The 127,225-nt window shown below is 52.9% G+C and overlaps 4 protein-coding genes and 1 long non-coding RNA gene across 9 annotated transcripts in view; 1 reads left to right on the top strand and 4 right to left on the bottom strand.

The window, feature by feature from the left end:
* SLC8A2 (solute carrier family 8 member A2) overlaps positions 1–741 on the bottom strand; it is a 3,267-nt gene extending 2,526 nt beyond the window's left edge. Inside the window, exons 1-2 of the mRNA XM_031961647.1 lie at positions 645–741; positions 256–544 (exon numbers count right to left, since the gene is read on the bottom strand). Of these exons, the coding sequence (XP_031817507.1) occupies positions 256–544; positions 645–741 (386 nt within the window). The remainder of the gene's footprint in view (positions 1–255; positions 545–644) is intronic.
* Positions 742–7,692: 6,951 nt separating this feature from the next.
* Positions 7,693–11,273, bottom strand: KPTN (kaptin, actin binding protein). The gene is made up of 7 exons (XM_031961646.1): positions 10,846–11,273; positions 10,526–10,753; positions 10,321–10,390; positions 9,886–9,970; positions 9,683–9,737; positions 8,338–8,565; positions 7,693–8,125 (listed from the first exon to the last, which is right to left on the bottom strand). Exons 1-7 carry the CDS (start codon positions 11,115–11,117, stop codon positions 7,915–7,917), a joined length of 1,149 nt encoding a protein of 382 aa, XP_031817506.1. The 5' UTR covers positions 11,118–11,273; the 3' UTR covers positions 7,693–7,914.
* Positions 11,274–11,462: 189 nt separating this feature from the next.
* NAPA (NSF attachment protein alpha) lies at positions 11,463–29,025 on the bottom strand. Of its 2 annotated transcripts, none has more exons than XM_031963894.1 (11): positions 28,699–29,025; positions 22,690–22,769; positions 21,107–21,223; positions 15,134–15,180; positions 14,280–14,357; positions 14,124–14,179; positions 13,957–14,041; positions 13,185–13,289; positions 12,719–12,787; positions 12,077–12,127; positions 11,463–12,007 (listed from the first exon to the last, which is right to left on the bottom strand). In XM_031963894.1, the coding sequence occupies exons 1-11, from the start codon at positions 28,794–28,796 to the stop codon at positions 11,906–11,908; spliced, it is 888 nt and encodes a 295-aa protein (XP_031819754.1). In that variant the 5' UTR covers positions 28,797–29,025; the 3' UTR covers positions 11,463–11,905. The 2 variants fall into 2 exon arrangements, with proteins under 2 accessions (XP_031819754.1, XP_031819755.1); XM_031963895.1 differs by lacking the exon at positions 28,699–29,025 and adding an exon at positions 23,006–23,109.
* A 2,058-nt stretch (positions 29,026–31,083) lies between these two features.
* ZNF541 (zinc finger protein 541) lies at positions 31,084–58,508 on the bottom strand. 3 transcript variants are annotated; one of them, XM_031963824.1, is made up of 16 exons: positions 58,485–58,508; positions 44,377–44,793; positions 42,869–43,112; positions 39,907–41,776; positions 39,044–39,102; positions 38,477–38,636; positions 37,935–38,108; positions 37,019–37,352; positions 36,538–36,601; positions 35,268–35,410; positions 34,813–34,916; positions 33,689–33,764; positions 33,393–33,481; positions 32,419–32,559; positions 31,974–32,155; positions 31,084–31,875 (listed from the first exon to the last, which is right to left on the bottom strand). In XM_031963824.1, the coding sequence occupies exons 2-16, from the start codon at positions 44,681–44,683 to the stop codon at positions 31,704–31,706; spliced, it is 4,119 nt and encodes a 1,372-aa protein (XP_031819684.1). In that variant the 5' UTR covers positions 44,684–44,793; positions 58,485–58,508; the 3' UTR covers positions 31,084–31,703. The 3 variants fall into 3 exon arrangements, with proteins under 3 accessions (XP_031819684.1, XP_031819685.1, XP_031819686.1); XM_031963825.1 differs by having other exon boundaries at positions 32,440–32,559; XM_031963826.1 differs by lacking the exon at positions 32,419–32,559.
* A 1,902-nt stretch (positions 58,509–60,410) lies between these two features.
* LOC111719925 lies at positions 60,411–79,286 on the top strand. Of its 2 annotated transcripts, none has more exons than XR_004233524.1 (4): positions 60,411–60,478; positions 67,803–67,937; positions 76,075–77,179; positions 78,811–79,286. It is a non-coding gene; the product is annotated as an uncharacterized LOC111719925 (long non-coding RNA). The 2 variants fall into 2 exon arrangements; XR_004233523.1 differs by lacking the exon at positions 60,411–60,478 and adding an exon at positions 61,557–63,897.
* Positions 79,287–127,225: the final 47,939 nt, after the last annotated feature.

Genomic DNA, 127,225 nt, shown 5'->3' with positions numbered 1-127,225 from the left:
TCAGTCCCTTTGGGGAAAACAAGGATCCAGCGACCAGAATTTCCTTCCCCTAAAAATATCTGTCACCATGACTCTCCTCCAGGCAGATGGTTCCATGGTCCCCTACCCCCGGTTCCTACATCACCCACTCCCATGGCACGGGGGAGCTGGGCAGGGGGGCCCGATGGCGGGCAGGGGATCTGATGGCGGGCCGGAGCCCGGGAGAGGCTCGGGGATGGCTGGGCCCGAGGGGGCCGGGGAGGTCGGGGGGCTCACCTGTACTCGTAGTCGGAGCCGGCCTTAGCCGAGCCGTCCTCGGTCCGGTAGTCCACGTAGAAGGTGCTGTTTCCCTCCCCACCTTGGCAGGCCACAGAGAGCAGGACGGAGCCGCAGTTCTCCAGGCAGTGGTAGAGACTGGGCTCGAAGAAGATGTGGCTGGCCCCGTCCTCCTCCTCCTCCTCGGGTCCGTCCAGCAGGGCCGGGCCCGGGAGGACCCGGCCAGTGCTTTGGAGCAAGCGCCTGGGCCCCGGGCGAGGCGTGGGCCTGGATGCGGTGAAGGCCCGGCCTTCGGGTTGGATGCAGGAGGGCGAGAAGCTTGGGCCTGCCCACCAGCTGGTCCAGGCCTTTACGGGGCCTTTGCCTTCAGGTCTTTGAGGACCGGATACCTCCCTTCCGGCTCCGGCCCGCTCCCGCCCCCTGGGCCCGGGCCCGGCCCGATCCCGGCCTCCACCCGGTGGTGGTCGTCCCAAGGTCCGGGCCCATCCGATGTTTGGGGAAGCCTTTGCCCCGGTGATGACCCCGCTTTGGGGGGTCGGGCCCTTGAGCCTTTAAAACGGCCCAGAAGAGGCAGGCGCTTGGTCGGCCATCCAGGGAAGAACCAACAGAGGGGAAGGCACCCGCGTGAGGGAGGGCTTCCTACACCTGGGGGCTTCTTGGGCGGGGGAGGGAAGGAGCCGGGGAAGGAGCCAGGGGCAGGCTCCCTCCCTGCTCCCTCTCTCTCTCCCCACCCCCCCCGCCCCTTCCCGCTTGGTCTCTGTGGCTCTGCCTCTTTCTCCATCTTTTCCCTCATCCCTCCATCTCCTTCTCCTCCAGCTCTGACTCCTCAGTCCTCCCTCTGGTCTCAGGCTGTCCCTCCCTGCCTTTCTCCACATCCTCCTTCCCTCGGGGTGTCTCCCTCATTTCCCCTTTTTCTTTCCCTCTCCCCTCTGTCCGTTGGTCCGTCTGGGTTTTTGATTGTTCCTCCCCCACCTTTTTTCTTTGGACAAATAAAAGGGGAATGAAAAGTTTTCTTTTGGATGTTTCCAGACCTGGGAGACGCAAGGAGATTTGGGACTCTGGGCTCTCTCCCCGCCGGCCCCATCCCCCATGGAGGATTTCTGATGTCCCTCCCCAGCCTGGAAAAGCTTTCTAAAAGGGGGTCTGAGTTTTTTTAAGCAAAATGGGGGCCCAGGTTTGGGCTTTGGAGGGAGGGGGGACCCAGCCGCAGGAGAAGGGGGGACCTGGCATGATCTAGGGGAGCGCCCTTGGACCCTTTCTTGGAGAGAGATTAATGTGGTGCCAGGAGACAAGGGGAGGGGGGGCAGGGGGGGGTGGGGTTAAGGGTAGGTTTGGAAACCTTTAGGAGATTGGCCAGGATGAGGTAGAGCCAGATGTAGGCAAGATGTTTGGGAAAGCGAGAAGAAGACCCTTGGGTGTTGATGGGCCGCCCTTTTAGGGGGAGGGAGGTGAGAGGAATGAACAAAATGTTGGGGTTGCCCATTATGGTGGGCCCCCAGTTTCCCTTGCCCTTGGGTTGGGTAACGGATGGACAGAGGGATTTCCCAAGGAGGGAGCCTAGCGCCATTAAAGGTGGGGTTGGAGAGGGTTTTGCTCTTGAGGAAAGGTGAAATTTGGCCGGTTTTTTGGGATTGGACTTTCTTGGGGGGATGACCCGATGGAGGTTAAAGTGGAAAGGGATGATGGAACCTGGAAATTGGATTTGGGGCCAAAAGTATTCCAGTTTGGAGTTTTGTCCCAAGCGACGGGTTGCCTGTTTACCGGGGGCAGGGATTTCCCAGGGTGGAGCCCGGGAGTGTTTCCTGGTTGGGGCCTGGGGTGGGGCCGGGGAAATTGAGGAGGGGTGCCCCGGGAGAGGGGAGCAGCCCCCAAAGGAAGGGAGGGAGCCTGGGAGAGGGGGGGGGGGATTTCCCAGGTTGGGGAGAGAGAGGTGGGCAGGGGGCTGAGGGAGTTTGGGAAGGGATGGGGGGCCCGGGACTTGAGAATTTTCTGAATGGAGGGCGGGGGGTCAGAGGGAGGAGGGTTGTTCTGGCCTTCCAAAGCCCGGGAGGGTCCTGAGGGGAGATGGGGGGGAGTATCCTCCCCAGTCTCCAGGCTTAGGGAATGGGATTCCGGTTTTATTCCACCACGGGGAATTGGGAAGGGGATTAAAAGGGGTGGGGAAGTTAGAAGAAGAGGGAGAAAAACCATGGGAGGTAAAAAAAAATAGGGAGGGAAGGGAACCTGGGAAAGGGGGGGACTGGAAGAGGGATGGAGAAAGGGGGACTGCGGGGATGGGAGGGGATTAAAGGGATGGGAGGAAGAGGGTGGGTGAGGGAGCCAGAGTGGGGAGATTTGAGAAAAAGGGAGGGGGACCAGGAAAGCGAGGGAGGTAGAAGAGAGGGGAAAGAGGTGGGGGAGACTTTGGTTTTTTTGAAATTTCCTTTCCTTCCCCTATGACCTAGGGCTGGGATTGGGACCCTGGGGTTAAGGGATTGGGAAGTAAAGCATGGGGACAAGAGACAGAAGAACCTTTTCCTCTCTAGTTTATGGAAAGATTTTGATTATTAAAAGTTTGGGGAGGGGAGGGAGGGGGAGGTTAAAGGATTGGGTTTTATATTGGAGAGGCATGGTTGTTTCCTTGGTTGTTTTCTTTGTTTTGGAGGTTCACTTTTCTTTGAGTTTGGCTAATTTCTGTTTTGAGGAGGGAGGGGTTGGGATTGGTGGAGGGATTTCTGGAGGGGAATGGGGGTTTTCTGTTTCGGTGGCCTGGAGCCTGGGGCCTTGGTATTCCTGGATATTTGACTTAAAACTGAGTAGGCTGGGCCTGCCAAGGGTAGGTTTGGTTTCAATCTGAGGGGGTTAAGGGTTTTCCCTGCTGGGGTTTCCCAAATTTTCCTTGGGGGGTTTTCCCTGGTTTAGTTTCTACCTGCGCCATTGGGGGGGGGGGGAAGGAAGTTCTTTTTGGGTGTTTGGTTTGGGGGGTGTGTGGGAGAGGGAGGGGGTTGAGGGGAGGTGTTCGGGTTCGGGGCTTGCTTTGGTTTGTTGGTTGGGGGAGAGGGTTTCTAATATATAATAGAATAGATAAGAATAGAGGGAGATATATATATATATATAATTATATAATTATATGTTTAAGGGATGTTTTATAATATATATATATATATATATATATATTTATTTTTAATTTATGGGTTTTGTTTTGGGCCTTTTCAGGTTAGTTTGGGGAATTTTGGTTAGTTGTTGTTGTTGTTTTCATTTTTCTTTTTTTCTTCTTCTCTTTTCCGACTGAAGCGGTGAGGGGAGTTAGGTTTTAATTGCCTGGGCAAAGCTTGAGGAAATAGACTTTAGTTTTGGGGGAGAATAGATGGTTTTATGGAGACTTTTTCTCTCTTTTAGGGTTTCTTTTTGTCTCTTTGGCTACCTGGATTCTAAAGGGGGGAAATGGAGGTTGCATTTGGGTAGGGTTCCTGGGGGGCTTGTTGGGGGGTTGGGGACAGATGGGAAGGAGGGTGGAGAGGGAAAAGGATGGAAATCTTTCTAAATTGCCTGTGGGGGGAGGAGGTGGGAATGTTTTGGGGGTTGTTTAAACCCTCCTTTCCTGGGAAACCTGCCTTTGAAGGGGGGGAGATGAGGTGGGGGGGATTTACGGGGTTTGGGGGAAGGAAGGAGAGAACGAGAAGGGGATGGAGAGAGAGAGAGAGAGAGAGAGAGAGGAGAGAGAGAAGAGAAAGAGGAGAAGAATAGAGAAAAAGAGGACAAGAGGAAGAAGAAGGAGGGAGGGAGAGACAGAAAGAGACAGAGAGAGAGAGAGAAACAGAGACAGAGGAAGAGAGGAGAGAGGGAGAGAAAAAGAGAGACAGAGACAGAGAGAGAGGAGAAAAATAGAGCCCAGAGAGACAGGAGTGGCAGAAACAGAAAGATGGACAAGCACGAAAGGGGAAGATGGATTCTGTGCCCCTGAATCCCAGGAAATCATGCTTTCCCAAAGGGAGGGGGCCGGAGCAGCAAAGCTCTGGGAGCCCACGTCTCCCTCACCGAGCACACACATCACTCAGACCTTGGCTTCCCAGGGACTGACCCTGGAGGGCCCCTGTCCTTATCAAGATCGGCTGGGGGATTAATTCACCCATCATATAGAAAAGGGGAACCACCCCTCTGGAGCAACCCGTCTAGGGGCCTGGGTCCTCTTGGTGATTTAGTAACCCCCCATCCCGCTCCCATCTCCTTCCCCAGCTCGGGGGCTCCTACCTGCTGGTTCTCCGGGCACAGCGCTCCAGCAGACAGCAAGAGACAGATGGGAAGAGTGATTTGGGGGAGATTAAAAGAGGGGGTGAGACACAGGGAGAGAGACAGAGGAAGCCAGGGAGAGATGGGGGAGAGAGAGAGAGAGAGAGAGAGAGAGAGAGAGAGAGAGAGAGAGAGAGGAGAGGCGCTGAGGAGAGGGAGGAGGGACAGAGAGGGAGGGGAGTAAGGGAGAGGAGGGGGGGAGAGGAGCAGGAAAGCAGGAAGAGGGACCGGGAGAGGGGAGGAGAGCCAGGGAAGGAGGAGGAAGCTGGGAGGAAGACGGAGGAGGGAGAGGACCAAGCTGAGGGAGGCAGCTGGGAAAGGAGAAAGGAGGGGAAGAGGGGCAGGTGGGAGGGATCAGGGAGGAGAGGGAAAAGAGGGGATGGCTTGGGGAGGAGGGAAGAAATGAGGTGGGCGGGCGAGAGGAAGGTGGGGAGGGCAGGGAGGGGGAGGACGGAAGGAGGTAGCAGCCCTGAGAGGAGAGAGCAGAGATGAGGGATGGTTAGGTGTGAGAGCCTGGAGAAGGGGAGGAGGAGGGGCTTGGAGGGAGGAGGAGGAACCCGAGACCCTCCTTTGTCTGGGCCGGTGGGGTGCAGACTGATGTTCAGCACCAGGGAGAGGGCGAGCGCCAGTGAGGGAGCGGGGAGGACGGGGGTCCGGAAGCGGGGAGGACAGGGGTGCAGGAGCGGGGAGGACGGGGGTCCGAGAGTGGGGAGGACGGGGGTCCGCACTTCTCTGGGGAGCTCCAGGCTCCCCAAGCACGCACACACAGTCCCTGCTCCCCACAGACTGGCACCCAGCCTCGCTCACACGCTTCCAAGCTCACCCGCCAGTGGCAGGTTCATGATCCCAGCTTAGATACTCCTCTCCCGGCCCCCCCCCCACTCCAGATCCCTTCCCCAGGGGGCTCCAAGCGCTGGGGAAGCAGAGGGGGCAGACCCGCCAGGGGCCTTGCCAGCTCTGGCCCGGGCCCTCCCCTGGCACAGACTGCCCGCTGCTCATTCCCACGACCTAAATCTGGCTGTGCTCCTGGGGGGGGCAGAGGGGGGAACTCAAAGCATCATCCCCTCCCCCCAGGACCGGGCTTCTGCTCCCCCCGGGGAACATGTGGAGGGAGGAGAAATTCTGGCCCCTGCAAGCCCGGCCCCAAAGTAGAGCCTGAGGACTTTTTGCTTCCCTGTCTCCCTCCCCCCCTTCTGGGCTCCTGCTTCCTGGGTCAGGCGAGGGAGCCATGGCTGAAAAAGTCGTGAGAAGGGGGAGGTAAGGACCCTCCCCCCCACCTCAGCCTCTGGCCAGCCCTTCATGATCCAGGCCCTCTGCTCTGGGTAAGGATGCTCAGCAAAGCAGCCCCTCCCTATAAGTTCCCAGAACCCCCTGGAAGCAAGTCACCATGGGGGGGAGGGGTCTAAGGATAAAATTCAGACTCCTGGGGCAGCCCTTCCTGATCATGGGGGGGGGGGGGGCATCATTATAGGAGTTTTATTGATTCGGGCAGTCCCTCGGATAGCGATTACAAATGAACAAAAGCAGAGGGCCGGGAGGGACCCCCAGATTTGCACTGTGGGGACGTCCCCGGAACCCGGGCCTGGGGGAGAAGCCGCTGGTGGCCACCAGATGCAGGGGCCCTTCTGGGTGACTGAGGGAGTTTCACAAATCCCCCTCCTCTCTATACCTGTACTCTCCGGAGCCTTTGTGGCAAGGAAGAAGTGGGGGGGGGGGGCAAGTCGTGGCTGGCTCAGATAAAGCTTGGAAGGCCAGGGAAGGCCAGTGTGTCAAGGGAGCACCCTGATGATGATGGCTCCCGACCCTCCAGCCTCACTCGGTCTCCTCGAGGCCGGCATTCGAGGCCCCCAATCTGGCTCCCACTGCCCCTCGTCCCTCACACGCTGGCCATCCTGGGCCCGTTTCCCTAAAGGGGTTTCCTTACCCTTCCCCCCGGGAGGGGTTCCCTTCCGAAATTTAGGTTTGGCCTCCCTCTTCTCCTCCTTGGGGGATTCCCTTTTGGTGCCCTTTTTTTGGGGAAAGGGCCAGGTCTTTTTTTAAAAAAAACCTTTTTTAAAATCTTAAGGTTTCCTAAAAAGGGGGGCCTACTTGGGGGTGGGGACTTGGGGGTCGGGGCCCCTAGGGCCCTTTATTTGGTGAAAGGCTCAATTCTAAACCCTTAAAAAGGGATTTAGGAAGCTGGGAATCTGGCCCCATTTTTAATTGAAAGGAGGGAGGGTGGGTGGGTGTGGTTGGGGGTTGGGTTTGGGGGGGGGCTTTCATTTTCAGCCCTCCAGGCCCAAACCAATCCACCCTTTTCCCAAGCCAGGTTTGGGAAGGGGGGGGTTTTCCCAGTTTTTCCCGGTGACCCCAAGAGTTAGGGTGGGGGGTGGGGTGGGGGGTTTGGGGTCGGGGTTCCCTCCCTCCCCCGGTCCCATCTTGCTTTTAAAAAGGCGGGAGGGGGATGCCTGGCCAGGGCTTCTGTCAAGACAGAGCCCTGGGGATGGGGGCTCCTGGGGGGGGGGGCTTGGGGCCGATGGGCCCGCGGGCCAGGGGCAGGGCCGGCCAGGGGGGGGGAAGGGCGAAGGGGGAGGCCCCCAAAGAAGGGGGGGAGGGGGACCGGGAGCTCGGGGGAGGCGGCACCGGGGAGGAGGTTTCTAGGGACAAGGGAGGGGGAGGGGTCCCCGGGTAGGGGGATTTTCATCGAGGGGGGGGTTTTGGGAAACGGGTGAGGTTGCCTGGGGGGTTTATTGGCCCCCCGGGGGATTTGTAAAGAGTTTTGGGGGAAGGGGAGGGGCCTGGGGAGGTGGGTGGGGGTCAGAACAGAGGAGAGGGGGAAAGGGAGCAGTGGTAGACAAGGAAATAAGATAGGGAAAGAAGAAGAAAAAGAAATGAAATGAAAAGAGAAAAAAATAAAAAAAAAAAAAAAAAGGAAAGAAAAGTTTAATAAACCCAAGATGGAAAAAGAGAAAAAAAGAAAGAAGGAAGAGATAGAGAAGGGAAAAGATGAAAGCGGGGAGATAGAGAAAAAGTTTGGGAAGAGAAGAAAAGAAGAGATGAGAGACTTAGAAGAAAAATAGAAAGACAATTTAAGAGATAAGAGAAAGAATAGAGAGAAAAAAAGAGACAGAGAGAGAAATGAGAAAATGAAAGAGAAGGATGAGGAAGAGAAAGAGAGACAGAGATGAAAGTCAGAGAGAGAGAGAAGATAGAGGGACAGATGAGAGAGGATGAACTACAGTGAAAAGTCAGAGGTTAGACCAGAGTGAGAGTCAGAGCTTAGAGCAGTGTGAAGTCAGTGGTTAGACCAAAGTGAGAGTCAGAGGTTAGGCCAAAGTGAGTCCGGGGTTAGACCAGAGCAGTGAGGCGAGGACTGAACCACAATGTCCGGAGGTTTGTCCACAGAGAAGGTCAACTCAGGACCTTGGGGACAAAGAGGGGAGAGGTCCAGAGTGGCTGACCCGCAGAGTGGCGGACGAGGCCCACCTGGCCATAGGTGCCCAGCAGAATCTCAGGCTTCCCGTCCAGGTCCACGTCGGTGACGAGCCCGCACAGGACGCTGTCAAACTGGTCACTCCCGGGCAGCAGCACCTGGTCCTGAAGCCCATGGGACAGGACGTTCCTAGGGCCCCGGGGGCCAGAGGGGAGGGCTCGGCCTCAGTCCAGGGGGGTCACCTCTCACCTGACCAAGGCCCGGCTCGTTGGGGTCCCTGCCTAGCCCCTGCTGGGCCCCGAAGGCTCCCCAGAGGCCGTGTCCAGGTCCGGAGCCCTTCCCCACCGCTCAGGAGGAGGGTCTCAGCCCCCAAAGTCCTCCCGCAGCCACGGCCCTCTCACCGATACACCACGGCCGGCTCCATCATGCTGGTCACCAGGACACTGTAGTCCTCTGGAGGCAGGGACGCCCCTTTGGCCTCTGGGGGAAGAAGGGGAGGGAGTGCTTTGGGATCCTTCCGCCCCCCGCCCAGGGGTGATGGGCCAGAAGGGGGGGGGCCCTCCTGGGATCCGGAAGGAGTGGAGGGGGAAGTGGAAGGGGTGGGGGGGTTGGGCCCATTTTTGGGTCTCCTGTGGGGGGGAGGCAAGACCACACCGGGAGATGGGGCCCCCTTGGATGGTTAAGTTGCACAGTGGGGGAAGGGGGAGAGGTGGTTCCTGCCCGAGAGGGCCCCCCACTTTTGTGGCCCTTTTCCCCGCTTTGGCCCCATTTCCCAAGGGTTTATTTCCTGGTTAAGGGGAGGGTAGACTTGGAGCGAGGGTTGAGGCGTTTTGGTTTGGAGGGAGATTGGGAGTTACAGAATGTTGGAGTTGGTTTTGGAATTTGCTATGATTTTTCTTTTTGTTGTTAGTTTTTCTATTTTTATTTTTTCTGGGATTTTGGGGTTTTTTTGCTTTTACTTGACGGGATTTTGGTTTTTTTTATTTTTGGTTTTGGAGTTTGGGAAAAGGTTTACAGGGTTTCTTGGTGAGACTTTTTTTGGGTAGAAGGAAAAGTTTTTGGGAGGGGGTAAAGGGTTTCGTGTTTGTGTTACTTTTGGGAAAGATGGGGTTTGGGTTTTTTCTGATAGTACTGTTTGTTGGTTCTACGATTTTGGAAAGAAAATTGGGGGGTTAAAATGGGGGATTGGGAGGGGGTTAGAAATAGGGAGGTTGAGGTGGGGGGGTTGAATAGGGGTGTTGAGGTGGGGGAATAGGGGTGTTGGGAGGTGGGAGGGTTTAGAATAGGGGTGTTGGGGGGGGGAAAGGGGGTTGGGAGGGGGAGGGAAATAGGGGTGTTTGGGTTGGGGGGAAATAGGGGTGTGGGGAGGTGGGGGGGTTAGAAATGGGATGTTGGGAGGGGGGGGAATAGGGGTGTGAGGTGGGGGGGCGAAAAGGGGGGTGGGGAGGTGGGGGGGGAAAGGGGTGCGAGGGGGGGGCTAGAAAGGGGGGTGCTGGGAGGTGGGGGGGGAAAGGGTGCTGGGAGGGGGGGGGGCAAAAAGGGGGCCAGGGCTGGGGGCTTGAACAGGGGGGCGAGGGGGAGGGCGAACAGGGGGTGCCAGGGCTGGGGGCTTAGAACAGGGGTGTCAGGGGGAGATTTGGATTTTCAAGAAGTGAATGGAAGGTCACCCGCAGGAAGGAGGCAAGGGCAGAACTTGAATCCAGAGCCCGGTCTCCTTACTGGGGGCAGGGCGGGGGCGGGGCTTACTCGGCGTGGCCCAGCTGGAAGGGGGTGAACTGCAGCTCCAGGTTCAGGCAGCTCTCTGAAAGCGGGAGGGGGAGGGGTCCGGACGTGAGCCCTCCCGCCCGTCACGCCCCTCCCCGGCCGCACGCCCCGCCCACCTCGCCCCTCCCGGCCCCACGCCCCGCCCCTCCCGGGCCCACGCCCCGCCCCCAGGCCCGGGAGCTCACGAGCGATGGAGTCCAGGTTGTATTCGGAGCCGGGCTCGTAGTCACAGTAAATGTTGAGGAAGGGGCTGGCCTTGTCTCCGGAGTCCTGGGAGGGCCACAGTCCCCAGGGGAGGGAAGAAGACGATTAAGTCCCTATGCTCGAAGCCGGCTGCCTTTGAGGAGTGTTTCGTTGGGCCCACCCCTGGGCAGCCGGCTAGGTGACGGCCGGGTCTAGGTTGGGAAGAAAGGGGGGCCGGGAACCAGGCCTGGGGGGTTTGGGGTGGGGGGCCGAGACAGCACATGAGGGGAGGGGGGGAGGGTCCGACCTGGAAGGGAGGGGGAGCGGGCCTTACGGGGCCGTTCCCGAGGAGTTCCCACACGGCCTGTGGGGTTGGGAAGCCTGTTTCGGGAGGAGGGAGCTGGGAGATGGGGGAGGGGGAAGGGGGCCCTGGGCACCTTGATGAAGGTGATTCCCACCCACCAAGTTTGGGGGGATTGGGAAGGTGTGATGGACAGATTCGGGGGACTGAGGGGGGGAGGGAGGGGGGGTTGGAGGTCCCTGCCAGATTTCCCTTCCCCCCTCCCCATGCTCCCAGAGGTGGGAGTCGAGGTTTGCGTGTTGCCTCGTTTCCCATCGTCAAAGGAGGGTTGGGTTTTTTACGCCCTCCTGGCACCCACTGGTCCTGTGGCGCTGCCTGAAGGGCCTGTGGGCCCGGGTTTGCCAAAACCCATGAAGAGATGAGCGGCCTGAATCTCGGGTTTAAATTCCCCAAAGGTAGGATTGGAACTCGCGTCTTTTGGATCCCAGTCCCGGCCCCCGCAAGCCGGCGCCTCTGGGTGCCGGGAGCTCATTCCCTTTCCTTCTCCGCTCCCCTGCTCCCTGACCCCGCTTGGGGGATGGGGGGAAGCGAGCCTAAATCTCAGCCAGGCTCGCACGCCCCCTCCCGGCCCCCTCCCCCATCACAAGCGCCGCAAGCTCAGGAAGAGGGGGAGGAGAAAGGAGGGAGAGCGCATGCGCGGAGCAGACCCGGGATGTAGTTGAACTGCAGCTCCTTGGCCACGGGGCGGATTTTCTGTCGGAGGTCCTGGTAGCGGAAGCCCAGCACCTTCCCTTTAAGAGTGGCCGCCAGCAGCTCCCCGCGACCCTGGGCGCCGCGCGCCAGTCCGTACACGTTGCTCTGCGACGAAAAGCGCGTGAAGCTGTCCTCTCCCAGAGGACACGGCCCCGGGGCGTCCGCCGCGCCAGCCAGCATCGTCTCCGCGGGGCCCCCGGAGCAGCCCAGCAGCCCCAACTGGCCCCGGGAAGGCGCGGCGTGATGGCGCCAGCGGGGCAACTACGACGCCCTTGACCAAGATGGCGGCTCCTCCAGCCTGTCGCGACGGCGCGCCCCGATGACGCCGGAGGTTCCCTTCTCCCCCTCCCCTCCCCCGGCTCGCCACCCTCGGGTTACCACAAAGCTTGTCCCAGCAGGACTCGTGGAGCAGCCGTGGCCCTCCCCCCACGTGGGTGTAACCCGCCCCCCCCCCGCCCCCCCCGCTAGCTCCCCTCTCCACCCCGCCCTCGCTCACCCCTCCCCAAGGGGAAAAATGAGGCCGACTCATGCAAAAGTGTTTATTGTTGCTCTCCAGTCCTCCTCCCGTGGGACCCACTAGAGAAACATGCACAGGGCGGGAGGGGGGCACGGGAGGGGGAGGGAGAGGCATCCTGGGCCAAAGGGCCAAACCTGAGAGGTGGGGGGGCCTGGGGGAGAGGATGCATAGAAAGGGGGCAGAGCCTGAGCAGAGGGGGCCCCCAGGCCCCGGCCTCCTGCTGAGGGGCAGCCCAGGGCTCTACAGTGGGCTGGGACCCAAGGGGGCCGGCCTAGACTCCCTAGCCCCTCTTGGCCTCTGACTGGGCGCAGAGACCCCGGGGGCCAGGCCTGCAGGCAGGAAAGGTCAGCCCCAGCCTCCCTTCCCCTCCATCCTACAATCTGCTTAGCCCTGGAGGGGGGAGGGCAGAGGGAGCCCAGTGGGGGAGGGGGGAAAGGAGCCGCTGGAGGGGCTAGCGCAGGTCCTCCTCGTCGCCCTGGATGGTCTTCTTGATGCGCAGGAGCATGGTGGTGAGCCACTGGTCCAGCCGTGAGATGGTGTCGTACTCCTTGACCTGTGCAGGCAGAGGGGGCTCTCAGTGGGGATCCACAAGGAGCCCTCCCGCTGGGGGGGAGTCACTCACCGACTCAGTGTAGCTGTCCACGTTCTGTTCTTCATGGGCATCCAGGAGTTTCTGTTGGGAAGAGGCAAAACAGAAATGGGGCTCAGGTCCGAGAGGACCCTGATTCCAGGCATCTCCAAGCCCAGTGTGGCCAAAGGAGCAAATGGGCAGCCAGCCTGGGCCAGGGAGGGGGTGCCCCGGTCTGGAGGGGAACCCCCCAGGGAGCCCAGAGCTCAAATCCTGCCTCAGACTCTATGTGATCCTGGCCAAGTCACTTCCCCTCTGCTTCAGTTTCCTCATTTGGCCAAGGGTGCCCCCTGGGAAGGATCCATGAGAATTTGAAATCCTGTGAGAGAGAGTACAAGAAGGGGAACCCGCTCCTGCCCCCAGATTCTATCCTGGGCTCCTCACTGATGGGATGGTTTGGGACCAGGCAGCCCAGGGGTGGGGGGTGGGGGGTGGCTGCCTCTGGGGGCAGGCCCCACTGGTAAAGCCCTCCCCTCAAGGTATACAGCAGGTGCCCCATGTATGTTAGCTGTTATTACCACTACTGCATGAGGCGGCCAGTAAAGAGAGGACCGGCCTGGAAGACCAAAGACCCTGGGTTCAAGTGTGCCCAGCACCCACCCACCCGCCTCCAGGAGGGGAAGCCCCTGAACTCACTTTGACTAGCTTGCATTCCCGGGAGTCAGAAAAAGCTGGAAACATCTCCTCGTATTTCTGCACGGCCAGCTGGGCGAGGGATGGGGGGTGGGGGGGTGGGGAGGAGAAAGAAATCAAGGCCAGAAATGGGGTGCAGTGGGCCCAGGAGCACAGTGCCCCCAACCCAGGAGTGTGGCACCCCAGGCCCAGCCGCCTAGCCCAAGCTCCCCAACTCTCGGCCCAGCTCCACCTCCAGGGAGATGGTTCCTCCCCTCCCTGGCAGAGGAAGAGGCTCAAGAGGGGAAGGGGGAGAGGGGATGTTCCCATCTATCCTCCCCTGAAACCCCACTTCCCCTCTCTGGAAACTGCCAGAATTTCATCTCTAGAATATGCAGGGCCTTCCTAGAAAGGCTGGAGAACAGGCTGGATTGGGGGCCCAGAGGGGGGGCCCCAAGGAGGGGGAGGATCGGCGGCCGGGGGCACTGACCTTGGCGTTCAGCATGTCGATGCAGAAGTGGCACAGGGCGGCCTTGAAGAAGTAATCCTTGGCGCTGTACTTCAGCAGGGGGCTGTCCATCGCATTGGTGCCCACCTGCAGACCATACCAGGGAGAGGCTTGCCCCGGGGGCCGGGCCAGCTCTGGGCCCACAGTGGCCCCCTCCCCAGGCTGCCGGCATCCACGAGGGGCGGCCGTGGGAGGGAGGAGGCTGCAGAAGGCAGTCTGTACCTTGGATCACCATGGGGACCCAGCTGCCCACCCCACACAGAGCCTGCTCTACCAGGGGAAGCACGGGGCCCCGGAGCAGGCGCTGAAAAGTGGCTCACCAGGAGGCTCCTGCCCGCCTCTCCCAAATGCTGACCAGTGCCCCACAGCCCCTGGTGACTCCCTGCCCCACCCTGGAGGACATCAAACTTGGGGTGGGTCTGCAACAACCCGCACGTGGCCAGCTGTGCCCTGGGAGGGGGCGAGTCCTGGGTCGCCTCTTGAAGAGCAGGCACCTTGCTCCATTCTGGGTGCTGCTGGGTCAACCCCCTCCCCCATCTGTGCCCCCGGCTCCTGGAGCTGGGGCCCCTGCTGCCTTCCCCACAGGCTTGTTTCATGGTTCCACAAGTGCCCCCCGCCCTGCATGACTCAGCCCCTTGGCATACCCTGTGATGCCCCTCCCTCAGGGGACCCAAGTTCTCCCCAGCCTCCCACCCTGCAGCCATCTGTCAGAGGATGGAAGAGGGGCCCTTGGAGGGGTCCCCAAGACACCCACCTGCTCATAGATCTCAATGGCCTTCTGGTACTGCTCTAGCTGAGCGGCGTAGCCGGCCACCTTGAGCAAGCACTTGTTGGCAGAGCTGTGGGGAGAGGGTGCGGTGAGGGCATGATGAGGGCCGGGGAGCGGACACTGGCAGTTGGGGCAGGGGGCGCGGGGGTTACCTGTTGGATTCTTCCCCCTTGTAATAGTCTGCCGACTGCTCGTAGTGAGCTATGGCCTGTGGAGAGACACACTGGCTGCAGGGCTATCCTCGGGGTGGGGAGGGGGACGGGCCTGCCCTTCCCCACCCCGGGAGGCCGACCCCGGCCCCTGCTGACCTTCTCGATGTCCACCAGCTCTGTCTCGTAGATCTCAGCAATGGAGATGTGGTGTTTAGCGGCGATCGTGAAGCGTCCCTGAGGGAGACGAGGGTGAGATGGGAATCCCAGGGTGAGCAGAGCTCAGCGAGGACCCCGAGGGGCAGGACTGGAGCCTTGTTGGGGCGACAAACCCCAAACCCCTGAGCTGTGCTGGGCAGATAGGAAACGAATGCCCAGAGGGGGCTCCGCACCAAGGCTGGGCAGGACAAGGAGGGCCGGCTCCTCTGCCCGCTTCCCACCGAGCCCCTTCCTGAGCACCTTCCCAACGGGACCTCACTTGATGCCCACAAGTCTGGAAGGGAGGGACTGTTGTGACCCCTCCTGCCACCATGCCACGTGAGGGGATATTGCCCGGGGAAAAGCAGAGATGGGGGACCAGGGTTTCTAAGCTGGGAGCCACCCTAACTCTGAACACAGGCTGAACCTCGGGGAAGGTCGGCCTATGGTCTGACCCGGCCCACCGTCAAAGGGCCCCAGCTGGGCTATGGGGAAGGGGAGGGCCGGGGCTGGGGCCCAAGTGAGGGAGGCCACCCATCCTGGACAGGTGCCCGGCGCTAGCAGAAAGGGCTCTCCTCCTCTCTGCCCCCCACCCTAACTGAGCCCCAAGCCTGCTAGCAGGACCCCTCTGGCCTGGCTAGGGCTTCACCTGGGCCCAAGCTCAGCGGCCTGCCCACCTCTGGGGGACACAAAAGCCCCTTCCGAAAATCCATCGATACCCTGATCACGTAGTGAGCGTGAGGGGCTTGGGGTTGGGGAGGCAAGCCATCAAGTGGGGGGGGGGGGGAGGAGACCCCACCACACACACATCTTACCATGTCTGTGTAGATCTCAATTGCTCTCATCAAACAGTTTATTGCCTCTGGGGAGAGAGAGTGGGGGGGAGAGATGAGAATGGAAGGTGCTTTGTGACACCCCCTCCCCCCCCCAGCTAAGGAACACTTCAGGGGGCCAAGGGAAGGAGGCGGGCACCAGAAGGACAAATGAGCCCAGTCCTTCCCAACACTGCCTGGGGCCCCAGAGGGGGAGAGGCAGCCACCCCCCACCCCCCACCCCTGGGCTGCCTGGTCCCAAACCGTCCCAACAGTAGGGAGCCCAGGATAGCGTCTGGGGGCAGGAGCGGGTTCCCCTCCTTGTACTCTCTCTCACAGGATTTCAAATTCTTTTTATTTATTTTTGACAAGTTCTCCGGAGGAGAGAAAAAGACAAGTGAGTGGGAAGTATTTTCTCCTTTTCTAGCACATAAAGCCTTGGGTTCTTGAGGCAGATATTTTTATTTTAACTTTGCCACAGCTATGTACCACCAACTCCCAGGAAGAAGACAGGAGTGGAGGAGGAAGCTGGGGGTGCCAGGATGCCCCGAGTATTCCTGACAACAACAACAACTCATTTACATGGTACTTTCCTTACAACGCAAGGGAAAGCAGATCATGACAGTGTTCCCATTTTACAGATAAGACAAACGAGGCACCAGAGCTGAACTATTTTGCCCTGTTATAGATTAACCCAGGGCCCCAGCTCTTCCCACAATCTCCATTAGTGCCTCAGGCCAAGGCAAATGGGATCCCCCATTTGAAGTTTGCCTCTGGGGCGTGGGGTTGGCCACCCCAATCTCTGGCTCCCAATCTCTGACACAGCTGCCCATAAGGTGGAGGGTGAGCTCCCCACCACAGCAAGGCAACTTCAAATAAATTAGCAAAGCTTTCATTAAGGCAGCTGAGGGCACAAGGGGGAACAAGGGATCCCCTGCCCTCCAGAAGTATCCGATCTAACACTGGACGTTCTACACAAACAGAGGTCTTGGTGTGGGAGAAGGGAGAGGGGGAGGCCCGGGAAGAAGGGGAGCGCACAATTTGGGGGGAAGGGAAGACAGGAAGAGGAAGGAGGAGGAAGAGCAAAGCATCTCCTATCTTGGGCCTGTGCTGCTGGGACCCACTGTGGAGTTGGGGGACGCAAGCCCTGAGCTCTGCCTTGGGTCCCGGCCGGCTTCCATCACAAGCTCTCCTCTTGGCCCTGTTTGCTTCCCGACAGAATGAAGGCCCCGCATAGAGTGAGGGGCTCCTTCCAGAACCGTGACCATGAGGGCGGCAGGCCTGCAGGGGTCCCGGCAGCAGAACAGGAGGCGGGGAGAGGGTGCTTCCCTTCCCTCCAAGCCCCAGCTCAGCACTCCCTGGCCCTGAGGCAGGCTTTTGGGCAATGTCTGGCATGGCTGTCCTGGTATCTGGGAGACTGGGCACTCTCTGGGGAAGCCTGGGGGGAAGGGGGATCAGCCTTCTCAGGACTCCTGAGGCGCACCTTGCCGGAAAGCTCACTGCCCCTCTGCTTAGGTGCTCCTTTCCCCCGGGCCAGGAGGCTCGAGCAGCAGCAGGAGCCAGGAAGAGGTGGACCAGCCAGCCTGTTCTCCCTGACGCTGCTTCCCCTCCCTCTCGCTCCCTGGGGGGGCTCCGGCAGCCAGCCCATCATCAGTCCCCCACGGGAAGGGACGAGCCTCCTTGTGGGGTCTGGGAGCTGACTCAGAGGGCCTGGATTCCAGGGTCACTCGGTCCCCTTGATCGGCCGAGACAGACACCCGCCAGAGTCCCTTTCTGTCATCCCAATCTGTGTTACAGACCGGAACCTGAGGCTCAGCAAGGACCTGCAGGGTGGCAGCGGGGCCCAGGCTGCCCTCGCTGGACTAGGCCCGGTCGCCACCCCAAGGAGGCGAGCTGGCCAGAGGCTTCCACAATGGTGGCAGCGCATCAGGTGCCGCCCCAAAGTGTCCCTGACAAGTGCTGTGAGAGGCAGCAGGCCCAGGGGGAAGCGGGCTGGCCTACAAGGCAGGAAGCTCTGGGCCTGACTCTAGCTGTGGGTGCTGGGGCAAGGCCCTGAACCTCTCCATGCAATCCCGGCTCCCTGGGACTGAGCTGCAGGGAAGGTGGATGGAGGGAAGGGCGTCCCAGCAGGGCTAGTACCGGCTGGCTCAGGGAAGAAATCCCTCTGCCCATGAACTCTCCAGTGCCAGGCTCTGGGCTGGGGCTGGGGAAGGTGGCAGAAGAGAAGGGACAGAGACAGTTAAAGGGATCAAGAAAGGCCAGAGGCCCTGGATGGGAAAGGAATGACAGGATTCCAAGAAGGGGCTGAGAAGGGGTGCAGCCTGGGGGAGGGGGAATGGATAGACTGTGATGGAATACTACTGTGCTGTAAGAATTGAAGCGCTCAGATTGGCCAAGATGACAAGAAAAGACAATGACAAATGTTGGAGGGAACGTGTGAAAACTGGACACTGATGCATTGTTAGTGGAGTTGTGAATGTATCCAACCATTCTGGAGAGCAATTTGGAACTATGCCCCAAAAGTTATCAAACTGTAACATACCCTTTGATCCAGCAGTGTTTCTACTGGGCTTATGCCCCAAAAGGATCTTAAAGAAGGGAAAGGGACCTGTATGTGCACGAATGTTTGTGGCAGCCCTCTTTGTAGTGGCCAGAAACTGGAAACTGAGTGGATGCCCATCAGCTGGAGAATGGCTGAATAAACTGTGGTAAATGAATGTTATGGAATATTATTGTTCTGTAAGAAATGACCCAGCACCATGATTTCAAAAAGGCCTGGAGAGACTGACAGGAACTGATGCTGAGTGAAATGAGCAGGACCAGGAGGTCACTGTACACGGCAACAAGATCATGTGATTGATTATGATGGCCTTGGCTCTTCTCTGCAGTGTGGTGATCCAAGACAATTGCAATAGACTGGGGATGGAAAAGGCCATCCACGTCCAGAGAGAGAGAAAGACTGAATATGGATCAAAGCAGAGCATTTTTGACTTTCTTTTTGCTTTTTCCTTTTGATCTGATTTTTTTGGTTCACCGTGACGAACATGGACGTATGTTTGAAAGAACTGCACATGTTTAATCTATGCTGGATTGCTTGCTGTTTCTGGGGGGACGGAGAAAAATTTGGAACAGCAGGTTTTGCAAGGCTGAATGTTGAAAACTATCTTTGCCCGTATTTGGAGAAATAAAATGCTATTAAAATAGAAAAAGAAGTCACGAGGTGGGCAGATTCGGAAAATTGGGAAAGACTTACACGAAATGATACAAAGTGAAGGGAACAGGATGACAGTAGATACAGGAAGGGCCACACTGTGAGGATGAACAATTGAATGACTCGGCTACTCTGATCTAGACAAGGATTCAAGACAGTTCAGAAGGACCATGAAAAATATGGCATCCACCCTCTGAGAAAGAAGCAAGGGACCCAAATGCAGATGGAAGCCGAGCGCTGCCTTTGCTGTTCAGGCATTTGTCACACCTGCCTTTCTGTGACCCCATTTGGGATTTTCTTGGCAAAGAACTCGAGACTTCCTAAGTCCACGCCTAGAGCTTGATCCACCGTCCTACCACAGTGCCCACACTTCCTTAAGGGCAGATTCTATTTTTCTTTTTCACCTTATACAAGCATCTCCTAGTACAGGTGGGCAATTTGTAACTATATGAGATTTGGTTCACTTTCTTTTCTTTTCTTAATCCAAAAAAAAAAAAAAAAAACAGTGGCAGCTAGGTGGCGCAGTGGATAGAGCACCAGCCCTGAAGTCAGTAGGACCTGAGTTCAAATCCGACCTCAGACACTTAACACTTCTGGCTGTGTGACCCTGGGCAAGTCACTTAACCCCGACTGCTTCAGCAAAAATCAACAACAATAATAAAAACATGGCTCAAAATAGGGAATTGGTGGCAAAATGTATGGAGTGCTGGGCGTAGAGTCCAAAAGACTCCTCTTCCTGAGTCCGTAGCTACATGAGCCTGGACAAGTCCCTGCACCCTGTCTGCCTCAGTTTCTTCATCTATAAAATGAGCTGGAGAAAGAAAGGGCCAACTCCCCCTGAATCCCTGTCCAGAAAATCCCGAATGGGGTCACCAAGTCAGATCGACTAAACAACATGAATTATGTTCTGGCACGTGTTCCTGGTATCATGTTGCTTGCCTTCAACAAGTGGGAGAGAATCAGGAACAGAAAAAATTTTTAAATGAATTATTTAAAAAAACACTGATGAAACCCGACAGTCCAGGATGCCAGCCTCTGGGGCTGCTCGAATGGCCAAGCTGGGAAGCCAGGGTGCCCTGGGCTTAGGGAGAGAGAAGTGGACAGAACTTGAGGGGAGGGAAGAGAGGCTGCGTGTGGGGAGCTGGGCTAGAGAACAAGGCAGGGCTCCTCCATGTGATCCCCTCGGGGCTCCTCCACAGACTCCCCTCCTGGCACAAATGCCAGGCACTGCCCCCAGCTGAAATGTTTGATGCCCAGGGAGACAGGTGGGCCCTCATCGCCCTCACTGCACAGGGGGCGGCCCCGGGGCTCTGTGCCAACACGCTAAGCGCTCCAGTGTGACAAGCAAGGGAAGCGGGGTGGGCAATCAGCAGATTCCTCCCCCGCAGCCTCCTGCCCCTCACTCACACCAAGGACACGCACCCTGCTGGGAAGAGAAAGGGGCAGGATGCCATCAAAGGCCGGGAGAGCTGGCTCCCGCTGCTGCCCTCTCAAGGGAAGCAGCTTGGCAGCAACAATGGAGCCCAAGGACCTCATGAGGCCTGTGGGGAAAGAGAGCCGGAAGCTGTGCCAGCAGCTCAGAGCCCAAGGGATAACAAGTCTCCAGGTGACAAGGCTCGCTACAGGAGGTTTCATCACAGGTTACAGAGGCTCATGTAGAACCTCCAGGGAAGCCCGGAAGAAATCCAAGTTAGTGTCTGGCACAAATGTCTGCTCACTGACCAAGGAGCCCCCTGGTTTTGCCACTGATGACCTCTGCCCACATGAGGGCAGCAAGGCGACCATCTCCATGGCCGCAGTTGGCGGGGCACAATCAGCAGGCACAGAGGCTGCTGGACCTTCCTATGGCCAGCAGCTGCACCCCCCCCCCCAACCATTAATTCACCTGGCAGCCCAGCTTCTCCCAAGAAGCCTTTCTGGACCAGTCCCCTTCACCAATCTCCTCTGAGCACTTTGGGGCCCCTGACCACAGTCCCTGGGGTCGGCCCAGAAGCCCTTCTCCAGCTCCGGTGCCACCCAGGTCAGAGTGACTGAGGACACCCTCTCCGCCACAGAACCAAGTCCCATCCGCAGCACACGGGACACCATCGGGACCGGCCGCCGGCCCTCGGTGCCCGTGGCTTCAGGACATGCTCTGCGACAACCTGAAAAACTTCGTTTCTGCGATGGAGATGAGCGTGAATGGCGCCATTTGCCCAGATGAGTCAGGTTCAAAAACCAAGCAAACAAATTAAAACCCACCGTCACCATGAGAAACTCTGAATTGCCTTGTTGTTCTAATTATCTGGATAATTAGCTCCCTTCTCTACTTTAACTAGCACTGTCAGCCCAGGAGGAGGCCGTCCTCTGTAAACACGGACCCCACTGGCAGCCAGGCGGATGCCCACGTGCTGCTGGGAGCCAGCTCTAGCTCGGGTCCGAGGCGTGGGACCCCCTGCTCCTCATTACTCGAGGCCTCTGTGGGCCTCGGCTTCCTGACCTGTAAAGGGGGACTCTGGACCAGACTTGGTAGCCTCTGAACCCTGAGATCCACACTCCTCTGTGACCTGTGGCCAACCCGAGAGGTGACCTTTCACCTTCCCAGCCTGGCCCAGTCTCTGATGCCCCTTTCTTTATCCCTGGCCTTCTAAAACAGGGTCAACCCTCCCTCGATAGCCCACTCAAGGAGGCCCCCTGGGGAGGAAAGGACCGCATGGGGAGGGGGCTTGGGGCGGGAACCATGGGGGGAGGGCAGCTGGCCCGCCCGTGGACCTTGGGGCCCTCACCTTGAGGGTCCGCTTTCTTGAAGGCATTGCCTGCATCCACAAAGCTGGTGGCGGCGTCGTGCTTGCTCTGCAGCTGGAGGTGCAGCTGGGCCGCCTGGCAGAACGCGTTTCCAGCAGCTGAAACCAAGCGCAAGAAGGGCCGTCACACCAACGCAGCCCCTCCCCTCCCCACCGCTGGCTCCCGAGACCCGACAACGGAGGACACCATTGTCACGACCTTTCAACAGGCAGCTGAGGAGAAAGCTCGTGGCCTCCAGACCCCCGGGGGCCCAGGGCCTTTGGCCAGGCCGTGCTGCCTCTGAGGCACCCCATGTGACACCTCCGCTGCCAGCCTGGCCTCCTGCCCTCCAGCCACACTTCCCAAGGATGCCCAGGAGCCCCTGGGCCTAAAGGACCACTGGGCTCCTCATCAGCTGGCCCTCCCCTCGTTTTCAGCATCCACTCACAGGGAGAGCATCTGGCGGCTGCTGAGGGCTGACTGGAAGCAGGGAGCAGGATCGTGACACACTGCCCTCCAGAATCCTCTTCCCCACTTCTGTCCACTGACCCCCCTCCCACCCTCCATTGAGGAACTTCCTTTGTGGGGATCCTGCCGCACCTGGCTCGTCACAGCGAGGGCAGGGGGAGGTTTGGCTTCCAGCCCCTTCATTCTGGGATCCAACAAGTTCCTACCTCCTCAGGATGCCCCCCGGGAGTCAGCCGTCTGTCCCCAAGCCCAGAGTGAGCTCTAAACCACCCAACCCAGAATCCCTCTGTGTGCAGCCCTGCTTTCTGGCAGGTGACCAACCACAACCTTCCAGAATTAAGGCTGAAGAATCCAGAGACCAAGAAGTGGTCGGTGATCCAGAAGCCCCTTGACCCTCCACCACAAAAGCCCCTTATCCTAAACCGCAATCCCTGGCGCCAGTCCATCGGAAGGAAGCTCCTTCCCCCATTGGGGGGACCGCTCCAACAGCATCTCTCTACAAAGCCCACCATGTCCTCCCACCATTCCCTGTTCTCCCCTCAGCGGGGAGAAAAAAGATACCTAACCCTTCCTCACTGTGTCCCTCCCAAGGGAGTCTGGACTTGTCTGGGCCAAGCACGCCAAGTGTCTCTGGCCCCTCTTCAGGCCCCAGCCTGGCCACTCCAGTCACTCGGCCGTCCCAGTTCCAACGTTCTTCCTCAAGTGGGTGCCCAGAATGATGGGACAGCCCAGTCCCAAAACCATGCACTGAAGGACCTTCCCAGTGGGACTGGCCTCTGCTGAGGGTAAAGTCTCTCCTACACACTAACACTTGAACATCCCCGCTGCTGCCCCTCCTCCATCATCACAGTCTAAGTGGAGCCTGATTAAAGGCACTTCTTGAGCCCACTTTACAAAAAGCCAGCCCTGAAGGGTGGCTCTCGGCAACCTGGCCCCCGGGGAGGTGGGAGGGCCTTGGGCTTCCGGACACCGGTTCTCACCCCTCCTGAGACTCAGCTGTCTCTGGTCCCCCGACAGAAGACTGGAGGTGGCCTGCAGAACCCTGAGGGCATGGAGGAGCTCAGGAGAGACCCCCCCAAGCCCCAACCCTAACAGCAGCAAACAGGACGCTACTCACCGCTCCAGCTCTTGGCCATCTTGAACATGTTTGCGGCCCTCGAGTAGATTTCACAAGCCTCCTCGATTTTGGATGAGCCCCTGAGGACAGAGAAAATGATGAGCAGTAAGGAGCCAGTGGGGGACAACGGGCAGGAGGGGACAGAACGGCGCCTTGGGGAAGGAGCGGGTGCAGCTGCACTCTGCCCCAGCACCTGCACAGAGCCCCTCTGCCAATAGGCAGAGTCCACCCTGTCGGACGCACCGCTGACCCCATCAGCAAGGGCCGGGGCACCACCCCAAGGGTGAAGGGGAGAGGAGTATCTCAGAGAAAGCACCTAGCGATCGGCGCCAGGGAAAGCTTCTCAGAACGCGCTTCCTCTCTCGCCTGGCCCAGGGCATCATCTAGTGCCATGGAGGAGCTCATGCCCAGGTCCCGTAAGCAGCCAAGGCAGGTCTAGAAGCCAAGGATGCCCTCGCACCCAGCAGGTACCTAGTGGGAGCAGCCTTGGAGTGAGCTCCCTGGGGCTAGAACTCATGTCTCCAGTGCTCTGCGTCCCCCAGAATGGCACGGGCAGTGCCCAGGACGCAGTAAGGGCTTGGTAAATATCTGCTGAATGACTCACAAACCGTGTTCTCTGGCCAGCACTGGTGGGGCAGCACCTGTTTTCCCTTGAACACGGCTCCGGCTCAGCTTGGAAAGGATGCCAGCCCACTCAGCTTTGGGCCCACAAGTTCGTTCTTGGCACAATTGGGTAATAGGGCCCCGTGGGGATGAAGTCTGGGAATCCCTTCCCCAGGGACCGGGATGCCTCAGGCCCTCATGCTGAAAAAATCCAGACAGCAGAGCCGAAGGTAAACGCCCCTCAATCACCTCCAGAGTAACATGGGAAACAGCTTCGGGTTAAGCCCAAAGCCCCAACCCTCAGCTTCGTGGAAGCACCTCCCTGGCTCCGTACAGGGATGCCCAGACTCCAGGAATCTTGGGGCAGAAGAGGCCCAGAAAAGCCTCCCCCCCCAGGGAGTCCAGCTCAGGCAATGCCCCCGGGCCCTCCAGCTTCAGCGGGGCTCTTTTTTTTTTTTGGGGGGGGGGTGTTACTCCTTCCTTTGGGTGAAGGCCTTGCTAAAGACTGTGCGGCAAAGCATAAAGAATGCCAGACGCTTGGGCATGGAGGCATCAAACCTTGGCCCGGGCTCTTTCTGGCATTCTTGGTAAAAGGGTGTTAAACACTCCACAGTCCAGGGCCCTCTTTCCACAGACCCAGGCCCTGGCCCTCTCCTCCTCCAGGCTGCCATCCCCTTCCCCAGTGACTTTTCCAATAAAAGAACCTAGGTGTGATCAGATTGTCATACGCTTTTCCTTTCAAGGCCCAACAATGCACATCTGCATCCAAAGCAACTCCCACAGGCTTCAGTTCCGTTTTAGGAGAATCCACTCCATCTCCTATTTGAACATGGGGGAGGGGCTGATGCCCACCAGTTCTTCCGAAACTCATGCCTGCTTTCAACCAGGTCCTCTGAACATGCCCACATGCCCCGAATCCACTCCTTGGAGAACAATGCAAGGCCTGCGTGGCGGGGTGACGCAAAGGGGGCCTGGAGAACTCCCCTCCTGTCCCATGGGGGAGACAAGCTGACTGACCCACAACCCCCCCTCCAATCCCAGAGACCCCCTCCAGCTCCACTACTGCCACCCCCTGTCCCCCGCTGACTCTCCGTCCCTGCTTGTTCAGTCCATCAGCCGTGAGCCTCATGGGTCCCCAGAAGGGTGTGAGCATGCTCAGATTCAGAGGTCAAGGCAGAGAGAATCGTTGCTCTTCACAGCCATCTAAGGTCAAGGCCCTGAGAGGGTGCTGAGGTTCGACAATTCTGGAACATTGTGATTCTAAATGAACAAGGACTGGGTTCCTCTGTCCCTGCTGCCCTCTGCACCCCGCCTCCGGCCTATCCACAGTTCAATGTGGGCCTGAGGCCACGGCCCAGCGGGCACAGCAACAATGCCCCCGGCTCCACGGATCCTGGAGAGGCCTCCTCAGGCCTTCCCTCTTCCTCCAGCCTCAGGCTCTCTTTTCTCCTGCTTTCAGCCATAACTAAGCAACTCGTTGACATGCAGCCCTCTGGAGAGACAGAAGAGCCTCAGGGGCCATCTCATCTGAGGCCTTCCAGAGCCACGAAGGCCCCAGAGTCAGCAGCGGGGGATCGAGGGGGGACCCGGGTCTATTGCCATCCAGCCGACTGTCTGCCGGGTCCTGGGGAGGTGCCTTTGTGAGACATGTGTCCCCCGCAGCATCCGGCACAAAGGTTGGCCCGTTTACTAATAGCTGGAAGCACTTGCCTCTCAATAAAATACTTCCGCCTGGGAAGGTGGCGATCTAAGGGACCTGAGGTCGGTGAGGTAGGAACGATTCTCCTCTCCCAGAGAAGGAAACCGAAGCTCAAATACCATGGTCAGCAGCCAGGAGATAAGGGGGCCCGGGGCGGAGCAGCCCATTGTCCCCCCTCCCATTCCTGTGCCTCCATGGCACAGTCAGCAGGCCTCCCAGAAGAGCTGGGCCAGCCAGCTGCTGCCCTCCCACTGCTGTGTCTGATGCTCGCCCCGTGCATCAGCCCCCAGGGCCGGTCCCAAACCCTCTGCTCGCAGACCGGATTAGAGCAAGCTGGTTGGGGCCAGCCTAGCATTGGGGTGTCTAAAATTACACGCTCTGCCTCTCTACAGCGAACAGGAAGGGAGTCTTCTCAGGTCTCCCTGGCACAGGCACCAGCTGCCAGTGGCTGCCAGATGGAGGAGTTAAGCTTTGCCAGGAAAAAGCCTGCCAGGGAAGCAACAGACGCTTCAAAGGGATGAGAGCCAGCTGAGGTCCCACCAGAAAGAATCAGTGTCCAAAAAGGGGAGGCCGTGGCTTCCACCGCGGGCCTAGCGGAGATGTCTGCCCGTTTTCTCCCACCAGACTGTGACCTCTTCGAGGGCAGGAACTGTCTCCGGCTCTTTTTGTACCATGTACACTGTACCTGACATACAGTGGGCCCCTCATGCATGTTCACTGACCACCGAATGATGACCATGCCAGCAGCTACCTCTCATTCCGCTGTGAGGGCCACAGGGATCTTGTGGAAGGCCCTCAGGGCCGGGCACACAACGGGGGCTACACTGACACTAACACCTCCCCTGCTCCTTTGCCACTACCGGATCAGACCGGATCAGGCCACAGCTAGAAGAAGGGACACTGCCAAGCTGTAACACGTCCAGGACATGGCGACCGGGATTCAGGGAATCAACCGTGAATGAAACCAAGGAGACAAGCACCAAACCCAGGAAGAAGTCCTGCCCCCGGGTAGGTGCGCTGGAGCCAGAGTCTGGCTGAGGGTCGGAGAGGCCCGAGCCCAGGGTCTGGCAGTGACAGCCGAGACCCAGCCGCCCATTGTGCAGACGATTAGGCCAAAGTCAGCCACAGACTGAAGCCACAGCTCGGGGACACCCTCTCTGACCAGCGCTCTCTCTACCAGGACACACCCAGCATCATCACCACAGGAAGAAGCCATCTGGTTCTCAGGAGCCAGGGCTGGGCTCGCCCAGACGAGGTCAGGGAGGCCCAGCTGGGCGAGCTCCGGACAAATGCAAAGGCTTTAAGTGCGGGCTTAATGGCAGCTGGCAGCTGGTGCAGCAGCCGACAACGGAAGCACGGCCCTGCTTTCAGTCCCATCTACAAGGGATGGAAGGGTTTACACTGGGCTGCTCTGAGAACAAAAGCATCCAATGTTTGAACAGAGAGCGAACCACCACACAAGCCTCAAAGCATGGAAGGCTAGAAGAAAGTCTCGCCCTCTCTTCTCAGGGATTTCCTAGGAAGGACTAGAATTGCTCAGAGGCCAGTTCCTGAACTGGAAGGATACTTGCAAACAATGCTTTGTGTTGGGGGCAGCTAGGTGGTACAGTGGTTAGAGCCCCAGCCCTGAAGTCAGGAGGACCTGAGTTCAAATCTGGTCTCAGACCTTTAACACTTCCTGGCTGTGTGACCCTGGGCAAGTCACTGAACCCCAATTGCCTCAGCAAAAAAAAAAAAAATTAATAATAATGCTTTGTGTCCAATCTCTTTACTCAGTCACAGGCTCCTGGGGAGTGACTCCTTACATCAGGGCAAGAGGAGAAAAGTAAGCATTTCCTCCTCAAGGCCCAGGAGAGAGCAGCTCTCCCTGCTTCCTACAGCCACGGTGAGCAGTTTGCCGCCTGGGATAACCAGAAACTCTGCATCACCTCACAAGCATCCCCTTCTACAAACACGTGCTGACTGCCCTGAGTCAGGCAAGAAATGCCACCTTTTAGGTGACGAATTTAGGGATCAAATATAAACTAAATGAATCACCAGAAGATGCAAATCTTCTTCTGGAAAAACACAGTACGAGAATGAATTCTGTGTGGAAGGAAGATTCTACGGGGCCTAAGTTCCTCAAGTTTGGACACCAAAGGAAGTCTGGAAGCTAAAGGGGGCGTCCGTCTTCTCCAGTACCTCAGCTATGAAGGCCACGATGCTGCAAGTATTTTTTTAAAAATCCAATACAAAGCAACACAACCCAAAATGGGGGGTCCTTCCCCAAAGCACGTCAAACAGGGCCCGAATGCAACAGCTGCCACGCGAACCCAGGCAATGGCACAGAACAACAGTTCTCATGTCTTCCCCTCCAGTTTGATTTTCTGTGGCCTGCTAGAAACCAAGGCCAGCGAGGGGAGGCAGCTCTGAGAAAGAGGCAGCATGTGGCAGCAGACACCCAGTGGAGTCTGTGGCACTCCACAGGGACCCCAGGCAGGACATTTGCAGAGAGGCCCCTCCTCACTCAACAACTTCAAGCTGATCTAAGACCAAAAATCTGGCGGCAAAAAGCGGGACAGAGAAATGGCTCTTGAAGGTTCCCATTCACTTCATCTGAAATCCAGAAAAAAAAGAAAAAGCAAGCAAGCACCTGGAAGTGAAGAGGGCCTCTGGGTCTGCACAAATGCACCTCAGCGGGCCCAGGGAGGCCAACAGGGGCCACACTGACAACAGGAAGGGGAAGAGTTGGAAGACAAAGTGCCCTGCAGCCATCCTTCCAATCCAGACCCTAATACCCCGAGATGGAAACCTGCACTCCAGAGGCCTCCAGAAAGAATAAGAAGGACGGCTCCGACTTGTTGTGTTGGCTCTATGAGGCACAACTAGGAACAACAGGCAGAAATGGAAGACAGGCTCAACACAGAAAAAACATAGTCCCTCAGCAGGACTGTTCCAAAATAGAGAGGGCTTCCTGTCCCCGGATGACCGTGCCGGAGAAGCCGTGGAGGGCGTTCCTTTTCCAGCACAGGTGAGAATCGACGGCCCCTGCCAAATCAGGGTCTGGGAAATGCCCAAGAGCCTGGATTGGAAAGCACGCTGCCAGACGCCCTTTCTTAGCCGATAAAAAAGCTACCCATCCAAGGCATCCACAGGACACCCAAAAGGCACCCATCTGCAGGGCTTGCCCCTCTCTGCCCAAGCCTCCTAACTACCCAAAAGGGAATGGGACGCCTTGGAAATCAACTTGCATCTTGCTTCTCTCAGTTCTTCTGGTACCGAGTCACAAAATCACAGTCTGTACCTAGAAGGCAGCTCGCTCAGGGGTCATCCAGCCCAAAGCTGCGGCTGAGAGACCCCGGGAGAGTGCTACAATCCGGGCCACTTGGATCTAATCACGCACCGCCCTGGGGGGGGCGGGGGGGGGGCAGTCCTGCTGCCAGCGAGGTCCCCGGGATGACTGGTGTCTCCTTCGCCCAGTACGGCCCGGCCTGGACAGGGCGCACCCGCCTCCCAGCGTGGCCGCCTTCTCCAGCAGCCTTCCCCTCGGACCGGTGCTCCCTCGTCTCCCGGCGCCCGCCGGCCCCTCAGCCCCCTCCGGCCAGGGGCCCTGCCAGCGCCCCTCCGGCCAGGAGCCCCCAGTTCCGAGGGTGCCCCCTGGGGGCCGCCCCCGCTGCTCTCGCCGGCCTCCGCCCCGCCCCCTCCCGGCGCCCGGGCCGGTCTCTCACCCAAAGAGGCCGGAAAAGAAGGACTGCGAGTTCTTGACCTTGCGCTCCGCCTCGGCCAGCAGCGCCTGCGCCTCTGCCTCCTTGCCGGAGTTGTCCATGGCGGGGAACGGCTCGAGTCTCCCGGGCGGCCCGGCCTCGGCAGTCTAGGACAGGGAAGAGCCGGGAAGCCACAACAGAGGAGGGCCAAGACGGCGGACGACGACAGAGGACGGCGGCCGACGCGAGAGCACGTGACTCGTACCAGCCTATCACCGACCGCTCGAGGCAGCGGGCTCCGCCCCCCCAACGCACACCCCCTTGCTCACCTCCAGCCTCGTGTCGCCACGTGACTCGCATTCACCAATCATGTCCGCTTTCATCTCTCCGGACCCGCCTCCTGCCGGTCTTTCAGCACGTGACTCGAGAGATCCCTAGCATCAGGTGACAGCTACCTAACTTTTGCCCCTCCCATTTAGATACCCCGCCTCCTGCCCATCTCCTTGCCCCGGATGTTATGGTTACCAGAAGAAAAGGACCTTCCGCCTAGAGCGCTTGCGCAAAGGGAAGACGAACGCGAGCAGAAAGGGATGCGCCCACGTACAGCAGGTCGAGGAAATCACGCCGCGCAAAGACGCATGCTCAAGCTGCTTGGCCAGTTTGTTCCAACTCTTCGCCCCCTGTTGACCAAACCCGGGAATAAAGAGGAGACCAGGTCCCAGAGGGCCGCAGGGCGCATGCGGAGTGGCGAGCTGCAGTTTGCTAGCGCTCTGCCGCGAAGGACTAACTCCACGGGGCCCCAGGGGCAGGCGGCTGGGTCTGGGGGCGGTAAAGGGGTCTCCGTGGCCACGTGGCCGGGTCCCGGACCAGGGGCGCTCGCGCGCGCGGTGCGGGGGGCCGAGCAGGGCAGAGGTCCCCCTCCGCTCTCCTGTTGTCTTGCTCTGGGGAGCTCCCGGCACCAACAGTCCGGTCCTCATCGGGCCCAGCCCCGGAGCACCGAGACGTCCTCAAGCCCAGCCCCTTTCTCTCCCGGAGGGTGGGCGTGGGGTCTCCCCCGACAGAGCAAGGGCCGGCCGAGAACGGAAGGGGCCGCTGGGCCGCATCCCTCCTGCCTGGGAGCCGGGCCCGGCATGGGGCTCATGGCGAAGTCTGGGGCTCCCTCCCCCGTGGAGAAGGGCGGGGGCTAGGGGGCACTCCCTCCTCCCCTGAGGCTGCCATACCCGGGCTGTCCCAGCTCAGCCCCCTCCTGATCTTCCTCTAACCCAGCCCCCCCAGGTGTCCTGGGAAGGCCCCGCTTATTCTTCCAGCTCTTCTCCTGCCAGATGGCCCCGGGGGGCCGCGGCTCTGCAGCTACCTCGGTGGGCCTGGCCCAGGGTGGCCTCTGCCCCGATCCTCATCGTCCCGGCGCTCTCTGCGGCCTCTGACCCTGCCGACCGCTCCCCTCCTGAGAGTTCTCTGCCCCCATTCCCCCCCACCCAGCCAGATGCTGCCCTCCTCAGCTCTCAGGGACCGAATTGCCCTCATCCCTGGGGATGTCACTTCGGATACTTTCTAGCTGGATGATCCTGGGCAGGGCAGGCACCCTGTTTGCCTCAGTGTTCCCATCTGCAGTATTTCTGCCAGGTGCTCCACACTGAACAAGGCGGCCGGCTCTTCTACCTTTCCCACCTAGCCTCTCTGCATTGTCCAAAAGCAAATTCCTGGTGCCCCCTCTTAGCTTCCCCTCCTCCTCTCAACCCTTTGGACTTCCCACTCATCCCCTCCCTCCATCCAAGCTGCTTGTCTCATCCAGTCCCTTCTCACCTCTGCCTCTGCCCCCCTCCTGGCCACCTCACACCCGGACTTGGGCATGAAGCCTGCCTCTGGTCTTCTCCCACTCCAGTCCACCCCGCATTCTGATCCACGTGCTGGTCTGATCCCGCCGCCTCCTAGAGTAAATCCCAGCAGCTTCCTATGCCCTCCAGGAGCCAACCCAAAAAGCTGGCGGACCTTACAAGTCCTCCAGAACCTGGCCCCTTCCCACCGTCCCAACCTAAGTCTTCCTCCTGGCACACAGGGACCCCGCCCACCCTCCCATCTCTGAGCCAAACCCACACTCCTGAGCTCATCTCTACCTCCCACCTTCCCTGAAACTAAAGTCCCCTCTTCTCTGGGACGCCTCCACCACCCTCCGCGTTGCAGCGCCTTTCTATTCTGTAGGAAATACTGCTTCCTGAAGCTGCTGGCAGGTCGTCTCCCCCGTGAGCTTCTTGAGGGCGGGGGCTGTCTGGGGTTCTGTCTTACATCTCCAAGATCCTGCACGGTGCCTGGCACACAGTAGGTGCTTCATAAGTGCTGAACTGAACTGGATGAAAAATGGCAGGTCAGGAGGCCTCTGTTGCTTTAAGAAGTCCCCGCAGCACGCCAAGAACCATTCAAAAACCCAATTTAATAAGCTATACAGTAGGCACGTACAAAAAAACCAAACAATGTACAAGTCACCACAGGACCTTGGACTCAATGCAGAGGGCCCCTCCCTGGGCGAGGGAGGCCCTGACATGTCATCGTTATGAAGGTATTTTCCCACTGATTCTCTGAAATCTTGGCCTTTTCCAACAAAAATAACAAACCCCAAAACTTAGGCAAAGATTTAAGAGCTATTCAGACCCAACTTTTTTGTCTTTTTTTTCTCCCCCCTCCCTCCCAAAGAGATATGATTGGAAAAAGGGGAGAGGTCACCCCACTGGATGGTACAGAGCCTCCGACATCCACACCACGCAGACCGAGAAGTGTGTGATGACTCTGTGCTTTCCCTGCCCCGCTCCTAATTAGACCCAACCTAGGACATGGCTGCCCCATCAGACCCCGGGGCTATCCAATGGGGCAGCCAAGACAAGATGCGGCCACATAGGGGGCACACTTCCCATCGGACCAAGCCCGGGAGAGACGCCAGTGCCCCCAGCGGCCCCTCCGGGCCCGTTCACCAGCTCTCCCAAGGTCTGAGGCCCCGGCCGGGCAGGCCCCCCCCCAGGATCCTGGCCTTCTTCCCATCACCACCGGAGGGGACCCCCCTCCGCCCCAGCTTCCTCCTCCTCTTCCTCATCTCGCGGCTCACTCCTAAAGGGCTTCACAGGCCACTTCATTCTGACCAGAGGCTCCACGTGCTCCTGCAGGCGATGGCGCTTCATGTGGGCGTTTCGACTCTTAATCTTATCGAACACCCTGAAGAGAAAGTGGGGAGCACGGTATGTCTGAGGCCCTCGGAGGACAAAGCGACAGAGGGCAAGGGGGGGCCCTCTGGGGGCAAAGGGGATACATACCTCTCACACTCCCGGCAGGGGAACACGCCCTGGCTCTCCGCGCTCCCTGGCGGCTCCGGCGTCCTCTTGGGGCCGATGGTCGGGCTGGAGGTCACATTGGCCTCACGCTTGTAACTCTTAGTTTTGATCTTCAGCTCGGGGGTGGGCCGGTGACTGAGCCGGTCTCGGGGGCTGCAGCTTACCTGAGGGGAGGAGAGGCTCAGGGCCCTGCCACCCCGTGGAGCCCGGGCTCCAGAGACACAAGACCCCTACCAGAGGAAGCCCTAACAACGGGAGCGACGCCCAGCGGTGGCAAGATGGGGGGATGGGGAGGGGCTTCAGGTCGCAAAGCAGGGTCCTGCTGTCCCGTCCCTTCTGGACCCCCCCACCAGGGACAGTGGGGAGCCTCCAAGCCCCAACACCTCAGGGCTGTACTTGGGACGGGTTTCCCAGAGCATCCTTCTACCTTTTCTTCTGTCCTTTCTACCTCATCCTGCTCTCTCTTGACCCTCTTTTCTAGCCCTGGGGCTCGGCCGCAGTCAAACTTTATCATTTTTTTCCAGATATAATAATACTCAACACACTGAGCCACATTCTTTGTCTGAATCTAGTAAGAGAAAAGAGAAGCGTGTCACAGAATGTTCACGAGCAGCCGCCCCCACAAAACTCTAGACGCCGGCCCACTGGGACCTATCAAGGCGCCAGTCCATTGACCCTCCAGGAGGGCCCAGAAAAGAATACTGGCTCTGTAGCCAGCTTTGTGGTCAAGCTGTGCCCGGCTCTGCAGCCCTGACTGGGACAGGGACACTGGAGCAGTTTGCTTCTCCAGCCCATTTTACAGAAGAAACGGGCAAACCGGGGGAAGTGGCTCTCCCAGGGTCACCCAGCCAGCATCTGACCACTGGCCCATGCACCATGGCTGCTGAGAATTCCCAAGCCCCCCAATGACAGTTGGCGTTGGAGACTACTTTCCCCCAAGTGATCGCTCCTATTTAATAATTTCCCAGCTTTGGCTCCTTGAAGGCAGGGCCGGTGCCAGGGCCACCCAGAAGCCCTCATGAAATAGCTATTTTTTGTCCATTTGTGTCATTTCGTTCTGGAATACCCAGAGGTGACTGCAGATAAGGGGGAGATGGGCAACTGCTGGTGCAGTAGAATTCTGGAGTCAAGACCCAAGTTCAGACCTGCCCTCAGACACTTGGTGGCTGCATGACCTGTCTGCACCTGTCTGCCTCAGTTTCCTCAATTGAAAAATGTGCCTGGCAGGGTTGCTGGGAGGGTGAAATTCTGAGATCTTTGTGGGCTCCCTTTGCGGGGCAGTGGCCAAAGGGCCAGTCCCTGCCACCTCTTCCACCAGCCAAGCAGCTCATCCCCTTGTTATGAGGGCAGCATGGGGGGGGAGTGATGGCAGCAAGTGCCCACATGGGCACAAGCCCTTACTGTCTTGTGTATCAGATAAAAATCCTTCTTGTGGGCACAGAAAGCCTTCTTGAACAGTCTCTTCTCCACAGGGGTCCAGATATCGGAACCTGCCAAACACAGAGGAAAAAAAGGTGATTTTCCTGTGCACCAGAAGGAAAGGCCCCGCTCTGAGAAGCCCGACCCCAGGGGGTGCTCCCTCCCACCCCTAGGCCCAGGTCTCGGGACCACACCCTGACCCATCTCCTAGCCCCCGGGGAGCCCCAGGGCTGCTTTATCCCCAGCAGGGACCGGACCCCTGAAGACATGGCACCTGCCTGTGTAACGGTAATCAGCCAGAGGATGAGATGGAGCCTTCTGGGGTCCTCTAAGTAACAGGGTCTCCAGAGCATCCTAGAACCAAGGCAGATCACCTGGTGAGGCTCTGCTCAGTGGGGACAAGGCTCCCCCTTCACGTCTTTCTGAGAGCTTCATTTTATGTGCCTCTAATCACATAAGACTGGGTGTTTTTGTTAGCTCCCCTCCATTAAGGTCAGCCGTCACCCTGAGCCCTGGCACTCGGTAGGTGCTATTTGTCATCCTAGGAGGTCAGGCATTCCCTCAGCAGCTCCCATGGGCTTTTCAGGGCCAGGCATAACGCTGGGGGCACAGAGGAGAGGAAGAGAGGCTCTGCCCTTGGGGATCTGATGCTCTATCAGAAGGAAAAGTGCATCTTTGCACCACAAAGTAGTTTGGGGCGGAATCCTGAATAGCAGAGGCTAGCAGCAGGAGACGGGGGGCCTGCCAAAGTGGAGGCAGGAGGCACTGCATCCAGGGGCCGTGCAGGCCTGTTTGGCTGAGCCAGGGCAGGGGGCTGGAGCCAGCCTGAAGCCAGCAGGTGAAAGGCAGTAAAGGTCAGAGGACGACCTCTTGCCTCCTTGAGGTGACGAAGCCTGAAGCTCCTAGAGCAGCAAAGTCCCGGGTCCTGCTGCCCAGGTGTATGAAGGGTGGGTCAGGCCGGGCAGCCCCTCGCAGGGGAGAATCCAGGAACAAGGGGTGAGAAGCCTCGACTAGTGAACTTGCCAACAGTGGAAAAAAAGGGAGAAGAGAGGAAGAGCCCCCAAGATGTGGCCACTGAGTGACCGTGGGGTGAGAGAGGGGAGACAGGGAAGCACTGATGATTGGGAGGTAAACAGGGGAGTGTTCTTCTGTTCTTGGACCCCAGGGGAGGCCAGCCAGCCAGCAGCTGGTAATGGAGGTGAGCTCAGGAGAAAGGAGCACGTCCCTAAGCCACGGTTTATTTTTTTGTCATTGTCACAAGACACAAAATTAGGCCAAACGTGAGCCCACATTTGGGTACTTTCAGGGACGTCCCCAGAATCTGGGAGACTAAGTCCCACTTAAAGCCAAGGTTGGGGTGTCGTGGGCAGGGAGGGCTGCCCCCCAGCGGTCAGCCCCTTACCCGGATATCCCCCTGGGCTTCATGCAAGCAGTGGAGAGCGAGTTCCAGATTGGTCCCCCCTCCTGGCATCACACTGGAACAGGCCACGTTACATAGCTCAGTCACTATGGTCCCGACGAGACACGCAGGGAGTGGGAGGGGAAACCGAAGATCATTAAACCAGAACCAAGAATGGGGCCTCTCTTGACTGTCCCAGGCAGGTCCCTGGCTACCTCCCGTGACCGGGCGCCCAGATTAACGAGCGGGAAGGAGACGAGAAAGAGAGGAGAGGGTCTCTGGGTGCTGTGCTCCTGGAGGGCTGGGCAAGGGGGTCCCCCTCATTCCAGAGCGGGCTCCCAGCCAGCCAGATGTTTCAGGGGCCACTGGGCCCTGCTTTCCGGCCGAGGGGAGAGGTGTGGGACACCTTTGCCCTTGGGAGTGGGAGGCAAACGGGGAGACCCACAAGTGGCAGCCACCTCTCTCCTGCGTGTCTGGGTTGGTCATCACATCTCCCCATGGCTTCCACACCAGTGAAGCGCCATGCTGGTCACCTTCTGCCAGAGAAATCTCTCTGGGCTTTGGGATCTCTGCCTGAAACCGGCTCCCTATATTGATGTGTCTGAAGTGGGAACAATGCACACAGTGACAGAGTATAACTGAAAGGCACCGAGAGGTCAGAGAAAGCGCATGGGGTCGGCGATTCGGCCAGGGGGCCCTCGCTGTGGGCAGGGACCGTCTCTAAGGCAGTTGCCCTCCTTCCCCAACCCTCAGACCCTCTGATGTCAAAGGCAGGGGAGGTGGCTCCTTAGGGATCTCCTAAGTTTGCTGGGCTGCCTCCTCACCTCTCATTGTGTCCCTCCACTGCCGGCCTCTGGCCTCCCCAGACTCCATAACCTGGCTCCCTCACCTCCCCATCTTCTCCGTAGGGAGCCCTACATCCAAGTCAAATGGAAACTCCCTCTTCCATCTTGGAGGCTTTGCTCCGACTTCCCTGATCTCTAGTCCAGGCACTTTTTTAATGGCACTTATCACATCCTGTCTTGTGTTGTTATAGCAAGCTCAGCAGGAACCATCTCTTCCTCATCTCTGTCCCTCCAATCTGTCCTCCCCCAGGGCCTCAACTGGCTCATCAACTTCCATGAAGGGCTGGGCTCAGGGGGCTCTGGCCCAACAGTAGCTCCCCCTGCTCTCAGACAATAGCCTTTTAAAGCTGACCAGGAACCCCCGGAAAGCGGCCAGCAGTTTCTCATACTCTGCCGTCTCTGAGGTCGAGTACAGCCCTTCCTTCATCACCTCCACTTGATGGAATCCCCCCCTTTCTCTGAGGAACAGCTCCTGTCTACATAAAGACTTCTCAACCACTGGCCTCTCTCCCAAGTGACCTCTTCTTGTCTCACTAGTCCCTATTCACTTATTCTGTGTACCCTTCTCGGCATCTCTGGCAGCCCCCAGTCCAGTACCTGACACCTGAGGCAACATGCTCTAAGTGCTGATGACTGGCTGACTGACCCACAGGGCAGTGCCCCCTCATCACTGCAGCAGTGGCCAGCCGGAGATGTTGGACTTGCTCCTGGCTGTTGGACACTCTCCCTGATGAGGAGCAATGGCCTGAATGGACCCACTCCAGCCCCTGGACTCAGGCCTTCTCCCAGAATCCCTCTGGATGACACAGGGTGTCACACAGGGTTACCAGGGTAGGAAGAGGGTTCTCCTTGCCCCCACCCCCCATCGCCCGCTCTCACTCACGGCTCAATGCTGATCTTGGTGTCGTCTTTGACCACAGCGATTCCAAAAGAGCCATCCACTTGGTCTAGAAAACACAGGACCACAGATGTTACACAAGGAAGCCGAGGGTCCCAGCGGTCCTTCTCCCCGGTTCTCGGATGACGCTTACGAGCCTTCCTAAACTCAGAGACCACAACTGATTTCCTCCTTTACAAAAGAGGGGCTGGCCGGCATCGCCTCGAAGGCCCCTTTCCCAGCTCAACATTAAGCGTTCTACATCAAGCGCTGATGTTCTAGGCCCTCGGGTTGCTTCTGACATAAACATTCTGAGTTCTAAGGTCACCTGCGGCTTTATTAAGCTCCAGCTCTACAAGCAATCTAGAAGCACATGCTGAGACGGGCCAAGAGGGGCCGGGGCCTCGCTGTGCCCACCCGGATCCCAGTCTAAAGGCCCCAGACACAAGGGAGGGCTGGGCGCGTGCAGAAGGTCCTTCTCCCTCACCCAGGACAGCCCCGTAGAGCCTCTCGGGACCAGAATGAGCGGACGTGGAGAAGAGAGTGTTGAAGTATAATCCTGACCCTTCCCGGATCGGGCTGAGCATTGGCGGCGGTGTATATGGAGAACACTGGAATAAACCCTTCAGGAGATGGTCGACCAGGAACACGGGGGAACGCAGACAACTCTGATAGCAGCCTCCAGAGCCAGGCTGGATCTCTCCAAAAACCGAAGGTGGAGGAGGGATAAATAATGCCTTGGGCTGGGGGCGCTTTTTTCTTTTTCTGTGTTGACTGGTTTCCTTAGTGTCTCTCTCCTCTCGGCCAGCCCTCTCATGTCCCTAGAGGATGAAAACATCAAGAGCTTCAAAGGACCACCTGCAATGAACAGAAACTCATCTCTCCACAGTAACTGAGATTTGTGTATCCATTTTGCTGATTCGAAAACTGAGGTTAAGAAAGGTGAACCCAACACCCAAGTTCAGAGCCAGTCAGAGTCAGAGCTGGGATCAGGAACCTTTTTGATTTTTCTACTATTCCAGCCTCTCCTTTGGTTACCCCACGACCAAAGGCAAGGATTAACTCCCAGAAGGATGGATGGGCCACCGTGCTCCAGGAGCCCTTGGGACGCTGCTCACCTCAAGGCTGTGCCCAGAGAGGAAGGGGCCGGGCACAGGAAGCTGGCTCCATTTAAGGTGCTTGAATACAGAGAAATTCCCAGACCTGCATCCTCCCCTCGAGCGGCTGCCCACTGTTGTGCAAAGTATTCCTCGCCCACTCTTGGTGCCACGCAACTGCCCATGAGTTTGTGTTTTCCTTTCCCCTCTCATAAAAGACCGACAGGGTCCTCGGTCCTACGGCGTTCCTGCGAGCCCACCCTCCAGACCGGCAGTACGGCAGAAGGCACCGCAGTCGTCACCCACCTTGGTCAGGCTCCCTGGAGGTCGGCTCCCAGCTGGCACAGGGACAGACACGGGGGTCACCAAAGGCGCTGTGGCCAGGTCTTCCAAAGGCCTCTTGGCTCCCGGTGGACTCTGTCCGTCCCCCTCTGGCCTCAGGACCAATCTCTGGGGTTTGCAATATTCTGTGTTATACACCTGAATCATGGATAGGGAAGACACAACGTGCATATTCAGGGCTAAGGCAGAAGCTTTCTCCTCCATTTGATGCTTCACAAGCCACCAAGGGACGACTCCTGTTTTCTAAGGGAGCACAGTCCCAAGCCTTAGGCCCAGCCCAAGGACGGGGTTTGCATTTCACAGTTAGGGCCCAAAGTACCCAAACTCCAGTTCACCACCATCAGCTGCCCCCCCCCCCCAAGCTATGTTCTCTGCCAAAATTTCAGACCCTTTGAGGTCAATGACACGTCTCCTTCCAGGGTCTTTCTTTAACCCGAGCCCTGCAGCCCTCCCCAGTAAGAAGTCTCCCTGGAAGGGAAACCGCTGAGATCCTGCTTCCTCTTCACCTGCTGCTCCTGTCTCCCTCTCGGTGATGGCCACTGGTCACTGTGAAAACACATGTGACTGCTCAGCCCCTTCTCAGTGTAAAACATCTGGCTGCAGTTCTTGCACACGTAAGTGCTTCTGGGCTCCGTCCAGTCCGGAGAGACACCGTTGAGCTGGTTGCTAAGGGCAGAAATCACTTTCAAAGTCAGGCCACAAGCTTTGGGGATGACCCCAAGAGGAAGTTTAGGACCTAATGCCCCCCACCCCTTTCTTTGTTACTTTTTCTGTTCTCCTCTCTCTGTCTCTGTGTCTCTCTAGTTCTTTCTGTGTGTCTCTCTTTCTCTCTGTGTGTGTCTCTCTCTCCCCCTTTCCCCCACCCCCACTCACTTTGTACAATTTGATAAACATTGATTTTACTGAAACCCAGTGTGGAAGCTCCCTGAGGGCAGGGGTGGCTTCAGCACACAGGTCATGCTTCATACATGTCTGCTGAATTGGACGGAATTCCAGGTCCAGTTCTTGGCTCACCAGGCCCGCCCCCTCCCCACGCCAAGACCACACTCCTGGCCCAGAAGGATTCAGCTCACCATCCGGTCACCAGGCTCTCATCCCTCACTGGGTTGGGCAACCTGTAGATGTTCCCGCCCTGCAGATCAGAGAACCAAAGCACCTCAGTGAATGTGTCAGAAATGAAGGGGAAGCAATGACAGCCAGAAAACACCCCAATACTCCCGGAGGAGGCAAGATGAGGAGGGTCAGCCACTACTGGACAGCATTCTGAGGTGGGTTTATAGTCTGCACGAGGCCTTTTCCTCGGCAATCCTGCGCGGGACAGGGAGCTCAGAAATGTAATCACCTCAGGGACGAGGATTGCATCCAAAGAGGTCTCACCACTGGTTTTGAACGAAGAAAATCACATCTTTTACAGGCATCACGATGTTGGGGAAGCAGAGTTTGCCCTAAGCTAGTGGGCTGCCTCCCTTCCATCCCACCTTCTATGGGAAGCCTCCCTCAACTGCTTTTAATTCCAGTGCCTTCCCTCTTAATCACTTCTATTGATCCTGTACAGAGCTCGCTTTGTATATGGTCTCTCCTCCATCGGATGGACAGAGGCCGTCTTCTGTCTCTCTCGGCAGCCCTGCCACTTGGCACAGGCCCTGGCACATCGAGGCCTTTCAGTGATGATGACTGAACTGAAGTTTCCCATCTCTGAGCCTTCAACACATGTAATCTAAAGCTCCCAGGGATGTCACAAATAAAAAGCTCCATAAAGCCTGAAGCTCGCCAGCAAAGGGGATTATGATTTTACGGTTAGCAAATGTCTGCAGGAAGAACCAAAGGGAAAAAGGCGGGCAGGAAACAGACAGGGAAGTCCTAGGGAATTCTGGGGAATCACACCCCTCCACCCCCAGGCCTGCAGCAGAGGAGGGGGAGGGAGAGGAGCAAGCACCTGGATCCTGTTGAAGATGGTCAGCTTGGACTTCATGTCCCGCGTGGGCTCTGCAGAGGCTCCGGCTGAGGAGAAGGAAGCCATGGCCACCTGACTTGGAGAGGCTGCACAGCACATGTCCATCTTCACTTTGTCCTTGCGGAAACCAGAGAACCGCTGGGCTCTGGTGCTGCCGGAGAAGAGTCGATAGCCCATTTCTCTGGCACAGGTCTGACTCTTGTCCCCTTTGGAGGCCGAGGGCGCGCCGTTCTCTGTCTGAGACAGCTTGGAATGGAACTGGCCTCCAGCTGGCTCTTCCACCCCCGACGGAGATGGCCGAGGATGTGCTGGGGAGAAAACATCCCCCAGACCTACGCTCCCTTTGGCTGACCGCAACTGCTTGGTCATAGAAGCGTCGGGATTCCCGCAAGGGTCCAGGGACGATCCAAGGGAAGGCAAAGCAGGGGCCACTTTGGGCCCTCCCTTGGGGTCCCGCCTCGTGCTCCCAGGTGAAGACTCTCTTGGAAACAGGGCCTGGGTCTTTCTCCTGCGGGCCGGCGACCCCTCCTGCTCGGGGTTTCCCGGGAGAGCATGGAACGAGTCAGCCCCTGGGGCCAGAGGCTGCTGCCACACGCCCTGCAGTGGTTTCAGCAAAGCCTGCTTGGTCTCTGGGAGTGGGAGCTGAGAGGGAGCTGCTGCTACCTGGGTGTGGGAGAAGATCCGCTGGGATTTGGTGATCATTTGGAACACCTGCATCTGCTCGTGGCTCACCAGGGACTCCTGGGACTTGAGAAAGAGCTGCCGGAAGAGCGGGGTGCTCTCCGGGGGGAGCCCACTCGGCTTCTGCACATCCTGGAGGCCCAGCTCCCCAGGGTTCTGCCAAGGGAAGGGCTCGCACTCGTACTTGTTCCTCTGGGCAGGCCACGAGCTGTCCTCCCCACCAGCGAACCTGGCATCACTCAGGGTGTCCCCTGGTGCCTTTAGCAGCGTGGGAGGGAAAGAGAGCACGTCCTCTGGACCAGCGCCCGCCGGAGCAGCTAAAGGGTCCAGCAGGGGGGACACAGGCCCGGGCCCAGGCCCCGGCTCAGAGCCATCCCGGGCAGGGACCGGAGCCGGCTTGTGGACCACATAGACACTGTTCCCTTTGCTCTTGGGGCAGCCGGGCAGGTTCCTGACCCATTGGAAGTTGTGACTAGATGGCTGGGAGCTGGCTGAGACCGCCTGGCCTCGGAAGAGAGGCAGGCAAGGCAGGGTCCCCCCATCGGACCAACTTTCCAGCCCAGCGGACGGGAGTGGGAGAAAAGGCAGTTCTGAATCGGCTGGATCAGAGGCTCCATTCTCTCCCCCTGGGGCCATGGCTGCCAGGTTCCCCGAGTGGATAACTGTGAACATGTCAGAGGGGGGCGGATCCTTTCTTGGGGGACGAGGCTCCTCGGGAGGCTCAATGCCCAGGGCTCCCGTGGGTGCCAGGGCATTGGCAGGAGTACAGGAGACAGAGCCCGCACTGGGTGGACAGGGGCACAGTGAGCCCCTCCCATCCACATCTGGTGCCCCTGCAGTGGCCGGGCCAGGTGAGGGGAGCTTCTGGTGGACAATGCTGCTCACAATGCACCGCAGGAGATCTCGGTTGGGCAGGAGGGAGCTGGGGGAGCGGGCCTCGGAGGGCACCAGGGTTCGGAGGCTGCTGGGCCCGGCCTGGCCGGCGGCCTCGTGGGCATGGGGAGAGTCCCCACAGGCTTCCTCTTCTGGAGGGGCCTCCTTCAGGATGCATAGGCCATGCTGCACCTCATAGTGTCGGCGCAGGGAACGATAATCACAGTAGCTCTTGCTGCAGCCCTGCTCAATGCACACAAAAGGTTTGGTTTTCTGATGGGTCAGCATGTGTCCAGTCCTGGAGCCAGAACACAAAAGGGACAATCTGTGAGATGACTGGGACAAATTTCATGTCGTCCCCCTAGAGAAAGGGCCGGATCTCCCCCATCTTAAATGTCTCCATTGTTAGCCACGTCTGAGCCGACCCTGGGCAGACTAGCTATCTCGGCACATAATTGTGGGCGCCTCTTTCCTGAGGAGTCTTTCAAAAGGTTCCCCCTGGAGGACACAACTCCCCCCCCAACACATCACGTGTGGACGAGAAGCCGGACCCTGATGAGCACAATAAATCTGTGGCCACGGGACCCCGGGGAAAGGTCAAGACAGGGACACGAGGCAGAGCGTCGGGATGAAGCCCCCCTCAGCCACTAGCCCCAGCTCTGACTGCACTAAGGTCTTATCCCCATCTTCGTTGGACTGGGAAGACACAGCACTACCCCATCATCCACTAAAAACAAAAGGATCGCTTCTGAGATCCATGGAAAAGATTCCCTTTGGAAAACTAATTAATCGGGCACAGTGGGAAGAACTTTTTCTGATTCCCTGGGGAGGTGTGACAGTCAGGACCAGCCAGTCTCTTCCCAGGTTCAACATGGGAGCGTCTGAATGGTTCGGGGCTTCTTCAGTCCTGGTGCTCTCTCCCTTCAGGCCCCCACAGATGGCGTTTCTGGTTCCCTGGCCATTCCTGCCCTCCCTCCCAATTTTTCACAGCATCCTGTCTAGCCCTCTCTTCCTCCCTCTTATTGTGGCCATTGGTGCACTTGTCCCCTCAGCAGGCTCTCCCGCCTAACTCGCCGAGTGATGGAGTTGGCGCTGCTCCCAGCGCCGCCCCCCTTCTCCCCCCCCCCCACCTCCCGCTGGGAGGCTCGCCATAAGAATCACTTGCTACGAGGCCGAATTGAGCTTCTGGGCCTCAGGAGCCAGATGAAGTGGGAGAGGCTGCGACCCTCCGGGTCTGCCTGAGGCGCCTGGGCAAGGGCCACACTTGGCCTCACGTGGCCTCGGACTGGCTCCTGAGAGGGAGCAAAGGGGCAAAACCTAGAAGCCGCCACCCTCCCTGCCGCCCGGCCTCCCTCCCCAGGGCGCAGGGCCTCGCCAGACTCCCACATACAGGTGGTCCTGACGCTTAAAGGCCTTGCTGCAGATTTTGCAGACGTGTTTCCTCTCCTGGCTGTGCGTCAAGTAGTGTTTGCTAAGGGAGCTGGCACTGCTGAACACCTTTCCACAGAGGCTGCAATCGAGGAACGGGTTCTGGGGGGAGCTATGCTGCCGCTTTCCTTTCCTGGCACTGCCCGAGCTGGTCCGGCCTCCTTCGTCTGCCTCTTTAGAAGCCTTCAGGACGCCCAGCCCCAGGTCTGAATGGAGAGAGAGGAGCAAGTTACATTCAGGGGACCCCAGGGAGGGGAGTCAGAGCTCTGCCCTTGGAAGGGGGCTCCCTACGCTTTTGTCACCCTGGCTCAGGGCGCCTCCTTTTCCCCATCTGCAGAACAAGGCACTCAAAGGCCACGGCCTGTAGGACTCTCTCTAATCAGGGTGAGAACTCTTGGGCTGCACCCTCAACAGCTTTTCCAGCTCCTTGACCCAGCATGAGGGAGCGGGGGCCAGGCCAGCCTGGGAGGGCCAGCACTGCCGCCTGCTTCGGAAACCCACACAGCAAGTGACTGACTGCACCCACGGATCTGAGGTGCCCAACAACTGCTCGCTGCCCAAAGATACGCTTGCCAGCATCCACCCATCTTCTCTTCCTCCCTCCCTGTCTCTGTCTCCGTCCTTTCCCACCTTCCCTCCCTCCCTCCCTCTGATTATGTTGAAGACTTCATCTTAAGGTGATCACAGTCTGTTGGTTCAGCTTAGGTACGTTTCTGGAAGGTGTTTCAGATTTTCTATGGAAAACCAGCCAGAGAAAGAGAGGCAGATTATCCCCCAAATGCTGTCTCTTTCTCTTTGAGCCTTGTTTCCTTCAATTTTCCTAAGATAAAAACATTTCTCTTTTTTTAAAGGCCTCATTAATGATAGTGAAATAAATCAGTAGGCAAACCGCGTCCTTTCCAAAGACCTCAGTTTCCTCATCTATAAAGTTAATGGATTCTATTCGATGATTTCTGAGGATCCTGCTAGCTCTAGATTTAGGATCCTCTAAGTATGTCATAGTAGCCAATGAATGAGTTCTGTGAACTTTATTCAAGCAAAGCATCTGAACTTCTTTAGAGACAACAGCAGCAATTCTCACTGATAATTTTTCCCCCAAATAGAGGTATTTAGAAGCAACTTCTGAGAAAAAGAGATCGAGTACTTTTTTAAGTCTGATGCATTTAGATTTTCAACCCAATTTTCAAAGAAATCATTAAGTGATTTCAATCAAATGCTGGATTTATTCTTTGGCAGCAGCTGACAGGTGAATCAGATTATTATTTAAACGACATAATTTTTTAATGTGCTCAGTTCTCAACTCTCGTGCAAAAGAGAAGGATTTTGGCTTGAATCATAGACTATCTGCATAAAAGTGAGTTTTCAGTCTCTGATGGAATGGGGAGAAATAATTAGGGGTCCCGCCCCTACCCCTGCCATGGCATTCCCACAAGACCAGTAGGTCCCCCCCTCGATCTCTCTCAGGCTCACCCTGCAAGGAAGGCTGTGAGTCCGAGTCAGCATATTCCTCCAACAGCTTTGCTGAGTCTCCCTCCTTCCCTGAATACAAGGAGAGGGCATCAAGGTTGTCCTCCAGAGCCTCACTGGCCATATCTGGTGTTGGGAGGCCCGGGTCCAGGTCTAAGCTGCTCAGGCCAGCATAGAGCAGGTCTCTTGTGTTGGGGCACAGATCCCGATTGAGGGTGTCACTGCAGTTCAGCCCCTGGCTCTCTGAAAATCCAGGAAGATGCATCTCTGACTGAAGGGCACCATCATCCCCAAGGCTGTACTGGTCCATGGTGCTCCACTGCCACGTCTTGGACAAAAGCCACTCTCTGATTTCCAACAAGCTGACCACAGCGAGATTTGAAAGTGGGCAGAAAATAGCCTTGAGGTCCAATCCAAATCCTAAGGATAAACATGGAGCAGACAAAACTATAAGAAACCCCAAAAGGCATCAACCAGCTTCTTATCATGCACGTTGGAGTCATTTTTGACCTTGTTCTCCTCGATCCCACAAATCCCATCCATTAGGAAGTCCTGTCATTGCTTCCTCTTCACACTCTCTTGAATCTTGATCCTCTTCTCAGCAGCCCTCCCACAGACACTTTACATTCTAGTTAAATTAAATTACTCAGTAACTATTCCCACCTCTCCGAACAGTTGACTCATGGCTAGCATCTCCAGTTGTTCAAATCCCTTCTTTCCTTCACTTCAGTCCCTCATTCAAGGAAGAGGAAATGTGAAGGCAATCTTCCTTCCCCAATGTCTCACAGTATTTTGCCTGGACCTTTTTTATTTATGAAACTGTTAAAATAGTGCCTAGCACATAACAGGTACTCAATAAATGTTTATTCCCTCCATTATCTTCTTGGTATCCCAGTTAGTCATATATATCCTTTCCTCCACTAAATTACACCAGATGACACTAGAAAATAAGGTCTGAGTCCCATTTATCTTTGTATCCCTGCAGTATCTCTTTTGTGAATGAATAAATGGAGAGGTCCAACCCATTGCATACAGTCTCACAAAACAATAGAGGTGGAAGAGGCCTTAGAGATAAATTGTCTAGTTCAGTCCCCCCTCGTTCTATAGAGAAGGGGCCCTGTCTATGCCCAAGATCCTAAAGAGAGTTAATGATAGGGCTAGGACTTAAATCTAGGCCTTCAGACTCTTAGATCAGGCTTTCTGCTTAAGGTCATACAAAACTAGACATCAGTCACACTAGTTTCCTTACTTTCCCCAAAAAAGGAAAAATAAGACCATCTCCTCACTTTCAGGGCACAAAGTTCTCTTCTTTCATTTGGCAAATGAATAAATGGCAAATTGTCACAGGGAGCTTTGCAAAGCAAAGCACTTTATATAAGTTCATTCATTAAACCACATGCCTATCATATTCAGTTCCCTTATCTTTCTAAAACCACCTGATGGGCCAAATCAGGAGTGAGGAACCTTTTTCCCACCAATGATGACAGGAAAAAAAATGCATAAAGGCTTACAGACACATACCGTGCATTTCACTCAACAAGCATTTGTCATGCACCCACTAGCATAAGGCACTTTGGGAAGACCGAAACAAAAATGGCAAACAGTACCTGCCTTCAAAACCTGTTCATTCCCCTAGAGAACACAAGTAAATAGATGGGCAAGTACCAGACAGTTTGACAAGCGTGGTTCCTCCCCAGAGGAAGTGGCCCCTGAGATGTACCTGGAAGAAATGTTAGGATTCTAAGGACAGAAGAGAAGCTGGTATATTCAGATTCTTCATCAAGAGAGAAAAATGTCCCACTCAACCATTTTCTAAAGTAAGAACAGGAAATACATTCAAAAAGATGACAATATAAATATAAACTTAAGGCCTTGTTAAATTTGGGAAACTGCAGCAATTCTTCAATGATCCCTCTAACCTATCTTCTTCATTAATATTCTTTTATTGATATTACATAACTGAGTCACAGAACACTGACTTCTGAAGATCTCTGACCTCACTGATCAAAACTGCAGGAAGCCCTTATAGCAAAGGAAAGACAACCAGCACAGGGGACAAGGCAATACCATATTATAAATGATGGCTTGAAAGCCGGCCAGATGTGACCAGAAAACAGTGTTACAGTCCTCCCTTGGCACCCCTGAAACATCAAAATAATCACAACTGGGCTTCTAGCACATGAGTTGGATTTTCCTCTACAGAGGACTTACTATTCAGAATTACATGGCTGAGAATTTCATAGAATTAGAAGGTTGAGAGGGGAATGGAGAAGAGAAGAGAGTGAAGATGTTCCCTAAGATGGAAACCTTTACTGATAAAGAAGGTCCTCACAGAGGAGAGACCAGAGCCAAGTCCAGAGGCCTGAGGTCTGCATCATCTGAAGAGAACAGCTCCCCCAACCCTCGTGGTTGTCCTCCCTTTAAACAGAAGGCATATCAACCATCCTGTAGTTGAATAGAGTTCTCCTCGGTTGCTCTACTTAGCCTTTCAAAGTAGATTTTGGAAGATGAAAGTTTAATTTTCTATGGGAGTCTGGTGGGCTTCAGTGCCCCTCCTGAACCGTGCTGCCCCGCCATCAGAGTCCCAGAAGAGCCCCTGGGGGTCACCTAGGCCAACCACTGATGGCTGGCCCCAAGTCTCCTCTGCAACATTCCCAGCAAGTAGGTATCCAACCTCTGCTTGAAGACTTCTAGGGAGGGTGCAGAATTCGTCTAATTGTTAGGAAACTAATCCTTGTAGCAAGTCTAAATCTGCTTCATTTTCATTCACTTTCCTCACTCTACATGACCAAGCAAAACAAATCGAAATTTTCCAACAGTCTCTTCCCCTAACCATTCCTGGATCAGATACCAGAATTGGCTTTATTTCATTTAATTCGTTAAAAAAAATTATTATCCCCCTGCTATGTGTAAATCCCTGCCTTAGAGATAAATTTTGCCTTCAAGATGCTCTTGGGGTTGGAGGAGGCCTGAGATGAGGTCACAGACAGCTGAAGTTGAGAAAGGGGGGGAACATTTTTGGGGGTGGGGTGGGATGGAGAGATGAGAAGACCCTCCATGAAGGCAGGCATCCAAGGGCTTGTAGCAGAGGGAAGGATTGTCAACGGGAAAATCACTTCAGGGAGTCCGTATAGGTCTGCAGATGGAAGCACAGAGGAGCAAGCAGGATGCAGAGAAGTTCTTATGGTCCTGTGAGAGTAACATCCAGCTGAGTATAAAGCACAGAATGAATTCAAGCTGGCAATAAATGTAGAAGACCTCCCCTCCCAAAAAAAATAAAATAAAAGGCTTTGAAAACTCCTTTGGAACAAGGGAGAATCAAGAAAGGGTACAGGGCCGGGAGTCAGAACCACTCACCTTTTGGTTCTGTCTTCTGCGACAAAGAGAAGGATCTTGTGGCTATGGGAAAACACTTTGCAAACTCCTGTGCCCTTATCAAATATGAATCCTTCTGATTCCAACAAGTTAAGTGGTGAGAGCTCTCAGGCCCTAAACCTTCCCTTCTACAGGCTAAACTCGTCCAAGACAAGGCAGGACTTGAGGCTCTTCACTATTCAAGTCATCATCTTGGGGACATTTCCTAACTTATCCATGTCTTCCCTAAAACACGGTGCTCCACCCAGAATGCAATACTGCAGATCACAATGGCTGATCAGGATAGAGTATGGTGGGACTAGTAATATCCTCATTCTAGACTGCATTCCTCTATTAACAGAGCAGAAGTCAGCCTTTTGGACAGTTGCATCACCCTTCTGACTTGCTATTAAGGTTATTTTAATTCCTATCAATCCCATTTTATTCCATTCAGCCCAAAATTTGAGCCTGTCAACACCGTTTCGGATTTTGCCATCTGGCATGGGTTATCTGCAGACTTAGTAAGTAAGCCACTAAGCCTTTAGCTAAGGCATCATTTTAAAAATGATACATGGCAGGAGGCCAAGCACAGATCTGTGGGCTCTTCTACAAGAAACAACCTTTCAGGTTCACATCAACCCACTCGGGTCATTCAGATAGTGGGTTCCACTTCACAGTTCTACCTCCCAGCCCCCCTTGTCCATTTTCTCCATAAGGGAAGTAGCATTAGTGGCTGTGCCAAAAATGATAATATTTACATCCCCCTCATCTACTAGTCTTGTGACATTATCAAAAAGGAAACTGAGGCTGTTCTGCCACAAGCCAGTCTTCAGTATCACTGCTCCCCTTTCTAGATGTTCACCAGCCATTCCTTTTGCAAGATATCCTATAATGCTGTGCAGAATTAAAAGCCAAACTCTTTGGCCCTCAATCTGCAAACTCTTCTGCTTTTTCTTTAAAACTCAGTCTATGTAATCCTCTCCTCTTCTACTTCTCCCCATTTTTCAAGGACAATGAAAGTGGCTCAGCAGTAATACCCTCCAGTACTTTCAATTTTCTAGGCTGCAGACTTCATCAGAGCCCTAACCTGAAAGGGCCATGAGCTATGTTTTATTTTCTCCCTATTCACTGGGCCCCAATTATTCACCATTTCTGGTTCTATCCTTTAGAATTCATATCTGAATGGAGCACAGAGGTTTGCCAAGTGTTTTTCCCACAGCCACTAGGCTGTATCAAGTGGCTTGGAAATCTCTCCAAGATCCTTCTCTATGTCATAGAAGGCAGAACCAAAAGGTGAGTGATTCTGACTTCTGGCCCTCACCCTCCCTCCCCCCCCCCCCCCCCAGAGCCTAAGCCCTGTATTCTTCCTTGATCCTCCTTTATTCCAAAGGAGTTTTCAAAGTCTTTTTTTTTTGGGGGGGGGGGGATCCTCAGCATTCATTGCCAGCCTGAGCTCATTCTGTGCTTTATGCTCAGCTGGATGTTACTCTCACAGGACCGTGAGAACTTCTCTGCACCCATGCTTCCATCTGCAGATCTATATGGACTCCCTGAAGTAATTTCCCCTTTTGCAATCCTTCCCTCCGCTCCAAGCCCTCAGATGCCTGCCTTCATGGAGAGTCTTCTCATCTCCCCACCCCACCCCCACTCCTCCAAGACATTCCCTTCCTTTCTCAACTTCTCTCTCCTGTGCTTCTAACTTGTTTCATAGCCATCTGTGAGCTCATCTCAGGCCTTCTTGTAGCCTGGGAGCCCTTTGAAGCCAAGAGTCAAGCTTTGTTTCCTCTTAGTATCATTAGAGCAGGGTCTTACACAAAACAGGGGGGGTAATAAATTTTTAAAATATATTAAATGAAATATAAACATTCTGGTGGCTCTAATCTGGGAATGGCTAGGGGAAGTAAATAAGCATCTATATAGCTTCTACCATGCCCCAAGCACTGTGCCAGGTACTTTTAGAAATTATCTCCTTTGCATCTCACAACAGTCCTTTGAGGTAGTTGCTCTTTTATCCCCATTTTACTTTTGAGGAAACTGAGGCAAACAGAGAGTAAATGATTTGCCCAGGGTCCCACCAGTGAGTGAGGCTGGATCTGAACTCGGGTCCTCATGAGTGCAGGCCCAGTGCCACCTGACATGAACAGAACCAGGAAAACAACACCCATGAAGGCAGCAACATAAACAGAAAGACCCATGCGACTAAGTCAAACATTGTGTAATTAGGAGAACCAAGCTTGGCCCCAAGGAAAAACAAGGAGGCACCGTGCAGGTTTGGACCGTGGCACCTCCACGCTGACGGGAGCCACTGAGGGGTTAGTGGCGAGCATCCAGCTCATTCTCCTCTGCCCATACTAGACTCATTGGGACACCGGTTTCAGTTCTGGACAATCCGATTTAAAAACAGCTGGAGAAGCTACGCCCAGAGAAAGAACTCTGGGAGATGACTAAAAACCATTACATTGAATTCCCAATCCCTATATTTATGCCCACCTGCATTTTTGATTTCCTTCACAAGCTAATTGTACAATATTTCAGAGTCTGATTCTTTTTGTACAGCAAAATAACAGTTTGGTCATGTATACTTATTGTGTATCTAATTTATATTTTAATATATTTAACATCTACTGGTCATCCTGCCATCCGGGGGAGGGGTGGGGGGGCAAGAGGTGAAAAATTGGAACAAGAGGTTTGGCAATTGTTAATGCTGTAAAGTTACCCATACATATAACCTGTAAATAAAAGGCTATTAAATAAAAAATAGATTTGATCTTTCTTGAGCAGCAAGATAACTGTGTGAATATGTATACATATATTGTATTTAGCATACACTTTAACATAGTTAACATATATTGGACTACCTGCCATCTAAGGGAGGGGGTGGGAGGAAGGAGGGGAAAAGTTGAACAGAAGGTTTGCAAGGGTCAGTGTTGAAAGACTATCCATGTATATGTTTTGTAAATAAAAGCTATAAAAAAGAAGCCTGCACAAAAGAACTGTGAAGTTCTATTATATAGTTTGCATTTAAAGAAGTATATGTTCTATATGTTAAATTGGATTAAATAGTAATAAACCTGATCTATTTATTCATGTCAAAAAAAAAAAAAAACAGCTGGAGAGAGTCCAGAGAAAGGCAAACCAAACCAGGACAGTTGAGTCCACATTATGAATGAATGGAGCATTTACTAAAGGCTTACAGTGCCCAATGATGCAGATACAAATAGAAAAGAAATGCTTTTTGTTTTCTTTCTCATTGTTTTTTCTTTTTGATCTGATTTTTCTTGTGCAGCATGAGGATTGTGGAAATATGTATAAAAGAACTGAATATGTTTAATACATGTTGGATCACTTGCTACCTAAGGGATGGGTGGGGGAAGGGAGAGAGAAAAAAAATTGGAACACAAGGCTTTGCAAGGAGGAATGTTGAAAACTATCTATTTTGAAAATAAAAAGTTAAAAAAACAAACAGAAAAGTAAACTGGGTCTGTATCCCAAAGAGAGCATAAAAAAGGAAAAGGGACCTGCATGTGCAAAAATGTTTGTGGCAGCCCCTTTTGTGGTAGCAAAGAACTGGAAAGTGAGTGGATGCACATCATAATGCCTGAATCAGTTATGGTACAAATGTGATGAAATATGATTGTACTATAGGAAATGATCAGTAAGATGATTTCAGAAAGACCTGGAGAGAATTACATGAACTGATACTAAAAGAAGCGAACAGAACTAGGAGAATGCTGCGCACACTAACAACAAAATTATGTTATCAAGTAATGAATGTGGCTCTTTCCAACAATGAGGTGACTCAGGCCAGTTCCAATAGACCTGTGAAGGAGAGAGCCAACTGCATCAATATAGGGATTGAATGTGGAGCACAACCGAGTACTTTCACCTTTTTTGTTGTTTTTTTCTCTCATTTTTTTCTTTTTTGAGCTGATTTTTCTTGTGCAGCATGATAAATGTGGGAATATGTTTAGAAGAACACGTTTAACTTATACTGAATTACTTGCTGTCTAAGGGAGAGGGGAGATAAGGAGGCAAGGAGAAAAATATGGAACATTAAGATTTTGCAAGGGTGGATACTGAAAACTATCTTTGCTTGCATTTTGAAAAACAAAAAGCTACTATTATAAACAGAACAAACAAACAGAAAAGCAAGTGGTCCAGGCTGCCCTCAGGAAGCTCCTATTCTTATGAGGATATAAGACCCACAAAAGGTTGTAGGGACCATCCAGATGGAAAGGTCCCTTGGGGTATGGTGGCAAAACAGAAGGTGCTGCCTCTTCCTGAATGTCTCCCCACTGAGATAATCCAATCAATTTCTGAAGCTGATCCACTGGGCAGGACCAAGGCATTTGGTGACAAGACCTTTCCTTTATGGATCTTCAGGGCAGCGGCCAGGCTGCATCTCCACAGGCGCAGCCTCCTAGGGTGATGGTATCAGGCACTGGGCTGGAAAGCTGGTTATCTCTAAGGTTCTTGGGTCCAGTATCTTGAGCTGTCTCCATCAGAGATGGTGGGCATGATGGTGGTCGAGGTGCCCAGCACATCCTGCCTCCCCCGCCTCTCCTTCAAGGTGCCTTATCCTTCAGGGACAGTGGCAGCTGGTGAGGCTGGCTGGCCAAACCCTTCCCAAAAACTGCCTCCCTAGATGACATCTCTGAAGCCTGGACTGAAAGCAGGCCCAGGTTCTTATGCCTATTACAGGGGCACTGGTTAAAAGTACTGGGTATACTGAAACTAGAGAAGACTTGGGCAGAATAGAACAGCTATAGACAAGCCATGTGGGAAAGAGATTAAACTTGTTGGCTGGCCTCAAAAGGCAAAATCAGCAGATGCAGGAGAGGCTCTATCAGTTAGGACAACTGTCTCCCTAAGTAGAATGGGCCGGGCCACACTACCACGGCCTTCCAGCCCTTGGCAGGAAATGAGCTTGAGGATCCCTTTCACGGATGGGCCAGCTGCCCATTCCCCCTCATCTCCAGGCCTGTGATGCTGCAGTTTGAATGCCCGCTTGTGTTTGGTCTGTTTGGGGGTTTCCAAACACAGGGCATGGAACAGGGAAGAGTCTGTTCAGAACATAATAGAAAGACTGAAGGGCATCAGTCAAACTTGTCTAAAAGTGGGGCCCACGTCCTTCTCCTTACTGGTTCTCTCAGTGGGGCACCTTCTGCTCCGATTAGACAAGTACATATGTATACATCTCAACATCCCCAAGTATGATCCCAATACAGCTGAATCAGGATGCAGGATACAGATCTTCAGAAGCTTGTCTGACTTGGTTTCATTGACATTACCTGATGTTTTAAAGTTCTTTTTAATCCCACAGTACTGTCTTTAAATTTTTTTCTAATGAACAAAGAAGAAAGAAATCTTATTTCCTTCCATCTTCTCTACTTAATTAGTGGAAGGATAAAAAGAACAGTGACCTCCCCCCCACCATTCCTCAACGGTTTGACAATACTTCTGGAGGTCCCTGGAGAACAAGTCAGGAAAGGAGCTGGAGCTCATGGTTGGGGCATAGGTCTAAACCCCTAACTGAACTTATTCCCACCTTTTCCTTATGGTTGAACAAAATGAGCCAAAACACTAAAACTGTGTCATTGCCTGGAAATGCCTAACAAATCATGGTCCACGAACGCAGTGGAGAACGAGCAGGCAGAAAGGTGAACAACAAAGAGGAGCCTGGAAGCAAGCTGAGACAAAGTCACAACAGACTGCATGACTACCTGTGATGTCAAGGACTGCCATACCCACTTCAAAACTCAAAAATGCCTGTTGCAGAATTATAGAGCTCAACAAGACTTGGGGGAGATACGAGAGGATATACTCTCACTCCATCCCTTCAAGAAGGTGGGGGTTATGGGCATTACACACGATATAAGTTTTTTTTAACTTTTTTCAGCAGACTCATCCATTGTGCTATTTTCCTCCTCTTTGTAAATCTTAAATAAGTACTATTTGTTATATGGGATGGATTCCAGAAGGGGGAGAGGAAGGATGGGGAAAGCCAAGATGATATAAAAAACAAAAGCTATCAATGAAAATGTATTTAAAAAGGAAATAGTTATCCCTTCCACATTGTGTGGGGATAGTAAGGCACAGCATCCCTATGATCAGCATAAAATTGGTCCTCCCTTCTAACCAAAACAACCTGAACTTTTTCTTTTATCGAGTGTTTACAGTAGCTCAGAGTAAAACTGAGGTTAAGCATTTGGTCATAGGCTCCAGATCGTCTGTCGTCTTTGCATGTCATCTGTGGCTCCTGCAAAATCTCTCCCCAAATCTCCACTTAATTTCTTGTGCCGACCTTAAATATATCAAAACCAGCATGGGGAAAGTCGTCCCCGTGGAAGGCAGGCCTAGCCAGGAGCTCAGGTAAAGAAAGAGACCCAAGCCATCTTGGCCGCCAGGGGGTGCCAGTGGGGCAAGAGCCCAGGGTCTGAAGTCAGGAAGACTGGTCCTCCTGACTTACTGCAGCCTTAAGACAGAGCCGGGCTGCATGACCCTGGACAAGTAAAAACTAGACCCTACCTGCCTCAGTTTCCTCATCTGCAAAATGAGCTGCAGGAGGAAATAACAACTCCAATTGCTTCTGCCAAGAAAACACCAGAACAGGGTCACAAAGAACCAGACTCCAGCTTCCTGGGCCCCTGCCTGGGGACCACCTGGAGGGGGAAGGGCCCCTTCTCTCCTGAACCCCTGCCTGCCCGCCACAGGCTCTCCCCAACGTCTGTGCAGTGGGCAGGGCAGGACAGAACTCCTGACAGCTTCCCCACAAGTGCTTCTTCTGCAGAGATCACCTCCCTCTGGGGGCCCGGATGTGACAAAGGGACCATCTTCCCTCTCACCCCATACTGGCCACCAAGCCTCGCTGCTCCCTACTTCCACTACACCTCCCATGGACCAAAGGCCATCAGCCTCTCACCTGGAGCACCGCAGTAGCTGTCTCATTGGCCTCCCTCCCCCCACTTTTACTCTACTTGCCAAAGAGAGGCCAAAGGAACCCTTCTGGGCTACTCTTTCCAAACTTATTTCACCAACTGCCCCTCCTTAATTCTGGGCCTTTGGCCCCACCTCTCTCCAGATCTCAGAAGGCTCAGCTCAGTCGGCCTGTCTCCACAACTTCTCTATTTACCTGACAGAAATTGGGCTCTCTGAAGGCTTGGTCTTGTCTCTGTCCCTAACATCCTGCACAAGGACCTGGTCCCAACTGGCGCATCTTAATGCTAACTGACTGGACACTAATGTGGGGAAGGTCCGAGGGCAAGTCCTGAGAGTGGACGCCTCTTCTTTTTAAAATAGATTTACACTGATGGCCTTGTTTTTAGATCACCTGAATTGCCCTGTTCCATTTAACAAAGCTGCTTGATATTTTTAAGAAAAAAAAAAGTCAAAGAGGAAACAACCAATAGGACCAACAATACATCAAAAAAAAAAAAAAATAGTGTTCCACTGATTTTTTTTGGGGGGGGAGATGGTAATCCATCGTCTATGCAAAGGAATGGAGGGAAGTTTTCCTCTTTTCTTTGGGAGCTGAGCATGCATTAATCTTGTAGTATCCTTTCTCAGTTCCTCTCATTTCCCTTCCTATGGTTTCACAAGAATGAGAGAGAAAAGGCAGTGTGGTGCAGTGGAAATGCCACTGAGTCAGAGGGTTTAGGCTCCCTATCATCTAGCATTTATTTGGAGTTTTCAGATTTGCAAAGGACTTTATAACTATTATTCCATCTCATCCTCACAATAACCCTAAAAGAGCCATACTTGTCAGGTGAGGAAACTGGGGCAGGGATTGTAAGTGCCTTGTGCAGGAACACTGGGCTAGTCAGTGTCGGATGCTGAATTTGAACTCCATGATTTCTGACTCCAAGTGCCCCATGCACTCCAACAGCCGGCGGTCACCTATGTCACTTGAAACAAATCAAGTCCTCTCTCGGACTTTTTATTTTCTCATCAGTAAAATGAAGACACTGGACTAGATGATATATTCCAAAGCTGTTTCAGGAGATGGTTCACCTTGTGTTGCTAACACTAGCTGACATTTTCCACAGTGTTTTATGTTTTGCAAGGTGTTTTATATTCCATACCATGTGACCCTCATAACTGCCCTGGATATTGCCATTCCCATTTTACCAATGAAGAAACTAAGGATGCTGAAGCTCAAATTGGGGGGGGGGGGGAGCTGGCTCTCACTGGACCTCAAGCCTCTCTGTAGAGTGGGACCCATCCGGCATTCCTGCCACTCAGCCTGGCCCTGGGAGAACTCCCCAGCCTGGTCCTAAATTTAGCCCTTTTCTGTAAACGAGGCCCTTCCCCGGGCGGCCCGGAGGCTTAGTGGCTGGCAGTGCCCATCCTCTGAGGATTCTGCCGGCATCTCAAGCTGCCACCTCTAGCACCACCATGTGGTGCTCACCACAAACTACCAGGTGGCATCACCCCTTCCTGTCCCTTTCATCCAGAGGCTCTGGCTTGACAGACTGGGGGGCTGTAGACCCCCATGACGAGCCACCTTCTCTCCTGCCCCTCTGCTGCACAAAGTCCCACCCAACTTTTAAAAAGAAGGTGCCCTTCCTCATGAACCTTCCCAGATTCCTCCTCCTCCAGAACAACTTCCCCTTTGGCCTGAGGTGATGCAGTCAGGAATGACTGGGAATGTGGCTTTTCTGGGTGCTTGTGTCTTGCTCCCCCTTCCTAGATCTGGGAACCTCCTGGAACCTCCCATGTGCGAGATCTTGAGGGTTTGAAGCACTGAAGGGGTTTAACTTAGGTTTCATGAAGGCTTCAAACACCTGCCTTTTAAAAAGTACTCCTGAAGCTTTTCTGAGGGGCCCTGGTCCCTTTCTCTCTGCGGAATGACTGCTCCATCAGGAGCAGCACCACGATGATAAAGGTGGGGCAGGGCCCAGCTCTCAGTGCTGGGGAACGGGAGAGATGGGAAAGATCACTTGGTGCAGCGGAAGGAACAACTGGTTCAAATTCTGTTTCTGCTCTGAGCCCCTGGGCAAATTTCACCCGCTTCTGGGGGCTGTGTGGCCTGTAAAATGAGGGCTGGCAGCCTCACACATGTGACTCCTCCACCCTCTCCTCCAAAGCCTCCCAGTACTCTTCCCCCATTCCTTATTGAGACCTAAAGAACACATATATCTGTACGTATACACACATACAATTTACTATATATGAGCCCGTGTACATATACTTATTTACTATATATATATACATATATGCATACACACATATACATTTGTAAATCTATTCTTTTTACTTGTGTTTTAAGCTGTGTGCCTCATAAAAGGAGTGGCCTAAAAAGCCTAAAAGGGACCCGTGTGACTGGAAAAGCAGGATGAGAATCAGGATTCCTCATGAGGACGACCTGCTAAGTCTCCATTATGGCATGTTGTGGGGGTTTTTTGGGTTGTTTTTTTTTTTTTAGTAAAATGTGGACAAGAATGGCAGAGGATGGGAAGGCGGAATCTAGGTTCTATCAAAGTACCCAGGATACTTCCCTCCAGTTACAACACTGGAAGAATTTCAATAAAAGGTGAAGAAATGGGAAAATTCAAAAGGGCCATTTCCACCTTAAATGGCTTTTTTTCCACTCATTATAAACATTTTTGGTTTGGGTGATTGCACTTTTTTTTTAAATGGGGCAGGATAAAAGGCTGGAGTCACTTGGGAAAAATTAATGGGTTTTCAAGCATGGGAGGGAGAAGTAAATGCTTTCCAGCCTTCCTCAAAATGAAACACTAAGCTACACCAACCTATCTGTTCCAGAAAAATTTTAGTCTGATAAGTCACTGTATTGGGAGATCCCAAAATGGGGGCACTCATTCTGCTCTCGTCACTCACTCGCCGTCTCTTTCAGTCAGTTTCTTCAACTTTAAAATTGCAAGGTTGGACCAGCCCTTTGAGGTGAATGGCACACTGAACTCGGAGCCTAAGATGTGGGTTCAAATTCTGCTTCACTCTTTCTAGCTGTTGACTGTATACACCTTTTAAACTCAGCTTCCAAATCTAAAAAATGGGAGTAACAGCACCTAGGGTTATTCTAGGGGCACAGGAATAGGCAGTGAGGGCTGAGGGAAAACACCCTGTGTTTTGCCAACATGTATACATGCCAACTGTTATTTAAGTTGCAAAGACTGGGCTCCCTCTGTCAGCTTTTCCAGCACCCCAAACAATTCCCCTTCTCCCGGACACACCTTAGGGCCCAAACTCAGTAGCAGGTGGGACCCTCGCCCTGCAGTCTATTGTTATTCTCTCTGGCTTTTGGCACCTGACTAGTCCAGGGACTCCCTGAGATTCCCCTCTGTGGACTCAGATGCTCCATCCAGATTCACTGAAAGGAAAATCCTCCAGGAGGAAAACTCTTCCACTAAGTGAGGAGAGGGTGGGGGGCAGGCGTGCGTCCAGTCTGCAGGATTGTGCAATTCAATTAAAGGACCTGGATGTGCAAGACCTGAGGGTTTGAAGCACTGGAGGGGTAAGAACTGGACCCTCACACCCGAGGGGCCCCCGCTGCCCTGGGGATACAGCCTGCTGCTGCAGGCTGGTTTGACAAGGGGGCCAGGTGGCTGCCAGCGCCCGAGCCATCTTCCCAGAGATGAGGGAGCATCGCTGGCTCCGCAGGCGGGGAACCCGGCTCTGCCACCCACTCAGTCCCTGGGTGACCTTCACAAAGCCACAAAAGCCTCTCGGGGCCTTGGCTGGGACAAAACGACCTCGACGGGCCACAAGTCTACGATCCTATGAGGAAGGACACTCACCGGGAGAGCCAAGCCAAGGCTCGTGGGGGTTGGGCCTAGGACCCTGGGGGCTTTAGACAGGACAGGGCCAAATCAGGGGCTTTCCTCCAGGGTGCTGGGTGCCAATCTCAGACACAGATCCAATTTCTTGTGCCTGCTCAACAGCTTTTCCCTCTGGTCCTAAAGGGTGGTGGGGGAAGGGAGGGGATGGGCTTTGTTAGGGGGAAAGGGGCAGCTGGTGGGAAAATCAACAGGGGCTTTGGAGGCTGTTTCCCTGGGAAGGGCGATGGAGGCAGAAGGGGCTTTTGCTGAAGGGGAGGCTTAATGGAGGAAGAACTTTTATTGGGGGGCTGAATTTTGCTTGAAGAGGGGGTTCCGGATGGGAACAAGGAATATTTGTGAGAAGAGGTTAAATGGGGGTGCCTTGGGTGGAAGGGCAGGGACTTCCTGGGAGGGAAGTTTTTGCTGAAAAGGACGGGTCTGAGCTAGAGGAGGAGGAGGGTGCTGGGAGGAAAAGGATTATTGCAAGGAGCGGGGATCAGGGCAAGAGACGGAGTTTGCTGGGGGAGCCCGGGGAGGGGCCAGGACCCGCCTTCTGCCAGAGAGCAGATCTAGGGGGGACAAAGGGGGAGGGGGGGACGCCAATTTTGCTGGGAGAGGTGCTGGGGCGGGGGCCAAGCAGGGATTGGGGGGCCGGTTGGGGAGGGGCGTTTGGCTGGGGAGGGAATGGCAGGTGAGATGCCAAAGGGGGGATGCCTCACGCCCGGGAGGGAAGGCGCATTGAATGCGGGAGGGTTGCGCTAAATGGCGGGCAAAGAGAAAGGGGCATTTGCTGGGAGGGGGTGTTAAGCGGAGAGAGCGGAAGAGGGGCATTGGTGGGGACGGGATGCCTGAGGGGGGGGGGATGCTTTGGAGGGGGGGAGGGGTGCCTGGGGGTGGGGGAGGGGATGCTCGTTTAGGGGGCGGGTGGGGGAGGGGATGCTCGGCGGGGGGCCAGCGGGAAGGAAAGGTTTTTTGCTGGGAAGGGGTGCTCCGAAGGGTCGGGGTGGGGGGGCGATTGCAAGGCCTGGGGGTGCAGGGACGGGGGTAAGGCCGCCTGAGGGAGGGGGGCCGGCCTGAGGAGGTTGGGGGGGAGGGGGCGGGTCTGAGGAGGTCTGGGGGGGGGAGAAGTCGGGGGAGAGGGAAGGGGGGAGGGGGGCGGGGGCGGGGGCAGGAGGCAGCAGCAACCGGGTTTTACCCGCCCCCGGGGGCTCGCGCGCCCGCCCCCGCGCTTCCGGGGGCCTGGCCCTTCGCCCCGCCTGCCCCTGCCCCTCCTCTCCCCTCCAGGGTTGCGCGGGCGCACACCCTCCCCCCTCCCCTCCCCCTCCCCGGCCCGGCCCGCCCGGGCCCAGCGCGCGCTGCGTGCCTGCGTGCGTGCTGCGCGGCGCGCGCTGGCGTACGTCGCCCGCAGGCGCCGGCCTCGGCCCCTCAGCCCGTGCGCGCGCCGGCGCCCCGCCCTCTTCCCATTCCTGGTTCCCCACCCGGACCCCCGCGCGAAGGAGGGGGCGGGCTGCGGAGGGCGGGCCTGGGAAGGGAAAAGGAGTTTGAACTTCGCCTGGGGCGGGATGGTCACGTGACGGAAGCCCGCTGCCGCCCTCTCGCGTGCCGGAGGGGCGAGGTTGAGCCGGCGGCAATTACGTGACTTTCCCCGTGCGCTGGGGCGGGAAGGGGGCCGGAAAGGGTTTTACGTGACCGACTCCGGTGCCTTTCCAAAGGGGGAAGCGGAGGTGGGGGAGGGGAAGAGGGTGGAAAGGGGGTGGGGGGGGGGGGGAGGAGGGAAATCACGTGATGAGGCAGAGACGCCCTGCCAAGACGGGTGGGGCCCCGGCTTCCACGTGGAAGGGCCCCATGCCGCCCACCTGCGAGATGGGGGCCAATGGGGCGGGCGGGGGAAACCCAATGGCCACCTTTGTGGGTTCCGGGGACGAGGGGCGCGGCCTGGAGGAGAAGCTCCCTGAGGGCCTGGGCTGTACCAGGTGGGAAGCGGAAAGCCTTCGAAATCTTTCATTGGAGGGCTTCCCATCCCTTCCGTTTCCCGCCAGCGTGTCCTCGGCCCATCCCTGCCTCAATTTCCCAAATGTAAAGTGAGGGCACGGGGCAAGGCGGCCGCCGGGACCTTTCTGTCTCGGGAGCTGACGCCCCGTCCTGGCACCGCCCCTTCCCTTCTCCGGGCCTCAGTCTCCCCATCTGCCAAATGAGAGGGGGTGGGCCGGCCCCTCTACCTCCAGCCTAGCGGGGGAGGGGGGCGCCAGCGCCTGAGAGCTGAAGGCCACGCACTCCAGGGAACCCCCGCCCGGGCGGCAAGATGGCCCCAAAGCCCCCGCAGGCCCAACCTGACCTCGGGAGGGGGGAGGGGCGGGAACAGAAACGCAATCGGGGACTTTTCTGACGTGCGCCAGGCCGGGCCTCCAGGTGCCCAGCTGCAGGAGGCGGCGGGCGGGCGGCCCGGACGGAGTTTATAGCGTGATACCCGGCCCCCATCTCCCCAAACCACCGCTGGGGGGCAGAGCAACTCCGGGAGGCCAAGGGTGCTTGCTTCCTCTCAGCAGAGAAGTGGGGGCGCCTGCTGAGGGAGAGTGGCGGAGCCCGTAACGCCGGCTCCTGCAGACAGTTCCGGCCGGGAAATGGCGGTTCCCCGGTAACACAGCGAGGAGAGAAGATAGATGGCCGAGGACGCCTCGCTACCTCTCGGCGCTTTTTCGTGTTGCCTTAGCCTGGGTTTGTCTGTGTCTGTGGTTTGTCTCGCGGTCCAACCGCAAACTGGGCCCGGACAGGAGCCCCAGGAGGCGGGCGCTCGGGCGGTAATTTTTTCTCCTTTTCCCCCCTGAGGCGCTCGGGGTCCAGTGACTGGCCCAGGGTCACACGGCCGGGAAGGGCTAAGTGTCTGAGGCCGGATTTGAACTGGGGTCCTCCTGACTTCAGGCTGGGGCTCTGTCCCGGCGCCCCGGGCTGCCCCTGGCTTGGCTCGCCCTGAATGAATGAAGCTAAGGGTGGGGGTGAGGGAGATGACAGAGTCTCCCTAGTTCCTGGGAGGGATGGGGCCTCCTCCCCTGCCCCAGAGCAACTTGGAGCCTGGCCTCTTGTCCCGAGGCCGGCCATCCCCAGGAGAGGGTCCTCGCCCGCTGTCGGGCCAGGCACACGGAAAGAGAAGAGCATTTCCCGGGCTTAGAGAAGCGAGCCGGTGCCGAGAAAACGGGGACGCAGGCAGCGCGCTGACTTCCAGTCCCCCGGACGGCGTCACTGCGGCGCTTGGAGAGCAAGTGGTAAAGGGCACGTCTCTCCGCTTAACTTCCCGCCGAGGGCCCGGGCTGCTAAATGAGGGATGTAAAAAGTGAGCCAGGTCCCTGCCCCAATAGCTGTGCAGTCTCCCCGGTAGGAAGCAAGGCTTTCATCTGTTTAACATTCAAGACATTTACAGGAAGTAAATGTGTGAGAGCCACTGGGCTAGGTTGGGACGGGACCCTGCTCTCCGCCCGATTAGGGAGACAAGGGATGCATGAAACACTTCTGAGAGCCGGGGCTCAGAAGTTACAAAGTAGGAAACGGCCCCTTGGACGCAGAAGTCGGGAGAGGAGAGGAAACCACCACAAAGAGCCATGATGCAATGCTGGATGCCGCGAGAGAGAGAGAGAGAGAGACCACTTTCTGAAAGAATTCGGGAAAAGAGCTCGCTGCTTTTGTAAAGGAGAGGCCATTTGGCTGGGACTCGAAAGATGGGAAGCATTTGAATGGGGGGAAAGGGGAGAAAGGCATATGCATAGGGAAAGAACTGCTAGCATGGTTCTCTGAGAAGGAAAAGGAGCCAATCCAGTGGAGAAGTGGAGAGGAAAGAAAACATGATTGAAACAAAAAGATTTTTTTTAAAATATGTGAACAAGTGCCAAAGGAGTGAAATAAACTCTTACATGCTATAGGAATTCAGGGGAGGGGTCAATCATGGGGAGCTATTATAATCCAAGAAAGCTTTATGAAGAAAGGCTTCATGACCTGGACTTGAAGACTGGGCCTGCTTTAAATGGACATCAAAGCTTTTTTTTTGTTTTGGGGTGGGTTTTAAATTGCTTTTTGTTTTCATAACACATGCGGGGATAATTTTTCACCATTGACCTTCGCGAAACTTTGTGTTCCAATCTTCCCCCTTACTCCCCCCCCCAATCCCTTCCCCTACATAGGCATCAAGTATTTCTGGAAATAGGCCCCCCAGGCTTCCTTGCAAGTTGGCCCCAAATCGAACAGATTGTGCATGCTGGAAGGACTAGCTGGGCCTCTGCTGCCTATCCCCTTTTATGTATGATATGGGAATGTCTATAGTGGGAGAGTTGGGGGGGGGGGAGGAGTTATTCCATTCTGACTCACTTCTAGAATGAGACCAGCTAACATCATCCCCTTCAGAGGTCTAGGGGTTTCCCAAAGGGTTTGAAGATAGTTCTGTCATTAACTCAAACTTCCACCAGTTGTGCTGGCAATACCATTAGGTATCGGTGATCAACAAGCTCCCCAGTTCCATTTAACCACTTAATTAGGGATATCTCCTTCGATGGTACTATGGCAAAGATACAAATTCCCCCTTCCCTTGAAGGATGGGGGAATAGTCTTTATCCCGCCTCCATTGCTACATAGCATTCGTCCCCCTAAATTTACATCAGATGAGTCTTCCTCTCAGATACCCCTAAGCTGAATCAGGGCATCAGGGCTGAACTGGCTGCAAAAACCAACAAAGTCAGAGCCTTTAGGAAAACAGAGGTCAAGAGCCAAGACCCATTTCAAAGGATCACAAAAGGGCCCAAGACTTCTCCCCTTGCTATATGGTTTCTCACTATTAGCAAAAGATCCCAAGACTTCTACCAGAGAACAAATGGCCAACCTCCTGCTTACTGGTCCTCCTAGGAGGCTCCTACTGTTCATCAAAGAGCCTCCTGTTCACCAAGAGACGGGCAGATTGAAACCAGTTACAGAGTGTCTCTGGACAGGCTCCGTCCCTCCCAGACATCTCTCTTACTGGAAGCTCCCTAGCTGCCTCCAGGTGGAGGGGCCATCCTCAGGTGCTTTCCACATGTGCTAATCCTCCTACAAGCATGTAGGCATTTATCTATGAACATCACTAAACAATACGAGAGGGCATTGCTAAATGGTTAATGAAATATGTAATCGGTGCTACGGAAATTCAGAGGAGAGACAAGTCCAGGTGGGCCTCAGGGTTAGGAGTCAGGAAGACCTTAGAGAGGAAATAGGCTTGAAGCCAGTCCTGGAAGGAATATGCTCAGTGCTCAAAACAGAGCAGTTGGCGTCCAAGACCAGAGCAGAATCACTTTCTAACAGGAGGATTTTGTGCAACTTGCAGCTGAGCCTCAGTTGAAGGGGCAGCGATACTGCCGGGACCCTGAGTTGAGAATTGGTGAGTCTGGACTTTTGTTGACTCAACCTCTGATGTGCTGTGTGAATGCGCCTGAGCCTTTCAGTATCTAAGTTTTCTCTTCTGTAAAAGATGTTTAGGGAGACATGATGGCAAATACCTGTAATCCCACCTACAGGCGCTAAAACAGATCTCCTGACTTAGAGTTCGAAGCTATGGTGATCTGTGCTGATCAACTGCCACACAAAGTCTGCACCAAGATGGTGAGTTTGGGGAACTGCAGGCTGCTGAGATGCTGTGAGCCAGGCCAGGTCCAGGGTCGGTAGAGATCCAGATTGGGGTCACTTAGAAGTAACCACCGTACTTCTCACCCTGACTTAGACAGGAAGAACCAGTGTTTAAAAAAATGATCAGACTGAATGGTACATAATGGCTTTCATAATTTCCTTCCTCTCTCCTTGCTTCCCTTCCTCCCTTCCTCCATTTCTCCCTTCTTCCCTTCTTCCTTCCCTCCCTCCCTCCTTTCCTTCTTCCTTCCCTTCATCCATCCTTCCTTGCTTCCTTGCTTCTTTTTCTACTTCCTTTCTTCCTTCTTTCCATCACAATTTGTTGTAAAGGAACTCCTGAGCTCTCTAGTCCAATTCCTACCTGAAGAAGGATCCCTGTGAGCTATACATTAATTTAGAAAATCACAAACATCTCTGTTGTGTTTTTATTTTGTTAAACATTTCCCAATTATCTTTTAATCTGGTTCAGAATCCACCCTAAAAGATTCTGAATGTATAACCCACGTCAAATTGCTTGCCTTCTCAATAAAGGGAGGAGAAGAAGAGAGAATTTAGAGGCAGGGGTCCTCAAACTATGGCCTGAGGGCCAGATGCAGCAGCTGAGGACCTTTATCCCCCTCACTCAGGGCTATGAAGTTTCTTTATTTAAAGGCCCACAAAACAAAGTTTTTGTTTTTACTATAGTCTGGCCCTCCAACAGTCTGAGGGACAGTTATTTAAAAAGTTTGAGGACCCCTGATTTAGAGCTCAAAATCTGAATAAAAATGTTAAAATTGGTTTTTACATGCAATTGGAAAAAGAAAATTTTTTTTTTAATTTTAAAAGATGCTTAAAAAAAAAAAAAACTAAACTGTGTTTGATACACACACCCTCTCCACAACACACCCAAAAGGTTCTGATACAGCCTTTACTTGGAGATCTTCAAGGAAGAGGAACTCACTACTTCCCAGAGCAGCCTAAAAGAACTCTAATTGTTAGAATTGTTAGATTTTTCCTAATATCAAATCTAAATTCACTGCTTTACACCACTTAAGTCTACCCTGTAGTTCTAAGAAGAATAAGAGTAATCTCTTTAACAACACAGCTGTTCAAATATGCAAAGACAGTTATAATATTCTTTTTGAGTATTCTCTATCATAAATATTTTTTTCCTTCAGTCCTCACATGAGATATTTTTAAGGCCCATCCTGGTCCCTCTCCTCCCAATATTCCCCAGTTTCTCAATGTCACCAGAGCAGAGTCCATCTCTCTAGTTTTGAACATTAACTATGGGTGCAGCCTACGATTACGTACATTTTTTGCTTGCCATATTACACTATTGACTTAGATGGAGTCTGTAATTCACCAAATTCCCTTCTCCCCACTCAAGTTTTTCAGATAAAATGCTATTTAAATCAGTGTGTGTTGGAGATTCATCTCTGGACTCAGATATTATAGCACCCATGTACATGTTCCATAAGAATTACTGTAAAGTACAAAAACAAACCCTAAGAAAGGCCTTCAAAAGATGATGCATTGAGAGGAATGAGGCATTAATCAAGACACAGGATCATCATGAAGCTGCCCCAGCAATTGCTAATTCACCAAAACATGCTTTTAATTCCTCAATTATATAGGAAACATTTGCCAGATACAAATTACTGAGTATTCTAAAATACATGAGACTCATACTCTGCTTACCAGAAACTTAGCATCTAATGGGACTGATGAGTACACAAATTACATGGAAAGAGTGAGATAGGAACAAAGGAGAGATTCATGAAAAGACTCACTCAAGAGTGTGGACAGAAAAAAGAGTGTTCCAAGGCAAAGTCTTTGGTATGTTCCCTCAGTCAGTGGGTATGAAGTGGATAATGAATATGTGAAGAAGTCTGAGAAGGAATGGTATGACCCAAGAAAGAAAAAGGAAACAAGAACAGTGTCAATAGGACCTACAAGGACAAGGTGCTATAGTGTCAGAATCTGTGGGAAAGTCAAAGGAATGGGGACTGAAAGGAACCATTAGACTTGGGAATTGGGAGAGCTCTGATGATCTTGGAGAGATAAACTTTAGGTAAGTGCTGAGAGTGGAAGCCAGATCGATGAGCTTTAGAAGTGGAAGTAGTAGAGGCACTGAATGTAAACAGCTTTTTCCAGAAATTGACTAGGAAAGGAAAGATATAGGATGACGGCCAGCAGAGGTAGTAGGATATAATAAAAGGTTTGTTGTTGTTTTTTCCAAATCTGGCAATAGATACTGCTGCTAAACCCAAGGGACTGGGGCACTTGCCCATCGCTGTTCTCCTCTGGCCTTCTCAAAAGACCCACAAACTTGCAAACTAAGTTCCAGTCCTGAAAGAGCATCTTGAGAAGGGAGGGTCAGATTTTTTTCTTGGACTCTTTGGAGCATCATTTATTTCACTTTGGGGAAATTAGCTTGGATTGTAATCCTTGTCTAGTTCTTCCTAAAGTGATAAATAGAAAGGTATTCACCATATACAACAATTCAAGTATGAGATAGGTATTTTCTGTATAAAAATGAAATGTTAAATTCACTCAGAAATGTGTATTGATAGAAAACAGGATTCAGCAACTTAATTTATAATTTCTTTAATTTCATCAGAACATAAAAGAGTTTGTGAGACTCCTAAATAATTATTCATTCTACATTTGACCTTGGCATTGCACAGTCTTCCTTGGAGTAAATGCTTTCTAGGAGACTAGGTGAGGATTTGGGCTTTTCCTCAGGTCTCTGGTCACTGTCATCAAAAACAGTACAGTAACTACTAGGGATTCCTTCAAAAATGCAAGCAGTGCTGATTGAGGAACTAGGATTTCAGAACCTCTTTGGTTGATAAGGTTACTTACAAGCCTGGACTCCTCCATGTCAAGATCTAGTCACCAGCAACAGAAAAAGAGATACACACAAAAAAAGAGGAGGCAGCCAGAGACCCAGGCTCAAACTCGCCTCGCTGAGCACCCTCCCCCTCTTCCACTCTGGCTACCACCCTTTCCCACCCTTCTCAGGAAATCACAGATTACACAACACCCCTCTCAAAGGTTGAAGGAAGAGATCTAGGGGCAGAATCACTTTTCTCAAATCACTGACATTTTCCATTCAGCAGCTCATAGGAAAACTGTTTCATCATCTCACATTTTCAGATTCCTTCAGCCCTGATTCATGTACATGGCTGACAAGTAGTAACTCTCCTGTTCAACCTTTGGTCTCGTAAGGATGAGGGAGATTTGAATGTGTTTGTAGGAAGAAGGAAAGTAAGCAATAAGTAGGGAGAGATTAAAGATTAGAAAGGGAAAGATAATAGTTCTGGGTAGAGTCTGCTGGAGAAGATGAACTAGGATTAGATAGAGAGTCTGTGTAGAAATTGGGACATGCAATTGTATGAACAGCTTGTGTTTGTATAGAATCGATTGATTGATTAATATAGAAATGGAATATATATGTCGATGTATATTTGGCACTGTGCTCTGCAAGGCAGAATTATAGTAGCTTAAAAGAAATGTACAAATGTAGAGACATCTCCACTCTAGTTGTTCACGTGAACTATCTGTGCCTGATCTTTCGTAGTGTCTTCCGAGCTTGTATTGGTCTGATCAGTCACAATCATTGGACACACTGTACCTTGACCTCAACACAATGATGTCATTTTGGTCTTTATCCAGAACAAAGGACAGCCACCATACGCAAGGCTTCAGTTAAAGTCAACCAGGAACATCAAAGAAGAGGAACAAAAGATGTCATTAAAGAAACACAGGCTAGGAGGGGAAAAAATGGTGTCATCAAAAGCAAGATGACAGGTGAGTGATCCAAGTGCTCTCTTACTCATATCCTTGCCATGTCAAGAGAAATCAAGGAAGGCCTTCAACAAATTGGATGGGCCCCCTGTGATAAACTTATGGGAGGACATGAACAGAAGTGGCACAGGATGGGCAGACGCGGAGGGTTCATAGACCCATTTAAGCATTTTAGCATAAATGGGTGTTCTATTTTTTTCAAAGGTTTCTGTTTTCACATATATTTAGATAATCATATAGTTTTTATTTGTAACCTATGTATCCAGTACCTCATGTTCTAGATTCACATGGACTGAGTCCAGTCTTGGAATGTACACTAAAAAGGTCACAATCTCTTTATCTTGTATTGTCCCCTCCCAAAGATTATTCAGAATAGTATAATTCATATTTAGGTCTCTACACATCTGCTTAGATTTCCCACAAGGTCCTAAAGTCCTCTCAACTCATGACCACCCCTGATTTAAACTCCCCTTGGAAGAAAAATAAATTTGGGACTGCCAGACAGAGAGCACCTCCATTCCATTGGAACCTTATCATCCATAACTCAGTGTAATAATGTTGGAGGCACCCTAGAACCCTCTTGGTGGAGCTGTGAAATGATAGAGCCATTCTAGAAGGCAATTTGGAACTATCCCCAAACATTATTAAGTTGTGACCCAGCAATACCCCTACCAAGACTATATCCCCCAAAGATCAAAGATGTAGAAAAGGACCCCTCTGTACAAAAATATAACATCCCTTTTTATAGTAGCCCCAAACCAAGGGGTCTATCAATTGGGGAATGGCCAAACAAGTTATAGTATGAGCATATAAAGTACATAGCACAGGAGATCTCTGTGAAATAATGCAGAGTGAACAACAACAGCAAAGAATACAGAGTAAAGTACACAGAATTGGAGAAACAATTTACACAACAACATTTTTGGAGAAAAACAATTTGGAACACCTGGAGAACCCTGGTCAATGCAGACAAATCCTACCCCAGAGACCTGAAGAGGAAACACAATACTTGCCTTTTGCTAGTGTGGTGATAAGCTTAGAATGTAGACCAAGACCCAAGCTCTTGGATGTGGACAGCGTGAGTATGAGATGTGGCATATTTGGTACAAGGGTCCAATTTTCATTTTTTAATGATTCATTTGAGATGGGACATCAAGAGGAAGAGACAAATGCTTGTAAAATTAATTTTAAAAATCACTGTAATAACAGTCAATCTGACATAGTGGAACACCTGGTTCAGATTCTGTATCTAACCCACTCTGGCTGTGGGACTCTGGTCAAATTTCAGTGCCTCAGGAAAGCCTCAAATATTATAAACTGCAGAACAAGTAAGATTTTGAATGAATGAATGGACGAATGAATAAATGAACAAAAGAGCAAATGAATGAATGAACATTTATTATATGAAAGACTCTAGGATACAAATATAAAAAGTAAGACTGCCTTCAAGGAGATGATAATCTAATGAGGAAACAAGATTGGTCTGGAAGATCAATAAATAGGGAGTTGATCATCCCTTTTCCAAAACTATTGAATTACTGTGCCCAAAGTAATCAGTGGAGAGTAGAATGTGGACAGGGAGGAGGAAGTGGGCAGATGTCAGCAAAACGTGGTCCCTGGGTAGATGAAGTCCCTTAGAAGTTGAGGGCACGGGTTGGGGGGCCTTTTGCAAAGGGCACAACAGCAGCAGGTTGGCAACAAGCTCTGGCAAGGTGGGGAGAGGACGGCTGGGTCAAATGGGGAGCAGGGCCTGGACCCCAAAAGACAGGCAGGTATGTTTTGAGTTGTCTGATGGGAGAAGCTGTTATTCTTTCCTGATGTTAGGTGAATGAGTTCTGGGGACTGTGGTTGCAGCAGAGATTCTGGTGGAGAGATTTCAGGGAGATCTTGTGTCCTTCAAGCCCAGGGGAGGAGAAGAAACCTTACTTGAACCACCAAGAAGGGTCTACTAAAGGCTTTGGCTGATTGATAATGGGGAGCCCATAAGTGGGGGGCTTAGGAATCTTGTGTTATCACCCACAATCCCTCAGTGATACCCTTAGACCTCTGAAAGGAAAAGTAATGGGTCATTCTTCCAGGCCTTCTTAAGGCTTGCCCTGAAAGTCCTTTTCTGACTCCATGGAGTCTTGCTCCATGTATCCTTCTGCTGCTGGACAAGGTACTCCTTGCTGGGCCAGCCCCTCTGCTGCAAAGGGGACTCTTCCCCATTTCTGCTCATGAACTGGGAGCCCTGGCTGCCATGCCAGCTCCTTGACTCACTCCATCACCTTGTATCTCCTGAAGTTCCCTGGGTTCTCCCATTGCCGAATACTCATTTACCTATGCATAGGAAGGAAGACACCAAATTAACAGAAGTTCCTGTGTGTTCTGGACACACAGAGGATTGGCCAGCTGGAAGTATGCCAGCCTCCCGCGCCCTAGAGGAAGCTGGAAGCCAGAAATTGGGAGGTTCTACTCCCATACTCAGGAAGGGGTCAGCCGCAGTCTAGGTCATCAGCTCTTGCTGTTCGAGTCAGTTGTATATAAGACTTCACCATCTCACAGGACCAACCACTCAGGACTGGAGGTGGGCTTGAGGAAGTTTCCACATGGCTCTGTTGGGAGTAAGCTGAGAATACTGGAACGCTTCCCAAGAACGGGATGCAGCTGGCCAGACCTCCCCATTGCCTTAGGAGGATGGATCTCTGAAGATAGGAGATAGCTGGAAGAGCTGGAAAGAGAGGAGAGCTGGAAGTAACTGAGGGATCAGCAACAACCTGCTCATTTTAACATCAGGAAAAGGAGGCCCAGGCAGGCTCATCCAGGAACCTTCAGCCAGTATGTGTCTGAGGGAGGATTTGAACCCAGTTTCCAATTCACTCCACCAAAATACCTAGGAATTACTGAAGGCTACTCCTGAAACTTGTGCTGCCCAGGAATCCCCTCACTTTTAACTAACTGGGAGGCTGGGATTCTGGAACAGCACTGAGGAAGAATCCCTCCCAGGCCCTGTGGAAGAACAATGATCTGTTTCATCCACGAGAGAGGCAATAAGGATGTCTGAGGCAAGGAAGCTTCCTTTCTCCCTAGTACAGCTGGTGTACTCGCAAACTCTGGAGGGAAATCAAAAGGGAAATGGCTGAGTTTACAATGATGACCCTTTTATAATTTTTTTAGGTTATACATGCTTTTATTTTTTTTTAGGTTATACATGCTTTTATTTTTTTTAGGTTATACATGCTTTTATTATTTTTTTAGGTTATACATGCTTTTATTTTTTTTTTAGGTTATATATGCTTTTATTATTTTTTTTAGGTTATACATGCTTTTATTATTTTTTTTAGGTTATACATGCTTTTATTATTTTTTAGGTTATACATGCTCTTATACATTTATAATTTTTAGGTTACACATTTAAAACATACATTTATTTTTACATATTTCCATGAGTCATGTTAGGAGAGAAAAATCAGAACAAAAGGGAAAAATCATGAGAAAGAAAAAAAAATAGGGAAAATAATATGTGTTGATCCACATTCAGTTGCCATACAGCTGCCTCTGGATTTGGATAGCCTTTTCCAGCCAGAGTTTATTGGAATTGCCTTCAATCACTGATTTGCAGAGAAGAACTAAGTCTGTCATAGTTGATCATCATACAATCTTCTTGTTGCTGGGTACGATGATTTCCTGGTCATATTTGCTTCACTCAGCGTGAATTCATGTAAATCTTTCTAGGCTTTTCTAAATTGATTATCCTTCTTTAAAAATTAGGCTCCTGAGAGGTAGCAGGGATCTAGAAGCCAGGATTTGAATCCTCCCTCAGACCAGTGCTACTGTGTCCACCTTGGGACAAGTGACTAATCCTGTAGATCTCCCCCACCTCATTATTTAATTTTTCCCCTGAGGCAATTGGGGTTAAGTGACTTGCCCAGGGTCACACAGCTAGGAAGTTGTAAGTGTCTGAGGTCAGATTTGAACTCAGGTCCTCCTGACTTCAGGGCTGGTGCTCTATCTACTGTGCCACCAAGCTGCTCCTAACCACCTCATTATTTTGAGGATCAAATGTGATATACGGCAAGTGGTTTACAAAGTTTAACCCCTATAAATATCAGCCATAGCCCCCATCAGTGAAATCCTGCATATCAATATTTGCTAATGAAAATTATTCCCATATGTGGCACCTACTGTTTGTCAGACAGTTACTAAGAACTTTACAAATATTGAGCCTCCCAATAACCCTGAGGGGTACATTAATATCTTAAAATTCTAATGGTTTTCCTAATTTGAACTATCCACGAATTCCCGGTATGAATCTCACCTGGTCACAATTTTGGGGGAGCATTGTTATACTCTCTTGGTCAGTGTAAGGGAGGGGGCTCACCCTCCCCCCCATATAGTCACCAAGGCCCAGAATGTCATCAATCATAAGGTATTAATGAGGTGTTAAGCTGACTCTAGAGAAGCTTCTATTCCCTGATCTCTTTATCAGGTGTTAACACTTCTCTGAGTCAAGAAGGGAACAAGATTGACTGAGAATAGGCCTGTCTCTAGGGGCTTTAAATAACTAAATCCGGAAGAGCTGAAAGCCGTTAAGGCTTAGGGAAAGTTGTGGTGGGAGACCCCGGCTTAAGCCACACTCCCAGGTCTTTGTGAGGGGGCTCAGGGGTTCTCTCAGTCCTTCTTGGGGTCCCTTTCCTCTGTGGAGGGTGGATGTATGGCTTGACACCTTGTAAGAGCACAGCTGACATGTCCTGATTGGTTCCAGTGACTGGCTAGCATGGAGGCTGCCTAGGACTCAGGAAAAAGAAATCTTGTCACGGATGAGAGAGGGTGACAGAGCACGTTTGGCCTTTTGGGGATTCCCTGTCCTTTCCTGTTGCTGAGGGAGAAAGGGAGAGAGGAAAGAAAAGCAGAAAATCTGGTGGCTGCCTTAGGCAAGAGAACACTGAAATTATGGACTCAGCTAAACTTTTAAAAAAATTTGTTAACTTTTTGGATCATTTTTTTCTTTTTTTGCTGAGGGGATTGGAGTTAACTAGCTTGCCCAGGGTCACACAGCTAAGAAGTGTTAAAAGTGTCTGAGGCCAAATTTGAACTCAGGTCCTCCTGACTTTAGGGCTAGCATTCTATCCACGGCACCATCTAGCTGCCCCTAAATTTTTTATTTTTATATCCCCTTCATTTTTCTTTTTCTTTTCTTTTTTTTTTTTTTTTAATTTAATAGCCTTTTATTTACAGGTTATATGTATGGGTAACTTTACAGTATTAACAAATGCCAAACCTCTTGTTCCAATTTTTCATCTCTTACCCCCCACCCCCTCCCCCAGATGGCAGGATGACCAGTAGATGTTAAATATATTAAAATATAAATTAGATACACAATCCCTTCATTTTTCAAAACATCCTTTTCTTATTCCCCAGTCCTCTTAACAAAGAAGAAAGAAAGGGGGAGGGGTGTGCAAGAAACCAATCAAACGTAACAGTCTATACAATGTTCAGCATCTGTAGTCCCCACCTCTAAACAAAGAGTGAGGTACATTCTCATATTCTTTCTTCAAGGTCACCCTTAGTCTAATTAACGACTGAGCATTCATTTAAAAAAAATTTAATAAAAGCTTTTTAGTGTCAAAATACATTCAAAGTTGATTTTCAACATTCATCCTTGCAAAACCTTCGTGTTCCAAAATTTTCTCCCTCCCTTCTCCTCTCCCCTTCCCCTCCACAGCAAAAAATCCAATATAGCTTAAACATATGCAGTTCTTCTAATGTATTTCCACATTCCTTTATGTATTATCTACATTCATTTTAAAAATATATTTTCACCTAATATCTTATTTTTTCCAATTACATGTAAAAATCATTTTCAAAATTCATTTTGATATGATTTTTGAATTCCAATTTTTCTCCCTGCCCTCCTCTCCCCAAGACAGCAGGCAATCTGATATAGATATAGATGCTGATATAGATACAAGTGCAATCATGGTAAACATTTCCACATTAGGCATGTTATGAAAGAAGAATCCAAACAAAGGGAAAAAACATGAAAAACCACCACCACCAACAACAACAACAAAAAAAAACAAAGGTAAAAAGAGTATGCTTTGCTCTGCATTCAGACTCCATCAGGTTTTTTCTGGCTGTGGATAGTCTTTTGGAATTGTCTTGGATCATTGAATTTCTGAGAAGACATAAGTCTATCATAGTTGATCACTGCACACAATGTTGCTGTTACTGTATACAATATTTTTCCTGTTTCTGCTTGCTTCACTCAGCATCAGTTCATGTAAGTCTTTTCAGATTTTTCTAAAAATCTAGCTGCTTATCATTTCTTATAGAAAAAAAACTGTGTAAGGTACATAATCACATAGCACAACTTATTCAGCCATTCCCCCAATGTATGGTGGGCCTCTCCACAATTTCCAATTTTTTGCCACCACAAAAGAAGCTAGTATTCACTTTTGATCTCCTGTAGTGGTAGTTCTTATTGACATTATTATAATCATTATAGAAATTATTTTCCTTTTCTTTACCCTTTGCTTCATATAAGTTTTATAATCTAAGTCTCTGTTCACATAAGTCTAAGTTCACATATAAATCGTCCCATGAATCCCAGTGTTCCGGCCTTCCAATCATATTGTCACAATTTGTTAGGCTTCCACCATAATGTTACAGACTGTATTTTTTGAGCACGGATCAGAAACTGGAGGACCGAGAACTCCAGAAATGACAGCAGTTGGGTCACTGACAGAATTCCTGCAGAAGCACGTGACGGAGGGTCCAGCTTCTACACACTGTTCCTGATCCCCTAAACCCTCATGGAGAAAAGAAGTCTAATTCCAGAGTCAGATCAGGAAGATGGCTCCAGTAGCCCCAGGACTGAAGGGCTTTGAAGATGATGCCAAATTTGAGAGGTCTCAATTTGGAAAGCTTAGCATCAGGAGAGACTTTCCAGTTGGAGAAAGGAGAGGCTCCCTTACCTTAGGGAATCCAAGGAGTCCAGGGTCTGGGGAAATCAAGTGAATTTATTACAGTGAATGGAACAGGGGAGTTAGTCCTGTGGAAAGGAGTGCTGCTAATTCATCAGCCTGAGATCTGCCTTCCTTATGGCTGTGAGGTTATGGGCTGCTTGCATATTTTTGAATTTGCTTGTGTATTCTGTGGGATCTTGGATACCTTTGAAAAAATCTTCTGTTTCTTTTCATGGGTCACGAGTCCTTTACATTGTCTGCATTTTCTATGGGGTGATATAAGTAGGCTACTCTATAACCAACCGACTTTTATTACCCTGCATTATGTAGGAGCTGGGGACCCTGTAACCTCTTCAGCTGACCAGCAGAGCCTGGAAACAGGTATATTTGTATGTGTATACCAAGCACCCAATCCAGTGCTCAATAGAATGCTTGTTGACTGAATGGTTGATTGACAGATTCCCTGATATTTATTGCTCAGATCTAATCTCTTTATCTCAGCATTTCTGGAATTTCCAAAGACTTTTCTTGTAGAGCTTGAAAGGCCCAGAGAGTCCTCCTGCATCCTGTCTTTCCAGAGTCCAGATTTTGCAGCCAGCAAAATTGTTCCTTGAGGAACTCCCTTTTTGGGAGCAGAAACAGAGACTAGTGGTAGCGGGCAGCCATGACATAATCCTCCTAGGTGCTACCAATGCTACATAGGAACTGAACTAAAACTTTGAGCCCAATCCAAAACTCTTCAGACACTGAAGTGACCAGAGCAGGGGTTATGCTCCCACGTGTTGGGGGGCAGGTTTCTACTTCGTGTTAAATATTCCCTAAATATTATCACTCTTTTTGTTGCTGTTTGCTTGCATTTTATTTTCTTCATCATTTTCTTTTCTGGTTTGATTTGATTTTTCTTGTACAGCAAGGTAATTGTATAAATATATTGAATTTAACATATTTCTACCATGTTTAATATATATTGGACTACTTGCCATCTGGGGAGGGGGTGGGAGAAGGGGGGGAACTGGAACACAAGGTTTTGCAAGGGCTCATGTTGCAGAATTATCCATGCAGATGTTTAAAAAAATAAAAAAGCTTTAATTTTTAAAAAAGTGGAGATCTGTGGGTAGGTACATCGCAAAAAAAAAAAAAATTCATTGTAAAAACTATCTGATATTAAGTGAGTAAATGCTTTGGCGTTCTAGCTCCTGGTCCCTAACAAATGAAAGGAACACAGACAATGGGAGCGGAGAAAAAAGCATCCTGGTCTCTTCAGAGTAACCTGGAAGCAGGAGGTACAACGCGCAGCTTGGCCCTGGAAGGGTGAAGCTAGAAAGTGCCTTCTACACTGTACATGGCGATGTAGAACTGTGGGAAAAGGCCGGTGAGATCATAGATGATGTCTTCTCTCGCAAGTGCATTGGATTTAAGAGAGGCCCCCTTCTCTCCATCAGAGCCTAGGGCAGGCTGGCTGGTCATGGCCCAGAATGTTGTGGGGGCCCTTGGAGGCTTCTACGCCTGACCGAGCTCTAAGAACCCCACACTGCTTTATTTGAGACAAATTCTCATCTCCCCATTCCACCAGGGAAAGGCTTTGCATGCTGGAGGTGGAGGTCCCCCACCCCCCCCAGTTCATCAAAGGTCTGAGACCTGTCAGTCACCCTCTGCCCCGTTTAGCCTATCTATGTGTGTGTGTGTGTGTGTGTGTGTGTGTGTGTGTGACTGACACCTCTAGGGCTCATGAGGGCCTTTCATTCATCTGTGATGTCCACCTGACCTATTCTACCCTCCTTCATGGCTCCAAAAATCTGCAGCATGCAATGGCCGGCTTCAATATCCTCATCTGCAAAATGGGAACAAGAACAGCACCTCCCTCCCTGCATTACTGCGAAGACCAAATGAAACATATGTCAAACACCTAAATGTTACAGCATGTGAGCACTGGCTGCCTTGTGGTTTGGACACCTTTTGACCAAACAATATCAGTCCCGGGGCTGCACCCCCAGAGAGAGCAAAGAACGAGCAAGTGGACTCATATGTTCAAAAATACTATTAGCAGCCCTTTTTGCGGTGGCAAAGAATTGGAAACTGAGGGAAAGCCTATCAATTGTTCTGTAGTGTACTGTGTGAAGTAAGGAAGGGGATGGTTTCTGAAAAACCCGGCAAGACACATATAAACTGATGCAAAGTGAAGTGAGCAAACCAGGAAGACAACTTGTATGATCACCAACAATTTAGGAACACCTAATTATCTAAAGGACTCGAGGTGATTCCTGCTGTTCCCCTCCTGGAAGAAAAAAAGGACTTACGGTATGCTAAAGAAATTTTGGTTTGACCAGATATGTTTCTAAGAAAGATTTAGTTTTTCTTGCTTTCTTAATGTATGTGTGTTTGTAGGGTGAGAGAGAAAGTAGATCTTAATGAAAATAAAATAGAATGTAATTTTACAATAAATGTGAGGTATACCTAAGCTACATTGGAGATTTCCTAGAGTTAATTTCCAGTAGGGGCATAATAAGTTAATAAGAGAAATTCATCTCTTTCTTTCTTTCTCTTTCTTTCTTTCTTTCTCCCTTTTTAGAAATAGCTCTCTGTGTGGCAGAGAGAAATACAGGCGAAGTAAAACCCAAAGCTATCAAAATGGGGAATCCACATTATACCTGGAATGGCTCCCACTTCAATTCTGACTTTTTAAATCCTTAATTTTCTTCAAGGCTTGGCTTATGTAACACTTCCATAAAACCTCCTCCAAGCCTTCCATTTATTCATGTCTCCTCCAGTTATCTTTTATGCACTTATTTCTGTTCTTGCATCTCCTCTTAGCAGTAGAATAGAAGCATCTTGAAGGCAGGGCCTGCTCTGTTCTGTCTTGGTCTCCCTAACACTTAGGACAGTGGCTTATACCACAGAGGAGCCATATAATCAATGCTAGAATTGAATCACATGATGTTCCCCATGTCCCATCATGTCATGGGAGGAACAAAAGAAGCAATTCCTGCTCCCAAAGGGCTGAGAGCCAGTGGATAAAATGAGAAATGAGTAGAGGGGTAACTGGAGAGGAGGCAAGGTAGAGACTTCTGGGGGACCAGAGGGAGCTGGGAGTGAGTTGGGAAGTCTGGCCTGGCCAGCAACTCAGGACTGGAGCACAACAGGAAGGGTCTTCAACAAAGATGTTTTGTAGGGATCCCAAAGGAACAAGTACATCAGCTTTTCTTCTTTCTTTATTACCCGAGAGATAAGGGAATATTGACAAATGCCTCAGCTATTTTTCTCTAACATCTTAATAGGTTTGGGTTTTATTTCACCTGTATTTCTTTTCTTCTCTGACCACACAGAGAGCTATTTCTAAAAAGGAAGAAAAAAGAAAGAAGGAAGGAAGGAAGGAAAGCAGTTCAACAAAGCTAAGCAACACATAATTTTCTAAGACACACAGTATTATAGTTGCTGCTCACAGCACTCCTGACTCATATATAAATGCAGAGATTTTTATTCCTACCTGACAGATGGACCCTCCTTGCTGAGTTCAGGAAAGCTATAACTTGAAAGCTGGCATTGACTTTTCCTGAGATCACAGAAATACAGAACTACAAGACAGGCATTAAAATGTGGCTGGGTCTCAATGGGCAAGCTGATGAAATTTTCGATTTTGAAGGATCAGAGAAATGACTTGTCCAAGTTCTCATGGCCATTTAACCCCAGAACCAGGACCATCAATCTGAAACAGGTCACATTTTAAGACCCTTTTCCCAGCTAACCACTGGGCTCCCTTCGCACCTGAGCCCCTTGAAAACTAGCCCAGCTTCGAGAAAAAGCCAGTCTCAAGCCCCCGCAGTGAATTTCCTTATAAAGGCAAAGAAGACATTTTACAGTCAAACATTATAGCCGATTAAGTGACAACAAAATAAAAACGAATTATTTCCCTATCCCCTGTTCTTCCACAGTGAACGGAAGAGAAAATAGGCGTGATCGTATGAAGCACCAGAAAGCGGGAAACATGACCAGGGCCCATATTTGGCTCCGGCCCTGACCAGGTAAGCACACCTGGATGGCTTTCCGCAGACTGTGGACATCCCTCACTGACAGCGTTTGACCACACGCTGCTCTCTGCTGGCCGATAGAAGTCACTAAGCCTCTCCTTTCCTGGGGAGAGCTAAAGCCTTTGTTGCTGATTTGTTGCGTCCCTTAAGCTGTGCCTGATCTCCCTAAATCCACTTGGGGTTTTTTTTTTAAGTTTTTTTCTCAATTACATTTATTTTATTTTCCCAGTTTTTTCTTCCTCCCTCCCTCCCTCCCCTGTCCCCAAGGCAGCAGCAAGCAATCCCATGTAGGTTAAATATGTGCTATCTTTTTGATCACATTTCCACGTTTATCATGTTGTACAAGAACAATCAGATCAAAAGAAAAAACATAATAAAGAAAAAACAGACATTTTTACTTTCTGAATCCAATTCTTCCTGTGCAACAAGAGAACTGTTCAGTTCTGCACACATAGATTGTATCTAGGATATACCGTGACCTATTTAACATATATAGGACTGCTTGCCATCTAGGGGAGAGGTGGAAGGAGGGAAGGGAAAAGTAGGAACAGAAGGGAGTGCAAGGGATAATGTTGTAAAAAATTACCCAGGCATGAGTTCTGTCAATAAAAAATTATAATTATTAAATAAATAAATAAGAAAAAAACCCAGACAAACAAAAATGGTGAAAATACTCTCTTCCATTCCCATTCAGTCTCCATGGTTCTCTCTCTGTTGTGATTAGTATTTTCCATCCCCCATTTGAGGTTTTTTTGGCAGAGGTACTAAAGGGTTTTGCCATTTCCTTCTCTGGCTCATTTTACAGAAGAGGAAATTGAGGCAAACAGGATGAAGTGACTTGTGCAGTAAATATCTGAAAGTGGATTTGAATTGAAATCTTCTGACCTCAGGCCTGGCTTTATCCACTTCATTTCCTAGTTGCCCCCGGCTAAAGTTTTGCATGATAGCTAAACCAATCAAGCAGCTCATAAAAAACCGCTTGGGGCCTTATACACTTTGTGGTATAATGAGATTGGATTACAAAGGACCTGAAAACTGGAAGACAACACTAACTAGATGTATGACCCTGGGCAAGCCACTTAAGGTCTGTATTTATCCATAAAATGGGGATCCCTTCCCTCCCAGGATTGTTTGTGATCTTCAAATAATACTGTATGTTACAAACCTTCAGGTTCTACTTATACAACTGTATTGAAAGAAATAAATCATTTTTATCATCTGTAAGAACCTAGCTTGTAACGTCTTCAAGGGATGGAACTATGTTATGATTCATCTTTGCAGTCTCGGTGTCAAGAATGGAATTTTTGCACAGAGTAGACCCTTACAGAATATGTAATTTAATTTAACATTTGCAATAACTCAGTCTGCATTCTGCTAAAGGACTTAATTTTTTTTGTAATCTTTTCAGTATTTTATTTTATTTATTTATTTTTTAATAATAACTTTTTATTTACAAGTTATATGTATGGTAATTTTACAGCATTGACAATTGTCAAACCTCTTGTTCCAATTTTTCCCCTCCTTTCCCCCACCCCTTCCCCTAGATGGCAGGATGACCAGTAGATGTTAAATATATTAAAGTATAAATTAGATACACAATAAGTATACATGACCAAACCGTTATTTTGCTGTACAAAAAAAATCAGATTCTGAAATATTGTACAATTAGCCTGTGAAGGAAATACAAAATGCAGGAGGGCAAAAATAGAGGGATTGGGAATTCAATGTAATGGTTCTTAGTCATCTCCCAGAGTTCTTTCACTGGGCGTAGCTGGATCAGTTCATTCCTGCTCCATTGGAACTGATTTGGTTCATCTCATTGCTGAAGATGGCCAGGTCCATCAGAATTGGTCATCATATAGTATTGTTGTTGAAGTATGTAATGATCTCCTGGCCCTGCTCGTTTCACTCAGCATCAGTTCGTGTAAGTCTCTCCAGGCTAAAGGACTTAATTTTTAAACAAATATTTTAATCTTCCCTAGTGACATGTAAAATAACATTTTTTGGTTATACATGTAGATCCATTTTTTATTTATTTCCATTTGAATCATATTAGAAGAGAAAAATCAGAACAAAAGAGAAAAACCATGAGGAAAAAAAGGGGAAAGAAAGAAGTGAATATAGCCTGTATTGATTTATATTTCATCTCCATAGTTCTCTCTGGATGCGGATGGCATTTTCCATCCACAGTTTATTGGGATTGCCTTGAATCACTGACCCGTGGAGAAAAACCAAATCTGTCATAGTTGATCTTGCTGTTGTGTATAATGTTTTCCTGGTTCTTGTTTCATTCATCATCAGTTCATGTAAATCTTTCCAGGTCTTTCTAAAATCAGCCTGTCTGTCACTTTTTATGGAACAATAATATTCCATTACTTTCAAATCCCATAATTTATTCAGTTCTTCCCCAATTGATGGGCGTCTACTCACTTTCCAATTCTTTGCCACTACATTTTTGCCTATGTGGGCCTAATGGGGGGCCAGGGAATAGAGAAGAGAACCAGTTACAGAGTCTAAAGAGAATTAATTAGCTCCGGAAGCTATAGAGGGGAAGCCCATTGAATGACCTGCCCAGTGGAGGTTCTGTACATGTTGTTCTTCAATTGCTTTTCAGGTGTGTCTGACTCTCCATGACCCCATTTGGGGTTTCTTGGAGAAGACACCATGACCTTCTGTGGGACATGCTGTGGTTCATTTTACAGATGAGGCATCTTGCCCAGAGTCACACAATCAGTAAGTTTCTGGGGCCAGATTTGAACTCACTGCCAAAGAGGAGTCTTCCTGACCCCAGGTCCAGCACTCTCTCTGCTGCACTGTCTCGGTTCTCATCCATTGCAGCCTACCCCTACAGGAGAGCCATATGATGACCCCATGAGAAAGGACACGAAGGGCCCCGCAGTGCCAGAAAGTTGCTTAGCCGTGTCTTCTCTGCCTCGTCCCTCCTCTTCCCATTTTGTATATTTATGGGAAAGTGCTCCCCAAACAGAAAGGAGTGAGCTGAGGTGAGTAACAATGATATTTTATTAAAATGGTTCTTACTGTGTCACCTTAATAAGTGCCTCAGTTTTGAATTAATTGTGTCTATTGGCTGACAATTAAAGGCAAGTCCACTAGTGGGAACTCCTACGCGATAGTTTTTTGATTGGAAACCCACAGGATGCTCTTTGAACCCGAAATAATTACTGTCCTATTAGGGGCCCAACCCACAAATGCTAGTGCCCTGTCAGCACTCCTCCCGCAACACCAAGACTGGCTTTGTTGCCTGCCTTTTGCAATTTGTCTTAGTGATGTGATTCCTGGGAAATGGGTGTGTTAAGTAAATGTCCCCAGTGTGGCACAAGCGGGACCTGTTAGAAGAAGAGTAAGTTTCTTTTTTAAGGAGAAGTAGAGACTCTTCACTGCTGCTCCTTCACCGAATGAAACCTTGTCCTGTGCTGGAGGAAGTGAGAGGGACTTACTTCCCTATCAGAAGAATCACTTAAGTAAGCAAGACCGGTCTCCCAGAAAATCTCCCTTCCTTGCCCAAGCCCACGAAATTTCCTTGTGCTTGGGAGAAAAGAAAAACAGGAAAGGAGTACTGGGAGGCTGATTGTTTGCTGCTGACCAGAGCTGGCCTTCCGTGTGGCCGGGGGAGCCGATAGCTCATGGTGAACCTGAGGAAGTCCCATGAGAAGTATGAGCTTTCAGGACAGAAAAGGACCACCATCCACCTGGGCCAGCCCTCTCATTGGCAAAGGAAGCTGGTGGGAAGAAAGTACGCCATTACCTTCACTTAGGTGGGAAGGAGTAGAACCAGGATAAAAATCTAGGCTGTTTTGCAGGGAAATTGTTTGGGGGCATTCTCTGATCAATATAGAGCTGGAGCTCTGGTTTCACTTGCTTGTGCCCATTAATACCTCATGGAGGTGACATCCCTGGCCCTTGAGGAGGAAGATGCTCCCAGGGATGCTTTGAAGGGGGCTTTGTATCGTTCTGTGCTGCCTTTGTCCAGAGTCTTTAACAAGGAAGGAAAGGTCAGTCTCAGACTTGGGCCTAATATTAAGGAACCCCTCCAGGGAACCAAGAGGTGAGATCCCTGCCCTTTCTCCCTCTCCCTAAGGGACCCTTCTCAGCCCTAGGCCCAGACGGAAGTTCAGGCCTGCCGAAGCCTGGTTCTAATGTAAAGGGGCCTACACTCCCTTTTTGCATCTTGGCTGGCTGGTTAAACCTCCCAGGTTCTGATACTCCAAGGACAACTTGCTTAAAATTTAGGTAAAAGAAATCCTAAACAGAAGAAACTCCCACCTTTCACTGACTGACTGACTTAAAATAGATTACAATATACTATAACTACTGTTAAGATTTGCCTGGAGAAAATGTTTGTGGCAGCCCTTTTTGTGGTGGCAAGAAACTGGAAACTGAGTGGATGCCCATCACTGGGGGAATGGCTGAATAAATTATGGGATATGAATGTTATAGAATATTATTGTTCTGTAACAAACGACCAGCAGGAGGATTTCAGAAAGGCCGGAGAGACTTACAGGAACCGATGCTGGGGGAAATGAGCAGGACCAAGAGATCATTGTCCACGGCAACAGCAAGATTATTTGATCATCAATTCTGATGGAGGTGACTCTTCTCAACATGGAAGTGATTCAGGCCAGTTCAATAGTCTTATGATGGAGAAAGCCATCTATACTCAGAGAGAGGATTTTGGGAAGTGACTGTGGATTACAACATAGTATTTTCCCCTTTTTTATTGTTGTTTGCTTGCACTTTGTTTTTTTTCCACATATTTTTTTCCTTTTTGATCTGATTTTTCTTATGCTCCATGATAATTGTGGAAATATTAATTCCCATCTAAGGAAGAGGGTGGGGGAAGGGAAGGAAAAAATATTTGGAACACAAGGTTTTGCAAAGGTGGATGTTGAGAATTATCTATGCATATGTTTTGAAAATAAACACCTTTAATTTAAAAAGAAAAACATTTGCCTGGAGATCGATGAACTTTAACCATGTCAGTTAGACACATGTTCCATCTCACCTGGGTTCTGCACTGTCTCCCTCAGAAGCCATATGATCAAACATCCCAGGTAAGGGTCTTTTCATGCCAGACGATAAACATTCTTTTTTGCCTTTCGGCTTTACTTCATGCATCTAAGAGCCCAGGACTTCTCAGATCCACAGTCGTCTCTGAGCCCCAACAGTGCTCGGTCACCCACCAGGAAAGGAAAAACAGGAGTGGAGAAGGCAGTGGGGGCCCAGCTCACCCACTCTCCGTGCCACAGGAGGATGGTTGTCATGATTCTGGGCCGGGGAAGGGCCAGTCCACCCCCAGAGCCAAACCCTATCCCTCACTAGAAATCTCAGTTATATTTTCTCACCCTCAAGAGCAAAGGGAGAGAGATCCAGGTGAAAGTCGTGTCTCTTTTATCGGTATAAAAGCACCCCGCTCCACTGCTGCTGTCCTGGGGTGAGAGAATATCAAAGGACAGGGAAGGTTTTTGCATCACACAGATAAGGCCCTCGGCCTGGAGGTGGGAACACCTGAGTTCAAACACTGCCTCAGACACTTAGCAGGGAGGACCACGGGACAAGTCATTTAAACTCTGCTTCAGTTTCCTCATCTGTAAGATGGGATAATAATAGCATCTCCCTTTGAGGGCTGCTGTGAGGGTCAAATAAGATAATTGGAAAGTGCTTAGCTCAGTGTCTGACATACAGTAAGAACTAAATAAATGTTTGTGGAGTTATTATTATTATTACCAGAGTTACAAATCCTTTCAAAGTTGGGCTGCCACATGGCCAGAAACAGCCAGGGAATTTATCACCCCCAGAAAGGCCCCGTACTGAATCACTGTTTCTCTGGCGTTCCCCTGGGCTTACACAGCAACCCCTGTTACACTTTTGGGGGTTCGCTCCTGCCTTATTTGTGAGGCCTAAGAGAGACGAGCCCAGATCAAATACCAGTAGACCAAGGTAGGCCCCAGCATCCAGGTGAGTCCCTGGTTCCCTTCAGAAACTCAAAGAGGGGCCCAGCCATACGGCGCTGACCCCCGGAGGGAAACACCAGAGGTATGGGACAGATAACCCTGCAGCCTTCTGGGAGTCCACCTGGCCCCAGGGAGCCTGGAAAACCTCTAGCTATGGCACCTACCACCGGAGGGGGACCCTGCCTGGAAGGCCCCTACTTGGGACTGCTGGAAGGGTGATTCCTTTCTCCCGAGACACAGAAAAACTCTGGGCAAAGTCCAGCTCTTTCATCTTCCCCTCATCACTGCAGGGCTGGAGATAGTGTCTGGGGCCCACCGGAACAGGCCTGGAGGCAAGGGGAGCTGGGTACCAGCTCTGCCTCTGCTGTACACTACAGTGGGACCCAGCGGTGCTTTCCAAGTCAGTCCCTTCTGTTTTTAGCAAATTGATCTGAAGGAACAAAGTTCAACATGTAACTTTCAAAGCTGTCCTCTTTATCTGTGATTCCTCCTCTTTCCTCTTGTGTGTTAAAAAAATTAATTACAAAAATTCCCTAACAACCCCCTTTCACTTTCCTTGTCCTCTTTCCCTCTTCCTCTTCCCTTCCTCACTATCTCTGTCTCTCTCTCCCTCTCTCTCTGAATCTGTCTCTGTCTCCCTCCCTCTCTCTCTCTCTTTCTCTCTCTCCTCTCTCTCTCTGTCTCTCTGTCTCTGTCTCTGTCTCTGTCTCTCCCCCCTTTCTCTGTGTATGGGTATGGGTGGGTGTCTCCCATCTCCCAGCCCCATTCCACCATAGGAAAGAAAAATATTTAAAAATATATCTATTTTTTAAAATAACCAGGTCTCTCTTTCTTCTCTCTGCCCTAAGCTCCTGCCCCAGGAGCTCACCCCATCGATGTCTGACTTACCAAGGGCACCTAATCAGCCATGACCTCACTGGGCTCAGAACTCCAGAGCTGCAGCAGCCTTCCAGCCTCAGTTTCCCCATTGGCAAGGGGAACCCATGTAGGTCTCTCCCCCCCCCCCCCCCCAGCACAAATACCTGTGGAAGAACAAGAAAAGCTCCAACATTGGCCATGAATGACTTCTTGGGCCCATTAGCCCTCTCCAGGCAGATAAGTAACAAGTCCCATCAGGATTTCTCTGGAATTGGGGTGGCCCATTACATAGATCACCCTTCCAAAGTCTTTCCAAGTTGTTTTCCTTTAGAATGTTGTTGTATAAGAGGGAAGTGAGCAGAATGACGAGAAATTGTATACAATAGCAACAATAGCGTGCAGAGAACTTTGTGAACTCTGCTCAACACGATGATGAGTTATAATTCCAGAAAACTGATGATGAAACGCATTATTCACGTCCTGAAAGGGAAATGAGGGTCTCAGAGTACAGAGGGAGCTTAGGTTTTGTTTGATTTGTTTTTTGAGGGTTTGACCAAAATATAATTTGTTTGGATAATAAATTTTCACATTGGCAAAAAAAAGAATGCTGTTTAAAAATTGTTTTCCTGGTCCTGCTCACTTCACTCTGCCTTAGTTTATACAAGATTTCTCTGAAATCATCCATTTTGTCACTTCTCATCCATTATATAGTTTGACCAAAATTTGTTTAGTCATTTCCTCATTGGTAGGTACCTCCTAGGTTTCCAAGTCTTTTCTTTTTGGTTTAAAAAAGGGAGGGCTACTATATACAAATATATTTGCACATCTGGGTCCTTTTCCTCTTTTTTTTTTTTTTTAACCTCTTTGGGCCATAGGCCTAGCAGCGACATTACTGGGTCATTGAGCTCCATTTAATGACATTGGACAATGATTCCAGATTGCTTTCCGGAATACTTGGATCAATTTGCAACTCCACCAATAATGCATTAGAGTGCCTGTTTTTCTGTAGCCCCTCCAGCATTTATTTTCCTCTCTCATGATCCTTCCCAATTGGACATATGTGAGGCAAGACATCAGAGATGCTTTAATTTGTATTTCTTCTTCTTCTTTTTTTTTTTATTAAAGCTTTTTATTGACAAAACATATGCATGGGTAATTTTTCAACATTGACCCTTGCAAAACCTTCTGTTCCAACTTTTCCCCTCCTTCCCCCCATCCCCTCCCCCAGATGGCAGGTAGAACAATACATGTTAAATATATTAAAATATGTTATAATTTGTTCTTTAATAGCGCGTTGGAGCACTTTTTTCATAGGGTTGTTGATAGCCTCTTCCTCGGTAAACTGCCAGTTTAAATCCTTTAGCCATTGGGGTCTAGGCAACTCTAATTTTTGGACTATAAATGCCTGGCACACAGTAAGAGCTTAATTGCCTAATCTCTTTCTATTTGTCTATAAATTGTTGATTTCCATGGGGAGAGAGTTTAGGCATCTGGGAGTTCACAGTACCAATAAGATACAAGTTCAGTCGGTATTAGATTTTGCTGCTGCTCCTCAAGTTTCAGGCACATGTTCAATTCTTTTCTCCCTTCAAGAGGCTGAATTTTGCCCAAAGACTTCCCTTCTGCCTCTAGAGGGCTGAGTCTCAGAGCCTTTGAATTTGGTATTTCCTACTGGGGGACCCAGAGGCTGGTATTGCCAAAAAAATCCCTCTTGTTTTTCTTGTTGTGGATGGGATCGTGGAATTGTGCTGCCCCAAACTAGACCTAAGGCCTCTGGTTTCTGTCTTCCCTCCAGGGGCCTTTCCAGCATGGGAGATCATTCCTGAACAGATCAATCTCAAATTATTAGCACCTGTCTCCTGTCAGGAGTTTCCCCCCCTGTTGTCATGTGGGCTTCCTGGGCCTGACTGAACTCAACATTCCCAGCTGCCACAAGGCTGGACATCGAGGAGGGGAGGAATCCGTGACAGACTAATTACCTGTCTCCCTCAATAGACGGCTTTGCGATCACTGATGCTTTGCTTGAACTCATTCTTCCATGATTAATATTCTGCCAACCAAGAGGAGCAAGCTCAAACTGGCTCAGGAAGCCCATGGTTAAATTTTCACACCGAGAACGGCAACTGCTACAAACCAAGGTATGATTTATTGTTTTGTGGAGTGTATAGACTTAAGAAAATGATGGATTTGTACACGTTTAGCCTATATTGGATGGCTTGCTGTCGTGGAGAGGGAGAGAGGGACAAGAATTTGGAACACAAGGTTTTGCAAAGATGAATGTTGAAAACTATCTTTGCGTTTATTTGAAAAAAAAAAATACTATTAAACCAAAAGAAAATTTTGGAAAAAATGAAAATTAGCCTTAAGAGTATATCCTGGGGCAGCTAGATGGTGCAGTGGATAGAGCACTCGTTCTGGAGTCAGGAGGACCTGAGTTCAAATTCGGCGTCAGACACACTAGCTGTGTGATCCTCGGCAAGTCACTTAACCCCAACTGCCTTGCAAAAAAAAAAAAGTTCTCCTCCAAGTAATAAATAAAGGTATATTCAGCATACATTTCCCACCCTTTCCTCCTGGAGCTGATTGTTAAACATTTACCAGCACACATTTGTCCCACCCCATCCCAAGGATTTTAAACTCTCAGCTGTCTTTGTTCAGTGACACTCCCTATCTCTCCTGTCCTCATCTTCCACTCAATGACCAAAGTGATCTTCCCAAAGTGCAGGTCTATTACTGCTTCCACCACCTACTAAAGTAAACTTTGGTGGCTCCCTATCCTTTCTGGGATCAGATATAAAACACACTGGTTTTAAAGCCCTTCACAACCTGAATACTTCCTACCTTTCTAGTCTTCTTACATCTTACTCCCCTTCATGTGCCTTAAGATTCAGTAACCCTGCTCAAATAAGAACTCTCCTGATCTGAACGTTTTCTCCAACTATCTCCCAAGGGAAATGCTCTCCCTTCTCATCTCTCTATCTCCTTCCCTTCCCAGCTTCCTTCACTTCCTTCTCCACGCAAACCTTTTTACAGGAAGCCTTTCTAGATATCCTTTAATGCCAGGGCCTTTTCAGTGAGTTTGCTCCAATTTATCCTGAATAGACTCTATGAGAAAGTCAGCTCCTTGACTGATTTTGCCTTTCTTTCTGTCATTGATTCCTGGCACATTGTAAGCCCTTAATAAATGCCTTTTTTAAACTATTGACTCCCCTCTTGCCAGGATTCTTATCTCCCCCAAACACTGTTTCATTCATCTTAATCCTTAATCCAATCTATAGGCTTCAGGAACTCTTGAAACTCTTCTAGAAAGCTAGGATGGGGGCAATGCTACTATTTATTCCATATATTCTTCTACCACAACCTCTCTGAAGCTCAGAGTCCAAGAACTCTGCTCTCCACTCAGTGGAAAGAATACACACATCAGTCTGGTTCCTGTGCTCTAAACTCCAAGGTAGCCAGCACTCTTCCCAGGGGAGCCCCACTCCCAGCTCTGCTGCTCTCTGGCCCAACATGGGCCAGACTCCTCTGCCAGGGTCTCAAACATAAGGTGAGATGGACAAAAGCCTAAGTTTGAAAATGACAAGTTTTTAATTTACCCATTTACATATTATTTTTACATTTTTTACAATTATACAATTACAATAATACAAAACAATATACAATACAATAATACAAGTAATACAATTACAATAATAATTTACAATAATCCAAGCCAACTAACTATTCAGTAGTCAGGTGGTGGTTCAATAATGAGGGAGGCAGCTTAGTGCAATGGAAAGAGGGGTATTTGGAGTCCAGGGTTCATATTCTGACCCTCCTACTTACTACTTGTATGACTGGCCAAGTTATCTAAGCTCTTCTGTGCCTCTGTTTCTTCATCTGTGACATGAAGGCCTTTGAGTTCCCCTTCCACCTCTGAATTGTTCTTAAATGTTGTTTTGAATCCTTGCAGGATACACTTTTATTATTGCCTTTCTACTGGCTCTTTCCCAGCCTGAAATAGCCTAGCTATTTATTGCATTATTAAACATTTTTTTCAATAACTATCTTAAGTCTAGGCGTTAGAGAATTAACAAAAAAAAAAAAATTAATCAGGTCCTTGTTTGTAGGGATTATTGATTTCTGATGTAAGTGCTCACATTGAAAATTTAACTATCAGCTTCTTGAGGGGGGAGATTGGAGATGGGAGTTTCCCGTGGCAACCAGGTAGTTTTCTCAGAGCCAAAAGAGGTTGAGATTCAGGGATTTTCTAATCTAGGTCCACCCCCCCCAAAAAAGCTCAAGGGAACACAGTTCTAAGACAGCAAGCTCTCTAGAATCTGTTCCAACCATGGCTCAATATGGAGACTGTTTCCTGGATATATCTTCCTCCTCTTCCCCCTTTTCTTTTTTCTTCTTTTTCTTTTCTTTCCTTTTTTTCTTTTCTTCCTCCCAAAATGTTCTTGAGCCTCAGTAAATGCCTCCCCCCAGACCTCTCAATGAAGTTGTCCATGAACATACTCACAAATATGGATTAGTCCCAAATAAAGTTTACCGTCCTATGTGTTCACCAAAGTGATCAAGGGACTTCCTTTATCCAATCCAGTTTATTTTTTTACACATGGCTGCTTGGCTAAATCAAACCCTACCCTCTAAAACGGGGTACTTATACTGGATCCTGTGAATTTATTTGTTTTTAAATATTTGGACAACTTCTTTGTTGTTGTCATTCAGTCATTTCAGTCATGTCCACTCTCTGTGACCCCGTTTGGGGTTTTCTGTCCAGAGATACTGAAGAGCTTTGCCGTTTCCTTCTCCAGATCATTTTACAGATGAGGAAACTGAGGCAAATAGGGTTGAGTGACCTGCCCAGATTCACACAGCTATTAAGTGTCTGTCAGAAGCCCCAGAGGTGGCGGCGCTCTGGCGCGGCCTGGCCAGGTGAGTTACTGTCTCCGGGCCTGGCCCTCTGCAGGCGGGTGGGGAGGCAGAGGAGGCCCGTCTGCAGTTGCTCGGGACTTTGGGGGGGCCAGAGATTTCCGTGTGGGACCCCACAGAGGGGGGGCTGCGGGGCTGGCTTCTCTGACCCCGGGGAAGTTTCTCACCCAGGGCACTCGGCTGCAGGGGCTGGGTTTGAGCTTAGGAAGGAGTCCTTGCGGCCGGAGGCCTAGACTCTATCTACCTTTTAACCCAATGCGTCTCCCTGGAAGCTGCCGTGGGGGATATCCTGAGCCATTTACCCCCAGGAGGCCCAGGATCCTGGGCCCTGGGACAGAGCCTGAAGGGCCCCTGCCTCAGTTTCCTCATCTGTAAAAACAGAAGCGGTCGAGGGCCCCGAGTCCCAGTGCAAGGACCCTTTACAGAAAACGAGTCGCGTTTCAGAGACATTGGGGAACTTGGCCGCAGTGTCAGAGGCCGGCCCGGAGCCTTTTGTCTCCCTGGGACCTCTCAGAGAAAACAGATGAAGGCCCTTTGCTAAACTGTTCCTCGGGACACCCTTCCCACCAGGCTCGACCCTCCTTCTCCCCACCTTAGCCCCTCAGGGGTCCTGCCTCTCTGTCTCTGCCTCTCTTTCCCCCTCCTCTCTTCTCCCCCCTTCCTTTTTCTCTCTTTCTCCTTCTTCTCTTTCTGTCTCCTCTCTCTGTTTCTTCTCTCAGTCTCTCTCTCCCTCTCCTCTTTTCCTCCTCTCTCTTTCCCTTTCCCCTCTCTCTTCTTTCCCCTTTCCTTCCCCCCTTTTTCCTTTCCCCTCTCTCTTTCTCCCTCCCTTTTCCCTTTCCCCTTTCCCCCCTACTTTACTTCCTCCCTCTTCCTTCTTCCTTTCCCCTTCTCTCTCTCCTCCCACCATTTCCCTCTCTCCCTTCCCTTGAACTCCCGAACTTCTCCACCCTCTTCTTTCAAACGCCGTCACAAATAACAAAATACTAAACTTTTAACACCTCAGAAAACCGGCAACAACAATGAGAACCCGTCTATTCCCTCCACCAGCAGTACGCCCTAGGTAATCACCCCTCAACAACCCCCCACAAGCTTGAACTCGAGAAATCCCAGCTTTGTGACTTCCCAGCAGCTGAAAACACAACGCGTCCCTTCCCCCAACAAAACACAATACGAAACAGAAAATGCAGCAGCCCCATAGAAACGGCATCCCCAGCAACCTACCCTTAAGCAACTGTAATCGTAATTAGTAAAAGTCTAAACACAAAACTCTCCCAATTCTAAATAATCCCAGTACCTCCCAAACACTTACCCCGCTTTTCCCAAAACTCTGAAACACAAGCTTTCGTATGTAGTGACCAAAGAGCAGGCCATTCTCCCCAAACTCAATTGCCCCATCTATTAAATAACACTCTCAAGCACTCAACCTTGTCCAGGCAATCCCGTCACCCCAGAGTGAAAAAAAACACTTTGTGAAACTCTCCCTTCCTAAATTTCTCATAACTAACTCTCTCAACCTAGGAGTCCCTTCAAGCAACCGCCTCCTAACCGCCAAAGAAAACTCAATTCTATTCTTTCTTTCCCCTCTCTTCCCTAAACACTTCCAGAAAACTTTCTCTTGAGAAACCCCTAAGAAGGCAAACTCCTCCTAACCCCGAGCAGTAAGGAGAAACACGTCCCCTCCCTAGGCAACCTCCCCATCTGGTCAGTAACCCGAAAAAGCAAAGGAAATAACACCTGCCCCCTTCCTATTCTCACTTGAAAAACTCGGAGCAAAACTCTACAGAGCCCAATGAGAGAGCATGGCGTGGTATCCCAACTGACAACCTTTCCCCAACCCCCACAAGCGTGGCAAGAACCTCCCATATTACACCGCTGGCCGAACCTCACTAGCCCCATTCACATAGACCAGAAAAACCTACATCCAGAAAAGTAACTTGCCAAGGTCACAGCAGAAACGCGTCAGCTTAGACCGAACTTCTTCGAGTTCTAGTGCCCCAACCGCCCAGCTTTCTCTCCCTAGGTATCTGCAGCAAGAAACTTTCACCAGTACTAAGAAGAAAAATTTGTGAAAACCTCGTAACTCTACGGCAAAACACCGAGACGAAGAACCCCGTGAAGAACACAGAAACCTCTACAACCACCAGTTCTACCCGTGCTAGAAACTCACACCTTTCGTAATCTCTCACCGTGAAACGTAGAAAAACTCCTTCCCCACGTTACACCGCCTGGCAGTACGACTTCGCCCCACTACCGAGCATTGCACAGCCAACGCTTTAACACCTGGCGAGAACCGCGCTTAAAAACATATCCCCACTCCCCGCCACACTAGGAAAATACTATACAAATACCGCTTTAGTAAAAGCTTCAAAAGCAAAAACAACGGTCCCAATACCCCTAAATACAACAGAACTCCATCCTACTCTTCCACAAAAACACTTCGCATATAACTATCCCGGTATTCAAAGTCGTCACCTTTCTTTAAAATACCGGTACTTTACTATTTATTTATAACCCAACACCAAAACGAAAACTAATCCCCTAGTAAATACAAACAAAACACCCCATCCCGTACCCTCCCCGTCAACCCCATTTGGCTTAACACGAAACAACCTGAAACAACACCATCTCCGCTTTCATCTTAGTAAACGGCAAAACCGCTTTATGCGGCAAACGCTTCCGCCCAACACTCAACGGCAACACCACAACTCTAAACCCTGTCCTCACCTTCCCGCACATAAAACCTACCGGCAATACCCTACGCTTTATGGCAAAACCATAACATCCCCCCATCCCGCTCTCCGAAAATGTCCCAAACTCTCCGCCACCGCGTACCTTTACGCCCAAAACACCAAACGTCTAACAGCAAAACCCCTCCATCCAGCCGCCAAACGCACCGCCCACAACCGCCCAACACCGCCAAAACTAACCCCTACCCTCCACCACCCGCCAGTAAAAACTCTCGCTTCCAAAACAACTTGTCATCCGTCCTTCCACCCACGAGGGAAGCAGGGCTGGGCTCGCTCAGGTCTCGGCCCCTTTGGGAGATTAGGCTGGCAGAGAAGGGGGGCAGCTTAGGCCCAGAGAGGCTCCGGGGCCCCCCCACCCTCGGCCCCTGCAGGTCGGCAGTTCTCAAAGGTTCGAGGTTTACAGAGCGCGATATTCCCGGCGTGGGGTCTCGGCACCCCATTTACAGAGGGGAAGGCAGAGGACTTGGCCCGGAGGTCCCAGCTGGGCTTCCTGCCTCCCGGCGGTTCGTGGCTCCCCTCCCACGCTGAGGGGCTTCTCCCATCCAGGAAGGCTTCTTGGCAAAGACATGGAGCCGGCTGAGGGGAAGCGGCTGCCCTGGGGGTGCTGTGCGGAAACTAGATTCAGGGTGAATTGTGGGAATTCATAGTGGGAAGCACCCAGAGACAGACAGACAGACAGAGACAGAGACAGGAAGACTCCCAGGAAGGGTTTAGACTTAAAGGAAGCCAGGGAGGCGCGTAGTGGAAGGAGAGAGCTGCTCCAGACTCTGGGGGTGCCAGGAAAAGGCAGTGAGAGTGCTCGGGCGAGGTTGGGGAGGAGCAGGTTCGGTCAGCCTCAGCCCTCGCTGGCTGTGTGACCCTGGGCAAGCCGCTTAAGCTCTGCCTCAGTTTCCCCAGCTGTCACATCATCAAAGCAGCTCCCTGACATGACGTTTGGGATTAGCCAGTGCAGGCTCTTAGTAGGGGCTTGACCAAGCCCCCTTCCCTCCCCTCCCTGTTGTTTGTTTTGGCTCCGGGGCATTATTCAGGTGCCCCAATTTGCTTAACCTTTCCCCTCGGGGCCCCCCTTTGTTCCTGCCCCTTATTAATTAGCCAATTAGCATTTGGGAAGCACCTGCCCCTAATATTTGGGTGTCTGTGGGAGGCCCGGGGTCAGTGACCTTCAGGAATCCACAAGCGCAGCCCTGGCCCAACTCTGGCCTTTTGAATTTGAACTCAGGCTAGTTCCGGCGCCCCCGCTCCCACCCTGCCCCCATTGTTTCCTCCTGACCCCGGGAGCTCCCTCCCCCCACCTTGAGCCCTCAGGGATGCCTGGAAGCCGAGGGGTTGAGGGAACTCAGCCCCCCACTCTCTGACGAGCCCCAGGTTCAAATCCCCTTTGGCTGTGCCTTACTGGCCGATAAACATTGATTAGGCACCTGGTGTGTTGCTTGACACTGATATGAGTTCGAGGGGATTACCAGGAGCCAACAGGCTGCTGAGAGCAACGGCAGATGAGGGGCTAACAGGCTTCTAGCCAGGATACGTGGAGACAATCAGAGGGCTGGGAGAAGCCCTGGAGAAAGGCATTGTAGCTGGGACGAAGGGAAGACCAGCGGATTCGAGGGTCGGTCTGTGAGCATTTATTAAACACCTGCTGTGTGCTCTGAGCCCCGTTCACTCGGGCCCTGACTGACTTGGGATCTGGGCAGCAGAGCCAGAAGAGGGGCCTGGGACACCTCGTCCAACCCTCAACGGATTCTAGATGAGAAACAGACCCTGGGGCTGTTGTCAGGACACAACCTCGCGCCCCTCCCCATGCCCGCGGCGCCTGGAGCGGAGCTCTGCCCGCGAGGACTTCTAGGTGCCAGAGGGAGGGATCGAGGCGGCCCAGGCCAGGGGGCAGAGCAGGTCCCGGTCGAGGCTCTTGGTCCAGAAAGGGGCCACCAAGGCAGGCTTCAGAAGTTTGAGGAGAAGCTGAGGCCCGGGGTCAAACTCAACATGTCCCAGGCGGGACTCATTCCTTCTCCTGCCCCACAATCCCTCTGGGAGCGCCACCCTCCTGCCAGTGCTCCAGGCTCCCGACCCAAAAGTCATCCCCTCGCTAATTCTCCCCCCTCCCATAAGGAGCCAGGGCTGTCAGGTCCACCTCTCAAACCCGGCCCCTTCTGTCTTCTGACCCGGGCGCAGACCCTCCTCCCCTGGATCTCTCTGCTGGGCTGCTGCCTCGGGTCTCATGCAGCCCCCAAAGATCTGACCCCGTCTCAGCCCCGACCCCTGTGGCTCCCTATCCCCTCCGGGATTCAAATGCAAAATCTGGTTAGTCATGGAAGTCCTTCCTAAACTACTCCATCTTGTTCCCTCACTTTAGTCTGTCTCACAGCCCTCCCCACACCCACAAGTACTCGGAGATCAGGGACATTCTCGTCCTAGCTCCAACAAAACGCTAGCTCCCGAGTCCAGGCTCTTCCCCGGGCCGTGCTCCCTGCCTGGCTCACCCTCCTCCTCACCTCCGCCCCTGCGCTGCCTTCAGATCCCAGCTACATCCATCCCACCCTACAGGAAGCCTTTCCCAGAAGCCCTTCCGGCTACTACCGGCCCTGCGGACCGTCTCTGATCCCCGCGCTCCGCATCTTGTGCCCAGACTAGTGATTCACAGTGCTTCCCAGTTAGGATCGCCCTCGGTGCTCCTGGCGGCGCCGGGCACACAGTAGGGCTTGCTAAGTACTGACCGGCTCCTGGCGGCATCGGGTAGCACCTGGTAGAACTTGCTAAGTACCCCAAACCGACTCCTGGCCGACGCCGAGGCACCACAGTAGAAGACTTGCTAATACTGACCGACTCCTAGCGGCAGACTACGGTAGGGAGCTTGCTAAGTACTGACCGGCTCCTGGCGGCGCCGGGCACACGGTAGGGCTTGCTAAGTACTGACCGGCTCCTGGCGGCGCCGGGCACACAGTAGGGCTTGCTAAGTACTGACTGGGGAGCCGACGGACGGCTGGTGCCGTTCTTTCCGCCACAAGCCTGCTTTCCGAACGTGGCCGAGCCACTTCGGGCGCCGCCGGGGACACCGCGTGCGTGCGAGGCAGGGCTCCGGGGCCCCCGGGCTTAACGTGGGTTCGGTTATTTCCTGTTGAAGAGCCTCCGCTAAGCGAGCGTCCCGCGGAACCCGCGCGCTGTTTCGCAAGCGTCTTGAGGCGGGATTCCGGAGGAGTCAGCATTTACGGAGCCCTGGACTAGGGTGGCTGCGCGGTGATTCATGGGGGCCCCGGGGAATCCCTGCTCTCCCGGTTCTTGTCCTTTTTCCAGCCCGGGAGGAGGGCGGGGCGGGGGTCCCACAGGGGCCACCGAACCCGGGAGGCGGCGGCAGGGCAGGTGCGTAATTGCTTCCGCCTCCCGGGCCTCAGTTTCCCTCCTCGGTAAAAGGAGGCGTTTGGCCCCACACCGGCCTTCCTGCCCCGACAGCCTCCGCCTTCCGCTCCCGGCCGCGCCCGCGCCCGTGCCCGCGGGCTGTCAGGCAGGAAGCCGGGCCCGGCCGCCCGCGCGGGCTGCCCCGCAGTCCCCACCCCCGGCAGCACGGCCAATTCAAATCCAGCCAATGGAGGGGTATAAACAAACCGCCAAGCCCGGCCTCTTGATTAAAAATTCCGAGGGCCGGCTCCATCCTATTTAACCCGAGTAATCAGGACCGGGAGGGGGGAAGGGGAGGGGGAGCCGAGGGAAGGGCGGGGCGGAGCCCGCGGCCACGCCCCCTTCCCGGGGAGGCCCCTGGCCAATGGGGAGCGAGGCCCTCCCGTCTCTTGCCCCAACCCGTTCTTAATTGCCGAGCTGAGGACCCGGCTCTGAGCTGTGCGCTCCGCTGCCTGACTGCAGCTGCGGGCCCGGCCGGGCTGGGGGAAGGGGAGGAGGAGGAGGGAGGAGCCCAGGGAGGGAGGGAGGGAGGAAACCAAGGCGACGGGGAGGAAATCACGAAACCAACCCCGAAAAGCCGCGGAGCTTGTTTTGTTTGACAAGCCTCCGAATGGAGCGCGGCTCCTTACGCGGCCGACCCTCGAGCCAGCTGCCCGGCCCTTGGACCCCGGGATCCCACGGCGAGGCGGCGACCCCACAAGTTCAAAGCCGGAGGAAAGCCCTCCTTCCCTCCCCCTCCCCGGCGCACGCGAGACCCGCTCACCGGCAGCGCCTGGCGAGGTGGCCGAGGCAGCCCCGGCCTGGGGCACGGCCCACCAAACCGGGGCTCGCGGACCTCCCGGGCTGCCAGCGCTGCTTAAGCGCCTACTGTGTGCAACCGCCATGTCAGTTACACTCCGGGCTACACAAGGGCTAAAAAAAGTCCCTGCACCCAGAAGCTCGTTCCAAAGGGGGAGAGGCAACGCGCCGGCAACTAAGTAACAGCGAGCTGCGGCTGCGGGATGCGTCGGGGAAGAGCAACGTGGGGAAGGCGCTCAGAGGCCGGGGAAGGGCTTCCTGGGGAGCGGGGGCTGCGGGGAGGCGGAGACCCGGGGCCCGAGAGGTCCCGTACCCTAACGGGAGCAAGGAGACCCGGGAAGCGGACCCTTGCGTGGAGGGGGGAGGGGAGAGAGGGGAGGGGAGGAGAAAACCGAGCAAGCTATGTAACAAAGCCGGCACTGAAGCTCTCCCTGAGGATCCAACCAGGAGCCCGGAAAAGAAACCCAGGGAGAGGGGCACGGGACCCCCGGGGAGAGCTCACAGGACCCAGAGGGCACACAGGACCAGGGGAAGGCACACAGGACCCCAGGGGAGGGGCACAGGACCCCAGAGGCGAGCCACTGTTGCCATAAGCCGATAGTTGGCAAGAACTGTTCTCCCCTTACGTGTAAGTGTATATGTAGTGTCTGCCACGCCTTTATGTGTGTATGTGTAGTATTCGTGTGCGGACGCAGATTGTGGTACACACGTACGCGTATACGTCCCTCTGTACATAGCTGCTGAAGGAGACTTGCTGGGGAGGGGAGAAGGAAAGGGTTATTCAGAAATGACACGATATAAAAACGAATATACATAAATAAAGCTTGTTTAAAAAGCAAAGAAGCCAGTGACAATAGACGGCTCCCCTGAAGTCATTCTGTTCTGACCTCAACCTCAAAAGAATTGGTGGAAAGATAATTTTGATTTCTGGGGAGGTTTGGGACACTCTGCAATTTTTTTTGGGGGGGGGGGAGGTTCCTCTCAGTGGGAGTGCCAGAGATGTTGTCTGTTACATGCTTTTTCTCTGCCCATCGGTGAAAATTGTTTTCTTCCCCAGATTTTTTCCTCCCTCCCTCCCTCCCTCCCTCCTCCCTCCCTCCCTCCCTCCTTCCTTCCTTCCTTCCTTCCTTCCTTCCTTCCTTCCTTCCTTCCTTCCTTCCTTCCTTCCTTCCTTCCTTCCTCCTCCTCCTCCCTCCCCTCCTCCTTCGCTATTCCTTCCTTCCTTCCTTCCTTCCTTCTTCCTTCCTTCCTTCCTTCGCTATTCCTTCTTCTTCCTTCTTCCTTCCTTCCTTCTTCCTTCCTTCTTCCTTCCTCATTTAAATACACTCTATAACCCTAAAACCGGGAGTAAGAATAAGGCCTTGAGATGAAGTTTAGGGAGAAAACTAAGATTCAAAACAACAATCTTTTCATAGTAAAAACTCCCACCACTGAGAGGAAGCAAGCAAAGACAAGAGTCGAGACAATAAATACAAAACACTTGAGAAATTCTAGGGGCTCATCTGATCATTTACAGGAAAACTTGAAACACTACAGGTTAAGCATAATTGAGCTTTCCAGGTAGTAGAAACTGTGAGGCTAGCTTAATTCACTAAACTCCCTAACGATATTTAAGTAAGGTTTATACTTTAAAGAAAAGACTGAAACATCCTGAAAGTCTATCTCACTAGTGTTAAGAAACAGTCTGAAACCTAGAATTTAATCTGTTGAGAACCCGTGGTAAAATTAATATTAACTGTCTCTAACCATGAATAATAATTTTACACACCAAACCCATAAAAATAGTATAAAAGTATATCGAGAAAATCAAGAGAGGTTTAGAAACTACAGAAGAAATAGCACTGACTAAACTCTAATTTAAATAAGACAGAAAGGTAAACTGTAGTAAAAATAGGCTAACCTACACCCTATTTTAATTTCAAATTTTCTCCCTCACTTAAGCCACAATTCACTCACATATATATCACCTCCCTGACGTCATGGTCCTCTTGGAGAATGAAGGACAAACAACAGTAATCCAAGCTTCAGAGGGCTTTTACAACTCTGGAGACTAGCTTCTGAGTCAGAACTTAGATGGGGTCCAAAGGTCCTGAAGGCCTGGGGCCGATGGCTTTGCTGCCTCAAGGTAAAAGGGTTTATAATCCACTGGACAAAGTAGGTGTAGGTGACACTGAGTGAGACAAAAGGAGGTTGTCACCATCCCCTGGATAGTGAGAGCCAGAGGATAATCTCCCCTGCCCCAAAGAGTTTAGAGTCTAGTTGGGGAGACTCAAAAACCTCATAAGAAAATAACTGTGATAAAAATGCCTGTAGGGAAAGGTTTCCATGGAATCCTTTAGAAAGGTCCACAGAGAATTCCCCCAGAAATCCCGTAAGGTAAACAGGGGAGGGTTTTGCAGATGAGGCAACTGAGTCTCAAATCCAAGGCCACATGTCCTATTAGAACCGCACTGAAACCCAGGTTTCCAGATTCCCAAGTCCAGGGGATCCTTCCCTGACATCTCCCTAGACCTAAATCCATCCTTTAAAATGCTGCCTGTGAAAAGTTGGATCCCAGGACAGGGAGAAAAGCCCACCATCTTTCATGATGTGGGATGCCGCTGGACATGGACGTTTCACTGTCCCGGCAGACGGGAGTTGTTACAAAATCTTTTGAGGATGGCCCCCCCACACAAGGAAGACTGCCTCAAGTCCCGTGTTCTTCACTCTGTTCTATGGAGAGTTCAAGTAAAATTATGTAATGAGAATTGGGATTCTGGGAGAGAAGCCTGATGCTTTCAACATTTTCCTCTTATAGTGTTAAATGTGAAATGATGTCTCTGGCCTCTCTCCAACCTCAGGTGGCCTTTTACTTCCTTCTCCCACTGGTCCCAAAGATGAGGATTCATGGATTCCAACAGAGTATCTGAATCTAGGGCAGCTGGATAAGTTTGATGGATAAATACTGGGCCTTGAGTCAGGAAGCTCTGAGTTCAAATCCAGACTCAGACATTTACTAGCTGTCATGATCTTGCACAAGTCACTTTACCTCGGTTTGCCTCAGCCATCTATAAAATTAGCTCAAGAAAGGAATGGCTGAATAAGTGATGGTAAATGCATGTAATAGAATATTATTGTTTCATAAGAAATGACGACTGGGCTGATTTCAGAAAAGTCTGGAAAGGTTTACGTGAACTGATTCTAAATGAAATGAATAGAACCAAGAGAACATCGTACAGAGCAACAAAAAGATTATGTGATGATCAACTGTCATGGACTTGGCTCTTTTCAACAATGAGGTGATTCAGGGCAACTCCAATAGGCTTGTGATGGAAAGAGCCATTCCCATAGAGAACTAAGGAGACTGAATGTGGATCAAAGCATGTTATTTTTGGCTTGTTTGTTTTCTTTCTCTTTTTTTTCCCCTTTTGATCCTTTTCTTGCTCATCACAATGAATATGGAAATATGTTTAGAAGAATTACACATGGTTAACCTTTAGCTGATTGATGGCTGTCTTGGGGAGGGGGGAGAGGGGAAGAGAAGGAGAAAAACACAAGGTTTAGCAAAGGTGAATGTTGAAAACTATCTTTGTATGTTTTTGGAAAAATAAAAAATTATAAAAAAAGGGGGGGGGGGAATGGTAAACCACTGTGATATCTCTTCCAAAAAGACTCTAAATGAGTCATGAAGAGTCAGACATGATTGAGCAACAATAGATCGGAACCCAGAGTGGTTTGGGAAGTACTGCCCTTGGAGACCAAGTGTTTCTTTTCACAGATGAGGAAAGAGAAAGAGATGTTTTCCACCAAGGCTATAACAAATGAAAAGGGAAGAGAATAAATATTTGTGAAGCACCTACTGTGTGCCAGGGTCTGTGCTAATCACTTACAAATATTATCTCATTTGGTGCTTGTGACAATCCCGGGAGGTGGGGATTATTATTATCTCAATTACCCACAGATCCTAGGGAGCGTCTGAGAATGAATTTGAACTTTGGTCTTCTTCATTGCTCTATTCACTAGACCCCTTTGAACTCTTTTTTTTTCTTTTTTGCAGGACAGGAAACTGAGGCTTTTTTTTTTTTCTTTTTTTCAATTTTATTTTATTAAAGTTTTTTTATTTACAAAACACAGACATGGGTAATTTTTCAGCACTGACCCTTGTAAAACTTTCTGTTCCAAACTTTCCTTTCCTTCTTCCCCCCTCCCCTCCCCTCCCCTCCCCTAGGTGGCAGGTAGTCCAATCCATATATTAAATATGTTAAATCCAATATATGTATACATATTTATACAGTTATCTTGCTGCGGAAACGGAGGCTTTTCAAGGAAGTGATTTAGGCTCTCAGGTTTTTTTTTTTTTTTTTTTTTTTTTTTGTTTTTTGCCAGATTCCAAACATTTATTTTTGGGAGGGGAAACTGAGGCCCAGAAAAAGGAAGTCCCTTTCAAGTCCACACGGGGGTAAATAATCACCAGAAGCGGATTTGAATCCATCCCAGTCCGTACTTTCCCCACCGTATCAGTCACAATCACTGATATTTTACCCGTTATTTTATCTTTCCCTGCTTTTTCTTCACCTTTTCACACTTCCCGGGGTCACGCCGAGGCGCACGCACCTGCCACACGGACCGACAACGCAGCTCCCACGCGCTGACCGCGCTCTCGGTTCCTAAAACTTCCCTGTTTACGTTGCCACCACTTCGTTATCCGGGACTAAGCCGCTCCGAGGGAGGCCTCCCGCCCGCCCCCGTCCCCGCTGAGCCCCTCCCCCCCGGAGTACTTAGGGCGCAGAAAGGCATTAATCAGGGCTTGATTGCTAGCTTCTAATTAGAAAAGCACTTTTACAACGTGCTCCGAGAGGACCCATTCTCCCATCCCCCCGCGAGGGAGCTCTGGCCCTTAACGAACGAGGGTAAACAGCTGGCGGGTCGATCAGTCAGTCAATTAGCCTGGATCGCGGGCCGCGCTCGCGCGAGACCCCCGGCGAACCCCGATAGTCCCCGCTCTCGCCCGCGAGAAAGCACAAAGTCACTTAGCGGGCCGGAAGGGAGGACGCTCCCGAGAGTCGCGGCTCCCGTGAGTCGCGCGCATTAAGCGCTTCCCGCAGGGAGGGGGGCTGGGGGGGCTCGCGCGGAGGCCCGGGAGCGGGGCATGGGGGGCGGGGGAGGCCCGGGCGGGCTCGGGGGCCGCGCGGGGCGGAGCCAGCTCGGAGCCCGGCCCCCCGCGAGGGCGGAGGGAGGCGGAGGGAGGCGGGGGCGTGGGGCGGGGACGGGCAGCATGCACGATTTTTTTCTCGGCATTTTAATTTTTCTTTAATTTTCCCCGGGCGGGCGGGGGGCGTCCCCGGCGCGCGCGCGGGGCCCGGGCGGCGGCCGCGGGGCGGCGAGGGGGGCGGCCCGGGGCGGGCGGGCGGCCATGCGATCAGGCACTGCGCTGACCGGCCCGGCGGCTCGGCCTGCTCTGGGTCCTCCCTGTGCAGCCCGTGCGGGGACGTCTCGGAGACCCCGCGCCGACGGCTGCTCAAACATCACGGTGAGTTTGTTACAATGTAGCAATTTCTCTTTAAATCTCTTAACTCTCCCTACCTGCGAGTCGGGGCTGTGACAGGGCGCCCGAGCCGGGGGGGGGCCGGGGGGGAGCCCCCCCGCCCCCCCCGCCGGGAGCGGCGCGGCTGCCTTTTCACAGCCTCCCCCCTCCCCCGAGCCAGGGGGCCCCCCCAAACCCAGCGCCCTCCCGCCCGCCCCCCTCTGCGGCGGCGGCGGCGGCCCCGGCGGCGGGCACACAATGGAGCTTCCGAAAAACGATACCTAACGTTCCATCGGGCGGCGGGCGGCCCGGGGGGAGGGGAGGGAGCGGAGGGGGGCGCGGGCACAGGGGCTCCCCTCTCGTGCCCTCCCGAGCCTCCCCAGACGCCCCCGAGTTGGGGGTGCGCGGGGAGGGAACGGGAGGAGGGGGCGCGCGGCGCAGCCGGAGCGCGAGTCGTTAGGCGGCCGGACCGGGGAAGTGATTTCCCGGTTGGAGGCGGGGAGCCGTCCTCACCTCTCCCGCTCTCTCCCCTCCCCCCCGCCCCCAGACCGGGAACGCTCGGCGGAACGCGGGGCCCCGGCGAACATTCGGGGGGAGGCGGGAGGATGAGGAGGGCCCCCTCAGAGCATGGATCAACTCCTCCTTCCGCCCCCAAACAATGAGACGAGTTGACTTTCTCCTTCCCTCCCCATCTCGCATCGGGCTTGCCGGGGGAGGGCGGAATCCGGAGGGACCCGGGACCCGGGGTGCGGGAAGGAGGCCGGGCTGGATCCCCTCCCCCTGCCGTCCCCAGCCTCAGCTCTGCCCCCCCCCGGGGGGGTTCTGGTGGGGGAGGGGTCCGGGAGGACCCGGCGCCTAGTGTTTTTGTCTGTCCCGGGCCTCCCTGTCACGGGCCGGGTGAGGGGAGATGTCAGGGCTGCGGGGCCGTCCCGAGCCTCCCGTGACCTTTGTCTGACAACTCCTTCCTGGGGTCTGGGCCTGGAAGCCCGCCGAGGCCGCCTGGGTGCCTGGCCCTGCCCCGGCGGGCGGGCGGCCCTGCCTGGGTCCCGCCGCCGCCCCCGCCCCGGCCCCGGGCCCTCTGGGGAGCGGAGGGGGGCAGCGCCGAGAAGGGCGGGCCGCTGCTGGCCTGGGGGCACCGCTCGCGGGACTGGCCCGGGCCGGGGCCGGGGGGCGCCCCGCTTCCCAGCCTCACTCAGGCCTTTGTTTTTCTTTGTGGTCCCCACGGCTCCCGTCCCCCATCAGCTGCGGGGAGTTCCGAAACCGGGGTGGGTCCCCGGGCCTGGCAGGGGGCGCTCCGGAGGGGGAGGGGAGGGGAGGACAGGTGTCGGGGCCGCAGAACTTCACCGGCCAGTTTGGGGGGTGGTCAGTGGTTTTGTCATTGCTCTCCGGGAGGCTTCTCCCGGAACTTTTGTTTTTTCTGGTTTTTGCTGGAGGGGATTTCTCGGGAAGTGTCGGGCCACCTGTGACTCCCCTGCCCCTTCCCGGGCCTCCGACTTTCTGGGTTCCCTGGAGTGCGAGAGAGCTGGGGGACCCTGAGGCAGGCCTCGGGCCCCCTCCCCCACACCTTTGTCTCTTGGCTTTCTGATGCCCCCAGTCCTGCCGTCCTGAGGCTCGGGGCAGCTGCTTTTCTCATTCCGTGAAATGGAAAGTTACCTGAGCTGCCGCCCTGCTGGGAATGGGCCGGGAGCCCTGCTCCCTCCCTGAGGCTCAGGCGCACGGCCCGAGGGTCCTGCCCCGGGCTTACGGCCCCTCTGCCGGGGATGCAGGGCGTCAGAAGGAAGGTGCAGCTGGTGTAGAAGGTCCGAAGGGTGACGCCGGCCCCGTGTGTGGCTGCGGCCCCCCGGCGCCCCTCTCCGGGCTCCATTCTCCCTTTCCGATTCTCCGCCTTCTCTCCCAGCTCTGAGGTCCCCTCGGGTTCTGCGGGCCCGGTGGGGAGGGGCAAAGGCTGGCCGCCTCGGAAGCTGGGGGCCCGTGGGGAGCGTTGCTGGGAGGGCTCCCCCGGTACCGCCCTCGTGCCCCCCAACAGTACACAGCGGTGAGCCCTGGGTCCGTCCGCCCTTGCCCCACCCTCTGGGGGAAAGGTGGCTAGCCGGGCTTGGGAGGGTGGAAGTGAGCATGTGTGGGACTCTGTCTGCCTGTGTGGGCTAGTGGGGGGCCCTGGGTCTGGGCCCGTCCGCCTCCAACTCTCCCTGACCTTGTGGTCACCTGAGGGTGCAGATCCACGTCTGACCGTCGCGGGGCGGGGGTGACAGCTAAGGGACTTCTAGTGGGGCGTGCGTCTGGAGCCGGAAGGAACCCTGGAAGTAAAGCGTTCAGGCCAGACCTCGCCCCTTCCACCTCAGTTTGTGGAAGAGGAAGTTGAAATCTGGAGAAATGAGGTGATCTGCCCAACTCTTGGTGTGGAGTCCCCGCGTCTCTGCCCCCAAATCCTGGGCTCTTCCTGATGTCCGAAGGCAGCGGCCCGGCCGGGCTTAGAGGGCCGTCCGGGGCCCCCGCCCGGGGCCAAGGGGCTGAACGACTCTGCCGCCAGAGCACTGTCCCCGAAGGCTTGTCACGGGGCGTCCCGCAGAGCAGAGGCCCCGGAAATCAGTGACCCACATGTGCTGGGAGCCGAGCTGACGTTTCCCCACGTACCCAGTGTGTGGTGCCCCTCGTCGGGTCACAGATGAAGGGAACTCGAGGAGTCCTGGCAAGCAGTTCAGTTCGGTTTGTTTCAACAAGCATCTATTAAACGCCTGCTGAACACCTAACACCGCCCTGCAGAGACACAGAGGGAATAGTTTTCCCCTTTGGGACCTGCTTGGGTGGGGGGGAGACACACACAGATTCCGTGTAAATGTAGAAGATGCACCACTATCTGGAGGGCTCACGGAATCGGATCCATGGAGTGCAGCGCTCTCGTTTTCAGATGAAGAAACTGAGGCACGCTTTTTTTAATGACTTGGCCAGGTAGCAGAGGCAGGGTTGGAGCCTGAGATCTCCCGAGCTCGGGCCGGGATTCTCCTCCGTTCTGTGCAGCCTCCCAGTTGGAAGAAGCACAAACCGCAGGAGCGAGGCTGCAGGAGGAGCCAGCCTTTGTTCGGGGGGAGCCTGGAAGGGAGCCCCGGCCCAGCCTTAGTTTCCTCCCCTGTAAATGGAAGAAATGAGGGCCCTCCGGGGTGGAGTCTCTGCCAAAGACGGCAAAGGCGCGGAGGTGGGAGATGGGAGGTGGGAGATGGGCCGGCCCGGCTGTGTGTGGGAGGGGGGAAGGGCTCCCCCTGGAAGACATTTAGTAGGCGAATGTGGCTGGAATGTAGCATTTGTGAGGGGGAGGAATGCGAGAGCAGGGGAAGCCAGATTGCGGCGGGCGTGACCCCCACCCAGACGCCTCCCCCACGCGCTTGTTCAGGGCTTAATGGCCTCCTTTGGGGGGGGACGGGGGCCTGCCTTCTGCCGAGAGAGCCCAGAGCCCCTTTCTAATGAACTGTAACTGATGGAGAGCTCCTGGCAGGGTGGAGGGAAGCTCAGGTGGCAGGAGGGGCATCTTTCCCCCCTCCCCGGGAAGTCGCGGCTCTGCCACGGCGGGCGACCCAGGCGGTCACCCTGGACCCGGTTCCTGACCGTCATGGGGGCTCTCGGGCCTCAGTTCCGGGGGGGGCTGGAGATTTCCCTCTTTTCCCCCAGCATCCCCTTTGGCTTCGGGTGCAGAGGAGAGCCCTGAGCCTGGGAGTTAATTGGAAACATGAAAACATGGCATTTTCTTTCCTGGCGGTTGTTACTGCTTCGGGCCCGGGGGGAGGGAGAGCCAGAGCCGTGCTCCGGCGGGTCGGACGTGGCCTTCTCGGGAGCGTCCGACCACGGCCTTGCTGCCGAGTCGGGGCCGACCCCTGGGTCGGCGGGGGTCACACCGGCCACAGCCTTCGTCCCCGGCCCCCAAAGACGCCCTGCTGATCCCCGAAGCCCCCTGCTTGGACCCGCGTTCTTCGCCCCCTGTGGCGGCGTGACCCCCCCCCCCCTCCCAGGGGGGGCCTGCTCTGTCTCAAGGGGCGGTGCTTCAGGGGCCCGGGATCTCTTTTCTCAGGCGATGGGCCACAAAAGGACTTGGCTATTGTTGGATCTCGGCGTGACCCCATTGGGGTTTCTTGTCAGAGAGGCTAGAGCCCTTTCCCCTTTCCCCTGCTCGTTTTACAGGTAGGGAAACTGAGGCAAACAGGGTGAGGCGACTGGCCCAGAGTCATGTGGCCACTAAGTGTCTGAGTCAGGTTCAGCCCCCTGACCCCGGGGCTCCCCTCGCTGCGCCCCAGCGGGACATCAAAGGCCAGGATTCTGGGAGGAAATCGAGGGGCCCAAGGGGCCATGTGACTTCCAGAGTCCTACGGCTTAAGTGGCTCAGGGTGGGCTCCAGCCCAGGTCTTCCTGACTTCCAGTCCCCAAACCCCAAGGACTCGGGGCCGAAAAAAGGCTCACATTTTGGTGACGAATCCCTCGGCCGGGGGACCCGAGGTCAGATCCTGGTCGACACTGAATGAGCCCCGGATCCCTCATGCTCAGTTTCTTTGTCTGTAAAACTGGGGGTGGCGGCGCTCACAGCGCCGGCCTGGCGGGTGGGTTACTGTCTCCGGGCCTGGCCCTCTGCAGGCGGGTGGGGAGGCAGAGGAGGCCCGTCTGCAGTTGCTCGGGACTTTGGGGGGGCCAGAGATTTCCGTGTGGGACCCCACAGAGGGGGGGAACACGGGGCTGGCTTCTCTGACCCCGGGGAAGTTTCTCACCCAGGGCACTCGGCTGCAGGGGCTGGGTTTGAGCTTAGGAAGGAGTCCTTGCGGCCGGAGGCCTGGAGCTCTATCTGCAGCACCTTGTGCGTCTCCCTGGAGCTGCCCGTGGGGGGATGATCCTGTGGAGCCATTTACCCCCAGGAGGCCCAGGATCCTGGGCCCTGGGACAGAGCCTGAAGGGCCCCTGCCTCAGTTTCCTCATCTGTAAAAACAGAGCGGTCGGGCTGCCCCGAGGTCCCCGGCGTGCAGGACCCTTTACAGAAAACGAGTCGCGTTTCAGAGACATTGGGGAACTTGGCCGCAGTGTCAGAGGCCGGCCCGGAGCCTTTTGTCTCCCTGGGACCTCTCAGAGAAAACAGATGAAGGCCCTTTGCCCCTACAGCTGTTCCTCCTGGGACACCCTTCCCCACCGGCGGCTCCGACCCTCCCTTCTCCCCACCTTAGCCCCTCAGGGTCCTGCCTCTCTGTCTCTGCCTCTCTTTCCCCCTCCTCTCTTCTCCCCCCTTCCTTTTTCTCTCTTTCTCCTTCTTCTCTTTCTCTGTCTCCTCTCTCTGTTTCTTCTCTCAGTCTCTCTCTCCCTCTCCTCTTTTCCTCCTCTCTCTTTCCCTTTCCCCTCTCTCTTCTTTCCCCTTTCCTTCCCCCCTTTTTCCTTTCCCCTCTCTCTTTCTCCCTCCCTTTTCCCTTTCCCCTTTCCCCCCTACTTTACTTCCTCCCTCTTCCTTCTTCCTTTCCCCTTCTCTCTCTCCTCCCACCATTTCCCTCTCTCCCTTCCCTTGAACTCCCGAACTTCTCCACCCTCTTCTTTCAAACGCCGTCACAAATAACAAAATACTAAACTTTTAACACCTCAGAAAACCGGCAACAACAATGAGAACCCGTCTATTCCCTCCACCAGCAGTACGCCCTAGGTAATCACCCCTCAACAACCCCCCACAAGCTTGAACTCGAGAAATCCCAGCTTTGTGACTTCCCAGCAGCTGAAAACACAACGCGTCCCTTCCCCCAACAAAACACAATACGAAACAGAAAATGCAGCAGCCCCATAGAAACGGCATCCCCAGCAACCTACCCTTAAGCAACTGTAATCGTAATTAGTAAAAGTCTAAACACAAAACTCTCCCAATTCTAAATAATCCCAGTACCTCCCAAACACTTACCCCGCTTTTCCCAAAACTCTGAAACACAAGCTTTCGTATGTAGTGACCAAAGAGCAGGCCATTCTCCCCAAACTCAATTGCCCCATCTATTAAATAACACTCTCAAGCACTCAACCTTGTCCAGGCAATCCCGTCACCCCAGAGTGAAAAAAAACACTTTGTGAAACTCTCCCTTCCTAAATTTCTCATAACTAACTCTCTCAACCTAGGAGTCCCTTCAAGCAACCGCCTCCTAACCGCCAAAGAAAACTCAATTCTATTCTTTCTTTCCCCTCTCTTCCCTAAACACTTCCAGAAAACTTTCTCTTGAGAAACCCCTAAGAAGGCAAACTCCTCCTAACCCCGAGCAGTAAGGAGAAACACGTCCCCTCCCTAGGCAACCTCCCCATCTGGTCAGTAACCCGAAAAAGCAAAGGAAATAACACCTGCCCCCTTCCTATTCTCACTTGAAAAACTCGGAGCAAAACTCTACAGAGCCCAATGAGAGAGCATGGCGTGGTATCCCAACTGACAACCTTTCCCCAACCCCCACAAGCGTGGCAAGAACCTCCCATATTACACCGCTGGCCGAACCTCACTAGCCCCATTCACATAGACCAGAAAAACCTACATCCAGAAAAGTAACTTGCCAAGGTCACAGCAGAAACGCGTCAGCTTAGACCGAACTTCTTCGAGTTCTAGTGCCCCAACCGCCCAGCTTTCTCTCCCTAGGTATCTGCAGCAAGAAACTTTCACCAGTACTAAGAAGAAAAATTTGTGAAAACCTCGTAACTCTACGGCAAAACACCGAGACGAAGAACCCCGTGAAGAACACAGAAACCTCTACAACCACCAGTTCTACCCGTGCTAGAAACTCACACCTTTCGTAATCTCTCACCGTGAAACGTAGAAAAACTCCTTCCCCACGTTACACCGCCTGGCAGTACGACTTCGCCCCACTACCGAGCATTGCACAGCCAACGCTTTAACACCTGGCGAGAACCGCGCTTAAAAACATATCCCCACTCCCCGCCACACTAGGAAAATACTATACAAATACCGCTTTAGTAAAAGCTTCAAAAGCAAAAACAACGGTCCCAATACCCCTAAATACAACAGAACTCCATCCTACTCTTCCACAAAAACACTTCGCATATAACTATCCCGGTATTCAAAGTCGTCACCTTTCTTTAAAATACCGGTACTTTACTATTTATTTATAACCCAACACCAAAACGAAAACTAATCCCCTAGTAAATACAAACAAAACACCCCATCCCGTACCCTCCCCGTCAACCCCATTTGGCTTAACACGAAACAACCTGAAACAACACCATCTCCGCTTTCATCTTAGTAAACGGCAAAACCGCTTTATGCGGCAAACGCTTCCGCCCAACACTCAACGGCAACACCACAACTCTAAACCCTGTCCTCACCTTCCCGCACATAAAACCTACCGGCAATACCCTACGCTTTATGGCAAAACCATAACATCCCCCCATCCCGCTCTCCGAAAATGTCCCAAACTCTCCGCCACCGCGTACCTTTACGCCCAAAACACCAAACGTCTAACAGCAAAACCCCTCCATCCAGCCGCCAAACGCACCGCCCACAACCGCCCAACACCGCCAAAACTAACCCCTACCCTCCACCACCCGCCAGTAAAAACTCTCGCTTCCAAAACAACTTGTCATCCGTCCTTCCACCCACGAGGGAAGCAGGGCTGGGCTCGCTCAGGTCTCGGCCCCTTTGGGAGATTAGGCTGGCAGAGAAAGGGCAGCTTAGGCCCAGAGAGCTCGGGGCCCCCACCTCGGCCCCTGCAGGTCGGCAGTTCTCAAAGGTTCGAGGTTTACAGAGCGCGATATTCCCGGCGTGGGGTCTCGGCACCCCCATTTTACAGAGGGGAAGGCAGAGGACTTGGCCCGGAGGTCCCAGCTGGGCTTCCTGCCTCCGGCGAGTTCTCCGTGACTCCCCCTCCCCACGCTGGGGGCTTCTCCGCTCAGGAAGGCTTCTTGGCAAAGACATGGAGCCGGCTGAGGGGAAGCGGCTGCCCTGGGGGGGGGGGGGTGCTGTGCGGAAACTAGATTCAGGGTGAATTGTGGGAATTCATAGTGGGAAGCACCCAGAGACAGACAGACAGACAGAGACAGAGACAGGAAGACTCCCAGGAAGGGTTTAGACTTAAAGGAAGCCAGGGAGGCGCGTAGTGGAAGGAGAGAGCTGCTCCAGACTCTGGGGGTGCCAGGAAAAAGGCAGTAGGGAGTGCTCCGGGCCGGAGTTGGGAGGAGCAGAGTTCAGATTCAGCCTCAGCCCTCGCTGGCTGTGTGACCCTGGGCAAGCCGCTTAAGCTCTGCCTCAGTTTCCCCAGCTGTCACATCATCAAAGCAGCTCCCTGACATGACGTTTGGGATTAGCCCAGTGCAGGCTCTTAGTAGGGGCTTGACCAAGCCCCCTTCCCTCCCCTCCCTGTTGTTTGTTTTGGCTCAGGGGCATTATTCAGGTGCCCCAATTTGCTTAACCTTTCCCCTCGGGGCCCCCCTTTGTTCCTGCCCCTTATTAATTAGCCAATTAGCATTTGGGAAGCACCTGCCCCTAATATTTGGGTGTCTGTGGGAGGCCCGGGGTCAGTGACCTTCAGGAATCCACAAGCGCAGCCCTGGCCCAACTCTGGCCTTTTGAATTTGAACTCAGGCTAGTTCCGGCGCCCCCGCTCCCACCCTGCCCCCATTGTTTCCTCCTGACCCCGGGAGCTCCCTCCCCCACCGCCCGAGGCCCTCAGGGGATGCCTGGAGCGGGGGTTGGGGGGCTCAGCCCCCACTCTCTGACGAGCCCCAGGTTCAAATCCCCTTTGGCTGTGCCTTACTGGCCGATAAACATTGATTAGGCACCTGGTGTGTGCCCGGCACTGTGCCAGGTTCGGGGGATTACAGGAGCCAACAGGCTGCTGGGGGGGGGGGGGGGAGCAGCAGCAGGTGGGGACTAACAGGCTACAGCCAGGATACATTGGAGACAATCAGAGGGCTGGGAGAAGCCCTGGAGAAGGGGGCGGCCTTAGCTGGGACTTGAAGGAAGACCAAAAGCGGGTCCCGAGAGGTCAGTCTGTGAGCATTTATTAAACACCTGCTGTGTGCTCTGAGCCCCGTTCACTCGGGCCCTGACTGACTTGGGATCTGGGCAGCAGAGCCAGAAGAGGGGCCTGGGACACCTCGTCCAACCCTCCTTAGTTCACAGATGAGGAAACAGACCCTGAGGGCTGTGTCCAGGACACAGCCTCGCGCCCCCCTCCCCCCCCCATGCCCGCAGCCGCCTGGGCAGGCTCTGCCACGGGGACTCGGTGCCAGAGGGAGGGATCGAGGGGCGGCCCAGGCCCGGGGAGCAGAGCCGGTCCCGAGGTCAGGCTCTTGGGGTCAGAAGGGGCCACCAAGGCAGGCTTCAGTTTGAGAGGGGAAACTGAGGCCCGGGGTCAGCGAGGTCGGGGCCGGGATTCAGGCCCGGCTCTTTCCCAGAGGATCCTGGGCCCGGAGCCAGGGACGGAGGAAGTGTCAGAGCAGGGCCGAGGGCTCCGAGCTGGGGTCAGGGGAGCTGCCCCGGGCCGGCCTGGTCAGGAAGGGTCGAGGGCGTCTGGTCTTTGTTTTCCCAGTGGGGAAGCGGAGGCGCCGAGCGGCCCAGGACGTGCCTCCTGGTGCTGTTTGATATGTCTGGGTGCAGTTACACTTATATTTGTGTGTGTGGGGGGGGGGAGGGGGCCCTGATCTGGAGTCAGGAGGTTCAGCGGCACTTCCTGTCTGGTGACTTGTTGTTCCTCCCCCCCTCAATTTCCCCCTTGTTGTAAAATAAGGCCTGGACGGGAAGTGGTGGCCTTGCATTCCTTGCCTGGGGCCCGGGGACCGGGTCCCTGGGCCCTGAGAGAGAGGAATTGGGTTCCCATTCGGACCTGGAAGGGCCCGGCTGGAGGGGTGGGGGAGGTTCAGGTGGGACTTGCACCAGATCCTTCTCCTGGGGGGTGCCTTTCTGGCCCCCTCCCAAACACCAGGCCTTCTTGCCCGGGCCTTGGGGAATGCCCTGATGGACCATTTCCATAACAAGGAACTTCAGGATTCATTTACATTAGAACATCTGGTCCTGGAGTAGGCGGAGATTTAATTTTAATTTTTTTGGCTTGTTTATTTAACTAATGGCTGCTGTCCTCATTAGGGGATCCTAGCACAGCCTAAAAAGAAAATCGGCTTCGCTAGCGAAAAGCAGGCACGCACTTTATTAAGTTTGCCTGGCATGTAGTAGGCGCTTAATAAATGCTTGCTGACCCACCAGAGCAGAGTTCTTGCTTTGCCGGGCCCTCTGAACCTGTTTGATTTACCGCTAATTCTTTTTCTCTCCCACTCTTCATCCTTGATCACTGGGGGGTACAATGGGTGGCGTGTCGGGCCCGGTATCAGGACTATCCAAGGGCAGATTCAACCTCAGACACCAGTTACGTGACTAGTCTCTTTAGCCCGCGTGCCTCAGTTTCCTCATCTGTTAAATTAGCTGGAGAAGGAAATGGCAGAGTATCTGCCAAGAAAGCCCCAGACGGGCTGGGGAAGACTCTTACCCGACTAAACAAGTGAATGATGACAGCCATTCTGGGGGGTGGGGGGAGGGGCTTCTGATCATCAACTTAAAGCTTGGAAGGGATCTTGGGAGGATCTGTCCTTATTCTCTGTACTTATAGGTGGAGAAACCGACCTGGACCAGGTTACTTTACTGGGGATTTAAAGCAGGGAGCCTCTTTGGGCAGAGTCCCAAATCTCTCTCCAGAATGGCTGGATGTGTTCACAACTCCACCAACAATGCATCAGGGTCCCAATTTTCCCACGTCCCCTCCGACATTCCCCATTATCGTTCCCTGTCATTCTAGCCAATTCCTTGGAAGGTTTGTAGTGGCCTCCCAGGGTTTTTAATTTTCTTCTGATTAATAATATTTGGATTAGAAAGGTTTCAATTCTTCCTCGGGAATTGTCTTTCCATCCTTTTGACTATTTAATTATTGGGGTTTGAATTTTTTAATTAAGTTAATTTTCTAATGTTTTTTGGAAAGGGGTTTTATTAGAAATTTTTAATTGTGAAAATGTTTTCCCGTTTATTTTTTTAACCTTGTTTGATTTTTGGGGTTTGTCAAAGATTTTTTAATTTGGATGTAAATTTTTTTTTTTTTGTGATTAGATGGTTTTGTTTTTTTGGTACAATTTTTCTCCTTAGAGGTCCGGGGAATAAAACCTTGTTTTTGCTGAATTTTATTTTTTAATTGGGTTTTTAGTTTTTGGGATTTTTAATTTTTGGATGGGGTGGTGGGGTTGGTCTTTTGGCCAAAGGTTTCCAAAGTTTTTCCCCAGCAATTTTTTGGATGGTGGGTTTTATCCCCTTTGGGGTTTTTGGTTTTGTTAAGCATTACCAGAGGCTACATTGTTGTTTTTGCCCTGTAAAAACCTTTTCCGGATGGATTCTGTTTCCTGCCCGCCCAAAGGGTTTTCCAATTTGGTGGTTTTGGCAGGTTGGAGGTGGCCTTTTTTCCTTGGTTTTGTTTTGGCCTTTCTTTTCTCCCAGAGGAATCTTGACCTTTTCCTGCTGGGTGAAACCACGATTCCTGGGGTTGTTTCGGGAATGGAAAGTGGGATTAAGGGCGGGAGTGGGGTTTTGCCTTTAAGCCTGCCGGGGCGCGGATGTTTTTCAAAGTTGAGGGAAAGTTCCGGGGGTGATTTTGGGGAAAAGGTTGTGTAAATTTTGCCCTAAGGGGGGGATGGGGCCGGCGGGAAAGCGGATTTGGGGTGATGGGGTGGGGTTTTGTGTTTCGTGGGTTTGGGTTGAGGTGCGGGGTTTCCCTTGGTGGGTTTTACAAAGTTGACCGGTTTTCCTCTTCGTTTGGGCTGGCTTTTTCCTTCAGGCGGTTTTTCTTTTAAAATGGGGCCCGGGGGGTTTTTTCCTTGATTTCTGGAGGAAAGGAAATTCCAAGGTTTTCCTCCAGCTGCCGGATAAGTGAGTTGGATTCCGCTGCGGCTTTGGGCCGGGCGGATGATGGGGCCGGGGTTTTGCCGGGTTTTTCACCGTGGCTGGGGAGGGGGGTGGGTGCCCCGGTTTGTGGGGAAGGAAGGGAATATGGCCCCTGGAACGCGGTTTTTGGAAGGGTTTTCAGGGATTGGTGGGAAGTGGTGGGACAAGGTGAGTGCAAGATTCCGGTTTCCTGGAAAGTTTGGGCCCAGGGGCGGAGTGAGGAGGGCCGTATTCCCTCCTTGTGGGATTTGGTTTTCCTAATAAGTGTTTAAATGGAATAAAATGGGCGGATGGGGTTTAATTTTTTGTTTTTGTGGGCCTTTGGTGAATTCAAAGGTTTCTGCCAAATTTCACCAAGTTGTTGTTTCAGTTTTTGGCCGGGCGGGAAATTTCCCCTCCTTTCAAGGGGGTTGGCGGGGTTTGTGCCGGTGGTGTGGATGGGAGGAGGGAGGGGGCAAGCTTTGCCCATTTTGCCAAGTTTGACCCTTTTCTTTTCCCAAATGGGTTTCTCCCCCTGGATTTCCTTTTGAATGTTCTGGGCTGGCTCAATTTGACCTTTTCTTTTTTTTTTTTTTTTTAAGAGATTCCCAAGCCTTTTTTTTCCTTGTTGGCAGTTTTTGGCAAGTTTTTTTTTCAAGTAAAGGGGGGGTTTTTTCCCAAAAATTTTTTCCACATTTTTTTCCCTTCCCCTTGAACAGGTGGTTTTTGGTTTTCCAATGTGGCCTTTTTAAAGAAAATTTTTCCTAATGTTTTGTTTTTTAGTTTTAAGGTGCCCCCTTTTTTAAATTTTTTTTAAAAGAACGGTAGTTTCCGTTTTTTAAGTAAGGAAATTGAGGCAAAAAGGGTTTAAGTGATTGCGGGTTTCAAGTAGTTAAATTTTGGGCTGGAATTTTTAATTCGGTTTTGGCCCGTGCCTTTTTGGCACTGCTGCCTTCTTTGCTTAACATTTTGCCCAATGGGCCCGAAAGTTTCCCCATTCCCCGGACATTCCTTTGGAAGGCAAGGTTTGTGGGGGGTTTTTCCCCGGTGGGCTGATTGTTGGAAGCGCCCTTCCTTTAAGTTTGGCCATGGGTGGTGGTGGTGGGGTAAGGCCCGGTGTTTTTTTAAAAGAACATTTGACAACGGGGAGGGGGTTTGAAAGTTAGGAAGGAATTGGTTTTCCTTTTTTTTTTTTTTTTTTCCTTTTTTTTATTTTTTTTTTCTTTTTCTTTTTCTTTTTTGTTCTTTTTCCCTTTTTTTTTTTTCCCCTCCCTAGGTTTTTTTTTTTTTTCCCTTTTCCCTTTTCCCTTTTTTCCCCTTCCTTCCTTTTCTTCCTCCCCCTTCCCTTTTTTTCCCTTTTTTTATTCCCTTTTCCCCTTTTTCCTGCCCCTTTTTCCAGGCCCTTTCCTGGCTGTTTCTCAAGAACCAAGGGCCTGGCCTCCCAGCCTTCAATTTCCTTGTGTTCCTCTGTGGGCAAGTGGTGTGTTGGTAGCCTCTCGGGTTCCTTCCTGGGTGCCCGGAGGCTTGGCCTCTTTTGCTGAATTTCTGTGCCTTTCTTTCAGTGGGCGCCGGGGGCTTGGCCCGGTGTGGGTATTGGCCGGGTTTATTAGTTTGTTTGCGGTTTTGGGCAGTGTGGTAAATGTGGGGTTTTCCTTAGGGGAAAGGGTACCGGGGGTTTGGTGTGTGGGCGTTTTCTGGTGAACGGAGTTCCCGTTGGGCCCCTTCTTGGGGACATCCCAAGGGGCCGGTGGCTTCCGGGGGGGAGGTTTGTAAGGGGCTTTTACCCTGAGCCTGCCACACAGTAGGTCCTCAGTAAATGCTCTTCTTCCCTTCCCCCCAGGGACAGCCCTCGGTGCTGCCGAGGAAGGACATAAGTGGCGCCCCCCCACCCCGACTTTGTGTCCGGCTCCGAGGCCGTGTAGTGTTTTCTGATGATTTGAGTCTCTGGGACTTCAGCAATAATAACGGCAATAACAGATTAGTCGTCGTGCTCACATCGGTTTGTGCTTTAAACTTCCCTGAGCACTTTGCAAATGTGCCGAACCAGAGACAGCGGGAGGTGTTTCAGGTGATGCTCATTTTTTGTGTAGTTTGGATATGAACTCGGGTCTTCTTGAGCTCAGGCCCCCCCAGTCCTCTGTCCGTTGTGCGGCCCGGCTGTCGTTCAGTAGTCATGTGCTCCCGGGAGTCCCCCTCGTCTTCTCTGCAGCGAGGAGGGGCCCGGATGGCCTCTGGTCCTCTGTGTATGTCCGCGTCCTTCGGGCCATGTCCAGGCTCCCTGAAGGCCGGGCCCGGGCTCCAGGGGAGCCTCACTGAGGCGGGCTCGTCCCCGGGAGGGAGATAATCCAGACACAGCGGCCGACGTAGTGGTCTCTCTCTGGGCCTCCAGGCCTTGGCAATGCCAAATGACCGAGTCCCGCCCATAGCCTCCAGGGACCCATTTCTATGACGGGTCAGGAGGTGCCCCGGGGATAGTTGGGAGTTCTGGGATACGGTTCTGGCCCAGCCGGGGGGCAGCAGCGGCAGGACCTGTGACTGGGCAGAACGGAGATGGCGGCTCCCTGGTTTGGGGGGTGAGAACCAGGGGCTTGGCAGTGGGAGCAGGCGGGGCGTTCCAGGGGTGCCACAGCGTGGTGGGGAAGACTCGCCTTGGCTGGTGGGGGGAGAGGCCGGCTGGGCCAGGCTGGAGGAGCACGAGGGTCAGGGTGGCTCAGTGAGGGAAGAGGCTGGCCGGGCCAGGAGCCCCTAGTCCTAACTGAGGCCGTGCGGGGGCTGTGCCAGCTCTTCAGCACCCCAGCTAGCTCTCTCGCGTTGCCAAGTGGCAGAGCAGGTGCCCGTCTCCATGGGGAGGGAGAAACTCCCCCTCGAACTTCTTGGCCAAAGTGATGTCACCCTGAATGAAGAGACAGACTCCCTACCCATCCCTGAGAGAGAAGCAGAGGGCCGTGGCGTGCAGTGGTCAGAGCCCGGGCTCTGCGACAGAGGGTCATAGTTACCCTCTGGCCTTTCCATTTGCTTCCGGTGGGACCTCGGGAAAGAACGCGGATTCTGAGGTGAAAGGGTCTGGAGGTCATCTGGTCACCTGCCGCTTTAGGGGTATAATGGGGGAACAGGGCCCGGGCTCTCGAGGTCACCTGCCACGTTAAGTATATAATGGGGGAATGGACCCGCCGCTTTAGGCGTATAATGGGGGGACACAGGTCCAGGGCCCCTCGGGGTCACCCGCCACTTTAGGTGTATAATGGGGGAATGGAAGCCCCAGGCCCCTCGGGGTCACCCGCCGCCTTAGGTGTATGATGGGGGAACGGCGGCCCAGGGCCCGCTCCAGCTCCGACTCCCTCCCGGGGCCTCAGGAGCGTTCCAGAGCAGCCATCCCGGATGGAGCCAGCTCCTGCTCTTTGATGTCTCGCGTTCGGAGGCAGACAGCCGCGCAGGTGGAGCTGGTGATTGCTTTCGGTAATTGAATAAAAAGCGCTGGCATGGGAACTCGGCGTCTGTCTGGAGACTCTCTGACAGCATCCTGGGAAGGCGCAGGCGGGGGACGGGCCCCATTCCCACGGGGTTCCGACTTCTCCCCAGGAGTTGGGGGGGAGGGCGTGATGGAGCTGTGTCTAAGACTTGGCCCAAGGAGGCCCGGAGCCCAGGGGGGAAGGGACTTGGCCAGAGTCACGTAGTCAGGTGAGATTCCCGCCATCTCTGCCGGTGCTCACCTCCCCCACGGCCCCTCTTGGCCGTGGATCTGATTGCAGCAGGGCCGGGATGGACGGTCTCCAGGGCTGGCGCTCAGACTTCTGGGAACCCTTCCCAGCTCTGAATGGCGGCAGCTCGGTCGGCCCAGTGGTTCGAGTGCTCTCCTCAGTCCTGAGTTTAAATCTGGCTTTGGACTCTTGCCGGCTCTCGGAGCCCTTGAGGAAGTCATTTCTCCCCTTTGGCGCTCAGTTTCCCCATCTGTAAAATGGGGATAATAACATCTACCTGCCGGAGTGGTCGTCTGGCTCCAGCACTGGGCAAACTCTAATGAGCCCTTGAAGTGCCAGTGATTAGTCTTCTGGATGTGTCTTGTATTTTAAACCACTTATTGGCTCTTATCCTTAATTTTATTAATTATTCGTCATATCTTAATGTGGTTATTTACAGATGACATAATAAGTATCAGTTAATGAAAACCGATGACAAAGTAACTCCTTTGCGTGCCACATTCTGTGTCCTCGTCTCCCCACCTGTCTACCGGGAGCGGACAATGTCACTTCCTCGCTCGGCGCTGCCTCGGAGCCTTGTTTCTGTTTACGTTCTTTTGTGGTTCTCCTCTCGCCCTCGGCCCATTCAGACAGGGCCCGGCGTGTTTCTCTGGATTCCTCACATCCAGCGTTTCTGATGGCGCAACAACATTCCCTCCTCCTCCAAAATAAACTTTGTCAGGGGCCAAGGAAAAAAAGGCGGCCTACTCCCAAGCTCCGGCCCCTGGGGCAGGAAGGGGTTGGAGGCAGATGGAAAAAACCGGTTTCAGGAACTTTTGGGGCAGAGCAAAGGCTCCTCCCCGGGGAAATCCAACCAGGGAAGCGTTTAAAGGTTGGGAGGAGGAAAAGGGGCCTCCAGGGTTTGAAAGCATCAGGGGGGGGCTCCAAACCCTTTCCAACCCCCTGGGCGGAGGGACAAAACCAAACCAAATTGGGTCCCTGGGACCACCTTCATTCCAAAAACAGGAGGGATCAGGCTGTTTCCCCAACAGGGGACCCACAGGCAGGAAACAAACTTTTTTAAAAAGCACGGGACTCAAACCCATTCGTTGTTGGCCCACCCCAAAAACATCTCTTTCCCACTCTTTTTAGTCTTCTACCCTTACCTCCTCTTTATAAAACCTTTCCCTTTTTTTATTTTCACCCTCCATCTCCCACCTCCTCTTTTCGGGCCCTTTTCCCTCCCTCCCCACCTGGGAAACCCCTCTTTTCCACTCCCGGGTCTCTTTTCCCTTTTTCCTTATCTGCTCATTTTCCCTCTACCAGGGACCCACTCTTGCTTCTGGATCCACTCCTTGCCCAAAAGTTAATCCCCACAAAATACCCAAACAAATCCCCCCTTCCCCAAATGGGTTATTTTCTTCCTTTCTGGGTCTTTTCTCCCAAGTTCATGGGAAATCTCATTCCTTCCTTTCAAAAAAGGGGGGGAAAGAAAGAAAAGTCATGTTTCCAAAATATTTCTCAACCCACCCGGGTCTCCCTTCCCGGCCCCTGGGGGTTAAACCCTCAGCTCCTGGGGGGCTCTCCCTGGGAACAGTCCTCCCTCCCGGGCTCTGGGGGCTGCCCCCCCAGATTGCTTTCACTATGGGAGAACCACGGGGACTGAGACATAAGTGCAAAATTCTGTATCGAGGTGGGGAGACGCGCATGCACACACACACACCCTCCTCCTCCCCTTTCTCCCTCTGTTTTCCTCTATCCCCTCGTTCCTTTCCTGTCTTTGGATCTTTTTTTTCCGGTCTCCCTCTTTTTCTGTTTCCTTTTTTTTTTTCCTCTCTTTTGTTTCCTTCATTCCCCTTTTCTCCCTTTCGGTCTTTTTTTTTTTCCTCTTCTCTCTTCCTTCTCTCTCTCTCTCTTTCTGCTCCTTCCTATCTTTCTTTCTGTCTCCTTCTTTCTTTCTTTCCGTTTCTCCCTTTCTCCTTTATCCGCCTTTCCTTCTTTCCCTTCCTCTTTTTCTCTTTGCTCCCTTTTTCTCTCACTCTCTTTCTGTTTCCTTTCCTTTACTCTCCTATTCTCTCTCTTCTCTTTTCTCCCTCAGAGGTCTTGTGAAATTTGGGCCTGAGACCACTGTTTTGGGCCTCCACTAACAGTGGTTTAAACGTGATTTTGAGGGAGGATCAAGTGTTTGGGCTGGGTGGGGGAGGTGGGAAGGAACTCGCTTGAGCAGAAGCTGGGGATCCGCAGGGAAGGCGGCCATTCTGGGGGGAGGATGGTCTGAGGGCAGGCCCAGAGTTCAGAAGGGAGAGCGGCCGGCCTCCTGCTCTGGCTGTAAATGAGACGGCCGATGAGGCGCCCCCAAAACCCTGAGAGATGGGACCGGGGGGAGGGTATCTTCCAGTAGTGAACGGGGCTTCAAGTGGAGTCAGATCTGTCCTTGTTCTCTGGTCCCAGAACCGGGAGTCAGGGCAGGCAGAGATGGGATTGGGCGAGAAGGCAGAATTAGGCCTGACACCTGGGGGAGGGAGGACCCCTTCTTCATGACAGCCAAGAACAGAAGGGGGAAACAAAGCAAATGAGCCCTGAGATCGGCCCCTCAGAGAAGGAGGGCGGCAGCTCCGGCCTTTCCTCAGAGGCTGGTCTCTTTCTCTTCTCTTGGTCTGCGTCTCTCTCACTCCTGTCTCTCCGTCTTCTCATTTGTGGGGGGGGCAATGGCTGCAGAGTGCTCCGTACCTCGGCCCCCCGGGGCCCCGAACCTGCTACCCTGGCTGCTATTTTCCTGTTTTGTTACAGGGCATGGCTCGGGGGGTGGGGGTGGGGGGTGTCCTGGCCGGCAGTCGCTCTGATGGGAAACAAGACTCCAGCCAAACTTTACTTTACCAGAGGCAGCAGTCCGGCCTGCACTGGGAGCCTGCGGATTCTCCCTCCTTGAAGGTCTTCTTGGGAGGCTGGTCTAGAGCCGGAAGGGAGCTCGCGAGGGAGCTTGTCCAGGGCTGGTGGGGGCCCGTCTGGGGGAACATTTGAATCCAGTTCCTCCAGCCTCCCAGTGAGTGCTCTGCCATTGGGCCTGAGCTGTAGTCCGGGGAGGCTTTGGGTGCAGACCAGAGGCCCCCGCTGGCCCCCAGAGGCTCTGATTTGGCCCGAGGCCTTCCTGGAGGCCACAGTGACCCCCTCCCGCCCACCCGCACCAGGCCGGGGCCACTTTGTTTCAAACCTTGCCAGCCAACAGCTGTTCCCGCAGAGTCTGCTTGGAGTTTTATGAGCATCAGCGTGTTCCCGAGGGCCGGCGGCTGGAAGCCTGTGTTCTGGCCAGTCTGCTCAGGCCTTTGCAGCAAAGCAGAAGTGACCCTGGCACCGGATCCCAGAGCCTCGGCCAGGGAGCCGGCGGGAGGCCGGGCACGGCTCAGTGGGAGCTGCCGGAGGAGAAAGCCGGCCCACACTCACCAGAAGGCTTGGAGCCCACGGGGCAGGGTCCAGGGGGGTCTCCTTGCCCCTCGGTCTGTTTGGACAGGCTGATCCCCCCTTCCCAAGGCCCTCTCCCTCCTCCTGCTTGCCCTCCTTACTCTGATCTTGGAGCCAGCAGACATGGGGTGGAATTCGGGCCCTGATGCCCAGGCTGGGCCAGCCTCCAAAGCCTCAGTTTCCTTCTTTGTCAAATGGAGTGATCCCTCTCACACTCACCACTCTATGCCCGAAGGATGCTGAAATCTTAGCTTTTGAGCTGGAAGAGACTTTGGGGACCATCGGATGAGATGCCGTGATGAGGAGGACAATCAGTTTGTAGAGTAACAGAAGTACCGCAGTGCTCTGTGGATCATGTCTAGCCTCCTGATTTTACAAGGAGGAAAACTGAGGCACCGGACAGCGAAGCGACTCGTTTACAGACAAGAAAGAAGCAAGGCAGCTGGGTAGCTGTCCAGTCAGGAAGGCCTCAGGCACCGACTGGCTCTGTGACCCTGGATAGCTGCCTCAGTTTCCTCATCTGTAAAATAAGCAGGAGGAGGAGATGGCCACGCCTTCTGGTATCTCTGCTGAAAAATCCTCCAAAAGAGATGGCAAATTATCCAAGAAGGGATTTGAACTCAGGCCCCAGCTCATGGAGGGAGAAAACATGGCACAGTAGGCTCTCCCAGAGGCCTGGGCTCTTTGTTCTAGCTCTGTCACTAGCTCTTGACCTTCCTGGGCCTTAGTTTTCCTTATCTGAGAGTAATGAGACTGGCTGAGCTCTCCCTGCAAATTCGTGCAGGCTCTGGAGATGCTGTGTCCCAGTCACGGCCCCTTTCCTTCCCCCTCTTTACAGATGTGCCCCCAGTGGGCCGGGGCTTTCCGGGCCTGCTCCCCTGTCCCCTTTTTTCTGACGCCCTCATCGTTTACCAAATCTTCCTAGCTTTGAAGGTGGCATGATGTGCCCACGCTTGGCAAACAGTGCCCTCCTTGTTCCCCAGAGGTCTGCTGCCCACTAACTTGGGGGTGTCTGAGAGGGAGGGCAGAGCCCCCAGGAGCCCATCCCATCCCAGGAGACTGACTCACGACATCATTTTTTGGCTAAGTCCAAGGTGCCCGTAGCCCAGGGTCCGAGGGACGTGAAGAGGGGAGAGCCGAACCCAAGCCACGCGCCTGCCACTGGGCCGGTGGGGGATGGGGGAGGCTCGCTCGAGCGGGGAGGGACCTTAACAACCTTTTATCTGACCTCCCCACACTCCCCCCAAATCGAGGATTTTTACTCCACTTAGTGGAAATACCCGTCCTTCCCTGTGCGCCCCCTTCCCCCGGTAACTGGGAAAAGCAGCTAAAAGCACCGGGAGTGTGGCCCCGGCTGCCAGTGTGGCTCCGCTTCTCCTTTGGGACAGAAGGGCTGTCAGTTGCTCAGAGTGTGGAAGACCATCACTGTAGTCCCCGTAGGGATGGGCTGTTTTTTGTCTTGAGCCCTTTTGCGGAGAAGGAAACTGAGGCAGCGTGGTTATCCAAAGTCGCAGCCCTGCCTTTAGCCGCTGACTTTCCCTGCTTAATCCTCCCCTGCTCCTCCTTTCCTTCCCCCCTCCTCCTCCCAGAATCCTGCTCCCTCCTTTTCCCTCCCCTCCCCCCATCCTCCCAGAATCCTACCCTCTCCCCCTCCTCTTTCCCTTGCTCCTTCCTCCTCCCAGAATCCTGCTCCCTCCCCCATCCCCCATCTATGTCCCTTCTTTCCATCCCCCCTCCCCCACTCTCCTTGCCAGCCTGCCCCTCCCCCGTCCTAATCTCTCCACTTCCAATCTGGTTTTTGCCCTCCACCCTCCCCCCGCCTCCCCCTTTGCTCTCCTCCTTCCAGCTCCAGAGCAGGGAATGTCTGGAAATGATTTCCATGAAACTCCTTGAGACATGGCCCACTGGGGGCCAAGGGGAGAGTGGGGAGGGGGGGCGCCCGGCCCCGGAGCATGTTGGGGAAGACTTCCTGGCCCCCACCCCCAGCCTGAGCCGAGCAGGGGCCTGTAGGCTGTTAGGCGGGGAGTGAGGGTGGGGGGGAGCACCGCCGCTGCTGGGCTTTCCTCCCCCTTTCTCTCATTCTCGCTTTCCTCCCTTCCTCCCTGAGCTATGGCTCAGAGCACTGGGCCCGAGTTGCCACCCCGGCAGGTCCCTTTACCTCTGACTGCCTCAGTTTGCTCATCTGTGAAAGGGGCAGGGTGAAGGTCCTGCAAACCTTGGCGGGCCATATGCACGTGGGCTGTTTCGATCTATGCTCATGTGAACTTCCTTGAGCCGTCGTGTGGTGTGTGTGGGGTTCAGTTGTCCGCATCGTGGCTGACTCTTTGTGACCCGGTTTGGGGTCTTCTCGGTGATTTGCTCTTTCCTTCTCCAGCTCACTTATAGATGAGGAGCCCGAGGGTTCACTCATGGCCTGGGTCTCGGGCAGGAAGGGACCTCAGGCCCGACTCCCCCATTTTACAGGGGAATAGACTGAGGCCAGAAAGGAGTCACAGCTTGCAAGGAATGTTCTTGATAACAACAAAGCAAACCTGGCCCTTGGACGGCACGGTCCCCACGGCAGGCAGGCAGGCCGGGCTCTAAAAGACATTTTGGAGACACTTGTCTTTTAAAAATTCATTATATTCCAAAGCACAACAAAAGTGTCTGCCGCCGTCACATGCTGCTTACCAAGGACTTGTGGACCCAGCCCTTGCCAACTCAGAGCGGGGGCAGGGCAGAACCTGGGTTCCAGTGGCTGAGGGGACCCCAATAATGTGGGGGAGACCTCACGCTCTCAGCGAGTCCGTGTGTGCGTTTGTTGAGCGCCCCCAGGACCGGGCTTGGTGCCGAAAGAAACATCTCCTGGCTGCAGGGAGCCTCCCCTCTCGCATCCACTAGCAGTTGCTGAGAGGGGGAAGTAAAGGCAAAGGTGGAGCTGTTTGAGGGGGGCTTCCCGGAGGAGGCCGCCCGGAACATGGAACGGCGGGGTTTGTTCAGAGGGTGAAACACAGGGCTCAGGGAACGGGGAGGCCCCGTGCGGGAGAGGTCAGAGGTCAGAGGGGGGACTGATCTCACTTGGGGAGAACAGCTAAGGAACTGACGGGCTCCTGGGGAGGTGGGGGGCGGGAGAACGGTTGTACCCAGTGCACTGAGTGTTGGTCTGGAGGTTCAAGGAGCCCTGAGTTCCCACTGCCTGGGTTTCTTGGCGTTACCCTGGCGGGATTTGCAGCAGGCGCTTCTTTGGTGGCTCCTTGACTCCCTCTTATTCCCACAAAAGCAACTTAAACCTTCTCTTCCTTCCTTGACCCGCCCCTCCCTCCACCGGAGCCCCTCTTACCTCCTCTCAGCCGAGGACTCCCCCCCTTCTCTTCTCGGTGCTCCCCTTCTCCCTCCTTCCCCCCCTCCCCCCCCCCCAGAGGCCGGGAGAGCCCCGCCAAGTCCCCGGGGGCCTCCGGGAGCTCTAGGAGGCGCCGTCTCTTACAACGGAGGGGCCCGGAACTGGGAGGTCTTCCCTGGACACTGCCCGCAGCCCTGCCTGGACACGGCCTCGCCTCTGGCCCCTCCAGCCCGGGCTCCTCACCGCTGCCGCAGGGGTCGTCCCCAAGTACAGCCGGGACCCCCGCCAGCCCCGGTGACGGCCGCGGGAAACGGGTCCTAAGCTCAGCCTCACGGTGGGGCCCCGCGCCCTCTTGTAGCCTGCCCGGGAGCCGCCGCCGCTCTGAGCCCTTCTTGCTTTCCGGGGCTCTCGGGCGGCCCAAGCTCTCCTCCCGACGCCAGCGGCGCTCCCCCGGGCTGCGCCCCTCACCGGCCTGCGGGCTCTCCGGGAGCGGGGGCGGCTTCCCCCCTGTCCCCGGGGCCCGACCCTCGGGCGGTGGAGGAATGACGTGTGTGTGTGGGGGGGGCCCTTGCAGGTGCCGTGTTCCCCCCCCCCCCCTGCCAAGGACGAGCAGGCGGATTCACCCAAAGCCGTGGAGTCCTTTCTGGGCCTCTGGCTTCGGAGTCTCCGGCCCTCCGCGGCTGTGCCCGCGCGCCCCCGGCCCCTGAGGGAGCCTGTCCTGGGGAGGCTGGGCTGCGAGGGAGCCGAGACCCGGCAGCGGGAAGGTTTTCTCGGGTGCCCGGGACGGGTCCTCAGCAAGTTTATGGGGGAGCCCGGAAGGACCTTCGAGGCCGTTTTACAGAGCAGGAACTGAAGTCGAGGAAAGACCGGGGGGGGGGCGGGGGGGGGGGGGGGGGGGGGGGGGGGGGGGGGAGAGAGCATCTCCTGGCTCCAAGTTCCCCGGCTCCCGAGAGCAGGGACCCAGGGCGCCGCTCGGAGCACAGTAGGTGCTTTATGGTGACTGACGCCGGCACGGGCCGCCTTCCACCAGGCCCTCCTGTCACGGGGGCAGATCACGGGGCCTCTGGTCTCCTCCTCCCGCCCCAGAGTGGTCGTCCTCAGGAATGGCGCGCTATCCCCTCTGGCGCCCCCTAGCGGCCTTGCTGTCCTAGCGTCCCGGGGGGCGGGGGCGTCCATCTTCCCATGGGCCATTACCACAGCAGGGCCGTGCCCGTGCTTGCCGTTGGCGCTGAGGTTCCCCGGCCGGGGGGCGCTTGCTCTCTCCTTTCCTGCCATCTTCTCCATCCCCCAAATGCTTCTCTGACAGTCTCTGTGGCACCTACCGCCTTCCCATTCCTGCCCCCCGGGGAGGGGGGGGACCTCGGGTCAAAGGTCACGAGCCCTCGGACAATTGGCCGGAGAGGCTCCCGGGACCGCCCCCCCCCAGCTGTCCGTCATGCCATCTCTGCAGTTGGTCAGGTGCGCGGGGAGACCTCGGAATTACCTCGATTTGCATTTCTCTTATTGTTAGTGATTTGGAACCGGCCTTCGTTTGGTTTTTGATCGTCTGAGATTGTTATTGAGAACACCGAAGGTCCGGAGGTGGGGAACCTTAGAACCCAGAGCGTGGGCATCCGGGGCCTTGGCAGGGCCTTAGACCCCAGACCGGCGGGCACCGGGGCTCTTAAACCAGACCTGCGGGCACTGGGGCCCTTAAACCAGACCGGCGGGCCGGCGGCTTCTGGGGCCCTGTTGTCAGGATGGGTAAGTGAAGCTTGTTTCCTGTGAGTCGGCCCTTTTTGCATGG

The sequence above is a fragment of the Sarcophilus harrisii genome, chromosome 3, assembly GCF_902635505.1.
Source record: "Sarcophilus harrisii chromosome 3, mSarHar1.11, whole genome shotgun sequence".
Classification (NCBI taxonomy): Eukaryota; Metazoa; Chordata; class Mammalia; order Dasyuromorphia; family Dasyuridae; genus Sarcophilus; species Sarcophilus harrisii.
This window is presented reverse-complemented; position numbering and strand designations above follow the sequence as displayed.

What these genes read in the sequence shown, in the direction of transcription:
- ZNF541 (XM_031963824.1), bottom strand. Translation starts at nt 44,683, where the DNA reads ATGGACCAGTACAGCCTTGGGGATGATGGTGCCCTTCAGTCAGAGATG. An exon ending in CTCACAGCCTTCCTTGCAGG is followed by an intron (nt 43,113 to 44,376) that starts GTGAGCCTGAGA and finishes CTCTCCATTCAG; the next exon opens with ACCTGGGGCTGGGCGTCCTG. An exon ending in CCCAGACACGCAGGAGAGAG is followed by an intron (nt 34,917 to 35,267) that starts GTGGCTGCCACT and finishes TCGGGACCATAG; the next exon opens with TGACTGAGCTATGTAACGTG.
- KPTN (XM_031961646.1), bottom strand. Translation starts at nt 11,117, where the DNA reads ATGCTGGCTGGCGCGGCGGACGCCCCGGGGCCGTGTCCTCTGGGAGAG. An exon ending in TGGGAATCACCTTCATCAAG is followed by an intron (nt 9,971 to 10,320) that starts GTGCCCAGGGCC and finishes TGGCCCTCCCAG; the next exon opens with GACTCCGGAGACAAGGCCAG. An exon ending in GAGCCGGCCGTGGTGTATCG is followed by an intron (nt 8,126 to 8,337) that starts GTGAGAGGGCCG and finishes CCGGGGCCCTAG; the next exon opens with GAACGTCCTGTCCCATGGGC.
- NAPA (XM_031963894.1), bottom strand. Translation starts at nt 28,796, where the DNA reads ATGGACAACTCCGGCAAGGAGGCAGAGGCGCAGGCGCTGCTGGCCGAG. An exon ending in TTCTTTTCCGGCCTCTTTGG is followed by an intron (nt 22,770 to 28,698) that starts GTGAGAGACCGG and finishes CTCTGTCCTCAG; the next exon opens with GGGCTCATCCAAAATCGAGG. An exon ending in TGGACAGCTACACTGAGTCG is followed by an intron (nt 12,008 to 12,076) that starts GTGAGTGACTCC and finishes CTGCCTGCACAG; the next exon opens with GTCAAGGAGTACGACACCAT.